This window comes from Nicotiana tabacum, chromosome 5, assembly GCF_000715075.1.
Source record: "Nicotiana tabacum cultivar K326 chromosome 5, ASM71507v2, whole genome shotgun sequence".
In the NCBI taxonomy this organism is placed as follows: domain Eukaryota; kingdom Viridiplantae; phylum Streptophyta; class Magnoliopsida; order Solanales; family Solanaceae; genus Nicotiana; species Nicotiana tabacum.
The window spans coordinates 9,135,204-9,279,382 of NC_134084.1; the positions used below are offsets into that span (position 1 = coordinate 9,135,204).

At 37.9% G+C, this 144,179-nt stretch overlaps 2 protein-coding genes and 1 non-coding gene across 4 annotated transcripts; 2 read left to right on the forward strand and 1 right to left on the reverse strand.

Moving 5' to 3' along the window:
- Positions 1-16,053: 16,053 nt before the first annotated feature.
- On the reverse strand, positions 16,054-23,574 carry LOC107794933 (uncharacterized). Its single transcript, XM_016617490.2, has 7 exons — positions 22,857-23,574; positions 21,215-21,289; positions 20,621-21,137; positions 19,559-19,944; positions 17,584-17,810; positions 17,326-17,473; positions 16,054-16,591 (listed from the first exon to the last, which is right to left on the reverse strand). Exons 1-7 carry the CDS (start codon positions 23,364-23,366, stop codon positions 16,463-16,465), a joined length of 1,992 nt encoding a protein of 663 aa, XP_016472976.1. The 5' UTR covers positions 23,367-23,574; the 3' UTR covers positions 16,054-16,462.
- A 19,464-nt stretch (positions 23,575-43,038) lies between these two features.
- On the forward strand, positions 43,039-52,857 carry LOC107794934 (uncharacterized). 2 transcript variants are annotated; one of them, XM_075253318.1, is made up of 5 exons: positions 43,039-45,111; positions 46,718-46,924; positions 47,035-47,176; positions 52,184-52,291; positions 52,382-52,857. In XM_075253318.1, the coding sequence occupies exon 1, from the start codon at positions 43,140-43,142 to the stop codon at positions 44,967-44,969; it is 1,830 nt and encodes a 609-aa protein (XP_075109419.1). In that variant the 5' UTR covers positions 43,039-43,139; the 3' UTR covers positions 44,970-45,111; positions 46,718-46,924; positions 47,035-47,176; positions 52,184-52,291; positions 52,382-52,857. The 2 variants fall into 2 exon arrangements, with proteins under 2 accessions (XP_075109419.1, XP_075109418.1); XM_075253317.1 differs by having other exon boundaries at positions 52,184-52,857.
- Positions 52,858-98,080: 45,223 nt separating this feature from the next.
- Positions 98,081-98,152, forward strand: TRNAW-CCA (transfer RNA tryptophan (anticodon CCA)). The gene has a single exon. It is a non-coding gene; the product is annotated as a tRNA-Trp (tRNA).
- Positions 98,153-144,179: the final 46,027 nt, after the last annotated feature.

Consider the following 144,179-nt stretch of genomic DNA (forward strand, 5'->3'; position numbering starts at 1 on the left):
ATTTTATTATTTTTTTAATTAAAAGAAATCCCACTTACAAATTGCTTTTATTTTTTTAGAAAAAGAAATCCCACCTTTATTTACTTTTATTTTTAAAATTCCAACTTTAATTACTTTATCTTATTTAAAATCCCACTTTTTATTTTTTTAAAAGAGAATCTCACTTTATTTAACTTTTCTTTAAAAAATAAACCACTATCTTTTCTTTTTCTTTTAAAAATGCTACTTTCAATTACTTTAAATTTTTTAAATTTTCAGATATCTTTATATTTATTTTTTAATTCCAACCTTCTTTTACTTTTAAATTTTTTAAAACTTTTTACTTTTTTTTTTAAATTTTCTACATTCTTTTACATTTTTTTATTTTTTTATTTTTTTATCTTTTTAAAATCTTTTAATAAAACAAACTAAAATAAATATATATATATTTTTTAAAATAAAAATAATAAATAAAATAAAATATTTTCGGATTTTTTTATATATATAAAAAAACAAAAAATAAAACTATTAATAGTGATAATTCACTTTTTATTTTATTTTTTATTTTTTTTTTGGTTTTGTTTTGTGTTGGACAAAAATGAAGAAGGGGTGTTGGGTTAATGGACTGGGTCGACCCAGTTCGAAATGGACTGGGTCGTAGGGAAGATTGGGCCATTTTTTGGGCCTATAGCTTGAAATTGAAGAAGAGGCCCAATTCCGACTTTCTTTATATTTTCGCTCTCTTTTCTTCTTTTATTTTTCTAAAACTAAATTATAAAAATACTTAAACTATTATTAAGAACTAAATTAAGTTATAAAGGCGCAAATTAACTCCCAATAACAATTAACGCACAATTAAGTATTAATTAAGCATAAAATTGTATATTTGGACATTAAATGCTAAAAATGCAAATTTGCCTATTTTTGTAATTTTTAATTTTTGTAAAACAATTTTAATTACTAACAATTGTAGAATTAAATCCTACATGCAAAATGCGACATATTTTTGTATTTTTTATTAATTTAGCGAATAAACACGCACAGACAAATACAAATAATTCTTCAAAATATCACAAAATTGTACACCAAAGAAAAATCATTTTATTTTTGAATTTTTTGGGAGTAATTCTCATATAGGGCAAAAATCACGTGCTTACAAAACCCTTCTCAAGCAAATCCTGCAACTATTCCTTTAACTCTTTCAACTCCAGTGGGGCCATACGATATAGCGGGATAGAAATGGGCTAAGTGCCCGGAGCCAGATCAATACGGAAGTCGATATCCTTGTCGGGCGGCATACCCAGCAGGTCTGAAGGGAAAACCTCAGGAAACTCCCAAACAACGGGCACAGAATCAATAGAAGGAACCTCAGCACTGGAGTCACAAACATAAGCCAAATAGGCCAAACACCCCTTCTCGACCATACGCCGAGCCTTCACATATGAAATAACACTTTGGGTTGAATGACCAGGAGTCCCTCTCCACTCTAAACGGGGCAAATCCGGTAATGCTAGGGTCACAGTCTTGGCATGACAGTCTAAGATAGCGTGGTAAGGTGATAACCAGTCCATCCCTAATATAACATCGAAATCAACCATGTCTAGAAGCAAAAAATCAACACGGGCCTCAAGACCCTCAATCACCACAATACAAGAATGATGAACTCGGTCGACCACAATAGAATCACCCACCGGTGTAGACACATATACAGGAACACTCAATGAATCACTAGGATTGACCAGATACAGTGCAAAATAAGATGACATATACGAATACATGGACCCTGGGTCAAATAGCACGGAAGCATCTCTATCACAAACCAGTATAGTACATGTAATGACTGCATCTGAAGACTCAGCCTCGGGCCTGGATGGAAGTGCATAACATCGGGGTTGGGCCCCACCACCCTAAATTGCCTCTCTGGCACGGCCTGCTGCTGGCTGGCCTCCACCTCTGGCGGCTTGAGCTCCACCTCTAGGACCTCTACCTCCACCTCTAACACATTTGCCCCCGCTTTTAGCTGGCTGGGCAGGCTGTGGGACATCTAGTGCCTGTACTAAAGCACGAGAACCCTAATGTGAAGAACTGCTCGAAGCTCGAGGGAAATACCTAGAAATGTACCTCGTGTCGCCACAAGTAAAACAAGCCCTCGGCTTCTGGGTCTGACGACCCTGGAAATTCTGAAGCGGCGCTGCACTGATAAGTGCTGATGGTGCACTGTAAGGCTGCTGATCAGAATAGTGTGTCTGAGGACCACGACCACCTGAAGTACCATGGGAGACCCGAAGAGCTGACTGGAAGGGCCTAGGAGGATGGCCTCTACCATATGAATCTCTATCTCCCGACGAGGTACCACTGAATCTGCCTGAATGACGAGGCCGCTTATCCGACCCATGACCACCTCCCTGTGATAGAACCATCTCAACTCTGCGGGTCACATTAGCCGCCTCCTGAAATGTAATCTCACTCCCGGCCTCCTTGGCCATCTGAAGACGAATCGGCTGAATAAGCCGTCAATAAACCTCATCACCCTCTCTCTCTCTCTCTCTCTCGGTGGGAAGTATGACAAGAGCATGGCAAGCTAGATCAATGAACCTGGTCTCATACTGATTGACCGTCATGTAACCCTGCTGAAGGCACTCAAACTGCCTCCGATAGGCTTCTCTCTACGTCGCGGGGAGAAACTTCTCCAGAAACAACAGTGAAAACTGCTCCCATGTCAAAAGTGGCGACTCGGCTGGCCTGGCTAAGCAATAATCCCTCCACCAAGTCTTGACAGATCTAAATAGGCGTACTGAAACAAAATCGACCCCATTGGTCTCAACAATGACCATGTTCCTGAGAACTTCGTGGCAGCTGTATAGAAAATCCTGGGGATCCTCAGAAGAAGCTCCGCTGAAAGTAGTAGTGAAGAGCTTGGTGAATCTGTCCAGTCTACACAAAGCATCGACAGACATAGCCGCTCCATCGCCGGTCTGAGCCACTACACCCAGTTGGACTGCCACTGTTGGTTGAACCGCTGGAACCTGAATCTGGGGAGCTACCTGCTCCGGAGAGTCTGAGCCCCTCCTCCAGCCTGAGAAGTGGCTGGTGCTACAAGAAGCAAACCCGCTCGGGTGACACTCTCCATGAGGCCCACCAATCGGACCAGAGCATCCTAAAGGACTGGGGTAGCGATTAACCCCTATAGGACCTGAGTTGGTCCCACCGGAACTATTGGGGTCGGAATCTCCTCCTCAAAATCAACCTGAGGCTCTGTCACTGGTGCTGCTGCTCGGGGCTGAGCTCTGCCCCTACCTCGGCCTCTAGTACGGCCTCGGCCTCGCCCTCTGCCCCTAGTGGAAGCTGCTACCGGGGGCTCGGGCTGCTAAGCGGTAGATGAGGAAGTGCGGGTTCTCGCCATCTGTGAAAGAACGGAGTAAAAATTCAATCAGTATTGGGGAAACAGAACCGCACGATAAGAAAGAACAAAAGTGAAGTTTTCCTAACTCGGTAGCCTCTGGGGAATAAATACAGACGTCTCCGTACCGATCCCTCAGACTCTACTGAGCTTGTCTGTGAGTTGTGAGACCTATGTAACCTAGAACTCTAATACCAATTTGTCACGACCCGGATTTCCCACCCTCGGGGGTCGTGGTGGCACCTACTAATAAGAGCTAGGCAAGTCAATCCTTAACTACTTACTTCATTAACAATTACTTCTTTTAACAATTATCAGTGATAGCATGAAGGCAACAGAATTAAATAAATATGCGGAAGACTTAAATTTAAAAAAACTGAACAATAATGCGAGAATCAACATATGCCTCTACCCAAGAACAGGTGTCACATTACTCACGAACTTCTAAGAGTGCTAAATACAACCGTTTGAAAGAAAATGAACTATTTGTTTCGAATATATGAGATAACAGATTGAAATAAAAGATAGAGGAGACGTCGGGCTAGCGAACGTCTGCAAGGCTACCTCAGTGTCTCACTGGACTGAAGGCTGGCTCCCGCGCTAATGCTGCTGTCCAAAACCTGGATCTGTGCAAAAGAGCACAGAGCGTAGTATCAACACAACTGACCCCATGTGCTGGTAAGTGTTTGGCCTAACCCCGGCGAGTTAGTGACGAGGCTAGGACCAGACTCCAGATAAACCTGTACAGTTATATATATTATATATAATATATAGCGGAAAAGTAACCAAGTAATAAGCAGTTAAAGCTGGGGAAGGGGAAAAATACTTCGGGAATAGCAGTTAAAAGAAAATAACAGGGAATAATAAAGGAGTTAACAATATAACTTCTATCACAAATGAAGAAAATAAGGCAACTTTAACTTGCAGTTTCATCTTGTTGCAGGCGTGCAACCCGATCCCATTTCTCATATCTTGTGGTAGGCGTACCACCCGATCCCATTTTATTATATCTTGTGGTACCCGTTCCCATTTCATAATATCTTGTGGTAGGCGTACCACCCGCTCCCATTTCATAATATCTTGTGGTAGGCGTACTACCCGCTCCCATTTCATCATATCTTGTGGTAGGCGTACCACCCGTTCCCATTTCATAATATCTTGTGGTAGACGTACCACCCGCTCCCATTTCATCACACAATTACAAAAAATCCCGTCAAGGGAACATCAGCGATATAATAACCTCCCGACAAGGGGACAAAAGCAATATAATAGTTTCCCGGCAAGGAAACAAAGATATCGAAACAGTCATCCCAGCAAGGGAGAATCAGCTATAACCAATCTTAACTTAGCTTGTACTCAGCCCAAATAATGATAATGCTCAAACATGAATAAAATCTACGAGGATAGAACAATTCTTTGCTCAATATAGAAGAATCATTAATTAAAGCATCTGAAATGTCACTTAAGGATACAACAACTTTCAATGTAAGACCCACGGTCATGCTCGATACCAACGTATTGATACTCGTCACCGTGCCTATACGTCGTACTCAACAAGAAGCAAGTAGCAAATATTACTCAACTCCTAATCCCTCAAGCTAAGGTTATACCGAACACTTACCTCGATGCATTGAACACCACTCAAGTCTCAATTATAGCTTTACCTCTTGATTCCACCACCAATCCGCTCGAATCTAGTCATAAGTTACTTAATCACATTAATAAATGCTAAATGAATCAACCCCAATGCATAAAAATAAATTTTACAAGGTTTTACCCAAAAAGGTCAAAAATGCCCCCGGGCCCACGTGGTCGAAACTCGAGGTTCGGACCAAAACGCGGTTACCCATTCCCCACGAATTCAAATATAAGATTTGTTTTGAAATCGGACCTCAAATTGAGGTCCAAATCCCCATTTTTTTTTGAAAAACCTATGTTCTACCCAAAACACCCAATTTTCCCATGAAAATCTTTGATTTGAAGTTGAAATCATGTTAAAAGATGTTAAGAAGTGAAGAAAAAGAGTTAGAAATCACTTACCAATTGTTTAGGAGAAGAAAAATTGTTTGGAAAATCACCTCTTATGTTTTGGGGTTTTGAAAAGTGTAAAAATAATTGAAATTCACGTGTATTTATACCCCTTTGAAGTTCCCATCGCGGGCCGCGCAAGAAGGACCGTGGCCGCACAGGCTTCCTGAAGGCCTGCGGATCTATGCCCCGCGCGGACCGCGCAAAGACGACCGCGGCCGCACGCGTTTCCTCGCGGGCCACGCAAAATGGTTCAGAGACCTGTCAAAATTCCTGAACCTGCAACATCTGATCTTTTTAAGCCTAAGGCATCCCGAAACCTACTAGAAACTCACCCGAGCCCTCGAAACTCTAAACCAAGTATGCACACTACCTCAAAAATACCCTACGAATATATTCGTGTGATCACATCACCAATGTAATATCATGAACATCGAATTGAGCCTTAAGATCTATGAAATTTCTCCAAAATTCCTTTTAAACATCAGTTTCCCAATTAGGGTCCGAATCGTGTCAAACGACGTCCTTTTTTAACTAAATTTTACAGGAGTGATTCAAAACATATATAAGACTTGTACCGGACGCCGGAACCAAAATACGAGACTGATACCATTACTTTCTCATCAGATTTCATTTCAATTTTCTTTAAACATTTTCAGAAAACAATTTCACTTAAAAATTCATAACTCAGGCTTGGGACCTCGGAATTCGATTCCGGACATACGCCCGAGTCCCATATTTTCCTACGGACCCTCCGGGACCGTCAAATCACGGGTCCGAATCCGTTTACCCAAAATATTGACCAAAGTCAAATTTATTCATTTTAACATCAAAATTTAGCATCTTTCACAGAATTTCATATTTAAGCTTTCCGGCTACGCGCCCGGACTGCGCATGCAAATTGAGGCGACTCTAAATAAGGTTTTCAATGCCTCAGAATCACAGAATTTAATTAGGAACAGGTGACGACCCTTTACAAAAACATATTGGATCGAGCATATAGGACCGACTTTAAGTTTTAGGGCCGAGAATTTTCACCTTTTAAGTTTTATATGCTCGATCCAATATGTTCTTGCTTGAAAATTTTGAAGTTCCAGATAGATCAGAAACATTTATTTACACATAAAGTACATAAAAAAGAAAGTTGCAGAGGAAGATTGAAAGTAACATAAAGAAGAGCAAAAAAGATGTAAAATAGTAACATGTAAAATGAAACGGAAAGTGCACAATAATTGAAAAGTATAACGTTATTAGGATTTTTCCATCTGCGATTGAGCTGTTATATTATCTTCCTGGTGATTTTTTTTTTATAATAGTTGTTTTTCATCGGGAAAAAAAAGTATGCATTAATCAAACCCAACCGTCAATGGTACAAAACCAGATGAAGCCTCATTGACACTTGACAATCCAAACATGAAAGTTGTCAAACCAAGGGACTTCACTAAGTAGTGAGAAAGAAAATTTAGCTAACTTATTAAACCCTCTCTTAGATACTTAAAAGATACATCAATCAGATGTTGCTGAAGTGCCCAAATATCTTCGCAAACAGTATTAACCTCCCATGAAGGACCTCTGCTTCCATTAAGCATTTGAACCATTGTTACGGAATCAGACAAGATATGTATATTCTTTCATTCATACTTCACCGCCAGTTAAATTGCTTTCCTTATTGCCAAGGCTTCAGCTATTATGGTTTTTCCAACAAAATGGATTGGACTACCATAGGCATAAAGCACGTCACCATTAGCCTTTAAGGCTACCATTCCAATACTCGCTTTGTGAGTCTTTGGATCCAAACCTGCATCTGCATAAAGCAACACTTTTTCTGAAGAAAGAGTTAGTAATGGTGTGTTAGTAGAAGAATCTCTCATAATAATAACATGTTCCTTTGCAACTGTAAATTCATTAAAATCAAATAATGCTTTAGATAAAACATCATTTTCATTCCATATCACCGAATTAAAAATATAATCATTCCTAGCCTTCTAAATCATCCATAAAATAGACACTACTAGTTGCAATAAGGTATTAATTCGTTGGCCAAATTTGCATCTGATCTCTGATTTTGCTACATGGTTCAGAGATATCAGATTCAGCACCCATGATTAGATTAAAATTTAAGGCAAAGTATAGACATCTCCCTGAAGTAGACCACTATTTTCTTTTAGCTACTTCAACTGAGCCTTGTACCTTTAGTTACCCCAACCTCACTCAACAAGTGTCTGATAAACAACTTGGAGCAGTATAGGCCAATTTTAGAGAGCCAAAAATTAACCAAAATAGTGCACTACCATAGATCAAAGCGAAACAACCAACCATCTACGGAGGATTTCTCAACACCAAGATACTCTAATAAAAGCTTCATCGTCAAACATAACCAGAATCATAACATCGGAGCACATTTTTCCTTGTCTTAGTAATAAAACACAGATAACCCTACGTTCCTAAAGACATAACTACGAGCGTACATGACAAATCACATCACCTTTTTTTCATGTCTTAGTAATAACACAACTAAATGACACTACATTCTCAATAATAATTAAGATAGTAGATAAGAGTTTAAAGAGATGACTAGTTCACTGCGTAGCTTTCACATCGACATTGGACTCAGGAGGCCGCTCACCACCTGCCAAAAATAAAAAGATAATTACAACAAAGAAAAGCAAAGCAGGGCAGACCCAAAATAAATTTAAAGCATCAATTTTCTCTTATATATTGTTGTATTTTTATTATGCATTTTTATGGTACTAATATATCATCTCCTATTGTTTTTTTTTAGCCGAGGGTCTCCTGGAAACAGCCTCTCTACCCTTCGGGGGTAGGGGTAAGGTCTGCGTACATATTACCCTCCCCAGACCCCACTTGTGGGATTATACTGGGTCGTTGTTGTTGTTGTATAACAATATAACATAGCTATAAAAGTTTTTTATTAAAGGTATAGTAAAAAATTTAATATTAAAATTATTTTAATTCTGAAAAAATATCATTCTTTTGGAACGCATTAAGAAGAAAATATTGCTGCATAACCGCCGAGGGGTGTGGTCTCGTACTTAATAAAGTGGGCGAGAATCATGAGGTCTCGGGTTCAAATCCTAGCGGAGGTTAAAAAATACTAGGTATTTTTTTCTCATCTATCCATAAAGTGTAGCAGGTATTCCGTAGATTTAATCGAAGTACGTACAAGCTAGCACGGTTATAAATAAAAAATAAAAAAAGTAAAAAGGATATGTACATAATTTGAAACCAAGGGAGTATTATTTTTGCTTATAGTTTATTATTATAGATGAGAGTGATTTCTTCATTAAATTATTGCTTTTATTATTATATACATTTGTTTTTAATTAAAAATAAGTGCGAACCTTTTTTTTTTTGTTTCATCGATATATAAAAGAAGTGTAATTTTTCTATATAATCCACCAAAAAATTATTAAATCTAACTAAATTAACTCAAATCGTCGGAATCGAAGTGAATGTGTCATTGGCCCGTTGCATAGAGTGATCTTTTTCAATCTCCGAGTTCGAAGGATAGAACAAATGAAGGTCAAGGCTTTCCTCACATTACTTCTTTTAGAAAAGATCATCAGAGAATAGATAACTCGCTTAAAAGATCTTAATTTTTCGACAAAGACAATCAAAGATAGCCAATCGGGGCGCGACATGTGCACTTCTATTAGACTTATGGCTAGTGTAACATGCACCTGAGATACCAGCAACATTCAATTTTTGGGCTCCCTTCTGTTGAGAACTACTAACAACTAGGTGTTTGAATTATCTAATAAAAGAAGCCAATTTCAATTCTTTTACAAATTGGCCATATATAACCTTTTTACACCTAATTTTTTATCACACACCCTGCAATTGACACTATTATTATTGGAACTATTATTAGTTTCAGATATTCCTAACTAGAAGAATTATGGTTAGAGTATCTATTTTACACATCACAGTTAGAAATAACCCATTATTTAGTTTTCAGAATTCTTGTGCATTGGGTTAAGGAAAATTGAGTTACTAAAATTTCAGGTCAAGAGTGAATCAATTTATTTAATCACAAATAAACACCATAAATATTTTCCTGATTTCCTCAGCACAATAACAAAAATAAACAACAGGAACAACCGTCAATAGCGAACTAGTTGGAGGGTAAAATAGGTAATTGACTATCGAAAGTTTGAGAAATCTAGTTGAATGATTTTCTGAGTGTAATATGCATAATTAAGTGACTTTTTATTTACAAACAAAAGAAACATAACTTTACTAGCCCGTTTGGCCATAGAAAGAGATTTCTTTTTTTCGAAATTTTTTTCACTTTCTTCGAAATCAGTGTTTGACCGTGAAATTTTTTATTTTCACTTGAAGATGAATTTCGAAATTTTTCTAAAATTTGAAAAAAACTCCAAAAAGCCATTTTTTAAAATTTTCACTTTAGATCACTCACAAAGATTCAAGAACAACTAAAAATTATATTCATGTTCAAACACAATTGTAATGTTGTGTTACCATTTTCACTTGAATTTTTTTTTACCTTTTTCCGAAATTTTACAATTCTTATGTCCAAACGCCTACTATGTTATTTCGAATAGTTGAGTGGTCATTTAAATAATAAGTATTTGGCTACCGAAAGTTTAGGAAATAGGCATAAGCTAAGTGACTTTTTAGTTACAAATAAAATAAACATGACTTTACTAGGTAATTTTCATTAATTGAGTGACTATTTGAATTACGAACTCGAGATACGAGCATACCTGAATACTAGTATTATAAAGCTTTGCTCATACTATCAAAATCAGACACAATAAAGGACTGCACTAGTAAAACAAATGAGACTCTTTACAAACAAAACTATCTTCACATCCTAAGGAGTCGTTTGGTTGGAATACGATTTATACCGATATAAGTTATGCCCATATAAGTTGTACTGGGATAAGTTATGTTGGGATCGGTTATGTTGGGATTGTTGTTTATTCACTATTTGGTATGTTGTATTAAGAATGACAATTGCATAATTTCTAAGAAAAATGTATAAGTTATACCGATGCTAATTACCCCACCTTCTATAAGGTATAAGTTATCCCAATGTTAAAATTAACATCGGGATAACTTATACCTGATTTGCTAACCAAACAGAATATTAAAGTGGTATTAAATTTTTATACCATCCTTACACCTTCTTATACCTCATACCAAACGACCCCTAAGTCCTTTTCTAATTTAATCCATTGTTAGTTACAGCATATCTTTGCTGCAAATAGTAGAATTGATCTATTTTTTACTAAACACGTCCACTTTATATTTTAAAATTTTAATCATAAAAAGCAAATTCTAAATCAAGAAGCTCCATTGCTCCAATATCAAATAAACCATGCTCACATATTTCAATGAAATGGTATCAATTTGGCATTTTCAAGGTTACAGACACAAACATATCCCCACTCCATCCAATAAGTATGCAACACAGCATTGAAGATATTTCTCTGGGACAAATTTGACAGCTAGAAAAAAAAAAAAAAAAAAAAAAAAAAAAAAAAAAAAAAAATATTCCATGACATATATGTTGAAGTTTGGCAAAATGCCAAAGTCCCACATTGGTTGGGAGTTAAGTTTGGAAGGGATTTTTCCCCTATAAAAGAAGACCTAATGTTTAGAATTGAAACACACCTCTCATTTGCCTTCTCATCTGTTTAAGGCATTTGTATCTTCTCTCTTTAGTATTATTTCACTTGTATTTTTGGAGTGAAATAAAATATTGGTTGTGTCCGAGGAGTAGGCAAAATTAGCCGAACCTCGTAAATTCTGGTGTTCCCTTTATTGTTGCTTTATTGTCTTATTTATTATTTGGTGGCTGTCGTAATTTTTGGTATAGTAGTTGTGACTTATTCACACTATATACATTTGGCTTCCGCAACAATTGGTATCAGAGCCAAGGTACTGTCTAAGTATGCTCTGTGGTTGCAGCATAGTCTGATCTTCCACATCAGAAAAGATTTATCTTGGTAACTGAGTCAAGGTTCTGTCTGAGTATGCTCTGTAGTTGCAGCTTAGTCTGATCTTCTACATCAGAAAGGAAATAATCTTGATTTGTGTCGTCAGCTATTAAATAATATTTGTGTCAAATATGGGGGACAATAAACAAGAAGAATCTACATCAAGTGTCAACAATACGTCATCATTGGCATCTTCGCTTATGACAAGAATTGTGTCAAATGCGAAATTTGCGGTAGAAATTTTTGACGGGTCCGGACATTTTGGGATGTGGCAAGGCGAGGTTCTAGATGTTCTTTTTCAACAAGGGCTAGATCTGGCCATTGAAGAAAAGAAACCAGATGTTATTGGAGAAGAAGATTGGAGAATTATCAACCGTGTTGCTTGCGGTACCATTCGATCCTACCTTGCTAGAGAGCAGAAATATCCATACACAAAGGAAACTTCTGCAAGTAAATTATGAAAAGCACTGGAGGATAAATTTTTGAAGAAAAACAGTCAAAATAAATTGTACATGAAGAAGAGACTGTTTCACTTCACCTATGTTCCTGGTACCACGATGAATGAACATATCACCAGTTTCAATAAGTTGGTCACAGATTTGCAAAATATGGATACAACTTATGATGATGGTGACTTGGCCTTAATGTTGTTGGCGTCACTTCCTGATGAGTACGAGCACCTTGAAACTACTCTACTCCATGGAAATGACGAAATTTCTCTCAGAGAAGTTTGTTCAGCTTTGTACAGCTATGAACAAAGAAAGCGAGAAAAACAGAAGGGCGGAGAAGGAGAAGCACTGTTTGTGAGGGGTCGTCCTCAAAATCAAACGAGGACAAAGAAGGGAAGATCCAAGTCAAGATCCAGACCCAGCAAAGATGAATGTGCCTTTTGTCGAGAAAAAGGGCACTGGAAGAAAGACTGTCCGAAGTTGAAGAATAAGGCCAAACATAACAATGGAAAGGCCATTATGGATTCAAATGTAGCTGATTGTGATGATTCAGACTTCTCATTAGTTACAACAGAGTCATCAACATCATCAGACATATGGTTGATGGACTCGGCTTGTAGCTATCATATGTGTCCCAACAGGGACTGGTTCATGGAATTTCAAGAAGGAGAATATGGAGTCATCCACACAGCGGATAACAGCCCTCTTACCTCATATGGCATTGGTTCAATACGATTAAGGAACCATGATGGAATGATCAGAACATTGATAGATGTTCGATATGTACCGGATTTGAAGAAGAATCTCATCTCTGTGGGAGCCCTAGAATCAAAAGGGTTCAAAATCATTGCAGAAAATGGAGTGATGAGAGTATGCTCCAGTGCACTAGTGGTAATGAAGGCTAATCGGAAGAATAATAATATGTACCGCTATCGTGGCAGTACAGTTATTGGGACAGCGACAGTAACATCCAGTGACGACAAAGAGGCAGAAGCAACCAAGCTATGGCACATGCGCTTGGGACATGCTGGAGGAAAATCCTTGAAAACTCTATCAGATCAAGGATTGTTAAAAGGAGTAAAGGCTTGCAACTTGGAGTTTTGTGAGCATTGTGTCAAAGGGAAACAGACAAGGGTTAAATTTGGTACAGCGATCCATAATACTAAAGGCATTTTGGATTATGTACACTCTGATGTTTGGGGTCCTTCCAAAACACCTTCATTGGGTGGGAAGCACTATTTTGTAACCTTTGTTGATGATTTTTCTCGAAGAATGTGGGTGTATACAATGAAAAACAAAGATGAAGTGCTGGGAATTTTTCTCAAATGGAAGACGATGGTGGAGAATCAAACAGGCAGGAGGATCAAGTGTATTCGCACAGACAATGGAGGTGAATACAAAAATGATCATTTCAATAAGGTCTGTGAAAATGATGGCATCGTCCGACACTTCACTGTTAGACATACACCACAACAGAATGGAGTGGCAGAACGTATGAACCGGACCTTGCTGGAGAAGGTACGGTGTATGTTGTCCAATGCTGGCTTGGGCAAAGAATTTTAGGCTGAGGCAATTACATATGCATGTCACCTCATTAATCGTCTACCATCTGCTGCTATTGATGGCAAAACACCATTTGAAAAATGGTACGGAAAACCTGCTGTAGATTATAACTCTTTGCACGTGTTTGGCTCAACTGCATATTATCATGTGACGGAGTCAAAATTGGATCCAAGGGCAAAGAAGGCTATTTTTATGGGAATTACTTCTGGAGTCAAAGGATATCGCTTATGGTGCCCTATGACAAAGAAAGTAATATTCAGCAGAGATGTTACCTTTGATGAATTTGCTATGGTAAATAAGGTAACAGAAGATACCAAACAAAATGAAGGTGCTTCTAAGCAGGTGGAGTTTGAGGGAAAATTTATTTTTCCTACACAAGAAGCAGAGGAGGAAACAAATGAAGATTACCCTCTGGAAGGAGAGCCAGTAGAGGAGATTCTAACTCAGGAATCTCAACAACAACTTGAATCAATAGCAACCAGCAGGCCAAAAAGAACAATAACGAAACCTGTTCGTCTCATAGAGACGGTTGCTTGTGCAACCTCAATTGTAGCTGATGATGTTCCTACTACTTATAAAGACGCTGTCCAAAGTTCAGAAGAAGATAAGTGGAGGATTGCCATGAATGATGAAATACAGTCCCTTCATCAGAATCATACATGGAGATTGGCCAATCTCCCGAAGGGAAAGAAAGCAATTGGGTGCAAATGGGTATTTGCAAAGAAGGAAGGATTTCCTAACCAAGTAGATGTTCGCTACAAAGCAAGATTGGTGGCCAAAGGATATGCTCAAAAGGAGGGAATTGATTACAATGAAGTTGTTTTCTCCAGTTGTAAAACATTCCTCCATTAGAATTATGTTGGCTTTGGTAGCACAATTGGATTTGGAACTAGTTCAGATGGATGTAAAAACTGCGTTTTTACATGGAAACTTGGAGGAGGAAATCTACATGACTCAGCCAGAAGGATTCAAAGTTGCTGGAAAAGAAAATATGGTGTGCAAACTTGAAAAATCGTTGTACGGATTGAAACAATCTTCTAGACAATGGTACAAGCGATTTGACGAGTTTATGTTGCGGCAAGGGTACAAGAGAAGCAAATACGATCATTGTGTGTATTTACACAAGCTTAAAGATGGTTCATTTGTATATCTTCTCCTATATGTTGATGATATGTTGATAGCTTCCAAGAATTCGGAAGAAATTGATAAGTTGAAGATTCAACTGAAGAAGGAGTTCGAGATGAAGGATTTGGGTGAGGCAAAGAAAATTCTTGGCATGGAGATAATTAGAGATAGACGTTCAAAGAAACTCTGTTTATCTCAAAAGGAATATTTGAAGAGAGTACTTCAACGTTTTGGCATAGATGATAAGACTAAGCCAGTTAGTACTCCACTTGCTTCCCATTTTAAGCTAAGTACTACTATGTCGCCAATGGATGAAGCTGAACGAGAGTATATGTCAAAGGTACCATACGCAAATGTTGTTGGTAGCTTGATGTATGCAATGGTTTGCACAAGGCCTGACATTTCACAAGCTGTTGGAGTTATTAGCAGATATATGCACAATCCAGGGAAGGAGCATTGGCAAGCTGTGAAGTGGATTCTACGGTATATTCATAATACTGTAGATGTCGGGTTAGTTTTTGAGCAGGAAGACAATCAGTCTGTAGTTGGATATTGTGACTCAGATTTTGCGGGTGATATGGACAAACGAAGATCAACTACTGGTTATGTGTTTACTTTTGCAAAGGCACCAGTTAGTTGGAAGTCTACTTTGCAGTCAACAGTTGCTTTGTCTACAACAGAGGCAGAGTACATGGCTATTACAGATGCTGTGAAAGAGGCAATTTGGCTTCAAGGATTGCTAAAGGAGCTTGGTGTTGAACAAAAAGGTATCACAATTTTTTGTGATAGTCAAAGTGCTATTCAATTAGCGAAGAACCAAGTTTATCATGCAAGGACGAAGCACATTGATGTTCGGTATCATTTCGTACGAGAAATCATAGAAAAAGGTGGAGTCACGATGAAGAAAATTCATACTACAGAGAATCCTGCTGATATGCTGACAAAGGTGGTGACTGCGGTCAAGTTTCAACATTGTTTGGATTTGATCAACATTGTTGAACACTGAAGATTGAAGATGAAGACACAACCAAAATTTGTTATTGAGAGAGAATTGAAAATGTGGAATTTTGCCAAGGTGGAGATTTGTTGAAGTTTGGCAAAATGCCAAAGTCCCACATTGGTTGGGAGTTAAGTTTGGAAGGGATTTTTCCCCTATAAAAGAAGACCTAATGTTTAGAATTGAAACACACCTCTCATTTGCCTTCTCATCTGTTTAAGGCATTTGTATCTTCTCTCTTTAGTATTATTTCACTTGTATTTTTGGAGTGAAATAAAATATTAGTTGTGTCCGAGGAGTAGGCAAAATTAGCCGAACCTCGTAAATTCTGGTGTTCCCTTTATTGTTGCTTTATTGTCTTATTTATTATTTGGTGGCTGTCATAATTTTTGGTATAGTAGTTGTGACTTATTCACACTATATACATTTGGCTTCCGCAACAACGTAGGGTCCGAGATAGGACCGCACCCCAAGGGGTGTGATGTAGACAGTATACCCTAATGCAAGCATTAATGACCGTCTCCGTCGCTCGAACCGTGACCTATAAGTCACACGGAAACAACTTTACCATTACTCCAAAACAGCCACCAAAAGGGAAAAAAGAATAATGACTTGTGGCACAGCTAATTTAAACTAAGCAAAACTCTTTTATCTTTTTGAAAAAAAAGAGAGCAGTGGTTAAAATCTGCTGGTGATGTTGCCGTCGCCCTTACTATTCCTCAAAGTTTGTCTAAACGAACTTGCACAAAGTTCTGCGTACGCCACTGTATCCCCTCACAACTGCTGTGAAAATGCCATATATATCACACAGGAGAAGATGAGTCCTCCGGCGATAGCTAGGATCATAGCCATCAACCTCTGCCATAAGCACGAACGAAGAATATGGAAGAAATTTTCTGGGAGAAATCCCCTTAAATTGAAAGTTTCTTTCGGACTATTCAGCAGTATGTTGTTTGCAGCCCTTAGGTCCATAATGCTGGGAGCTTCGCTTCACATTCTTTCTACAAAGGTAACAATAATGATTCTGGCACGCCCAACAGAATATGTGATTGTTATTGCCAACCTGCGATGATGATGACAAAGGAAAACGAGGACGACTTAGCTACTATGTTAAACAGAAAGAAGGAAAGAAGAGAATAAATCTGCTCAACGGCAGGAAAAACTGTAAAGAAGAAGACGATGGAAAGGACCCTTTCCCCACTTATAGACAGATTCAATAGAGTAAAGAAAGAATAACAGAATATGAACAACATTATGAGTTCTAACATAAACTCTATAAAGAGAATAAAAATTCATATGCTAATTTCATTAGCTCGCCGTGGAAAAAGTAACTCTCAATGTATTTTCTGATAACACTAAACCATATATCCTTTCCATGATGACGTTAAACACAGTCTAATAAACAAAACGTAGAATTTAATCTCTCTGAAAGCTCGATTCATGGTTCAGAGAGAATACCTGTATCTGCAATTTAAAAATTGTCGACAAATGCACTAACAAAAAAGTATATGAAGCAAAAAGTAGTTAACAACTTTCAGTTACTCCTGTAAGTCAAAACACTGGTTACAGAATATATGACAAGTGACAACTATGGGTATGACCATCACACTAATCGGAAAAATTTGGGCGAAAAAGAACTCAACTAAAATCATCTATAGTTATAGGCAAGACAATTAACAGGAGAGGCGCGATTAGCCAGACGCTCATAATCTCATTCTGCATTAACATTTCAACTTCAAAATATGAAGAGGTGCGAAACAACGGCTTTAAGGAAAAGAAATTGAGAACCTGTCTTACCTTTGCATTCATTTGGCCACAATTAGGGCAAGGATGACCATGATTAGCATAGATTTGAGCTTGAATCTGACCGACCACTTGGCGATGATTAATCCTCTCTTCCCACATCTGAATTGCTTCTGGTTGAAAAAGTTCACATTTCCCCTCCCTTTAACAAGAAAAAGCTCCTCAAATTAAGCATATAAATGAAATATCAAGGTCACAGACAGAGGACATACGATACGTGAAGCCATTCTACAGTCGAAACTTGTACCAAACCTGAAGTGCTCATATCCTTCAATTTTCTGATTACAGCGATAGCAGAAATATGTTCCACAATTATCGCAAACCATCTTATTGCAGCCTTCAGTTCGCGAGATAGCCATCTTACAGGAAGGGCACTGCTTCGCGGAACGGTGAATTTCCTTCATACTGAGAATCTCATTGATCATTTCTTTCTCACGGTGCCTTTGGTGATCTTTCAGTTGAGATGAATTCTGTCGCTCCTGATGCAATAGATTAAAAATGACAAGAGCTAAATATAAACCTCCCGATAGATAAGTTATGAAATAGAAGAACGATGGTCTCAAAGTGCAAATATCATTAACATGGAATAGTAGAGTGTAGAAGGTGATCCCTATCAGCTCTTCCTTATAGTACTAGAATCCTGGGGAAGACCCTCACAGTATTTTCAATACATTGTAAAATTGTTTATGAACTAAGCTACCTTAGGGTTTAACCTCTTTAGACTACTTTGTTGTGCCTATTTTCTATGGCCAAGATCTATTGAAGGAGGAAGAAGAGGAAATTGGCACCTAACTTACCAGAGTTTCAGCATTATGGGCCGTTGGAAGGTCATAGAGGGGGACACAACATAACATCTAAAGGAATTGATAAGTCCATGTTGACAATTAAGGCCTTTTCGTTTTCGGCCTTTTCATTCTTTATCACTTGATCGAGGACATGGAAATCCCTAATAATAATTTTACATGAATGTATTTCCGTGGAAATTGTGATTCATGATTATATCAAGTATTTTACCGAATGTAAGCTACCCTTGATTAAACAAGATTATAAATGATTACACAGACGGTGCAAGTAATAGAGGATAAAATGAGAAAAGGTTGATTGAAATGGTTTAGTTTGTAGAACTCCATAAGCACTGCTATGTAGGCGCGACAATACAATGATTGAAGGTGATAAAAAGGGACAATGTACACTAAAATCCACAAAGAGAGAAAACATTATGAAAGCAAAGAATCCATACAGGCGATACCAACTAGTTGGGATTAAGGCTTAGTTGTTGTTACTACACTTACATTAGGTTTGGACCGTTTGGTATAAGGAGATTTTTATGCGAATTAGAGATTTGTATATCTCAGATGGTTCGGGCGTGTGCAGAGGAGAAGCCTTGATGCACCGGTGAGGAGGTATGAGTGGTTGGCCGTGGTGGGTGCGAGAAGAGGTAGAGGGAGACCTAAGAAGTATTGGGGAGAGGTGATCAGGACATGGTACGACTGCAGATTTCCGAGGACATGGCCCTTGATAGGAAGGCCTGGAGGTCAAGCATTAGGGTTGTAGGATAGGGGTAGTAAAGCTTTCCTTACTTCATACCGGGGGTGAGGCGAGGTTGGATTAGGGTTGATCTTAGATGGCTTGCAGTTTATGTTGAACCCATACTATTCTTGTTGTTTATCTTAGCCTCGGGCCTTAGATTCCGGTTACTGTTATTGCATGTCAATCATCTTTTGGTTATTATGCTTATGTTACTATTACGGTTACTACTGGAGTTACTAATGAATTCTCTTTTCTTGTTTCTTATTTTATTTTCATCTTTCTGTATCGGAAACAACCTCTCTGCCCCTATCGGGGCAGGGGTAAGGTCTGCATACACATTACCCTCCCCAAACCCCACTATGTGGGATTTTACTGGGTAGTTGTTGTTGTTGTATATCTCTGTAAAGATAAGTTTGTGACTTAGAGAACCTCCAATTCTATAAAACTCCTAAGTTTACTTAAAAGACAAATTCTTTAGTGTTAGAATGAAATGGAACTAAATAGAGCGAAATGGAATCTTGCTAATTTGCGTTGAGGCATAGTTGATTGATTGGTTGATAGTGAAACTTAACCAACGTCTAGAGGAGGTAAAAGAAAATGTCTAGGACAATCCTTAACATAAGTTCTTCTTTATATTAATAAAGAGGCCAATCTTCGTAAGGAGAAGAACATAATGAAGTTAAGACAAGACAAATACCTGCAAAATAAGAAGCTTCATTTCTGGTGTCATGCACGTAACTCCGACATGACGCTTCTCTTTGCATAATGTACAAAAACTATAGAAGCATTTTGCACATTGGGCATGCTCATCTTCATCCTCGATACATATTGTTTCGCATCTTGGGCAGTAGCACACATCAGACATTGATTCCAACGTTTTCTGTAACATCATTGATTCCCAACGTTCAAACTCCACTTCACCGAGTAACCGCTTTAGCAAACCCGGAGGAATCATACCTCCACATTTTGCCTCAGGGCACAGAAGCTTACTGATTGTACCTTCCTTGACATGCATATCGGAGTAAGTTTTCATGCAACTCCAGCAGAAAAAGTGTTGACATGGCAACCTCACAAACTCCATACCTGATAAAAACAAAAGTTTCAGAACCCACTTATCACTTGAGAGGTTATTGGATATCCAATTTCCTATATGTTCACGCCTAATGTGTACATACAAGAGAGGGGAAGAGGCGGGTATATCTCTCTCTGTGTGTTCACATATTTTCTAAAACTGAAAATGCACGCATTCGTACACAGAACAGGATGGATCCTATGATGGGAAGAATAACTGTAAGAATCAAGTTAAACCACAGAATGAGCAGAGATAATAATAGAATGTCGTTTTATTTGTTTTCCTCACACAACAACCAAGGAGATACAACGGTAATGAATATTAAAGATAAGCATCTGAATACACAACCTTATCTTCCTTGTAGAAATAGAAACATCAGAGAAACGCGGAAGAGTCTGAACTGGTTACACTTCCGAAGGTGGCAAAACAGGCAGCAAATGTTCCATACCATTCATGAAGAAGATTCTCCTTGTTACTAAGCTAATGAAAAAGGACTGATCAAAAAGTGGAATCGTAAGTAAACTTCCTCCTTAACTTGATCGGATCACACAACTTGCCCTCAATGATTGGACTGAAACCTTGTCGATTAACTTTTGGACTCAAGTTTATTTTTTAAATTCCAGGGATATTACGGCTTTTTACAATATACTATTATAAACAAAATAAAGTATAAGATTTCGAAAATACCAGGAAATTCGCTGAAACATATGCAACACTGATGAATGTTTCTACGGAAATTCTCATGGCGTTGTTCCTCGTCATAGTTCTTGAGTGAGGGGATATCAACCTCTGGTGAGACAGTTCCTGAAATTGCTCGGCAATCTCCAATATGACTCTTGGCACAAAAACGTAACTTTATTTCTTGATCAAACTGAAAATGAGAAAGAGAAGAGCTATGCAACCACTCCACCCACTGGTATATAACCTCTTGACCTAATTGATCCTTCCAGATTGAATCAAGCATAGAGCAAAGAGAGGAAATTTTTGCCAAATCCAACCACTGGACAGAGATTGTAAAGTGAGGAGCAAGATGGCTCGGATATGATTTAGGTAATAAACACGTTAACACAATTGGTGGTAAATGCTCAACTTTGAAGGAGTATGAGCACTCAGATGAACTATCTTCTGGTATTCCTAGAGCACCAGAGGAACTTAAATTTACAAACACCGTCAGCTCATCAGGAACTTCAATATGTATATGAATCTGCAAATTAGCACAAAATGAGCTTTGGTTTTTCAGAGTAAAGCATAGTTTATGAGTTTATCAAGGCACTACAATACCTGAAAAGATCGTAGGCCATTTTGTCTATCAAGAATGAAGACATTGTCACCATAAATTGATTCCAGCACTAGTAACTGCAAAGAACCATCTATAATGTCAAAATGTGCTTTAAATAAACAAATGAAAATAAAGATGGAGAGGGAGATACAGAGAAGAGGATTTATATTTTCTTGACAATTAATTATCTCAGTACACCACAATACTGCACACTCTAACACCAAGAGAACACTCGCACAAGTTAAGTTCACATCAGTGTTTTCAAAGGCGAAAAGCGCAAAAAAGCTCCAAGGTACATCGGGGCTTTAAGCGCAAATAAAACGTGGACTTAAAAAAAAAAAGGTGCAAATGGAGAAAAAATATAAATATGCATGTGTAATCCAAGACTGATAGTTATAAGCATGAATAACAAATATATGGATAAAAAAATGATTTTTCTTACAATAAAGTAAAATATCACTTGTTTAGGTTTGCCTCTTTAGGATTACGCTCATTGGCAAGGAAAAGTATGCCTTAGAGCGTTGATGACAACACTGAAGAGTCCGCTAGCAAGGCGAAGAGCTCAACATGTTTTAAGCCTCGCTTTAGGGCTTAACCGCGCTTTAAGCGCGCCTTTGACAACACTGGTTCACATTAGCCATATCTCCACAAACGTTTAAATTACAAATGAAAAAGAAAAAGAAACAATTTTCCTCTCACACAAGATTATTCAACTATTTGTCATATACTAGCCCAACCATAAGAAACCAAGGACATGCTAATGCAAGATGCAATTTTTTAACCATCTTCCACTCATTTCAAATTGAATAATGACAAGGTTCATTATAACATTTCCACATCAGATACTACTTCACTGCATTGAAATCCGGAAACCTATACCACACTGTGAGAGGCTAGCTGTGAAGGAAGATATTTGATTAGACATGGAGTTTAACATGCTAATCTAACTTGTACTGCCTCTGTCCCAATTTAAGTGATACTCTTTCATTTTTTGTCTATACCAAAACAAAATGATATCTTTTTATATTTGGAAAAATTTTAACTTTAAACTTTCAATTTTACCCTTAATGGGATGATTTATAGCAATACAAATAACTATGGCTTGTTTTCGACGACAACTATTTGTTCATATACTAGACAACCATAAGAAACCAACGAAATGCTAATGCACGAAGCCCAACCTCCCACTCATTTTGAGTCGAACAGTGACATGGTTCGATTATAGCATTTCTACATTAGAGACTACTCTCACTGCATTGTAAACCTTAAACCTACACCACAATGTGAGAGGCCTGGCAACGAAAGACGGTACTTCCTTTGTGACGGTATTTGACTGCACGTGGAGTTCAACAAATTTTTTTATGATAGTGGTATCCGTACCAGCATGCACCTTGACTACTCTATCGGGTACCCGCTACCTCCCACCAGTAGAAATACCAGGCTTAGGCAGGAGGACAAGATTTGAACCTGAGACGTATGGTTCTCCTCCCACTTTATTGACCACTAGGCTACACCCTTAAGTGCGAGTTTAACAGGCCAATTTGACATACCGTACATATTTAGTAATAATAATTATAAAATATAAAATTTATAGTCGAAAGACATCAAAGTTTAAATTTTTAATAAAGGAATATAAGGTTTTACCTCATCTTCCTGAGCTTGATCATTGATTCTAAGCTGTTCAGCCGATAACTCGGGCTCCTCAGCACTCAATTGCAGCTCCTCTAGCCTTCTCCAAATACAATCAACATCATTATTATACAAAACAGACCCCTCAAATTTCTCTACACTATCACCACTATTTTCCAAAACAGGCCCCTCAACTTTCACTTTCTCTACACTTTCACCACTCTTTTCTTCCTCTTTAACACTTTCTTGTTTTACAATATCTACTTCATCCTCTTTCTTCTCAAAGTTTCCATTAACCACATGAGCACGCCGAATCTTGGATACCCTTTTGGAATTTTTGTGATTCTGAGGGTTTTTTGGGTCTTTTGGAATAAACTCTGAAATGGGTTCTTGTTTTGAAACTTCTATTGGATCAATTGGATTTTGATTGAGAGGAGATTTGATTACCCAATTTTGATTATTGAATTGGCGACGAGAATAATGAGTTGGTTTTGATCCTTTGCGACTTCCCTTTGAACTTGACATGGAGGAAAAATAAGCTTTAATTTTACCAGCAAAAAAATAGTTGAATTGGTGGCAGAGGGGCGGAGTGAAACACAAGGCGGTTGGTATTTTATAGTATTCTGAGCCTGACAGTTGAGGAAAACGGCTGTTTTTTGGGTGTCTGCTCCTCAAACCTTTTGCCCGACGAGGTTCAATGTGTCATTTTAAGCAAATCAATTTGGTCTAAAATAGCACGGAATTAGGATTTTTATAATATAAACAAGTAAATATAGGGGCGAACATATAACAGGTTTGAATTAGGTGATGGTAAATAGAGGCGGAGCCACATTTTAATTTTATGGGTTTTGAATTTTAGAATAATAATTTTAAGAGCTATTAACTAGGTTTTAAATTTAATATTTGTATGTATTTAATAAATTTTTTAAGATAAATACAATGTTTGAGCAAAAAGTATTGGTTCGGCCGAACCCGCATTCAGCCTTCTAGCTCCGCTACTGATTGTAAATAGTTGATAAGCTTAAAGTGCTGAAAAGTACTTTTAAATGCTGAAACTTATTTTTTAAATACGTATTTACGTGTCTGGGTAGAATTATTAAATTGATAATAAGCAGTTGATGTCTTTGATGATAAGCTATTTTTTTTTTAATAAAATGATTAAAATACTCTTAAACTTTACCAAATCTTATAAATAAATAAAAACTGTAAAGAAAAGGGTGAACAACGAATATGGAATGAAGAGAAAAGTTTAAAAATTTATTTTGGGAAAAGTATTTCGTGAATTACACATTATTATTAAGGTGAAATAGTAAAAGTTTTGGTTAAACTAAAAGTGCTTGTAAGGTAAAAACCCATAAGTTGGAGGTGACAAACTTATGACTTATGGTTGATTTTAGCTTATATGTACTTAGCTCATAAGCACTTTGAGTGTTTACAAAATTCATAGAGGATTCATCTAAACGCATAACTTACCGTACAATGAGTTAAACATAAAAAATCTTAAAAGTTGAACACATTAAATTTAAATTCTAAATTCACATTTAAGTAAACACACGAATAAGTTAAAAAAAAATTTAACATATAGTATATATACATAAGAAAATATTCAATCTTATTTGCACATTTTAATAATTTTTAAAATTTGAAATATGTTTATTGTACCACGCACGAACTCTTCAATTGTGGTTGTGTTGCTTCCAAGCAATAAGATTACTGGCTAAACGAACTACTTTTGACGAAATGCCCTGCTCTATAGAGTGGTTGTTTGCATATCAGTTGTTAGCAAGAATGGAATCAAATATTTATAGCTACATTATTATTATTATTATTATTATTAATTGTATTTTTTTTATTTTGCACCGGGAGTCCGAGTCTCTTAGAGCCCCGACTAATCCCGGGGGTGCACAAGCCCTCGGTAAGGAGTTTCCCGCAAGTGCACCACGGTTAATTCAGGTTTTACCCAGTCCGATGGCCCCCAGAAATTGTTTGCACCCAGTGAGTTTCGAACTTGACACCTTGAAAGGGAGCAAACCCCAAGACTCAAGTCAATTATCACCAGGCCAACCCCCGAGGGTTTACTATGAAATATTTAAAAATCATAAATTTTAAATAAAATATAGATATAAAATATCATTATAGCACGCTTCTTTTTTTCTTTAACAACTTGTTTGAATGAGTGTTGCATGTAACGTATCGTATTGTATTGTAATGCTTGTATTATATTGTTTAATAAATATAATATTTTGATGAGAAATATATTGAAAATTTCAACGTTTATAAATTTTGGAAAAGAGGTCTTTCGGGCTAGGCTAGAGGAATCTCTCTTTCGTCTCAGTAGTATTCGATTGCAGTGGCACCTCCAGAAATTTGTGATTATTTATATTATACGTGTCAAAGAGACTTTACATCTTTTACTCGCACATTTAGTTGTCTAAATTTGCTAACTACATTTAAAAAAGAAAACATTTCAAAGAGTTTTCTAACTATTTCAAGAAATTGGCTGATGACACCAAAAATGAAGATTAAAGAACATTTATTTAGACGAATTTTAGGACAACGACAAAAAAAAACTAAAAAGTACATTAAAACTTATCAACATAGTTATTCTTCCAACTCGTAAATTGCCACTCGAGAGGCAATTTGGTATAATGCTTCACTGAATAATATTTTTCAATATCAATGTAAAAATGATAAACTATTCTTTCACTATTATAATTCATTAAACTTTTTTTTTTAAAGGATTGTTGGACAAGAAGATAGACGATTCTTTATTAGGATTTTTTCCTTCCTATGCCATATATGAAACTTTATTACCAAATATGTGTATAGTATCTAAATTATCCGCATAGTCCACATTTTTCCTACAATTTCTGTATCATTCGTTTATTATAAATTAATAGGGCAGAATCTTCCCTTAATAATGCGCGAAAAATCAGGAAAGAATCTTGGGATTGATTGATTCCTCAATTTTAGCTCGACAGATTAGGAATATTCAGCTACTATTAATAGTTTAAGAGTAAATCAGAATATTCTAAAAAGATTTGGCGTAAATCAGATCAAATCATATTCTTCTAGATATTTCTATTTAGGCGCGCTACAATTATGGAAGTAAATATTCTTCCAGATATTTTCCACCATTGATAGCCATTAAAAAGCTTGAAAGCTTTGAATTCAAATTTGGGTTTTTAAAAATTATTATTTGTTTGGATTGGGTATTGTTGAAAATAATCTGGAATATAATTTGGAGTTTATATCTCAATTTTGAGGGGTTTTGGTGAAGAATAGACTTGGTTTTGACTGAATTTCAGATTGAAACTCGAAGAAGAACAAGACATTGCAGAAATTGTAGATAAATTGTAGATTATTTGTATTCTGATTGTAGATGCTTTATTTTCTGTTTTCACAGATAAAAAATGATTAAAACTTCTACAAATCTTCTGAAAAAACGCAATTATGTCAAAAATCCCAATTATGCTACAATTGAATAGGAATTGGGATATTAAAATTCAATGTACCCAGTTTATAGATAATTTGTAGATTTTCAACATAGATTGTAGTTTAATTGTAGTATAAATGTAGTAATTATGTAGAAACCCTTACAAATAATATTGCGTTATACATACTTAAACTGATTTGTTGTATCAAATGTGTGTATAAAGTGTGCGAAATCAAGAAACTCATATTAGAAATAGAAAAAGTAAAACAGAAGTAAAAATAAGAAATGGAGAATGGAGAAGTAGAGAACAAAGGAGTTTCCTCGTCGGAAACCGTCAACGGCGGCGAAGATGTATTTAGTTCAAATTCTGATCAATCTAACTATATCTACAATTTATCTACAATTTCTGCAATATTTCTTCTTCTTCTTCGAGTTTCAATCTGAAATTCAGCCAAAACCAAGTTTAAATCTTCACCAAAACCCCTCAAATTTGAGATATAAACTCCAAAACATATTCCCAATTATTTACAACAACACTCAATCAAAACAAATAATGATTTTTGAAAACCCATATTTGAATTCAAAGCTTCAAAGCTTTTTAATGGCTGTCAATGGTGGAATTGCTGTTCTCGGCTCTTTGAAGGTTTGTTCTTCTTTATTGAGAAAAATTGAAGCTAAAGGTAAATATGCATATGAACTTTGAAGATTTGACTTTAATTTTGATGAACTTTGTTGTTCTTCATTAATGAACTTCAACTGGAGTAAAATGGAAAACCAACTTTGTTGAAGGGTTTCTTCAATTTTTTGTGAATTTAGAGGGAGAATTTGGTTTCACAAGATGGAAAATGGTAAAAAGAACGTGGGTATGGGTAAAACGTGGGTGAGACTGAGGGTTTAGGAGAGAGAAACGTGCAGATTCCTTTAATTAAGGAGTAAAAAATGTACAATTAATTATACCCTTAATTAATTATGGTATAGAATTGGTAATTTGGTATACTAAGTGTAATTAAGTCAAACCTTAAACATTGAGGGTAATAAGGTTTCATATGTGGCATAGGAATGTAAAAATTCCTTCTTTATTTGTTTAGATATTTAGCAAAGAGCCATTTTTAGAGATATCGGAGGAAATGACATTAGGTAGCCATATTTAAGTATGTTATTTAAAATATATTCATACTTTATAATATATTTAAAAATTAGCTAAGTTGTTCAAACTTCAGGACATCGTGTTCTAAAGGTCGAAAATTGTCTCCATAAATTCGAATCTTATATTCTGGATTTTAAATTAGCAATTCAGAATTGAGGACACTTAATCCTAAATTCAAATTAGCAGCTCAAAATTTAGGACACTATGTCCTAAATTCTAAATTAGCAGCTCAAAAACTTAGGATACAAAAATTCAGAATACTTTGTTCTAAAGTTTGGGCGAAATTGTTAATATTTTAATATATTACTATAAATTATGGATATATTTTAAACTACGAACTTAAAAGGTGTACTAGGGTTCCAAACTGAAAATAAAAAATAATAAAAAAATACCAACTATTTCTATTTATAAGTAGTTTGTTACAAAAATTGACTAATTCATAAAATATTACTAATATTAGCTAAAGAGCTATTTGTAGCAAAAAAAAAATTGAATTTTTGCTTTCTTTTGAGTGAGTATTATTAGAATAGATGGTTCCATCTTAAGGAGCTTGAATCTCAGTTTTGGGATGATTTGGTGGAGTTTTGAGGTAAAAATTGCACGAGACGCCTTATTTGGTCCCCTCATTTAACATATACCCATTTTTCTAAAAAGTTTTAATGTGTACCCACTTTTTAAACAACTTCAACCCTCTTTCTCCTCCCCATTCTCCTCGTTCATTTTCTTCTTCTTCTTTCTTCCGTTGCTGTTGGTGCTGCTATGAAACTTCAGTTCATAGATTACACTTTTCACCTGAGCTTGATGATTTAGTTTCAGTCCAAATTTGGAAGTTTATATATAACTATAGATTAGAATTTAAATGTGGTTTTAAACTATATATTAGATTATATTACTTGAAATCATATGAGTCCATTCATATCTGAAGGTTTTATGGGGTCCTCACAAACATGTGTTGAGTTTTCAGAGTACTTCACGATTTTGTCCTCATATTCAACTTATGGTAAGATTGTTGACATATCTTGAGAGCATGGGTTGTGCAGCTAAAATGTGCTGAAGTTCAACAAATATAGAACAAAACTCCAGCTACTAGAATGCTTAAGTTCAGCAAATAGAGAACAAAACTTTAGCTACTAGAATTCTTAAGTTCAGCAATTACAAACAAAAATTTCAGCAAATAGAGAACAAAACTTCAGCTACTAGAATGCTTAACTTCAGCAATTATAAACAAAAAACGCCAGTAAATAGAGAACAAAACTTCAGCAACTAGAATGCTTAAATTCAGCAATTACAAACAAAAACTTCAGCCAACACTTGGTACTACAAGTTGCTACTTCAGGCCCGTCTAATAGAATGTTGAAGTTTGCGTGATTGTCTTTCCTACTTCAGGTCCGTATGCCTGAAGTTACGCGAAAAAGTGGGTACGTTTGCAATTTTTTTTTGCAAAGCGGGTATAAGTTAAAACGTGACCCAAAAAGTGGGTATAGATGCAAATGCCCTAGTTTTGAGGTGGTTAGAATTGAAAATTCGAAGTAGAAAATTAACATAAAAAATGATAGGTGTATCACAATAGATATCACATGTGTATCCTCGCACAACCTCTAAGAATGTCCTTCAATATCTGAATAACCCATGTCACACCTCCTTTTTCGCCCGCGCCGCCCGCAAAGGGGCGTGGAAGGGAGTTTTTTTCAATTAAAGGACAATCGAAACGGGATTTATTTATTTATTTCAGAATCGCCACTTGGGAGATTTATGGTGTCCCAAGTCACCGGTTGAATCCCGAATCGAGGAAAAGAATGACTCTGTTTAACAGTCTGCGCACCAGAAATCTGGATAAGGAATTCTGTTAACCCGGGAGAAGGTGTTAGGCATTCCCGAGTTCCGTGGTTCTAGCACGGTCGCTCAACTGTCATATTCGGCTTGATTATCTGATTTTATACAATTATGAACCTACGCGCAAATTTTAACTGTTTACCGCTTTGTTATTATTTATTCAAAGAATTGCAACGTCATGAGAATGCATCTCGAATTGCGCCACATAAATGTACCCGCAATTTTTGATACGTCCCAACTTCGTTGAGATTTGGATTTGGGTCACATAAATGTGCACCCGAGTTTAAGAAGATAACATTATCAAATACGCGCCTAAAGCGACTAGCATATCATTATTTTGGGTAGGGCCGTGAAATTTGCTAAACGGCCCGTCCCGGAATCTAAGTATTTAATACATACATTTAACGAGGGCCCCGCCATTTATGTGTTTATCCAGCGAGGCTCATCTCATTTATTTTAAAAGGACAATCCTAAAGTGACTACATTTTTATTAAGTTTGTCTCTAAAAGAAAATCTCCAAATTAATTACATGCTTAAAAAAGGGACGTGACTTATTAGTTATTAGTCTAGGACAAATGCAAATGAGAAATTGTGATCGAGCTTGTACAAAGGGAGATTATTTCGTTCCTTATTCTATTAGTTAATAACACTAAAGTTGAGATTATGAATAGAACACGAGATTGACACCCGGTAATATCAAAACAAACCAACTACTCTTTGATTAATTTAAACTAACATTATTAGATGACTTGAACTATTGGAATTGAATATGTGTAATACAAAGCCATTTTTTTTTACTCTTTTTACGACTTATCGAAGAAATGCGTCAATGCTTAAAAAACCGACATTAGACTAACATCAATCACTAACATTCGAGAATATTAGTTACTAACATTATTCACATGTTTGTAGAAATAGATTCAACAGTCTAGTTTATGCATTCCGCAGGCATTTGCATGATATTAATGAATGAGATATCCTAATATACAAATCAGTAGAAAAGCTAGATTAAACTTAAAGCTTCAAATCTTCATGTATATTCATGCTTATGTTTTCGGCTTACAAATGACCAAGGTTACAGTTGTGTACCTGAAAATGGCAATACAAGAAGATGAAAGAGTAGTCAGCAACAGTAATAACACGGTAAGACAACATCAACCCAACAACAGCAATTCAAACCAGATTCGAGGCCCGGGAAAATTTGAAGAAAATCAAACAAGCTCAATAGAACAACCCCAAAAGTTTATAAAAGACTAAACCGCAACAACCAACATCACCACAAACAAACTCAACCACGCGTGTATTAAACCCAAAACTAAACTTATAGACTACTTTGTTTTTGTTTTCTCTTTTTAAACTCTCCAGCACTCTCTTAAGATTTTCAGAAAAATGTTTAACCCCTCTCCAAAATGAATTATGTCCCTGTATATCCAATGTATCCAGAGTGTATACCGCTCACTCTGCCCCCTCTTTTTTTCTTCTCTCTATCTAGTTTTTCCTCTTTTTGAACTCCTTTCTTCTTAAATTTTCTCTTCTATTTATAGCGAAATTTTCAAAATTTTCAGATTTGTTTTTTTATTATTTTTTAATTAAAAGAAATCCCACTTACAAATTGCATTTATTTTTTTAGAAAAAGAAATCCCACCTTTATTTACTTTTATTTTAAAAATTCCAACTTTAATTACTTTTATCTTATTTAAAATCCCACTTTTTATTTTTTTAAAAGAGAATCTCACTTTATTTAACTTTTCTTTAAAAAAATAAACCACTATCTTTTCTTTTTCTTTTAAAAATGTTACTTTCAATTACTTTAAATTTTTTAAATTTTCAGATACCTTTATATTTATTTTTTAATTCCAACCTTCTTTTACTTTTTAATTTTTTAAAAATTTCCACAAAACTTTTTATTTTTTAAAATTTTCTACATTCTTTTACGTTTTTTAAAAGAGAATTCCACCTATTTTTACTTTTATTTATTTATTTTATTCAATACTTCCCTTTTCTTATTTTTTAAATCATTACCGAAATTGTTTTTTTTTTTAAAATAATAAAATAAATATTTTCGGATTTTTTATATAAAAAAAAACAAAAAATAATAATAAAAATATTAATAGTGATAATTCACCTTTTAATTTTTTTGGTATTTTTATCCTATAATAAAAAGTGTAATAAAGCTAAAATAATAGTAGGTTAAAACCCCCTAAAATATTTACATAAAAGAAGTGATAAAAAATTAAATGTTGTCAAAAATTAGGTGTTCACAGCTGCCCTCTTTGCTCGAAAACACGAAGAGCTTTCGGGCAAAGATAAAGTGAACAATGCGACTAATTTTTGATCATATCGTTATTCAAAAGAGGAAGAAAATAAAAAAGGAAAGGCGCAACCGAGTCCTGGTTTTGGACAGCCTACATATCCCTGGTTATAAGGGAATCAGGTCGCGTGTCATTCAGAAAGTTTTGGTAGCTGGGACTACCATGGGATTGCGATGTTATTGTTACTGTTGTTGCATGCTGTTACCGCTGCTTTTCGATCTCCTTATTACACCATTGCTAGAAAGAAAACAAGAAGTTATACTAAGCTATGATCTATGAATTACAAAGATTTATTCTCGAGCTTGGTCATGTGATTGTTGTTGCCTTGTTGCTTTGTGTTTCCTCTGGTATTTCTTTACTTCTAGCTCGACTTGTGGTCTTCCTTCTGATTTCTGCTGGGGATTTTTGTTGTAACCCTCTGCTTTACTGACTTCAAACTTCAATGTATTCCCCTGTTATGCAAGTGGGCTCCAAACTCCACCTTGACTTTTGAAAGATGACAAAACCTCCATTCTCCAGGCGGGCTCCTGACTTCTTCAACAATCTTAGAATTTAACGCCCTCCATTCTCCAGGCGGGCTCCTGACTTTCATCAGCAACTTTGAAAATAAAATGCATTTGGCAATGATTTATGAAAATATATATTTTGGCAATGTTTATACAAGCAGGACCACTTGGGTCGAAATAAATTAAATGTCCTTTTGAGGAAGGATTAAATTCAATATCCTATTCGAGGGCGGATAGACCCATCATATCCTATTCTAGGGCGGACAGACCCATCATATCCTGTTCGAGGGCGGACAGACCCATCATATCCTGTTCGAGGGCGGACGGACCCATCATATCCTATTTGAGGGCGGACAGACCCATCATATCCTGTTCGAGGGTGAACAGACCCATCATATCCTATTCGAGGGCGGATAGACCCATCATATCTTATTCGAGGGCGGATGAACCCAAAATATCCTTTTCGAGGGCGGATGAACCCAAAAACATCCTATTCGAGGGCGGACGAACCCAAAATATCCTATTCGAGGGCGAACGAACCCAAAATATCCTATTCGAGGGCGGATGAACCCAAAATATCCTATTCGAGGGCGGATGAACCCAAAAATATCCTATTTGAGGGCGGACAGACCCATCATATCCTGTTCGAGGGCGGACAGACCCATCATATCCTATTTGAGGGCGGACAGACCCATTATATCCTGTTCGAGGGTGGACAGACCCATCATATCCTATTCGAGGGCGGATAGACCAATCATATCCTATTCGAGGGCGGATGAACCCAAAATATCCTTTTCGAGGGCGGACGAACCCAAAATATCCTCTTCAAGGGCGGATGAACCCAAAATATCCTATTCGAGGGCGGATGAACCCAAAATATCCTATTCGAGGGCGGATGAACCCAAAAATATCCTATTCGAGGGCGGATAGACCCATCTTCAAAACTTGAAATTGTCTTACCTCCGACTGTTTTTCTTAAAATCGTCCGGTCTTGCTATCTCTTAAAACTTGAATTGATTTCCTCGTTCCTCCGAGAAAATTTCGACAATGGCAGAAAATTTTCTGCCCCAGTTTTGGTGCTTTTCCTTGTGGCATGTTTTTTCACCATTAATAAGATTTCCTTTTCCTGCTTCAAATCAAAGAAAATTTGTTAGTTTTAAAACATAGTGAGTGGTCGTGTCACTCCTGTTGGAGATGGTTTTTCCCTTTCTCCCTTCCCAGCTCTATGTTTCATTACACTATCAAAACTTGTTGGGGATTATTTTCCTGGGGATGAATTTTCCTTTTCTTCCTTCCCCACTCTGTGTTGTCCGACCCTCTTGGAACTTGGTCGAAAATCTGTCGGGGATGCTCTTACATCTCGATGATCTACTGGGGGCCCTCTTGGAATTAGGTCCACAATTTTCTCAATTGTTGTTTTCCTGTTTTTCTCCAACTTCCCTTGGAAATTTGGTCCTTTTGGGATATAGACCCATTCATCATTTGGTTTTGCGACCAACTTCTTTTTGCTTTATCGCCTTATCTTTGGCCTGTCCTGTTCGCATTTTACTTTGCATCATTTTGGCAACTGGTAGTAAGCTCTGAAAATCCTTTTCAAAAATAAACTTCTGGGGAGGTAAAGTCTTTAAACCAAGAAATGAAAAAGTGATCTCAAAAAATAGAAAAAGAAGAAGTCTTTCTGAACAAATGCTGGGGAAAAGGAAAGAAAAGAACTTATCTGAATGATATAACCGATCCCAACGATCATGTCGCACATTCTGGATTAATCAACCCAGTCTATTTGTATCAATCAACCTTTCGTATGGCCTCATGTTGCTGGGGAAAATCAGGCACTCGACTCTTTGCCAAATGCGGATCCTTTCCGCCAATCTTATCTTGTCGCCTCATAGTGCCCTTCGAGGGGTTTTCACTAATAAGACTTTCTCATTTCTCTCAACTCTCATCGCCTTACAGTGCCTGTGAAGGTTTTCACCGATAAGACTCTCTTATTTTATTTCTCTCAACTTCCATCGCCTTATGGCGCCTGTGAAGGTTTTCGTCGATAAGACTCTCTCATTTTATTTTATTTTTCAGCTGGGGATCGGAGTGTTACCGATATGACTCTCTCTGTTGGGGATTCTTTCGACTATCAATTCATTTCCAGCTTATGATCTTCTTCTTTGCTGGGGATCAAAGTGTTATTTCTGATTTGCATTGATTTAGCACTTCTCGGATACTGATCGGGAGGTCTTTTTTGGACATCAATATGGGTTTTTGTGTATGGTTAAAAGAAAAGGGGTAACAAGAGGTTCAAAATAATTTTGATGGGTAAAACATTACAACTCTTGGAATCAACTTTCCTTCCCAAAATTATAAACACAAACTTCTGCCCCAGCTTTTCTTGCTTGGGGATTTTTTTTTTGTTACACTATGACCGAGCCGTGAGGCTCCTACATATCCTTCTTTGAGGAATCAGGTCAAACGTAGTTCCCAATTCCTTTATTTTTTTTTTCTTGTGACTTTTCTTTTGTCTTTATTATCATTACTTTTTTTTTCTTCTCTTTTTCTTTCATTTTCATTACTGATTCCAAAAAGAGGGGTATGAAAGAATAAATAAGGCTCAAAAGGGGAAGCAAAGGTTAAAGTATTTGGATAGAAGAAAGAATTGCCTCCGTCATTTTATTCTCCGATAAATGCTAAGTACAAACAAACAACAATTACAATTACAAGAAATCATACATAATATCTCTTAACTGCGTCAGAATTGATAGCCATGTCGACGCATTTCCCTTCGATATCTGTTAAACATAAAGCATCATTGGGCTTGCTCTGTTCAGATTGCGATAATCAACACACACCCGGATTTTTCCATCTTTTTTTTGGCACTGGCACCCATTAGCCAACCAATCAGGATATCGAACGACCCGAATAACCTTAGCATTCAACTGTTTGGTTACTTCTTCCTTAATCTTCACACTCATGTCGGTTTTGAACTTCCTCAATTTTGCTTGACGGGAGGAAATGCCGGGTTAGTGGGCAATTTGTGAACCACTAGATTGATGCTTAAACCCGGCATGTCGTCGTATGACCATGCAAAACGTTTTTGAATTCAGTAAGTGCTTTGATTAGTTCTTCCCTGATGTTTGGTTCAATGTGGACGCTTATCTTAGCTTCCCTGATATCATCCGCATCCCCTAGATTGACGACTTCCGTGTCATTTGAGTTGTTTTTTTTCTTCTCAAATTGGCTCAACTCTCTGTTAATTTCTTCGAAGGCTTCATCCTCATCGTATTCCTACTCATTATCACAATCTTGTACTATAAGTTCGAAATCAGATTAATTTTTTTAGACTAGGTTGAAGATCCGTCGTGCATGCCATGTCATTAGAACCAGTATAAAGAGAACTGTTCAGAAGAGAAAAAGAAGAAGAAAAATTAAAACAAAATAAAGAATGAAGAAAAAAACTTTCACTTTATTAAAATACGGGATAACAAGGTTTCACACTTTGGCGAGCACAAAAAGAAATCTGGATTACAACCCTGGAATAATCCAGACAACAAGAAAGAAAATCAGAGCCCACTACCAAGACTCCCTTTGGATAGGAAGAGGAGTAGCCATTCAATTGTTGAGTTTTTGCTTTCAGCCCCACAAACTGTACATCTGCCCCAATGGACCCTTTTCCCAATACTATAATTGGCTTGTCATCTACCTTTTTCAACTATGCCACCGCTTTTCCACTGGTCGACTTTTCTTTTGAACCGGCACGGATCATCATCACTGTTTGTGAGGGTTTCTTTAGCTCCCCTCCTTCGTGCACTAGCTCAATCATGTGGGTTTCATGGTGTGCCGGCAACGGGTTCTGATTGATGTTGGGTGCCTCTGGTGTCTGAACCTCAATCTTGTTGGTGTCAATAAGATTTTGCACTGCATGTTTCAACTTCCAACATTTCTCGGTATCATGTCCGGGAGCCCCCGAACAATACTCACAGCTTACCGAGTGGTCCATATTTTTGGGAAAGGGATTTGGCAATCTGGGCTCAACATGACTTAACAAGCCTAACTGCCTCAATTTGTGGAACACGACAGTATAGTTTCTCCCAACTCAGTGAATGTTCTCTGTATTCTTTCATTTCTGAAAGCTTGATTTCCCTGGAAACCTGCCCCTGGAGGGTTCCTGTAGGCCCTTGGCGGCGGATAGGTGTTTTGTGGAGGTGGGTATGTATTTTGTGGAGCCGGTGCGCGCCATTGCGGGCGAGCCGGAGGCTGAGTGTATGTCTGGTCTTGGTATACGGAGAAGTGTGGTTCTTGTGGCGAATAGTAGGGTTGTGGAGGGTAATTTGGAGTGTGAGGGTAGTTTGGGTGATGGGGTCTGGGTTGGTAGCGAGGGGAAGGACCTCTCGATCTGGACCAGTTGCCTGCCTCTATTGTCGCGACCTCTTCTCTCTTTTTCTTTCCAAGCGCACCTCCCGTGCCGCTCTGAATGGCCTGAGTCGTTGCCTTGATTGCCGAGTAACTCAGGATCTTATTGGACTTAAGTCCCTCTTCTATCATAACTCCCATTTTCACTACTTCATTGAAGGATTTGCCAACTGACGTCACCAAGTGACCAAAGTACGTTGGCTCTAGAGTTTGCAGAAAATAGTCCACCATTTCGTTTTCCCTCATTGGAGGATCAACTCTGGCTGCCTGCTCTCTCCACCGGAACCCAAATTCCCGGAAACTCTCCCCGGGCTTCTTCTCAAACTTTAGCAATGTGAGACGGTCTGGGACTATCTCAAGGTTGCATTGGAAGTGTCCTGCGAAAGCCTGTGCCAGATCATCCCAGGTGTACCACCTGCTCGGATCTTGTCTTGTATACCACTCCAGTGCTGACCCACTTAGGCTTTGGCCAAAGTAAGCTATCAGAAGCTCGTCTTTGCCACCAGCTCCTCTCATCTTGCTACAATTACCCGGTAGGTGTGCTACAAGATCGCCATGCCCTTCGTATAAATCGAACTTGGGCATTTTGAACCCTGCCGGCAATTGGACATCAGGGAAAGGGCATAGATCCTTGTAGATCACGCTGACCTGGTGGCCTAACCCGTGCATGTTCCTGAAGGATTGCTCCAAGCTTTTGACCTTTCGAACCACCTCCTCATGTTCTATGTTCTTAACCGGTTTCTCAGCTTCCTCTGGGATCCCAAATTGGGGTGCATATGTGTATGGCTCAGGAGCTTTAAAAGTGGGTTCAGGAGGAAAATATTGGGTGTCGTGAACTTGGAACAGTGGTTCACTAGACAATCTTTGTAATATGGCTGGGGAAAGTGCCACAAAGACAGGAACATTTGGTGGTGGAGGTTTTTGATTGGGTGGCGGAGCTTGGGGATCATAGGCATCTCTCCCCTGATAATAGTGGTGGCTTGGGAAGCTTGTTGAAAGGCCCGGGGAAGGGTATTCCGGCGTGTGTCCCGGTGGGGGAGTAGGAGTGACGGGTGGTTCGGGCCCCTTTTGCACCTTAGCCATGGCTAGCTGCATTTCATTCATTTCCAATCTCATTTTTTCCATATTGGCCATCGCTTCCTTCAGCATCTGATGTGCTGTCTTTTCCGACTCAACACTATTTTCTGAGCCAGTCATGCTTTCTGGTATAGGCCCTTTTGATATTGTTTGATAATGGTATGGTGCCAGTACGCTTTAACAAATAACTGTTTGAAATTGGACAAACAACAAACTTGTTAGCGTTAGAGTTTTAACAGATATTGCAATTGCACGTTGGGGAATGCAATGTTCTTAGGCAGTTAACCATTTCTAATATGTTTTTTCTCCTACCGCATGCATCCTCCCGACTTGTTTTATTTGTGTCTTTTTTAAGTGTTTCGGAAACCCTCCATTTTCCTTTTTTCTTTTTCTCTCTCTCTTTTTTCTTTTCTTTTATTCACTTTTTTTTTCTTTTTTAGCGGTGGTCGAACCTTATGTAGATTGCCTACGTATCATGTCCCCGCATGAATCAGACCTTGCGTAGTTCGGACCAATAAAAGATAAATAATAATAAAATATTTTTTGGAATTTTCAATTTTCATAATAAAACAAATTTGATTACAAAAGTTTTAAAAAACTGACCATACTAACAGACTTTGACAAAAGACAACAAACGGTCTCGAAAATCAAATAACCCGCATGCTCTAATCAAAGAATTACAAACTAAAAAACAAACAGCCAGATTCCTTCCCCTATATGCCAATTTTAACCAAATGGTTATTTTTCAGACGTGGCCCCTTCTCAATTTCACATGAATTTTAAGGCCGGGAAGGATTATTTTACGACCTTTCACAAACTTGTTCGTTCTTTTACGAAAATAGCCATTCGACAACTAAAAGATATTCTAAGGCTATCTCGGCAAGAACGGTTTTAAGACATCACCGAAGCCGGGCCGGCTTATTTTAACTAAAAACCAAACGGTATTCACTTGACCACTGACTATTTTCTTGTTTTTCAAATAATAAAAGACCTGGTTTTGCAAACACGACCTTTCAGCACTTCGGAGACGAAGATTTTAAGGTTGTGCGAGATAACTGGTCACAATCCAAAAGAATGACCAAAGATGGTCGTTTATGCAAAGTCAGCCTTCCGGCGTCCCTTTCGAGAATATTCGGCTATTTTTGACAAAACGGCGTGACCCAACTTTTTATGACTCTTTTCTTGTTTTTTTTTAAATTAGAATAAAAGACCTGGTATTGCAAACACGGCCTTTCAGCGCCTCAGGGACGAAGATTTTAAGGTTGTGAGGGTCAAAAATCAAACATAACCAAAGGTGGCTGTTTATGCAAAATCAGCCTTCCGACGTCCCGTTTGAGAACATTTGGCTTATTTTGACAAAAACGGCGTCACCCGACGTCTTTATGATTTTTTTTTCTATTTTTCAAATCAAAATGAAAGATCCGGTAAACACAACCTTTTTTAGCGCCTCAAGGACGAAGAATTTAAGGCTGTGTGGATAACCGGTCAAAATTCTAAAAGAATGACCAAATGTGGCCGTTTATGCAAAGCCAGCCTTCCGACGTCCCATTTGGGGAAACTTGGCTATATTTGACATGAGCGGCATTACCCGACTTATTTATGACAAAATTCGACATTTTTTTGGCAATTTTTGCAAAGGAGAGGTTGGACATCACCCGACTTATTTATGACAAAAATTAAAATTTTGACATGGTGTGGCTATTTTAGCAAAAAGGGGAGGTTGGACCCTATTAGGGCTGCCTACGTATCTCACATCGGTGAGAATCAAACCAGCGTAGTTCGCCGACATAAACTAAACTTGTAAACAAGACTCTTTTATTTTGTTTTTCAAATAAATCAAACTAAAAAAAATAATTTTTTTTATCATTTTCAAAATTTTGGCAGGGTTTTGACACTCATTGGACATTGGTTTTATTTTTCTAAAAATAAGTAGTTATCTCCCTACACAGCTATTTTTCTTTTTCTCTTTTTTTTTTCCATATTTTTTCAAAAATTCCCGATTTCAGAAGCCTGCATGCAGATCTGAAGCAAATAAATGTGCAAAACAAACATGATGCAGCAATGGTCTTTTTTCATTTCAGGTTGCTTGTCCTAGACGGACCCAACCCCTGTGTTGAGTCCCCTAAGTCAAATGCAATATGATGCAAATAAACGTTCTTACTAGGGATCCGGCATGAAGTCAAGTTATTATAGGTTCAACCTGGGTATATGTTCTAGACAGTATACCCGAGCGGACAACTCGAGTTGAGGAAGGAGCTCCTTTCCGGGAACCAAAAGGCCAGCCCGACTTAGAAACTTTCCGAGCCTCTTTTATTTCAGGGTATGACACTAACAGAATAGGGAGTTTCAACCAGTAAGCACATCCCCGGAGGTGAGAAGAGAAAGTTTCGGCACAGTTTATATGTACAGTTCAAATAATATCAAAACGGTAAAAAAAACATCATTTTGCACATTTAGGCCAAAACATGTAATAAGATCAAATAATAAATAAAGTCAAATATAACAATTCATCTAAGCTCGAATTCTGAACCCTGAACCAGAGATTCTAGGTCCAATCCCCAGCAGAGTCGCCAGAGCTGTCACACCTCCTTTTTCGCCCGTGCCAACCTCAAAGGGGCGCGGAAGGGAGTTTTTTCCAATTAAAGGACAATCGAAACGGGATTTATTTATTTATTTCAGAGTCGCCACTTGGGATATTTATGGTGTCCCAAGTCACGTGTTGTATCCTGAATCGAGTAAAAGAATGACTCTGTTTAACAGCCTGCGCACCAGAAATCCAGATAAGGAATTCTGTTAACCCGGGAGAAGGTGTTAGGCATTCCCGAGTTCCGTGGTTCTAGTACGGTCGCTCAACTGTCATATTCGGCTTGATTAACTGATTTTATACAATTATGAACCTACGCGCAAATTTTAACTGTTTACCGCTTTGTTATTATTTATTCAAAGAATTGTAACGTCATGAGAATGCATCTCGAATTGCGCCACATAAATGTACCCGCAATTTTTGATACGTCCCAACTTCGTTGAGATTTGGATTTGGGTCACATAAATGTGCACCCGAGTTTAAAAAGATAACATTATTAAATACGACTAAAGCGACTAGCGTATCATTATTTTGGGTAGGGCCGTGGAATTTGCTAAACGGTCCGTCCCGGAATCTAAGTATTTAATACATATATTTAACGAGGGCCCCACCATTTATGTGTTTATCCAGCGAGACTCATCTCATTTATTTTAAAAGGACAATCCTAAAGTGACTACATTTTTATTAAGTTTGTCTCTAAAAGAAAATCTCCAAATTAATTACATGCTTAAAAAAGGGACGTGACTTATTAGTTATTAGTCTAGGACAAATGCAAATGGGAAATTGTAATCGAGCTTGTACAAAGGGAGATTATTTCGTTCCTTATTCTATTAGTTAATAACACTAAAGTTGAGATTATGAATAGAACACGAGATTGACACCCGGTAATATCAAAACAAACCAACTACTCTTTGATTAATTTAAACTAACATTATTAGATGACTTGAACTATTGGAATTGACTATGTGTAATACAAAGCCATTTTTTTACTCTTTTTACAACTTATCGAAGAAATGCGTCAATGATTAAAAACCCGACATTAGACTAACATCAATCATTAACATTCGAGAATATTAGTTACTAACATTATTCACATGTTTGTAGAAATAGATTCAACAGTCCAGTTTATACATTCCGCAAGCATTTGCATGATATTAATGAATGAGATATCCTAATGTACAAATCAGTAGAAAAGCTAGATTAAACTTAAAGCTTCAAATCTTCATGTATATTCATGCTTATGTTTTCGGCTTACAAATGACCAAGGTTACAGTTGTGTACCTGGAAATGGCAATACAAGAAGATGAAAGAGTAGTCAGCAACAGTAATAACACGGCAAGACAACAAAACAACAACAACCCAACAACAACAATTCAAACCAGATTCGAGGCCCGGGAAAATTTGAAGAAAATCAAACAAGCTCAATAGAACAACCCCAAAAGTTTATAAAAGACTAAACCGCAACAACCAACATCACCACAAACAGACTCAACCACGCGTGTGTTAAACCCAAAACTAAACTCGTAGACTACTTTGTTTTTATTTTCTCTTTTTAAACTCTCCAGCACTCTCTTAAGATTTTCAGAAAAAATGTTTAACCCCTCTCCAAAATGAATTATGTCTCTGTATATCCAGTGTATCCAGAGTGTATATCGAGTGTATACCGCTCTCTCCGCCCCCTCTTTTTTTCTTCTCTCCATCTAGTTTTTCCTCTTTTTTGAACTCATTTCTTCCTAAATTTTCTCTTCTATTTATAGCAAAATTTTCGAAATTTTCAGATTTGTTTTTTTTAATTAAAAGAAATTCCACTTACAAATTGCTTTTATTTTTTTAGAAAAAGAAATCCCACATTTATTTACTTTTATTTTTAAAATTCCAACTTTAATTATTTTTATCTTATTTAAAATCCCACTTTTTATTTTTTTAAAAGAGAATCTCACTTTATTTAACTTTTCTTTAAAAAAACAAACCACTATCTTTTCTTTTTCTTTTAAAAATGTTACTTTCAATTACTTTAATTTTTTTAAATTTTCAGATACCTTTATATTTATTTTTTAATTCCAACCTTCTTTTACTTTTTATTTTTTTTAATATTTCCATATAACTTTTTATTTTTTAAAATTTTCTACATTCTTTTACTTTTTTTAACAGAGAATTCCACCTATTTTTACTTTTATATATTTTTTTTATTCAATACTTCCATTTTCTTATTTTATAAATCATTCCCGAAATTGTTTTTTTTTAAAAAAATAAAAATAAATATTTTTCGGATTTTTTATATATAAAAAACAAAATAAAAAATAAAAAAATATTAATAGTGATAATTCACCTTTTAATTTTTTTGGTATTTTTATCCTATAATAAAAAGTGTAATAAAGCTAAAATAATAGTAGGTTAAAACCCCCTAAAATATTTACATAAAAGAAGTGATAAAAAATTAAATGTTGTAAAAAATTAGGTGTTCACAGATACATGTGTCGCAGAAGAATTTTTTTAACTACGAATTTCGATGCCAAATCTGTCCAAATCACCTCCAATCCCACTCAAACTGTGTATATTGACTCATCTATATATTTTCAATGAATCTCAACCATACCCACTGAAAAAGTCCATTTTTGCTTAAATATTTAGAATATTGTATATATATATATATATATTTGTGTTTCATCACCTTATTTGTTACCTCATTTATGAAATTTCTTTTCCGTCTAACATTTAATATTGCTAAGCGCACTTAAAAATATGGAAGGAGATTTTTGTGTATAATTTTTGGAGAAAGAACCTTATTTCTTTCGATTTTCAATTTTTATATGTGTTTGATTAATTTTGACAAATCTACGAGAAATGGTTAAAGATAACTTACACGACTTTTTTTGGGCATTTATGTAAGATTTCCAAAATTAATTCAATAGGACTCATAAAACAAGTTTCCTACAAAATTAGGGCACGACGAAAAAGCACACCAATTCACTAATTATTCGCAAATTTGGGGAAATTCCTTGAAGATGACGAGAATTTCTCTACGTTATTCTCTTAATGGTATTTCCTTTATCTCATCCTTCACTATTTCCTATTCTGCTATGGCAATTACAACCAGATATTACTCTTCATATCATAGCAATACACCCATTTCCATAAATGGTCGTAGTAAAAAACATAGGTTTACTAACAAGTTTGAGAATATCAAATGTTTAGATGATGCTGTGAATCTCTTCAATCAAATGGTCAGAACACAGCCTCTTCCCTCTGTTATGGACTTTTCGAAATTATTTAAGATTATGATAAATATGAAGCATTATTCTGTTGTTGTTTCTAATTTTGGAGAAATGCAGAAATTAGGTATCCCGATTGATAAAGTCATGTTGAGTATGGTGACTAACAGTTATTGCCTAATGCATCGTGTTGATTGTGGATTTTCAATGTTAGCCATTTACTCAAAGTGTGGGATTCCATTTGATGTTGTCACTTTAACCATCCTAATAAGGGGACTCTTTGCTGAAAACAAGGTTAAAGATGCAGTTAACTTGTTTAAAAAGTTAATGAGAGAGAATATTTGTGAGCCTAACGAAGTCATGTATGCAACTGTAATGAATGGGCTCGGTAAAAGGGGTCATATTGAGAAGACTTTTGGTTTGCTCCGGCTAATGGAACAAGGGAGCACTAAGCCCACTACATGCATCTACAACGTTGTTATAGATGCCCTTTGCAAAAATGGAAATCTGGATGTCGCTGTCGACCTTTTGAGCGAGATGAAACTGAAAGGCATTCCTCCGGACTTATTCACATATAATTCGTTGATTGATGGTTTCTCTAAGTTTAGTCAGTGGGAAAAGGTCAGGAATTTGTTCTTTGAAATGGTAAATCATAATATTTATCCGGATATATTCACATTCAACACAGTTATAAATGGACTATGCATAGAAGGGAGGGTTAAAGATGCCGAAAAAGTAATGAGACAGATGATCGAAAAAGGTGTAGAGCCTAATGTGGTTACTTACAATGTGATAATGGATGGATATTGCTTGCGTGGTCAAATGGATAGATGTAGGAGAATCTTTGGTTCCATGAAAGATAAAAGCATTGAGCCGGACAATATTAGCTATGCAATATTAATAAGTGGATATTGTAAGAAAAAGAAATTGGATGAGGCCATGCATTTGTTTCTTGAAATTTCTCAAAAGGGATTTGAACCTGATATTTTTACCTGCAATACTATCTTGAAAGGTCTATTTGAAGTTGGAAGAATTGGGGCAGCGCAAAAATATTTTGATGAGATGCTATCTGCAAGGATAATACCTGGTCCAATCACTTATTGCATTTTGCTTGATGGTTATTTTAAGAATGGACTTGTTGACGAAGCTATGTTACTATTTTATAAGTTGGAAAGAAAAAGAGAAGATACTAATGTTGACCTCTATAATGCCGTCATTGATGGATTGTGCAAAAATAGAAAGTTCGACAAAGCTCATGATGTTTTTAAGAATCTTTCTCTAATAGGTTTACATCCTGACGTGATAACATACACTATTATGATTAATGGATTTTGTCTAGAAGGGTTGTTAGATGAAGCTAAAGGTCTGCTAAGAAAGATGGAGGAGAATGGTTGTTTGCCAAACAGTGTAACTTACAATGTTATTGTGCAAGGATTTCTCAGAAGTAATAAAATTAGTGAAATGAAGGCTTTCTTAAAGGAAATGAATGGAAAGAGCTTCTCATTCGACTCAACTACAGTAACTCGACTGGTAGACATTATAGCGGAGGATTCTTCTTTGCTTGACTTGATATCAGATTTTATCCCAGAAAACAAGAAGTTATTATCTATTTTGCTTGGTTAATTCAATTACATTAGTTATAGAGTGAAAGTTTTTTTCTTTTTCTTTTCCTCTGGAAATGAAGTCGCGTGCAACGCAATTGGGGAAACTGAAAATATGACAATTGGAGCATTACTTGAGCTTTCCAGACAAACCTATTGAGGAGGTAAATTATTTTTTCTTGATAGATTATTAATAAGGTAAATTACTTCTTAGTTTTGATTTTGTTGTCGCTCGTTATCTTTGATAGTAGATGTTATTGTATTCTTAACATGAGAAATAATGTATAATCTCCTTATGTTAATGTTTTCTATTCGTACTTTTTGAATTTGCTATATAGTGTATAAGTGTTGCTGTCCATGCTCAGCTTTTTACTTCGTGGCTTTTTATTTTTCAGCTTAAGTGCATGATACCTTTATTCTTTTTAACAGAAAGAGAATTTGTCCTCATATTGAGAAAAAAACTGAAATTATTGAATCAGTTATACTAGTTATCTCCTTGGAAGGGTCTAGTTTATTGTAGGCTGCATCAAAGCTAGTGAAGTTGTTCTTGTTTTCTTTTCCTTTTTTTAGATTTAGACTCCAATCACTCTTCATTTATATGAATTACTGTGATAATTACCAAGATATAGTGATCTAATAAATCTATTCGAACATATGGTTGTTCTTGGATGTCTGCACATACCCCAAAATATTGGTTATTAGAAGCTGTGGTTCTGACACCATCACTTGACATATACACCTCATGGTCATGTTTGAGTGTAATAACATACGTTTTAAAGGATGCTGCAAAAGAACACTGTGGTTGTGGTTTCTAGCGGATGTATAACTAGTATTTGGGAGTGTTGTATATTTTTATGCTTTTGACATGGAAACCCCAGAACCTTCCCTCAGGTTTGAGTGTAATAACATACCTTTTAAAGGATGCTGCAAAGGAACACCGTGGTTGTGGTTTCTAGCGGATGTATAACTAGTATTTGGGAGTGTTGTATATTTTTATGCTTTTGACATGGAAACCCCAGAACCTTCCCCTCCCCCCCCTTCCCCCCTCTTCCCCCGGACCAACTGTGGCTTTCCCGCTTGCTCCATTGGTGATTTGAACCCCAACCTAATGGTCGGATGTGGATTGGGTGTGCTATGTTTTATGTTACTCAGGCAAAGATCTAGTGAGGCTGCGACATACCACAACAAAGTGTTTGACCGCTCTAATTACCCTGTAGTTCAACCGCAATTTCAGTATGTAAGTAGCTGACCAAATGATTAGTTGATGCTATTAATTTGATAGTGACGATCCCGTAAGCGATATGTATGCCATTACATCACTTTTGGAATTTTTAGACTTTATCGAGAACAATCAAGATGGTGTTGTGGACCACCTGTCCTATAGGAATGCTGCTTTTTTTGCTTTGATGTTCAATACATAAATTTGTTACAGCTTGTGCTTGACCTAGTATATTAAGGTTGGGGAACTGTTTTGAGAATTTCGCTAAAAACAAAACTCATCTACTTGGGTTGGCTTTATTTGTATTCTTTTTCTTGATAAGGTGGTTGGCTTTAATTGTATGAGGCTGTTGTTGATCAAGTGATAAGTTGGTTGTCTTTATTTGTATGAGCCTGTTGTCAATTAAGTGCTAGACTTTTCTCTACTTGAGGTGGCTTACTTGTATGCCGCAGTTTCTGCACTTGAGGCTATTGTTATTCTGCTCCCGTAACTTGTCTGTTTGGAAGGTACTTTGACGTTTATATCTTCATGTTCTTAATCTTTTGCATCAGGAGCGACAAAATTCATCTCAACTGAAAGATGACCAAATGCACTGTGAGAAAGAAATGATCATTGAGATTCTCAGCATGCGGGAAATGCCCTTCCTGTTAAATGGCTATCTCGCGAATTGAGGGCTGCAATAAGTGGTGTCCAATAACTGTGGACAATATTTCTGCTTATCGCTGTAATCAGGCGATTGATGGATATGAGCACTTCAGGTTGGTACAAGTTTCGACTGGAGAATGGCTTCACATATATCGTATGTCCTCAGTCCGTGACCTTGATATTTCATTTGTATTCTTATTTGAGGAGCTTTTTCTCGTTAAAGGGATGGGAAATGTGAACCTTTTCTACCAGAAGCAATTCAGATGTGGGAAGATAATGAGCCAATTTCTCGGTCAGATTCAAGCTGAAGTCTCTTTCAGATTGTGGTCATCCATGCCCAAATATTGCCAAATGAATGTGCAAAGGTAAGATGAGTTCTCAATATTTTTTTCCTTAAAACCGCTGCATCACAACTGATATATATTTTGAAGTTGAAATAATAATGAAGAATGAGTTATAAACACTGTTGGAGAAAAGGAAATGATGAGTGTCTGCATAATTGAGCTTTTTCTAGACACTGTAAAGTAAACCGTTGGCTTCAGAAGCATCTCAAATGTATATAGGCTTTGAATGGGAGAAGTAGATAGCACTTGGACAAACATCATCACTGGATTTGGTTGTTTATTCATTCCTTTCCTGGTAAAACTAGTATTAGTACCCGCGCAGATGCGCGGACATTAATCATATAAAATATTGAAGTTATTTGGATTGTATGTAAATAATCTTAAAATTTACACTTTCTTAAGTAAATATAGATAATGATTGAATATTAACTACATGAAAAAAATTAACCATTTATTCTATTTTTTTTAATACCATTCTTGCCGGTGTCATTGGATCCTAAAAATAGTCAGGAAGCAAAATAATAACTCATATTTATGGCAAAACAATCAAATTTTGAGACAATGAATTACTCTTTGGATAAGATTTAACTCTTTTACTACTACTTGAACTCTTATTTGGTGTGTTGATATCTCTTAAAAAATATTTCTTTCTTAAAATTTCAGTTTCTAAAATATTATTTTTCAATAATAACTATTTTTATAATAATGTAATTGAAAATATTATTCTTAATTCAAAACTCATTTTAGTTGGCTATTTATAAAAAATTATTTAGCTAGTGAATTTGTTTTACTCCATTTTGACATTTGACATTAACCATGTTAAATATCTGAGTTATTTGAATTATATGTAAATAACCTTAACATTTAAACCTTCTAAATAATTATAGATAATCGTCAGATATTAATTAAGAAACACTACATGAAAAAGACTAACATTTTCTCAATTCTCGTAGTGATAATTTTATTTTTGCACTATTATCATAGGTGTCATTGGAACCTAAAAATAGCCACATAGTGAAATAATAACTCATATTTATGGCAAAGCACAAAGGTTGACACGATATAAATGATTCTTTGATTACGACATGACTCTTATACTATGACTTGAACTCTTATTTGGTATGATTTTATCTTTTAAAAAATATTTCTATTTTGAAATTTTAATTTCTAAAACTTATATATATTATAATAATGATTATCTTTATAATGATGCAAGTGAAGATATTATCCTTAATTTAAATTTCACTTTAATTCGCTATCTAAAAATTTAAATGATTCTTTGGCCGGATTTATTTCAGCATGACTCCACTTTAAGTCTGTCGATATCTCTAGCCCCAAAATTTTAATTTTTAATATCCTATATATACAAAAATTTTATTCTTTGAATCATCAAATGTTAAATTAGTTGATTATTATTATAAAACATTGCATATATTGTCTTAAAATTGTTAAGTAATTTATTTTTTGACACTATACTTGGCTTAACCTCAATGCAAACTACTCAAATTGCATTCCAATTCAAATTTGAATATCATATCAGTTTGTTAGTAATAGTAATTTTTTAAAAACGACACATAATTTAAATAAAAAAAATTTAAGATATCCTTATCTTATAATCTATGTATTTGAGTTGGAAAAAAAAATTAAAATCGATGAGATTAACTTTCAAATTTTTTATACTCAACAAAGATGAAACATAAGAAGAAATTTGTTGTCATCTTTTATTTCTCATTTTTAGATCTTTCTAACATTTTTTTCAATATTTATTTCTTTTATCTTATTTTTTATGTCATTATTTCTTTTGTTACAAAAAATTAATTTATTTCAATATAAAAGGATGAGTTTTAATAAAAATTGTCTACATATGAACTTTAATTATATTTTTAGTCTTTGGTTGAAATTGTTTCATATTTTTCTTTTGGATTTATCTAATCAGCCTAAATAGGTGCTCACTTGACCACTTAAATTAAAAAATTAAATGATGTGTAATTTATATATAATCCATATATAATATGTGTATAATCGTGTGTTGTCGGTATATCATCTATTTATATTAGCTATAAAAAGTAAACAATAAATATGGCCGGATATTATGTAAATATTCCATAAGATTTCGATTTTTTGAGTTTATCCATGATATATCTTCTATTATAATAATTTTAAAACTCTCTACTAATGTTCAAAAATATTTTATCTTTTTATTATCTTTGAATTAAAAAAAGTAAAGAGTTTTTTCGAAATAATTTATTTACATTTTTTAAAAAATATTTCACGCCATACCAATTTTTTCTTTATATATACTCTTTGTTACACTTAAAAATCGCTATAGAAACCAATTTATCTTTTGTTGAGTTTGAAAAAAAAGCCTTTCACATAATCTAATGATTCAAAACTAATATTCTTCAACGAAAAAAATATTATACCCTTGCAATATTGGCTTGACTACAGCTAAATGAAGGGGTTTCGGCTTATACCCTTCAATTCCTTGAATGTGCTAAATTGAAATTAATGATAGCAATTGTATAGCCAAAGTTTTATTATTTGTTTGATGTCCATTTATGCAAATTGACTCTTCAAACAAATATTCTTCAAGAAGAAAAAAGAAACAACTTTTTTTTTAATATTGACTGATTTTGTGATGCTTCTTTCTCCAGCATGTATGTTTACTTTATTATATATGTAAGTAAACTTTTATTTGGTTTTGTAAACTCTTTTTTGTTATTTAGATAAACATAGACGTGTACCCTATATATTACATTTATTCTAAAAGAATTTCGTTTTACTATACTTATAGGATTTTAAATGTGAAAGAGTTTTATAATTATATGAAATAGTTTTTCTTTGCTAGAGGCGAAGTAGTATTTAAATAATTAGAAAAAATAACAAAAGTTCCTAACATGATTGCATATGATCATTAACCGAATTAAGTATGATAACATTATAAAAAAAGATAAATTTTATTTTTAATTTAAATTCAAATTTTAGAACTTTATCTATAAATTCAAAATTATATTTTAATTCAAATTCCGTATATATATATATATTTGTATTTAACTAAAATAGTCAAATATAGAATAAAGTTACCATATATTATTGACATTTATTAGCTTGCCACTTGACTTAACCATAATGTCATTTATATATGGTAACTTTCTTGCTTTAATATATATATAGATTTCAAAGACAGTAGTAGTGTTGAGCAGCTCTCCTTGAGAAGCTACTTCTAGGTCTGTAGTTTTTCATATTTATGGATCAGTTTATGATAAATAATTAGCAAAATAGTCGCACTGATAGATTTAAGAAGCACTTCAGCTATTTTCAGATGATAAAATTTCATTGTCGAATGAGTAGATTATACATAGAGGCAGGCAACAGAGTTTTCCAGGACCATACCTATTAGATCAGTAAGAAAGAAAATTGTGTCGGATTTTGGTAATTCACTATAAATCAGAGTGATGTTTTCTTTCATGAAGTGGCCTTCAAAGACATGGCACTTAATGTGTGTACATATTTTTTTTTTTTGGAACATTTCACTCCTCATAGTTGTCTGGCCTATAAGGCTATAACTAGAGATGAATTTATTCGGACTTCTTTTAGCCTCATTTTTTCCTGAGTAGTATGATGATCAAACTCATAGTTGTCGTATTTGATTATTCTGTAAGCACTGTTTTGCATTTTAACAACAATTTTTACACGTGTTGTGTGCATGATTGGTTGCAAAAGTATATTAACCTAACTAATTTCAGTTTTTTTTTTCTTTTGAAATTTTGGGTTATTTCTCTGGCCAATACCCATTCCAGTAGTTGTATCAATTGTAAAATACTCAAGAGTTGCCTTTTCTTTCATATACTTTTTTTTTGCTGTCGTCCACAAATTTTAAATTGCAGATAGAGCTATTCTCTTCAAACTGTAGACGGAACTTTCAAAGAGACTTTCTTTTACAAAAAAAATTCTTTTGATAAAGGACTATCTTTTACATTTTATTTATAAAATTGTGTTTCACAATGCCATTGAAAAGATATTAGGAAGATTTTTTTCCCAATTGGGAGCTCATAAAACTAGCATACAAACTTTTTGGATCTACTAGCTAGAGTTGTCAAAAGTGAAAAGCACCAAAGCGCAAAGTTTGTTGGAGCTTTAAGTGCAATAAAAGCATGGGCTTTAGCGAAAAAGTGCCAATGAGGAAAAATAAAAAATAGAAATGGATGCAAGAAAATATAACTATAAACACAAACAATAATTAATTGGACAAAAGAATGAAAAAACTATAATTAAGCTTTTAGGGATCGTTTGGTAGAGTGTGTAAGAATAGTGCGGAATAAGGTGTATTAGTAATGCATGTGTTTGTAATGCAAGCATTAATTATGCAGATATTATTTCTTATTTACTGTTTGGTGTGGTGTATTAAAATTATAATGCATTACATAATTTTTAAGAAAAATAGTTGTTTACAAAAATGCCCTCCATATTCTCTAGCTTTAAGGGACTTTAAGGATAATTTCGTCTTTAACCATACTAATGCATGCATTAATAGTCTTGGTATTACTAATGCCATAATTTTTTATAAGGTGTTAGTAATGTATAGAGCTAATGCTTGCATTATTTTTTCTAATACCTCCTACCAAACGACCCTTGTTGTGTACTTAAAGACAGAATCCATCAGTAAGGTGCACAAGCCTTAGCACCTTAACACCTACACTAAAGCGCAAATTACCCAAGGCGAAGCACACACCAAGCTTCAGTGCTTAAGTGCCCTTTAAGCGAGCCTATAACAACACTACAACTAGCTTAATAGAAATTCTTGCATATATGTAAGCAATTTTGGTTCCTTCTATTGAGTTTATGTAAGAACTCATAATCTTATTCGCTTCAGCTTTTCTTTTTATTCACAGGAACCTTCGCCTCATCTACTTTTGTAGTTTACAATCTTTTTTTCCAGTCTTTGAACAGATCTATTCTCTTCATTTTCCCTCTTTCTGTTTTTTATTGTAACCAAGTTGTACCCCTTTTTCCTTGTCGTCGTCACAGGTTGGCAATAACAATCACATATTCTGCTGGGCATGCCAGAATTATTATTGTTACCTTTGTAGAAAGATGCTCGCTTTGAGCCGAGGGTCTATCATATACCTGCACAAGGTAAGAGTAACGCTGTATACTCACTACCTTTCCCAGCCCCACTTGTGGGATTACACTGGGTATGTTGTTATTGTTGTTGTACCTTTGTAGAAAGATGGCGAAGCAAAGCTCCCAGCATTGTGGACCTAAGGGCTGCAAACAACACACTGCTGAATAGTTGGAAAGAACGTTTCAATTTAAGGGGATCTCTTCCTGAATTTTTTTTGTTCTTGTTCATTGAAGTCCATATTCCTCATACGTTCTTATGCCAAAATTGATGTTTAGGATCCTAGCTTATCGCCCGACGACATGTTTTCTCGTGTGATATATGCCATTTTCAAAGCAATTGTAAGTACAAATTGTAGCATACATCGGATTTAGTGTAAGTGGGTTCCTCTAAAAACTGAGGCAGACTGCCATCTTTGACAATAGGAACGATGCCGGCACAAGCACATGTTTTAACCACTGTTTTTCTTTCTTTCCAAAGGTAAAAGAGTGTTGTTGAGAGTACTTGTATGTCGGATGTTTATATCAAATCAATAAATGTAATTTATATATGATTAAGTGACATGCATTTTTATTTTGAATCGTTGACTCTTGCAGTTAATTATTTAGTTATGCATGAATATCCGGTGCGAATAAGTATTTATCACCAGAGTTGGAGTCAGGATATCAACTCTATGGGTTCTTGATTATGAACAACGACATCAAGTCATTATTGACTGAATCCTAAATTTAATATTTATATATATTTAATAAATTTCTTAATATAAAATACATTGTTTATGTCACACCCCCTTTTTCCAAACCTCACTAATCCTCTTAAGTTAATAATAATTTTGTGAAGCTCGAAAGGGTTTTCAATTTTGAAAGTGACAAAAATTTGTGTTCAAAAGGAAATAACTCAGAGTCACCACCTGACATGACATCGTTTTTAAAAAAATAAATTTTTCTTTTAAAACACTTTAGACTCCAAAACTAAATCTGCACCAAAAATTCGGGTAAGTGAGTTCATTTGACTCGGGGAGAAGGTGTTAGGCACTCTCCAAGTCTCGTGAAATTCACGGTTACGTACTCAATCTATTTGGCTTTTAAAATATTCAATTTAAGGTAAAAACACACAAAAAGGAAAGTAAACATAAAGAGGCTCGAGGTCGTCCTCACCTAATAAATGAAAATAGAAAACAAGAATAAAACACTACAAGTTCTACTTTTGACCTCCCATTACAAAGTTTTACGGGGCATTCCGCGGAATAAAATATATACAAATCCTTCGGGGCATTCCCCGGACAAATTTAACTAAGGGAAGGACCTCTCGCCTCAAAAATAACAAAAATCCTAAGGCTTGCCTATCTGAGCGTGGTCGGCCTAAGCATGCTCCCACCGATAAAATTAATAAAGCAGAACCAAATACAAAGTTCATTAAGTCCAACGTTCAATTTAGAAGCAAGACCCAAATATGATTTAAAGATATTAACCCCTCACGATCTATGTCATCATGATTTGTCACAATCAACTTATTATCAGTCCAAAACAAGAACTATCAAACAAACAAAATCAATTCAACCTCCTCTTAAAATTATCGTCCAACAACCCATTTCTTTAAGCCTTTTGTCTAAACTCATTCACTTGCTAAATCAATTTATCTTTCTCTTTCAGAGGTCAACATAAATTTGTAAAACAAGGGTCCAACAATGTACAATTATGTATTCAATCAAAAATTAATCAACTCAAATAGATCTCTAAATAAAAGCGCAAGTCATTCACATAATAACGATTAAAACATGTTAGGCAAATAGACATATAGATCACTCACATAAGACAGTTTCAGTTAAATAAAAAAAATAGAGAAGAGAGTGGACCTCAAGTGGAAGCCAAAATGCTCTTTGAAATTTGATTAATAATGAACTGATTTCCTTTGATTACAACAAAATTAAACTCTGAACTTCAAATTGGACTGAGAAATAGACATCCCGAACCGAAGACCCTGCTGATGAAACCTCGACGAACATTGCCTTTGAAACTCTAATTTATTTATTTTTAGCTTTTTTTTTTGCAGGAGAAAATAAATTAAAATGGAGGCCTATAAAGAAAATATAGGATATTTTGTGGTTTCTGCGGAGTTTGATGGAGCTGTGATGTGGTGGCAGTAAATCTGGCACCGGCAGAGCAGTAGCACGGTGGTGGTGCTATGGCTGGTCTTGGATGAAGGAGAAACAATTAAAATGCCAGAAAAACTGAATTTACATGGTATTGTTTGATGGAAGGAATTGATGGCTTCACATGGCTATTTTGGTTTGAGAACGGAAGAAGGTGGCTAACTCTAGTGAGGATGAGAGGCTGCCGCATTTTGGATTTTTTCTCGTCTACCTTCTCTGTCTGATCCTCTCACTTTTTTTTGTTCCCCCCAGAAGTTTCTGGACTAAAAGGGATTAAAGGCCTAAAGGGTTCTTGGAGAAGAAGACCAAAAACGTGTGGTCCCCTCTCTATTCTAAAATGTCAAATATACTTTTGTACCTTTTTTTTTAATCTTTCCTCCCAAAAACAAAATATTAGTAGTGTTCATGAGTCCGTGAGAGTTTTAGCGAATAAAAATAAATAAAATAAATCAAAAAAAGCAAGAAAGAAACGTGCATGTGTGTGAAGTGACAGTGAGTATGAGATCAAGTTTGTTATAAAATGAATGATAAAGAATCTTTGGGCATATGACAATCTTTGATCGGCTCTTCTTTTTCCTTTTTTTTTGAAAAATATAAAATAAAAATATAAAATAACTATTTCTAGTCTAACTCTATATATGTAAAACCAAATAACTAGACTGAAATAAAAAGACACTAACGAAAGATTGTTAACTTATTTATTGAAAACCCAAGTTAAAGTAGGGACATATTGTTTTGTAAATTTCTTTTGTGATGAAAACAAGACTAATATCTAAATACGTAAATATTTTGTGATTTTTAAATTTTAAGATAAAATAAAACAAAAAGAGTTAAAACTAGTTAAAATAGCGACATTAGACCTAAACTAAATATTTAAAAGCTAAAATATGTAAAATTTCGGGGAGGGTAAAAAATTACATGTCTACAGCTGCCCCTCTTTGACTGGAAATACGAAGAGTTTTCAGACAAAGAACAACAAGACATGTTTTTGACCCGACCCTTATTTAAAGAGACTAAAAACTAAAAGAAAGGAGAATGTGACCGAGCCCTGATATCTGAGCTGCCTACATATCCTTGGCTATAAAGGAATCAGGCCACGTGTAGTTCAAAAGTAAGAACAGTGATGAAGTATACTGAGGTAGAGAGCCGATTGAGGTGCCGTCGAGGTTCTGGTCCGTGGTTCCTGCCTTCACGTCAAAAATAAAAGGAAAAATTACAGCAAAGTAAAAGAAAAATACAAAATCCTATCTACTTCTTGTCTTGAATCTTCCTTGAATCTCTACTTGATCTTCAACATGAGACTGAAAAATGGACCCTATTCTTCAGGCGGGCTCGTGATGCTTCTTGAATTTGCAAATTGAAAGTAACTCTGAAATGAATTCCCTCGTTTTCCAGGTGGGTGCCTGCCACTGGCTTAAAACTTGAAATGAATTCCCTCATTATCCAAGTGGGCGCCTGCCAGTGACTTAAAACTTGAGATGACTTCCCTCGTTCTCCGGGTGGGCGCCTGATTACCAAAACTTGAATTGTATTCTCTCGTTATCCAGGTGGGCGCCTGATTCCAAAACTTGAATTGTATTCCCTCGTTATCCAGGTGGGCGCCTGATTACCAAAACTTGAATTAATTCTGAAACGAATTCCCTTATTCTCTAGGTGGGTGCCTGCAATCAAAACAACAAAACAAACAAAATTTTCTGCCCCAGTTTGCACTAGGAAGATTTGTGAGTTGTTAGCAAAACAGTGAATTACCTATGCTATTAATGCGATGATGAGAGTAAAACTAAAGACTTGACTGGGATGTGCGTCTCCCGTGAATCAAACCAAGAATATTTGACCAATGAGTTCATCAGACTAGGTCTTCTATCTTAGGAGAAAGATTCATCAGACTAAGATTTCGATCCTAGGAGAAAACTCAGGAGACTAGGTTTTCCTTTTTTGTTATCTTAGGAGAAAGATTCATCAGACTAAGATTTTGATCCTAGGAGAAAATTCATCAGACTAGGTTTTAATCTTAGGAGAGATTCATCAGACTAAGATTTTGATCCCAGGATAAAGTTCATCAGACTAGGTTTTAATCTTAGGAGAAAAATTCATCAGACTAAGATTTCGATCCTAGGAGAAAATTCATCAGACTAGGTTTTAATCTTAGGAGAAAGATTCATCAGACTAAGATTTTGATCCTAGGAGAAAGTTCATCAGACTAGGTTTTAATCTTAGGAGAGATTCATCAGACTAAGATTTTGATCCTAGGAGAAAACTCATCAGACTAGGTTTTCTATCTTAGGAGAAAAATTCATCAGACTAAGATTTCGATCATAGGAGAAAATTCATCAGACTAGGTTTTAATCTTAGGAGAAAGATTCATCAGACTAAGATTTTGATCCTAGGAGAAAGTTCATCAGACTAGGTTTTAATCTTAGGAGAGATTCATCAGACTAAGATTTTGATCCTAGGAGAAAACTCATCAGACTAGGTTTTCTATCTTAGGAGAAAAATTCATCAGACTAAGATTTCGATCTTAGGAGAAAATTCATCAGACTAGGTTTTAATCTTAGGAGAAAGATTCATCAGACTAAGATTTTGATGCTAGGAGAAAATGTGAAGAGCAATGACAACATTTTATGCGCACTAGCAAGACAGATAAAGGCAAAGATTTGAGAAACTTCCCTTTGTCGGCTCTTCTTCTCCTTTTTTCTTTTCCTTTCTTTTCTTTTCTTTTTCTTTTTGTTTTGTTTTTGAACCAACTTGCTTGCATCGCTTTGTTCCTGTTTCAAACAAAGAAAACTTGTGAGTTTAAAATGTGGTGGTTAGTTTGTGGCCTTGACCTTGAAGGTGACTGCTTCTGCACTTGCTAAGATAACTTTGATTTCAACTTGGAAGGCCTTGACTGTTATCGACTACCCATTTTCTTTCAACCCTTATCATAGAAAATACCTCTACTCCATTCGATCTCAATATCCTCTATCTGTTGCATTTTGCTCGTGAATTGACATTTACCGAACCCTTGGATTTCACATGAATCCCAAAGCATGTTAATTGTTACCAACTCAGTGCGCATACCACTTTTCCCTGACTTACGCCACTTTGATGTGCTAGCCAAATTTGTTTTGTGCAATTGGAAAGCTGGTAGCAAATTTTGAAGTCATTTCTCACTTGTTCTGACCAAACAGACTCAAGAAGGGACTCAAACAAAATAAGAGGAAGGGACAAGGGAAAGAGATGATACCTAACAAGAAAATTATAAAGTAGAAACTTATCAGATGTGGATACCAACTCTAATGACCATGACATGCACCTTTGGATTAAGTGGCCTAATTTGTCAAGCAAGTCTAATGTTCAACTCTTGTTGTACCTCTGAGCCGTGAAACTGGGCTTCAGCGCTTCAATTGTCCCATCTGATCCACGATCCTCAATCGACTTGTAGTTCCCTGAAGGTTTTCACCATCAAGCCTCTCTCATTTTGTTCTTTTCTCAACTCACCGTCGCCTTACGGTGCCCATAAGGGTTTTCACCGGTAAGACTCTCTCATTTTATCATTTTCTCTCTTTGTGCTGAGAACATATTACCCATGATACAAGAAGATAAGACTTTTACCACACACTTGATTTGACATCCTCAAATATTGGTCGGAAGGTCTTTCTTTGGACCGTAATGTAAGCTTTTGGACATGGTTGGAAAGAAATGGTGGCATGAAGGCTCGAAATAATTTAAGATGAAAGGGTTCAGAATTACAACTTTTGGAATCAGATCTTTTGGCAAAATTAAAACATCTGCCCCAGTTTCTTGGAGTCTGGGGATTTTTTTTTTTGGATTTTTATTTTGAGAGGACTTCTAAGAAAAACTGTCCCACTCTTGACTTCGGGGGATTATGAAATATTTTATTTGATGCGATCGAACCATAAGGTTGTCTACGTATCTTGAGGTGTCAAGAATCAGGCCGAACGTAGTTCAAACGACAAAGTTGTTGTTTTTTTTTCTTCTTTTTTTTTCCTTTCTCTATTTTTTTTCTCTTTTTTTTTTCCTTCTTTTTCTCTTTTCTTTTTCTTTTCTAGTTCCCAACTCTACTTCTGATTCCAAAAGAGGGTTATGGAACAAAGCAAATTAAGGCTCAAAAGGGGTAGCAAAAGATAAAAGTGTTTGGGGTAGCAGAATAAAATGCCTTCGTCATACCAAACTTAAAAATGCCAAGTACAAGCATGTAATTGAAGATAAGCAAACAAATCACACATAGTATCTATTGATGGCATCCATACAAACATAAAGTGTCAATGAGCAATACCTTTGTCCCAATGAATGACCCTTGTTAGTGCGAAGCAGACTTGACTCAACCTTATCCTGATGTGGAAGAATGCATTTCAGCACTGACCGATTTACCTCAAACTGCTCGAAAGATATTTCCTTATTGTGTGCCCTTATCAACCTCTTGATTTCCAAACTAGTTGCCTCAGTTTCACTCAATTCAACCTTTAGGTTTCTTAGAATGCATGAATCATTACGTTTTCCTCAAAAACCTCTTTTTATCATGTTTAAAATTGTGTCATTGCTTCATGATTAGACTAACTTTCAAGACCAGGCTGACAATTATGCGTGCATGTCACGCCACTAGAGTCAGTGTGAAAAGAACTATAAAAGGAAAAGTGACCTAAACAAAACTGAGTAGAACTAACAGAAAACGGGAGATTGCATTAGACAGATGGTGAACAGGGTTTGAACTAAACAAGTAAAATAGACATGGGTTACAATCCTGGAATAATCCTAGATAACACTAGACGAGTTATTATAATAAAACAAACTAGGCAAAAAAGGAGAAGAGTTTGAGCCACAAGAGAATATCCGAATTACAACCCTGAAATAACCCGGACAACAGAAATGACAACAAAATAAACCACCAAAACTCCTCCTTGGCTAGCCAAGAAAGGAGTGTCTTTCCAATCACCAAGCTCGACATCTTAGCCACTGGACTGCACATCAAAATTATTGGGACCTTCACCAGTTTCAATATCATTAACTTCAGTCAGCAAGTTCCCAAGAGGATTCTCATACTCCGTGTTACCATGCATCATCCCCACAAAGTGTGCATCATCATGTACAGGTAAAGGATTCTGTGCAATGTTCTGGGTGTCACTGTCCTGAACCACAATTATCCCTTCCTGAATCATTCTTTCTATCTCTCTTTTCAAATCCCGACAACTTTCGACATTGTGGCCCTGGGCATTGGAATGATATTCACACCTTTTAGAAGGGTCAAAGCTTCTTGCCCGCTTATCCACATGATTCAGAGGAATAGGTGCAATCAGGTCATAATGCTTTAGTTTCTCGAACAAGTTTGCATATGACTCTCCTATCGGTGTAAAATTATCTTTCAACCTTTGTTTACCTCTGTCTCTCCGGTTTGGATACGGGTTATAGGACACTTGAAAATTTTGTGGAGACTGGTGGAGATTTTACGGTGATGGCGCTCGCCTTCTGGGTGTCTTGGTGGCTGGACAACATACTGGGGTGGAGCAACAGAGTACTGTGGGTTCTTAGGGGAATTGTCAAAAAACAAACGAGGCTGGTCATGCCTTCGAGATGTTCTTCTAGGACCTCTTCTCGACCTTGATGTCATCATAATTTCTTCAACCTTCTCACTCGTGCCACTAAAATTACCGGATTCAATTTGGACAGCCTGAGTTGCAGCTTTGAGAGTTGCTTGACTTATAATTTTGCCTGTCTTGAGGCCATTCTCTACCATTTCTCCCATTTTGATTGCTTCCGAGAATGATTTGCCAACTGCGGACATCATGTTTTGAAAGTAATCAGGCTCTTGAGCCTAAAGGAAGATAGTGATTAGCTCATGGTCATCCATGGGTGGCTTGACTCTAGCAGCTTGCTCTCTCCATTTAATGGCATATTCCCTGAAAATTTCAGTCGGTTTCTTCTTCAGATTTGAAAGGGAATTGCGGTCTGGGGCAATGTCAATGTTATATTGGAATTGTTTGACAAAGGCATGTGCCATGTCAGCCCAGACATACCAGCAAGATGTGTCTTGACCCATAAACCATTCGGAGGCTACACCCGTAAGGCTTTCCCCAAAATAAACCATCAGTAATTCTTCATTTCCTCCCGCACCTCTCAGTTTATTGCAATACCTTTTCAGGTGGGCTATGGGATCTCCATGTCCATCTTACATTTCAAATTTGGGAGTCTTGAAACCAAGTGGCAAACGAATATCAGGGAACATACATAGATCCTTGAAGGCAATACTCTTCTGACCTGCCGGCCCTTGCATGTTTTTCAACTGTTGTCTAAGCTTTTCAGTCTTTGGGTTATTTCTTCCGATGCTACCTTTGGGCCAGACTCCTCAATCTTTGCAGGAAGATCAAATAAGTACGAGTGATACTCAGGAGAGTGATACTGCTCTTGCTGTGTAGCAAATTGTGACTCATGAGTTTTCCTCTTCACCACCGTCGGCTATGGGATGGTAAAGACAGGCATAACTGTAGTGGTTGTCTGATTGGTTGTCAATGGCACACTTTGGGAGTACGCAACAGAAGTTCCAGCTATAGTCGCGCAATTGGGATAAGGACTGAACCTAAATGGATAAAATTGATCGGATAATGAAACCGAAGTGGTAGTAGTCGATATGGGTGTAAACTCTGGGAAAACATAAGAAAGGGGTGGTCTTTGACCATTGGCCCATACTTGACACATTTTGAGACATTTGTTGTTTCAGCCTTTGGACCTCCTCTATCAATTCAGATTCCGACTCCATAATCTCCCTCGAGGGGTCGACAACCCTTGTATCCAAGTCTTTGCCAGCCATGACTTTCTTGCCTTTTGACCTTGTGTTGTATGGACAAATCACCAAAGTGCCACAAACTAACCACCCTCTGTTATAATGAAAGTAACAAAGAGGAGAAAAACAAAGTCAACATGTTAGCGTTAGGACATTTATCAGATAGAAATATCACATTGCGTGCAATGCCCCTAGCAACAATTAACGGTTCTAGAATGGCTTCGAGGGTACGAAGGTCATATGGCATCATCTCAATTTCACTCCTTTCAATCTTCTCTTTCTTTCTTTTCTAGCACTTCTTAGCTTGCTCATTTTTCTTTCTGATAAACACTCTTTTCTTTCCTCTCACTTCTCACATCTACAATTTCATCTTTTTTTTTCTTTTTCTTTTTTTTTTTCCTTTTTCTTTTTTAATGATTCAATCGAACCCTATGTAGGTTGCCTACGTATCATTTCCCTCATGAATCAGATCAATCGTAGTTCTAGAAAGTAATGGACAAAATAAATTGAGAAACAAAATCTTTTTGAATTTTCTTTCATTTAATAATATTTTTTTTGGTTTTTCAAATACAAAACAGGAAGTGCTATAACAAAAGATTCGACAGTCTTAACTAGACTGACAGACTCGATACGACTGTACAAGAATAAAAATTAAAAAATATAAAATAGATTGAAAATGAAAAGTTTTCTCAAGCAGCTCGTTCATGCAATGGTCCTGAGGTATCTCTCATGCTCGAGCTGTAGTAAATGAATCCATACCTGAATGATAAAAATAAGACCAAATAGATTAGTGACTCGAGACACTATGCGACACCACAACACCTCCTATTGACACATGCAAGAAATGATTGGGTTATTTTTGAAAACTCAACATGGATGACTACTTAGATACACACTCCCAATAATCATGGCCCAAAAAATTAATTTGCAAAAATAACCCATTTTGCAAAAATGGCCGATATGGCCAGAAGTGGCTAAAGATGCAAACTCAATAAGGACAGACCTTAAAGTAATATGACACTTAGTTATGGACTTAATATCCTAAGACATGGATAATTGAACCACTTTTGCGAAAATGACCCCATTTTGCAACAACGGCCGATATGGCCAAAAGTGGCTAGACATGCAAGATTTGACTAAGACCCCGCAAAGCCAAGAACCTAAGACTCATTAAGAAGACCGGACCCTATGTGGGCTGCCTACGTATCCCGCCCCGAAAGACAAGAATCAGGTATGCGTAGTTCAGGAAGATTGGACATGGGAGAAAGCCTTTTAAAAAATGCAACTAATTTGAAAAAAAACCATATTTTTTGTCTTTTTTGAAAAATGATGGAATATGTAAAATCTTTTTGGATTTTCTTTTTCTCCCTTTTGTTTTGAATTTTGGAAAATGATGGAAAATGTAAAATCTTTTTGGATTTTTCATTTTTTCTTGAATTTTTGGAAAATAATGGAAAAGTGTAAAATCTTTTTTTGGATTTTTCATTTATCTTGAATTTTTGGAAAATAATGGAAAAGTGTAAAATCTTTTTTTGGATTTTTCATTTTTTATTTTTATTTTTGGAAAACTATGAAAGAAAAATGCGAGTGGACCCTACTTGCTTCATTTTCACCCTTCTTTCCCAAGCATCAGTACGCCAAATGACCTTTTTACCCTCAAAGATGCAACATGTATCACATTTGAATGATTGAATGTCTTTTTGGGCCACGGGCCCATTTTGACAAAATGGATCGGTTTCCTACAAAGGGACACGGTGCCTGGGACCGAGCCCTACTAGGTCTAAATGACATGATGCAAATAAAAATGACCTAAAAGCTGACCTAAGTTTGGGGTTCACTAACAAGGCAATTTGGGGAAGCGTATGGTCGATGGCGGCTGCTCAAGCTTTCCACCCACTCCATACGTCCGACGGCCCCCCCTCCTAAATTAAGGGTGACTCAACAAAGAGTTCGTGCACGCGACGCGTACTCCGAGACTTGTTGCAGAAAGAAGACCCATGGTTATGCAAATGATGACAGTTTATAAAGCAGTAAATCATTAAAAGTGATAAACAAATAACCAATAAAACAAGGAAATAAGACAAACAAAGCAAAAAAGCAAAGCAAATAAAGAAAACAAAAACCTCAACCGAATATCCTAAAAGCTAACAAGATCAAGAACCAGCTCGAACCTGCAAGTTCCCCAGCAGAGTCGCCAGAGATGTCACACCCCTTTTTTACAAACCTCACTAATCCTCTTAAATTAATAAAAAGATTTTATGAAGCTCGAAAGGGTTTTCAATTTTGAAAGTGACAAAAATTTGTGTTCAAAAGGAAATAACTCAGAGTCGCCACCTGACATTGATTTCGATGTGCCAGGACACCGTTTTTAAAAATATAATTTTTTCCTTTAAAACATTTTAGACTCCAAAACTAAATCTGCACCAAAAATTCGGGTAAGGGAGTTCATTTGATTCGGGGAGAAGGTGTTAGGCACTCCCCAAGTCCCGTGAAATTCACGGTTGCGTACTCAATCTATTTGGCTTTTAAAATATTCAATTTAAGGTAAAAACACACAAAAAGGAAAGTAAACACAAAGAGGCTCGAGGTCGTCCTTGTCACACCTCCTTTTTCCGCCCCCGCGCGGGGTGCGAGGAGTTTTCTCCAATTAAAGGACAGTCGAAACGGGATTTGTTTGTTTATTTCAGAGTCGCCACCTGGGAATTTTAAGGCGTCCCAAGTCACCGGTTTTAATCCCGAATCGAGGATAACATGACTCTGTATGTTATTCTGCGAACCAAAAATCCGAGCAAGGAATTCTGTTAATTCGGGAGAAGGAGTTAGGCATTCCCGAATTCCGTGGTTCTAGCACGGTCGCTTAACCGTTATTATACTTGGCTTAATTATCTCGATTTGCTAAATACATTTTTTTATTGTATGATTTTGTTACCGCTTCTGTTTAGATTGTTTACAATTAAACATTTTCTTGAATCGAATCACGCGTACGTATATTCATATTATATATTTTTATAAACGTAAAGAATCGTGTCACGCATACGTGTACACAATAAGATTGATAATATTATTTTTTGTTTATTTTTATTATAAAAATAGACTTATGTTCGAAATTGTGCTTAAAATAAAATTAAGAACGTTCGTCGCTCTTGTATGATTAAATAGTGAACTGCACATCTCGGGTTATATGAAATTAATTTGATATTCTCCGAAGAACCCCCTTTTTATTAAATGTTCGCTCGAAGTTGCGCGAACGCATAATCCGAATTGCCTTTAGAAATATAATCAGGTCACGCGAACGTATCCCTAATCACACAAAATATTCTTGATGGTAGTATAAATTTTCCACAAATTGTTTATTACATCCATACATTTTTATGTGAAAGTCATGAGAAATCACTATTTGAGATGCCTCTAAATTCCTTGAAAAGAATTCACAATTTATTAAGTGTTGACCGCAAATTATATTTTTCGCGTGTGAATTATATTCCTCAAAACCATTCGAATTTAAAGAGTAAAAAAAAAATAAACAACATGTGATTAATACTACCATTTTTATCGTAAATACAATATTTGTCTACCCAAAAAGCGAATTTCGTATAAAACTTAGGAAAAGAATTGATTTAATAAATGAAGTAATATTTTTCGAAGAATTTTCATTGTTATATTTGGAGCGAACGCTATTTACACATTTTTGATTTAAAATGTTACAATTTATAAATCCCGCCCTTCTTTTACACCACTTGTTTTTAGTCCGAGGTTATAATTATTTGGTTAACTTTGCTTACGAAGATTGAGTTTGGGATAAATAAACCAATTCTTATTCTCTGCCTACGCGAATATTTGCAAACACTAACTCTATATTTTGTAAAAAATCATTGACATTATTTTATACATTAAAAGAAATGAGTTGATCGCGTTCCTAAAATAGCTAAGCCATTTGTTATTAAGAAAGAGAACTAATCTACCAATTGATTTAATAAGACGACATCACATATAACGTAAACATACATCATGACCTGTTCGCAATATTCCAACATTGTAATAGTAATGGATTATATCAATTCACCTTTCAACTATAGGTTATACACATGACCGTTATTACGCCATATACGAACAAAGTACAACTGACATCATCTAGCCTTAAACAAAATTGGATATTTGACAAAATAAGCTAGTAATGTAATTTCTGGGTATTTCCGTACTATTCTATACTTAGCTAACAATATCACAGGCTTTAATTAATGGCAACAAAACCAGCAGAATATACCAATGTTTCAACAGATTTGAACAATAAACAACAAGACCCGTGAAGCCCAGACGCACAGTGGCAGGAAATTTAGGAAATTTCAGATTTAAACCAAGCAATATCAACAAACAGACCCGGACAGGTTCAAAGAAAACTATGTTTCTGATTTTCTTTCCTTCTTCTATATCTGTTTCAGATTCTGTGTGTGTGTGAGTGTTCTCTTTTCTGTTTCTTTTCTGTTTTCTTCCTCCTTTTCAGATTTCTGTTTCTAATTTTTCTGCTCAGTTTGGTTCCCTCTCTTTAGATTTTTTCTCTATCTCCTTTTTGGTTCTCTTTTTTTTTTCCACTGTCCAGTCCCCCTTTTTCTCTCTATGGTTCCCCTTTTAAATCAGTCCCAACTCCCCTTCTTATATAACTTACTCCCTAATGCTGCCCGGACCCCTTTTTCCTTTTAAAATCAGAAATCTCCACTCAAATAACACTAAAGCTGATTTTCTAATCAATCAACCACTAAAGGTACTTTTTCCCTTATTTTCAGCACTCCCATCTTCTTTTGTTTCCCATTATCCCATTAAATTATAGCCATCAACATTCCACTATAACACACTAATACTAACATATTATTCCTACTGTTTCAATCCCAGAAATACCCCTGAAATCCTACTGTTATTATTGCCCTTAATACAAAAATCAGAATCTGATACAAAACAGATTTTATAATCTGTTCAAACTTAATTATCAACCTGCTTTCTGATTTAAACAACTATAATCAATTCTGTTAAGCTCTGGACTGAATCTTAACTGAGAATGCAACCTTCTAACACAATTGTATCTAATCAACACTTGTAAAATTGAATTTAAACCCAGCATCACAATAACATCACACTGAACAACAGAACAATTTAAACTGATTTTGAAAATCGAACTAAGATCAAACAAATGTAGGAGCATTGTCAGTATATTGACAATGCCCTGAAACTAACTGCCCAGAAATCAACACACACACAACATCCATTTGACGGACTCATTGATTTACAAACAAACATGATTTAACTGACAAATACTAATCAACTGACTATCTACAATAATTGTCAACAAACAATTTATAAATAGATAAACAGATTGTTTCAATCAGCATTATTAGAAATGGGAATTCATAATATAACTAATCGACGAACTTAATCGAGTCGATTACACACATTGTAAACAAACATAACAAACAGAGACAAATGCCATTATTTGATCACATGAACGGGTATGAGACAGAATCAAATAAACAAATAGGAAAATTACACAAACTACTAAAATAGGCAACAATATTCACGTAGGAAACAAAAAGAAGTAGAAAAATACCTCTAAATCTTCAATCTTACACAGACAAAACTCAGCTTTGGATTCGGACCTTTTGAGACTGAACAGACTTTATTCGAAGTATTCTCAATTGAGAATACCTCGATTAAAGTCCCTTAGACCTCAATCCCTCACTTAAATTGGACAGATTCCACGAGTTGGCATTTTAGGGTTTCACTTTTTCTCAGATTTAGGGTTCGACCAAATCTGGGCAGATTCGAAGGGAACCAAAGATGACTTAGGGGTGAGGGAGGCCTAGGGGTCATTGGGTGTGAATTTGAGACAGATCTGGGTGAGTTCATGTTTGGCTCGAATCTTCAAATGAAGATTCGAGAAGCTCTGAGGTGATTCGAGCCAAACGAACAACAGATCCATAACGAGGCAGGTTAGGGGGTGCTATGGTGTTAATTAGGGGCTGGTTGGTTTGGATCTGAGTTTGGCTCGAATCTTCAAATGAAGATTCGAGAAACTACAGGAAGGGGGTATTTAGTTAGGGGCCGGGGTATGGATTTGGGGTTTATATAGGGGAGGGGTGAATTGATCTAGGCTGTTAGATCAGGTAGAATAGATGGCCAGGATCTATCCACTTATAGGAACGACGTCGTTTTGGTTTAGTTGGGGAATGGGTCGGCCCGGGCAATGGATCGGGTAGGGGTTACGGGTAAGGGTGTGGAATATCAGCCGTTGGATTAATTTAATCCAATGGCCCTTGATGAAATATGACCAAACGTCGTCGTTTGGTTTACTCCTGAGTTGGACCGGACCTGGGGTGTTTGGATTGGGCTGTGGGGGGGGGTAAATTTTGTTTGGGCCTGGATTTCAGTCCAGGTCCGATTTTTCACCTTTAAAACTTATTTTCTATTTTTCAAAAATTAAACAAAAATTAAAAATCAATAAAAGAAAATTACACACATATTATTTAATGCCTAAAATAATAAAATCAACACAATGACAAGAAACACCTATGCACATTTTGTGATTTCCCATTTATGCCGAATATTATAATCAACTCCTAAATGTATGTATTTTTGTTTGTATTTTTTCATTTTTATAAAACCCATGATTAATGCGATATTAACTCCTAAATGCATATGCATCTGCATTACCATTTTTTTTTATTTTTCCTTAATTAGAAAAAATGAACATGCACAGACGAAATGACCCGAAAATTCGACAATTGCACACAAAGAAAACAATTATTTGTGATTTCTTTTGGAGTAGTTCTTGTGAGGCAAAAATCACGTGCTCACAGCTGCCCCTCTTTGTGCGGAAACTCGAAGAGTTTTCGTGCAAAGATAAAGTGAGCGGATACGAGCGATTTTTGCCTGTTCGAATACTCCGTGGGAAGCACTTTTTGAAAGACTTGACCGAACCTCTGCTTCAAAGGTTTCCTACATATCCTTGGCTATAAAGGAATCAGGTCAATATAGTTCGGGAAGTTTTGGTAGCTGGGACTACCATAGGACTGTGATGTTACTGTTGTTGTGTGCTGCTTTTACTGCTTGCTGACCTCCTTATTACACCCTGCTTTAAAGGAAAAACAAAAAGCTAAACTAGACTAAGGAATATGAATTACAAAATCTTATCTATATCATGCCCTTGCGTTTCTTGTTGCTTTGATGTCTTGGTGACTCTCGGGCATCCTTTGCTTCTGACTTGTTCCGCATTTCCTTTCATTGTGTCTCGTATCTGTTTGGAACTCTTGTTGTTTCCCGCTGGGAATTTGGTTGGACTCCTCTGCTTTATTGACTCTAAGTGTGCTCCTTTCTTATATGGGCGGAATTTTGACTTCAACCCGCAATGTCAAAATAAATTGTCATTCTGTTCTTCAGGGGGGATCCTGACCTCGATTACTTCAATTGTTCTTCCTTGTTCTCCAGGTGGACGCCTGACTTCTAATACTTCAACTGTTCTTCCTTGTTCTCCAGGTGGACGCCTGACTTCTGATACTTCAACTGCTCTTCCTTATTCTCCAGGTGGACGCCTGACTTCTGATACTTCAACTGCTCTTCCTTGTTCTCCAGGTGGACGCCTGATTGCTAATACTTCCCTTGCTCTTCCTTGTTCTCCAAGTGAACGCCTGATTGCTATTTCCTTTCTTCATCCTTGTTCTCCAGGTGGACGCCTGATTGCCAATTCTTCCATTGTTCTTCCTTGTTCTCCAGGTGGACGCCTGATTGCCAATACTTCTTTTGCTCTTCCTTGTTCTCCAGGTGGACGCCTGGTTGCTATTTCTTTTGTTCTTCCTTATTCTCCAGGTGGACGCCTGATTGCTATTTCCTTTCCTCATCCTTGTTCTCCAGGTGGACGCCTGATTGCTATTTCCTTTCTTCATCCTTGTTCTCCAGGTGGACGCCTGATTGCTAACATTTCCATTGCTCTTCCTTATTCTCCAGGTGGACGCCTGACTGCCAATACTTCTTTTGCTCTTCCTTGTTCTCCAGGTGGACGCCTGATTGCTATTTCCTTTCCCCATCCTTGTTCTCCAGGTGGACGCCTGATTGCTATTTCCTTTATTCATCCTTGTTCTCCAGGTGGATGCCTGATTGCCAATTCTTCCATTGTTCTTCCTTGTTCTCCAGGTGGACGCCAGATTGCCAATACTTCTTTTGCTCTTCCTTGTTCTCCAGGTGGACGCCTGATTGCCAATACTTCTTTTGCTCTTCCTTGTTCTCCAGGTGGACGCCTGATTGCTATTTCCTTTCTTCATCCTTGTTCTCCAGGTGGACGCCTGATTGCTATTTCCTTTCTTCATCCTTGTTCTCCAGGTGGACGCCTGATTGCCAATACTTCTTTTGCTCTTCCTTGTTCTCCAGGTGGACGCCTGATTGCTATTTCCTTTCCTCATCCTTGTTCTGCAGGTGGACGCCTGATTGCTATTTCCTTTCTTCATCCTTGTTCTCCAGGTGGACGCCTGATTGCCAATTCTTCCATTGTTCTTCCTTGTTCTCCAGGTGGACGCCTGATTGCCAATACTTCTTTTGCTCTTCCTTGTTCTCCAGGTGGACGCCTGATTGCTATTTCCTTTCTTCATCCTTGTTCTTCAGGTGGACGCCTGATTGCTATTTCCTTTCTTCATCCTTGTTCTCCAGGTGGATGCCTGATTGCCAATACTTCTTTTGCTCTTCCTTGTTCTCCAGGTGGACGCCTGATTGCTATTTCCTTTCCTCATCCTTGTTATCCAGGTGGACGCCTGATTGCTATTTCCTTTCTTTATCCTTGTTCTCCAGGTGGACGCCTGATTGCCAATTCTTCCATTGTTCTTCCTTGTTCTCTAGGTGGACGCCTGATTGCCAATACTTCTTTTGTTCTTCCTTGTTCTCCAGGTGGACGCCTGATTGCTATTTCCTTTCCTCATCCTTGTTCTCCAGGTGGACGCCTGATTGCTATTTCCTTTCCTCATCCTTATTCTCCAGGTGGATGCCTGATTGCTATTTCCTTTCTTCATCCTTGTTCTCCAGGTGGACGCCTGATTGCTATTGCTCTTCCTTATTCTCTAGGTGGACGCCTGACTGCCAATACTTCTTTTGCTCTTCCTTGTTCTCCAGGTGGACGCCTGATTGCTATTTCCTTTCCTCATCCTTGTTCTCCAGGTGGACGCCTGATTGCCAATTCTTCCATTGTTCTTCCTTGTTCTCCAGGTGGACGCCTGATTGCCAATACTTCTTTTGCTCTTCCTTCACCGGGTGTTTTCTGACACAAATGTTGTTTTTGCCCCTGTTTCAAATAAAAGAAAATTTCGTTAGTTTAAAGCAGGGTGGTCAGTTGTGGCATTCTTGCTGAGGGTGGGGTTTCTCTTTGTCTTGTTTTAGTGCCTTGGAGCGGTTGAAAAGACAGTTTGTCTTTGTAATTGATCCTTAACCATAGGATCCCCAACTGTTGTTTTCACTTCAAACCCTTTCAATTGTAATCATATGTCTCTCCTGACATTGCTGAACCACTTTTTGATTCAACTTTTCTTACACCCATATCTTATTTTTTATCCTATTACTTCCTGCCCATCATGGCCGTATTTTGCCCTATGCAATCTTGAATCTTGGTAGTATACCTTGACATTCCTTCTTATTTGTTTGGAACAAAACTTACCTCAAAAGCTTTAGGAGAGTAAGATTATTAGTGACGAAAACATGACGATTTCGACAATCTAGAATGAAAAGAAAAATCCAAATTTGGATGACTGTTGGAGAAGGAATAAAGAACTTATCTGATTGGAGTCACTGGCACCAATGATCAGGGTATGCATTTTGGATTAATCAACCCAGTCTTTTTAACCAATCTCTTTTTCAATTGTTTCATTTTGTTTTCCCAAAATTTCCACAACCCAATTTTACTTTGCCAATTTACCAACCTTGTTCGACTTGTAGTATCTAAAAGAGTTTTAGATATTTTGTAAAACTCTATATGCATACCCTAACTCTATATTTTGTAAAAAATCATTGACATTATTTTATACATTAAAAGAAATGAGTTGATCGCGTTCCTAAAATAGCTAAGCCATTTGTTATTAAGAAAGAGAACTAATCTACCAATTGATTTAATAAGACGACATCACATATAACGTAAACATACATCATGACCTGTTCGCAATATTCCAATATTGTAATAGTAATGGATTATATCAATTCACCTTTCAACTATAGGTTATACACATGACCGTTATTACGCCATATACGAACAAAGTACAACTGACATCATCTAGCCTTAAACAAAATTGGATATTTGACAAAATAAGCTAGTAATGTAATTTCTGGGTATTTCCGTACTATTCTATACTTAGCTAACAATATCACAGGCTTTAATTAATGGCAAACTTTCTACCATGTTCCCTATCTCAACAATTCAAACAATAAATGTCATCACTAGTCCTCAAAACACATAAGATTATTGTGGAATTTACTACTCGAGAAGGTTAATTAGTTAACAGTTTATCATGTCAAGTATAATACTATATTAACCAACTAAAACAAAACTGAAACTTAAACTAATAAAATTTAAATGAGTAGAAGACATCCTTATAATTCCAAACTTCATTTACTTGCCATGTTGAAGCTTTTCATGACATGAGTTTACAGATATGTACCTGGAAATGAGGGTAGAAGAGGTAAATTTCAGCAGTAGCAGCAACAACAAAACCAGCAGAATATACCAATGTTTCAACAGATTTGAACAACAAACAACAAGACCCGTGAAGCCCAGACGCACAGTGGCAGGAAATTTAGGAAATTTCAGATTTAAACCAAGCAATATCAACAAACAGACCCAGACAGGTTCAAAGAAAACTATGTTTCTAATTTTCTTTCCTTCTTCTATATCTGTTTCAGATTCTGTGTGTGTGTGAGTGTTCTCTTTTCTGTTTCTTTTCTGTTTTCTTCCTCCTTTTCAGATTTCTGTTTCTGATTTTTCTGCTCAGTTTGGTTCCCTCTCTTTAGATTTTTTCTCTATCTCCTTTTTGGTTCTCTTTTTTTTTTTCCACTGTCCAGTCCCCCTTTTTCTCTCTATGGTTCCCCTTTTAAATCAGTCCCAACTCCCCTTCTTATATAACTTACTCCCTAATGCTGCCCAGACCCCTTTTTCCTTTTAAAATCAGAAATCTCCACTCAAATAACACTAAAGCTGATTTTCTAATCAATCAACCACTAAAGGTACTTTTTCCCTTATTTTCAGCACTCCCATCTTCTTTTGTTTCCCATTATCCCATTAAATTATAGCCATCAACATTCCACTATAACACACTAATACTAACATATTATTCCTACTGTTTCAATCCCAGAAATACCCCTGAAATCCTACTGTTATTACTGCCCTTAATACAAAAATCAGAATCTGATACAAAACAGATTTTATAATCTGTTCAAACTTAATTATCAACCTGCTTTTTGATTTAAATAGCTATAATCAATTCTCTTAAGCTCTGGACTGAATCTTAACTGAGAATGCAACCTTCTAACACAATTGTATCTAATCAACACTTGTAAAATTGAATTTAAACCCAGCATCACAATAACATCACACTGAACAACAGAACAATTTAAACTGATTTTGAAAATCGAACTAAGATCAAACAAATGTAGGAGCATTGTCAGTATATTAACAATGCCCTGAAACTAACTGCCCAGAAATCAACACACACACAACATCCATTTGACGGACTCATTGATTTACAAACAAACATGATTTAACTGACAAATACTAATCAACTGACTATCTACAATAATTGTCAACAAACAATTTATAAATAGATAAACAGATTGTTTCAATCAGCATTATCAGAAACGGGAATTCATAATATAGAAAAAGAAGTAGAAAAATACCTCTAAATCTTCAATCTTACACAGACAAAACTCATCTTTGGATTCGGACCTTTTGAGGCTGAACAGACTTTATTCGAAGTATTCTCAATTGAGAATACCTCGATTAAAGTCTCTTAGACCTCAATCCCTCACTTAAATTGGACATATTCCATGAGTTGGCATTTTAGGGTTTCACTTTTTCTCAGATTTAGGGTTCGACCAAATCTGGGCAGATTCGAAGGGAACCAAAGATGACTTAGGGGTGAGGGAGGCCTAGGGGTCATTGGGTGTGAATTTGAGATAGATCTGGGTGAGTTCATGTTTGGCTCGAATCTTCAAATGAAGATTCGAGAAACTCCAGGAAGATTCGAACTCAATGGTTATCATATTCGGATAGAGGATGGTCAGGGGGTTCAGGGGTGTTAAGGTGGTGACCGGCGGCGTCGTTGCCGCCGGGTTTCAGGCGAGGGGGAGTTAGGACGGCTAGGGTTTTGGGTGTATCGTCTGAAGATGATGATGAACATGAGAGGAGGGGGTGCTTAGTTAGGGGGCCGGGGTATGGATTTGGGGTTTATATAGGGGAGGGGTGAATTGATCTAGGCCGTTAGATCAGGTAGAATAGATGGCCAGGATCTATCCACTTACAGGAACGGCGTCGTTTTGGTTTAGTTGGGGAATGGGTCGGCCCGGGCAATGGATCGGGTAGGGGTTACGGGTAAGGGTATGGAATATCTGCCGTTGGATTGATTTAATCCAATGGCCCTTGATGAAATATGACCAAACGTCGTCGTTCTGTTTACTCCTGAGTTGGACCGGACCTGGGGTGTTTGGATAGGGCTGTGGGGGGGGGGTAAATTTTGTTTGGGCTTGGATTTCAGTCCAGGTCCGATTTTTCACCTTTAAAACTTATTTTCTATTTTTCAAAAATTACACAAAAATTAAAAATCAATAAAAGAAAATTACACACATATTATTTAATGCCTAAAATAATAAAATCAACACAATGACAAGAAACACCTATGCACATTTTGTGATTTCCCATTTATGCCGAATATTATAATCAACTCCTAAATGTATGTATTTTTGTTTGTATTTTTTCATTTTTATAAAACCCATGATTAATGCGATATTAACTCCTAAATGCATATGCATCTGCATTACCATTTTTTTTATTTTTCCTTAATTCGAAAAAATGAACATGCACAGACGAAATGACCCGAAAATTCGACAATTGCACATAAAGAAAACAATTATTTGTGATTTCTTTTGGAGTAGTTCTTGTGAGGCAAAAATCACGTGCTCACAGCTGCCCCTCTTTGTGCGGAAACTCGAAGAGTTTTCGTGCAAAGATAAAGTGAGCGGATACGAGCGATTTTTGCCTGTTCGAATACTCCGTGGGAAGCACTTTTTGAAAGACTTGACCGAACCTCTGCTTCAAAGGTTTCCTACATATCCTTGGCTATAAAGGAATCAGGTCAATATAGTTCGGGAAGTTTTGGTAGCTAGGACTACCATGGGACTGTGATGTTACTGTTGTTGTGTGCTGCTTTTACTGCTTGCCGACCTCCTTATTACACCCTGCTTTGAAGGAAAAACAAAAAGCTAAACTAGACTAAGGAATATGAATTACAAAATCTTATCTATATCATGCCCTTGCGTTTCTTGTTACTTTGATGTCTTGGTGACTCTCGGGCATCCTTTGCTTCTGACTTGTTCCGCATTTCCTTTCATTGTGTCTCGTATCTGTTTGGGACTCTTGTTGTTTCCCGCTGGGGATTTGGTTGGACTCCTCTGCTTTATTGACTCTAAGTGTGCTCCTTTCTTATATGGGCGGGATTTTGACTTCAACCCGCAATGTCAAAATAAATTGCCATTCTGTTCTTCAGGGGGGATCCTGACCTCGATTACGTCAATTGTTCTTCCTTGTTCTCCAGGTGGACGCCTGACTTCTAATACTTCAACTGTTCTTCCTTGTTCTCCAGGTGGACGCCTGACTTCTGATACATCAACTGCTCTTCCTTATTCTCTAGGTGGACGCCTGACTTCTGATACTTCAACTGTTCTTCCTTGTTCTCCAGGTGGACGCCTGATTGCCAATACTTCTTTTGCTCTTCCTTGTTCTCCAGGTGGACGCCTGGTTGCTATTTCCTTTCCTCATCCTTGTTTTCCAGGTGGACGCCTGATTGTTATTTCCTTTCCTCATCCTTGTTCTCCAGGTGGACGCCTGATTGCTATTTCCTTTCTTCATCCTTGTTCTCCAGGTGGACGCCTGATTGCTAACATTTCCATTGCTCTTCCTTATTCTCCAGGTGGACGCCTGACTGCCAATACTTCTTTTGCTCTTCCTTGTTCTCCAGGTGGACGCCTGATTGCTATTTCCTTTCCCCATCCTTGTTCTCCAGGTGGACGCCTGATTGCTATTTCCTTTATTCATCCTTGTTCTCCAGGTGGATGCCTGATTGCCAATTCTTCCATTGTTCTTCCTTGTTGTCCAGGTGGACGCCAGATTGTCAATACTTCTTTTGCTCTTCCTTGTTCTCCAGGTGGACGCCTGATTGCCAATACTTCTTTTGCTCTTCCTTGTTCTCCAGGTGGACGCCTGATTGCTATTTCCTTTCTTCATCCTTGTTCTCCAGGTGGACGCCTGATTGCTATTTCCTTTCTTCATCCTTGTTCTCTAGGTGGACGCCTGATTGCCAATACTTCTTTTGCTCTTCCTTGTTCTCCAGGTGGACGCCTGATTGCTATTTCCTTTCCTCATCCTTGTTCTCCAGGTGGACGCCTGATTGCTATTTCTTTTCTTCATCCTTGTTCTCCAGGTGGACGCCTGATTGCCAATTCTTCCATTGTTCTTCTTTGTTCTCCAGGTGGACGCCTGATTGCCAATACTTCTTTTGCTCTTCCTTGTTCTCCAGGTGGACGCCTGATTGCCAATACTTCTTTTGCCCTTCCATATTCTCCAGGTGGACGCGTGATTGCTATTTCCTTTCTTCATCCTTTTTCTTCAGGTGGACGCCTGATTGCTATTTCCTTTCTTTATCCTTGTTCTCCAGGTGGACGCCTGATTGCTATTTCCTTTCTTCATCCTTGTTCTCCAGGTGGACGCCTGATTGCCAATACTTCTTTTGCTCTTCCTTGTTCTCCAGGTGGACGCCTTATTGCTATTTCCTTTCCTCATCCTTGTTCTCCAGGTGGACGCCTGACTTCTGATACTTCAACTGCTCTTCCTTATTCTCCAGGTGGACGCCTGATTGCTAATACTTCCCTTGCTCTTCCTTGTTCTCCAAGTGGACGCCTGATTGCTATTTCCTTTCTTCATCCTTGTTCTCCAGGTGGACGCCTGATTGCCAATTCTTCCATTGTTCTTCCTTGTTCTCCAGGTGGACGCCTGATTGCCAATACTTCTTTTGCTCTTCCTTGTTCTCTAGGTGGACGCCTGATTGCTATTTCCTTTCCTCATCCTTGTTCTCCAGGTGGACGCCTGATTGCTATTTCCTTTCCTCATCCTTGTTCTCCAGGTGGACGCCTGATTGCTATTTCCTTTCTTCATCCTTGTTCTCCAGGTGGACGCCTGATTGCTAACATTTCCATTGCTCTTCCTTATTCTCCAGGTGGACGCCTGACTGCCAATACTTCTTTTGCTCTTCCTTGTTCTCCAGGTGGACGCCTGATTGCTATTTCCTTTCCCCATCCTTGTTCTCCAGGTGGACGCCTGATTGCTATTTCCTTTATTCATCCTTGTTCTCCAGGTGGATGCCTGATTGCCAATTCTTCCATTGTTCTTCCTTGTTCTCCAGGTGGACGCCAGATTGCCAATACTTCTTTTGCTCTTCCTTGTTCTCCAGGTGGACGCCTGATTGCCAATACTTCTTTTGCTCTTCCTTTTTCTCCAGGTGGACGCCTGATTGCTATTTCCTTTCTTCATCCTTGTTCTCCAGGTGGACGCCTGATTGCTATTTCCTTTCTTCATCCTTGTTCTCCAGATGGACGCCTGATTGCCAATACTTCTTTTGCTCTTCCTTGTTCTCCAGGTGGACGCCTGATTGCTATTTCCTTTCCTCATCCTTGTTCTCCAGGTGGACTCCTGATTGCTATTTCCTTTCTTCATCCTTGTTCTCCAGGTGGACGCCTGATTGCCAATTCTTCCATTGTTCTTCCTTGTTCTCCAGGTGGACGCCTGATTGCCAATACTTCTTTTGCTCTTCCTTGTTCTCCAGGTGGACGCCTGATTGCCAATACTTCTTTTGCTCTTCCTTATTCTCCAGGTGGACGCCTGATTGCTATTTCCTTTCTTCATCCTTGTTCTTCAGGTGGACGCCTGATTGCTATTTCCTTTCTTCATCCTTTTTCTCCAGGTGGACGCCTGATTGCCAATACTTCTTTTGCTCTTCCTTGTTCTCCAGGTGGACTCCTTATTGCTATTTCCTTTCCTCATCCTTGTTCTCCAGGTGGACGCCTGATTGCTATTTCCTTTCTTCATCCTTGTTCTCCAGGTGGACGCCTGATTGCCAATTCTTCCATTGTTCTTCCTTGTTCTCCAGGTGGATGCCTGATTGCCAATACTTCTTTTGTTCTTCCTTGTTCTCCAGGTGGACGCCTGATTGCTATTTCCTTTCCTTATCCTTGTTCTCCAAGTGGACGCCTGATTGCTATTTCCTTTCCTCATCCTTATTCTCCAGGTGGACGCCTGATTGCTATTTCCTTTCTTCGTCCTTGTTCTCCAGGTGGACGCCTGATTGCTATTGCTCTTCCTTATTCTCTAGGTGGACGCCTGACTGCCAATACTTCTTTTGCTCTTCCTTGTTCTCCAGGTGGACGCCTGATTTCTATTTCCTTTCCTCATCCTTGTTCTCCAGGTGGACGCCTGATTGCCAATTCTTCCATTGTTCTTCCTTGTTCTCTAGGTGGACGCCTGATTGCCAATACTTCTTTTGCTCTTCCTTCATCGAGTGTTTTCTGACACAAATGTTGTTTTTGCCCCTGTTTCAAATAAAAGAAAATTTCGTTAGTTTAAAGCAGGGTGGTCAGTTGTGGCATTCTTGCTGAGGGTGGGGTTTCTCTTTGTCTTGTTTTACTGCCTTGGAGCGGTTGAAAAGACAGTTTTGTCTTTGTAATTGATCCTTAACCATAGGATCCCCAACTGTTGTTTTCACTTCAAACCCTTTCAATTGTAATCATATGTCTCTCCTGACATTGCTGAACCACTTTTTGATTCAACTTTTCTTACACCCATATCTTATTTTTATCCTATTACTTCCTGCCCATCATAGCCGTATTTTGCCCTATGCAATCTTGAATCTTGGTAGTATACCTTGACATTCCTTCTTATTTGTTTGGAACAAAACTTACCTCAAAAGCTTTAGAAGAGTAAGATTATTAGTGACGAAAACATGACGATTTCGACAATCTAGAATGAAAAGAAAAATCCAAATTTGGATGACTGTTGGAGAAGGAATAAAGAACTTATCTGATTGGAGTCACTGGCACCAATGATCAGGGTATGCATTTTGGATTAATCAACCCAGTCTTTTTAACCAATCTCTTTTTCAATTGTTTCATTTTGTTTTCCCAAAATTTCCACAATCCAATTTTACTTTGCCAATTTACCAACCTTGTTCGACTTGCAGTATCTAAAAGAGTTTTCACCGACAAACCTTCCTCATTTGTTCATTTCTTAATTCCTTTTCGCCTTATGGTGCCTGCGAAGGTTTTCACCAATAAGAATCTCTCATTTTACTTTCTCTCAGCTTTCGTCGTCTCATGGTGCCCGTGTGGGTTTTCACCTATAAGACTCTCTCATTTCCATTACTTCTTCTTGTTTGGACCAGAGTGTTATGAATCATCTTCATTTGCTTGATTCGGCATTTTTCTAAGATTGATCGAAAGGTCTTTTCGGTATGTGGTTGGAATGAAAAGGTATCAAAAGTTAAACAAATTCGATATGGGTTTAAAATTACAACTCTTGGAATCTTTTTCTTATTACCAATACAATTCCTGCCCCAGTTTCTTGATTGGGGTCTCTTGATGTTTCATTATGTGCACATTATGCATATTATGCACCCTATGACCGAGCCGTGAGGTGCCTACGTATCCTCTTTGAGGAATCAGGTCAAACGTAGTTCACTCCAATAATTTTTTTTTTCTTTTTTTTTTCTTTTTATTTGATTTTCATTGATTCCAAGAGAGGGTAAGAAAGAAACGAATGTGGCTCAAAGGGGAAACAAAGGGTACAGTGTTTGGATAGCAGAATAAATTGCCTTTGTCATTCCAATCTTCGAAATAATGCCGAATACAAACATTTAATAACTATACCAAAGAAAAATCATGCATAATATCTCTTTACCGCATCAGAATTGATAGTCATGTCTATGCATTTTCCTTCAATATCTGTTAAACATAATGCACCATTGGACAATACTCTGGTCACAATGAATGGTCCTTGCCAATTCGGGGCAAATTTGCCCTTTGCTTCGACCTGATGTGGAAGAATACGTTTCAGCACATGTTGACCCACTTCAAACTTTCGGGGACGCACCTTTTTGTTGTATGCTCTTGCTATTCTTCTTTGATATAATTGGCCATGACATACTGCTGCCAATCGTTTTTCTTCAATCAAGTTTAACTGTTCCAGACGGGTTTTGACCCATTCATCATCATCAATCTTAGCTTCGGCGATGATCCGAAGGGAAGGAATTTCAACTTCTGCATGAATTACTGCCTTAGTGCCATATACCAACAAATAAGGAGTTGCTCCTACTGAAGTGCGAACAGTAGTGCGATATCCCAATAACGCAAATGGTAATTTTTCGTGCCATTGTCTTGAAACTTCTACCATTTTCCGAAGTATCTTCTTTATGTTTTTGTTGGCTGCCTCAACTGCTCCATTCGCCTTGGGCCGATATGGGGTAGAGTTGCGATGTATAATCTTAAACTGTTGACATACTTCCCTCATTAAGTTACTGTTAAGATTAGCACCATTATCTGTGATGATCACCTTTGGGATTCCGAATCGACATATGATATTTGAGTGAACAAAATCGACCACAGCTTTCTTGGTCACTGATTTGAATGTTTTGGACTCAACCCAATTTGTAAAATAATCAATGGCTACCAGAATAAACCTGTGCCTATTGAATGCTGCCGGCTCAATTGGTCCAATCACATCCATGCCCCAGGCGACGAAGGGCCATGGTGCCGACATTGTATGCAACTCAGATGGTGGAGAATGAATCAAATCCCCGTGTATCTGGTATTGATGACACTTGCACACAAAACTGATACAATCTCGCTCCATGGTAAGCCAATAGTAACCGGCTCGGAGAATTTTCTTTGCCAACACATATCCACTCATGTGGGGTCCGCAAACTCCCGAATGTACTTCAGACATGACAGCCGTAGCTTGCTTGGCATCTATGCATCTTAACAATCCAAGGTCTGGTGTTCTTTTATACAAAACTCCTCCGCTTAAGAAGAATCCATTTGCCAATCGCCTAATGGTTCTCTTTTGATCCCCTGTGGCTTGTGCTGGATATATCCCCATTCTGATATACTTCTTGATGTCGTGGAACCATGGTTCACCGTCAAATTCCTCCTCAACCATATTGCAGTAAGCATGCTAATCGTGGACTTGAATATGCAGTGGATCCACATAAGCTTTGTCCGGATGGTGCAACATTGATGCCAGGGTAGCCAATGCATCGGCAACCTCATTATGGATCCTTGGAATATACCGGAACTCCACTGATTGAAACCGCTGACAAAGATCATGTAGACATTGTCGGTATGGTATGAGCTTCAAGTCTCGGGTTTCCCATTCTCCTTGAATTTGATGTACCAGAAGATCCGAATCTCCCATGACTAAGATTTCCTGGATAACCATGTCTGAGGCTAGCCTTAACCCCAAAATACAAGCTTCATATTCAGCCATATTATTGGTGCAATAAAATCGAAGTTGAGCCGTAACAGGATAGTGATGCCCGGTCTCAGAAATAATTACAACTCCTATCCCGACTCCTTTCATGTTAGCGGCCCCATCAAAGAAAAGTTTCCAGCCAGGTTTTTCAATCTGCTCCATCTCACCGATATGCATTATTTCTTCATCGGGAAAATAGGTTTTCAATGGCTCGTACTCCTTGTCGACCGGGTTTTCGGCTAAATGATCGGCCAATGTTTGGGCTTTCATTGCAGTCCGAGTCACATAGATGATGTCGAATTCTGTGAGCAATATCTGCCACTTTGCAAGTCTTCCCATTGGCATAGGCTTTTGAAAAATATATTTCAATGGATCCAGACGCGAAATGAGGTAAGTAGTGTAGGATGACAAATAGTGTTTCAATTTCTGAGCTACCCAAGTTAGGGCGCAACATGTCTTCTCCAGATGAGTATACTTAACCTCATAAGCTGTGAATTTCTTGATAAGGTAGTAGATGGCCTGTTCTTTTCTGCCGGTGGGGTCATGTTGCCCCAATACACAACCAAAGGAATTCTCTAAGACCGTCAAGTAAAGAATCAAAGGTCTTCGTGGCTCTGGCGGAATCAGCACGGGTGGGTTTGACAAGTATCCTTTTATCTTATCAAATGCTTCTTGACACTCATCAGTCCACTCGACAGCAGCATCTTTTTTCAACAATTTGAAAATAGGCTCACAGGTTGCCGTGAGCTGAGCAATAAACCTGCTGATGTAATTCAACCTTCCTAACAAACTCATTACTTCAGTTTTGTTCCTTGGAGGTGGCAATTCTTGGATGGCTTTGATCTTTGATGGGTCTAGCTCGATGCCTCGCCGACTGACTATGAATCCCAACAGCTTTCCAGATGGAACACCAAATGCGCACTTGGCAGGGTTAAGCTTGAGGTTGTACCTGTGAAGTCTCAAGAAGAATTTCCTCAAATCCCCAACGTGGTCGGCTTGATGCTTTGATTTTATGATCACATCGTCCACGTATACCTCAATCTCCTTATGTATCATATCATGAAACACCGTGGTCATTGCTCTCATGTATGTTGCCCCGGCGTTCTTCAAACCGAATGGCATTACCCGGTAGCAATAAGTTCCCCATGGTGTGATGAATGCCGTCTTCTCCGCATCTTCTTCATCCATTAGAATTTGATGATACCTGGCATAACAATCCACAAAAGATCCTATCTCATGCTTGGCACAATTATCGATCAAAATATGGATATTAGGTAATGGGAAATTATCCTTCGGACTTGCTTTGTTGAGATTGCGATAATAGACGCATACTCTGATCTTGCCGTCTTTCTTTGGCACAGGAACGATATTAGCCAACCAAACAGGATATCGAGTGACTCGAATGACCTTTGCCTCTAACTGTTTGGTGATTTCTTCTTTAATTCTCACACTCATATCAGGCTTGAACTTTCTCAATTTTTGCTTGACAGGAGGCACCATTGGATCAGTGGGCAATTTGTGAACCACTAAATCAGTGCTCAAACCTGGCATGTCGTCATACGACCATGCAAAAACATCTTTGAATTCTATGAGTGCTTTAATCAACTCTTCTCGGATCTTTGGTTTGAGATGGACACTTATTTTAGTTTCTCGGATATTATTCGTGTCCCCTATGTTGATGTCTTCGGTATCACTCAGGTTAGGTTTGGTTTTTTCCTCAAAATGAATTAACTCTTTACTAATCTCTTCGAAAGCCTCATCCTCATCATATTCTGATTCATAATCACAATATACTTCTTGAATTATTATTTCGGAATCAGATTGATTTTTAAGACTGGGCTGAGGATTCCTCATGCATGCCATATCACCAGAGCCAGCGTAAAAAGAACAAGACCCCTTTCGAATGGGGAGAGGAGTGGCTTTCCAATTATTAAGCCTTGTCTCTGGCCCGACGAATTGCACTTCTGCGTCGCTAGAACCTTTACTGCTTTCCACCATGTTCACATCGTCAAACAGCTTTTCGAACCTTTCAACTAATTCCTCCGCAGGATTAATCATGGATTTAGGAATTGTTGTTATCAGGTGATTTCTGGTACCGGACTTGACAAAAGATTTTGATAGATGTGGGACTGGCTTTGGGAGGACCCATGCCTTCTGTTTTAGCTTCTTGGCTTTTCTCATGTCTGTGACAGTGGGTATGAATCCCAAACCAAAAGTTCCCCAGTTCTCGGGGAGAGATACTGGTTGTATAATGCCTTGCAGAGATGAGCCCAAACCCTTGCCGGGTACAAAACCATTCTTTAACATTTCATAGGCTACCATGACTGATGCAGAGGTTATCTTTGGATTCGGAATGTATTTCCCCTCTGGAATTTTCTCTACTGACATTGTGTCGGCCACTTGGTAAACCCATGGCCCCTGGTCATCCTCTATTCCCTCGACTGGTACAATGGCACCGCTGTGAGCATTTAAACTGTCTTCCCCATGCACAACTATTTCCTGTTTATCCCATTCGAACTTGACTACCTGGTGTAGCGTTGACGGGACTGCTTTAGCAGCATGGATCCATGGTCGACCCAATAGCAAATTATAAGAAACAGTTATGTCCAGCACTTGAAACTCCATTGTGAATTCAACTGGCCCTATTGTCAGCTCCAGCACTATGTCGCCAAATGAATCTCTGCTTCCACCGTCAAACCCCCGTACGCAAATACTATTCTTCTGGATCTTCTCCTCTTTGATTTTCAACTTTCCCAGAGTGGAGAGAGGGCAGATATTTGCGCTTGACCCGTTGTCAACCAATACCCGGGTTACTACGGAGTTTTCACATTTCAATGTGAGGTAAAGAGCTCTGTTGTGCTCAGTACCTTCCATAGGCAGTTCATCATCAGAAAATGTGATTCTGTTTGCCTCAAAGATTCTGTTGGCTATTTTTCCCAAATGATTCACGGAGATCTTATCAGGAACGTGTGCCTCATTCAGGATTTTCATCAAAGCTTGACGGTGCTCCTCTGAATGGATCAGTAATGACAATAATGAAATTTGAGCGGGCGTCCTTTTCAATTGATCCACAACAGAATAGTCATGGAGCTTCATCTTTCTCAAAAATTCTTCCGCTTCTTCTTCTGTCACAGCTTTCTTCATTGGTGTTGGATTTTTAGTTTTTCTTAACTCTTCGGGAGTGAAACATCTTCCCGAACGAGTCAAGCCTTGCACCTCACAGACTTCTTCCTTGACTTCTTTTCCTTTGTACATTACCGTCACCCGTTCATAGTTCCATGGAATGGCCTTGTTGTTGATCACTGGTAACTGGGTTTCCGGCTTGATAATAACCCGCTCTATACGGGCTCCTTCCACGACTACAATGGGTTTGCTGGCGACCCCTGGTACAATCACTTTTAATCCTTCCCGCTTTGTAGAAACTTTGCTTGAAGATCCCTTCTCAAATACCACAGATGGTTCATCACCCTTTTTGTTCTGCTTAGGTACCGACTTCTCCTCTGTTGACTGCTCATCTGGCTTGGCTTCATGAGACCTAATCATCATGACGGTTTGCGATGGCTTCTTTGTTTCCCTATCAGCCCGTACTATTTCTATCATATTGGCCTCCTGATGGGCTGGCATTGGATTTTTGTTGATATTGGGAGCTTCAGGGGTTTGAACTTCAATTTTGTTAGTATCAATCAGCTCTTGTATTGCATTCTTCAAATGCCAGCATTTTTCTGCATCATGGCCTGGTGTACCAGAACAATACTCACAGCTTATGGTGTAGTCCAGATTCTTTGGAGGAGGATTGGGCAACTTGGATTGTATTGGCCTTAGCATGTCTAGCTGTCTTAACCTGTGGAACAGACTAGTGTAGGATTCACCCAATAGAGTGAAGGTTTTCTTTTTCTGTCCCCTTTCTCCCCTGAATGCTTGACTAGGCCTGAAACCTGGTCCGGGGTAGGTTCGTGGGTAAGTGCTTGGTATGACAGGGGCACGCCAATGAGCGTGGGCAGGTGGTTGATTGTATGTTTGTGCATGATTGATGGAAAAATGAGGTTCCGACGGGTGATAGTAGTGTTAGGGTGAATTGTGGTGGTAAGTTGATTGGTGGGATCGATGTTGATTGTAGTAATGAGGTGAGCCTCCGGATCCCGACCAAGTTCCTGAATCAACCACCACTGCTTCCTCCCTTTTCTTTCTTCCAAATCCTCCTACTCCACCTTGAATAGCTTGAGTAGTTGCCTTAATAGCCGAATAACTCATGATTTTATTTTTTTTGAGGCCTTCCTCCACCATACCTCCCATCTTCACTACTTCGTTGAATGATTTTCCTACCGCTGAAACCAAATGGGCATAGTAAGTTGGCTCCAGGTCTTGTAGGAAGTAGTCTACCATTTCACTTTCCTTCATAGGAGGATCCACCCTTGCTGCCTGTTCCCTCCACCGGAAACCATATTCTCTAAAACTTTCATTGTGCTTTTTCTCAAATTTTGTCAAAGATAGTCGATCTGGGATGATTTCCAGATTGTATTGGAAGTGGTAAGCAAATGCCTGTGCCAGGTCATCCCAGGTGTACCATCTCCCATGGTCCTGGCGTGTATACCACTCCAAAGCTGATCCGCTCAAACTTTGACTGAAGTAAGCCATCAATAATTCGTCTCTTCCCCCGGCTCCTCGCATCTTGCTGCAGAAACCCCTTAAGTGGGCTACTGGGTCGTCGTGCCCATTGTATAGGTCAAATTTGGGCATCTTGAAACCAACTGGCAATTGCACATTTGGGAATAAGCATAAATCCTTGTAGGCCACACTGACCTGTCCTCTTAACTCTCGCATGTCTCGGAATGATTGTTCTAGGCTTTTGACCTTTCTGAACATCTCTTCTTGTTCAGCATTTTTGACTGGCTTGTCAATTTCGGTTGGGAGGTCAAAACGAGGAGTAGTTGAATGGATTTCGAAGGCTTTGAAGGTGGGCTCCGGGGGGTAGTATTGATTGTCCTGGGCCTGGAGTATAGGCTCACTAGGAGTTTTGTGGAATGTAGCCGGGGGAGGTGCTACGAAGACAGGAGTCACTGGTGGAGGATGGTATGGAACTGGTTTCGGAGGTGGAGACTGCGGTGTCTGAGAGGTGGTGCCTCGGTAGTGTTGGTAGATGGGGAAATTTGGGGATAGTTCAGTGGTAAGATTATCCTGAGCTTGGGCTAGTGATGGAGCAGGGTTAGCTGGGTAAGATGGGGGTGATTGCCCTGTAGACCAGGCTCGGTACATCTCAGCCATTTGTTGCTTGAGTTTAAGCATCTCTTCTTTCATTTTTCCAACGTCCATATCCTCTATCTCAATACCTGTGTCGACATCCGGAATAGACATACTTTCGGGTATCGGTCCTTTTGATCTGGTGTGATAATGATAATATGCCAGTATCTCTTAGAAAAACTAACTGCTTGAATTCTGGAAATGAGCAAACTTGTTAGTTTTGAGAGTTTAACACATATATAATTACACGTTGAGATGCAATGTTCCTAGACAAATAACCCTTTTCTATTATGCATTTGCTCGGCTGCTTGTGTCATCCCAGCTTTTCTTGAATTTTTTATTGTTACTCATTCTTATTTTATTTTATAATTGTGGATGTGGTCGAATCTTATAGAGATTGCCTACGTATCATGCCCCCGCATGAATCAGACCTTGCGTAGTTCGAACGTAAAGCAATTGTCAACACTTTTATTTATTTTACAAAGATGGAACAGACATTACATTTGTAAAAACATTATAAAAATGGTTTAAAACTCGACACAAACCCAAATCAAACAAAAGACATAACTCTCAATAATTGTGAACATGCTCCACTCCCCACTTTTGTTTTCAATCATTGGATCATCTGCTCATGGTGGGGCTTGACCTGGATGACCTCCCAGCGTACGATACATTCTTTCTAACTCCATTGCCAGATGACGGGAAAAAATAGGTGCGTGCTCTATAAACCTTTCATAATCCATCCCTTGGCAGTTTACATAACTTTGAGAGGTGTAAACCGCTAAATCATGGATTTGTGCCCTGAAATCTTGGAGACGTTGGTCTTGATTTTGCAGTTGCTGTTGGCGAGTGGTGGCTATATCTCTGATACGGTCTTCACGATCTAAAGCTGACTCTAATTGAGCTCGGAGTCTGGCCTGATCGAGTCTTGCATGTGCTCTTTCTCTGTCGATGTCTGCATGTTGATGTTCTCTGTTGTATCTTCTCGCTTCTTCCAGTTGTGCATGAAGTTGGGCTTCTGAATGTATCCAACGGTCTTTCTCCTTCTTAAATTGTGCCCTGTCTTCTTCGGATTGCCTTACTTGGCGTTCCTTATTAGATCTGGCCTCTTCGTTTAATTGTTGGATTCTTTCTTTAGCTTTGCTCAACGCCTTTTCGATTTTTGCAAAAATGGAATCATACTCTTGCATTTTTTCAAAAAGATTGGCGATGATTTTTTGATCCTTCCAACTCCTCATTGGTGTTTCAGAAGCTTTCTTCATTTTTTGAAATTGAGTGTGAAGATTTTTATTCTCACAAGCCAGACTCTTCTTCTCGCCTTCTGCTTCTTGTGCTTGCAAATCTTTCTCCAAACTGAGGCTCCTCAAATTTTCTTTTATGGCATGGATGGTTGCTTTATACCCCTTTTCCTTTTCTCCCCAAATCAACCGCTCTTGGATTTTATCGTTAAAGGTTTGAACATGGGGTCTTTTTATAGGCCTTCTTAGATCGGGTTCTGGTGCATCATCTACGCGGGATCGTTCCTCAAACCACCTTGCATATCCCGAATTCGTCTCGCCCTTTGTAGTGTCTGGAACTTGAGTATCACTTTTCAAGTATTGACATCCATTCCACATCTGCTGAATTAAAGCCTCGGGAAGAGTGGCTTCAGGGTGTAGCTCGATTACTTGCATACTCAAATCTTCATCATCAGGAACTACTTGGTATCTCCCTAGTTGTCTCAGAACTCTCTGTGGCGCATATGGCTGGATGCTTCTTAATCCCAATAGTAACAAATAACTATTCGAGGTTGACATGTGTATCACTTCCCTTATTGGGAGCCATCCCAAAGTCCATTCAATTTGACTTGCCGTTAAAGATCTAAGACGAGATACCCAGGCTTCGACCCCTTCTGGAGACTTATAATCTTTTGTTCTTTCTTCATAACTTCTCGATGAAATTATCATGGCTTGGACCATACTGTATGAACTTGGGGTGATGTTGGAGATGTTCAACCATCCACATTTGCAACAGAATTTTTCACCCTTCGAAGATCTTTGCCCCTGATTTACATAAGGTCAATGCCCGATAAATGTCTGAGAGAATGATCGGGACAAGGGTGTGATTTTCCTTGGTAGTGAGGACCTGTACAACTTTAGCTGTGCGAATATCAATTGTTCGTTCTTTGTTTGGGAAGACCATGATTCCTAGAAAAGCCACCATGAAAGCGAAGCGACGGTGAATCTGCCAGGTGTCTCTGTTCTGCTTGTTAGTAAGGCCCTTCTCATGAATTTCAAATCCATCTGGCTTTCCGAACCTTGAATATAGGAAGTTGAAAGAACAACACCCGTTGATAACATTGCTTTTTCTGATTTGATTACTGATGTTCAGAAGCCCAAAGAATCGATGCACTGAGGGAGCTTTTGGGAATATAAGACTTTGGTTTCTTAAATCTCCAGCAAAACCGGCATATCCAACTATCTCTTCTAATGTGGGAGTAAGCTCGAAATCAGAGAAACGAAAGACATTGTGAACAGGGTCCCAAAAAGTTACTAATGCCGCAATCAAGTCATCACGTGGTTTAACTTTCATAATATCTGTGAGAGTCCCCAAATGCTTAACGACCCATTTTTGACCATCTTCTCCTAACTCATGCCACCACATCTGAAGCCGAAATAGAAACTCATCTGCATTTGCGGATGGTGGGTTTTGGGTGGTGCTCATTTTGTATCTGCGATTCATTTTAATAAAATCAAGACTCATTTTGAAAACAGACACTCATAAAAAAAATCATTTTTTTATTTTTTTTATTTTTATTTATTTAACACTTCTTCTTTTTTTTCAAAACTTAAAATTTTCAAAACTTAAAACTGTTTTGGGGGAATTTTCTAAAACAAACCATTTTATTTCTCAGCTCTCACAATGATTTTTTTTTCAATTAAGCTGGTCAACAAGCAAATCCGAGGCAAATGAATGCACAAGTAGCAAGTAGGATGCATCAGGATGGTCTTTTTATTTCGGGTTCACCTGTCCTAGACAGACCCAACCCCTGTGTTGAGTCTCCAAGGCCAAATGTACATGATGCAAATAGACGTTCCTACTAGGGATCCGGTACATGGCTGAGTTATTCTAAGTGAAAAACCTGAGGCAGATTGTTCTAGACCTGGCTTACCCAAACAGACAGTTCGAGCCGAAGTGGGAGCAACGTACCGGGAGCACTAAAGTCTATCCGGCCTAGTTACTTGTCCCAACTTCGTCTTATTGGGTATGACTTTTAACAGAAAGGTGGGCCACGCGCACGTGTGCACCATAAATTTAGAAGACTCAGAAAGAAGGAGGGTTTTTGTAGCAATTTTATATACACAATTCAAATAATATTAAAGCGGTAAAAACATCATTTAGCACATTAAGCATAAACATGTAAAAATCAGATAATGAATAAAGCCAGCTATAATAGTTATTTTAAGCTCGAATTCTTAAACCCTGAACCAGAGATTCTGGGTTTGTTCCCCAGCAGAGTCGCCAGAGCTATCACACCTCCTTTTTCCGCCCCCGCGCGGGGTGCGAGGAGTTTTCCCTAATTAAAGGACAGTCGAAACGGGATTTGTTTGTTTATTTCAGAGTTGCCACCTGGGAATTTTAAGGCGTCCCAAGTCACCGGTTTTAATCCCGAATCGAGGAGAACATGACTCTGTTTGTTATTCTGCGAACCAGAAATCCGAGCAAGGAATTCTGTTAATTCGAGAGAAGGTGTTAGGCATTCCCGAATTCCGTGGTTCTAGCACGGTCGCTTAACCGTTATTATACTTGGCTTAATTATCTCGATTTGCTAAATACATTTTTTTATTGCATGATTTTGTTACCGCTTCTGTTTAGATTGTTTACAATTAAAGATTTTCTTGAAACGAATCACGCGTACGTATATTCATATTATATATTTTTATAAACGTAAAGAATCGTGTCACGCATACGTGTACACAATAAGATTGATAATATTATTTTTTGTTTATTTTTATTATAAAAATAGACTTATGTTCGAAATTGTGCTTAAAATAAAATTAAGAACGTTCGTCGCTCTTGTATGATTAAATAGTGAACTGCACATCTCGGGTTATATGAAATTAATTTGATATTCTCCGAAGAACCCCCTTTATTAAATGTTCGCTCGAAGTTGCGCGAACGCATAATCCGAATTGCCTTTAGAAATATAATCAGGTCACGCGAACGTATCCCTAATCACACAAAATATTCTTGATGGTAGTATAAATTTTCCACAAATTGTTTATTACATCCATACATTTTATGTGAAAGTCATAAGAAATCACTATTTGAGATGCCTCTAAATTCCTTGAAAAGAATTCACAATTTATTAAGTGTTGGCCACAAATTATATTTTTCGCGTGTGAATTATATTCCTCAAAACCATTCGAATTTAAAGAGTAAAAAAAAAATAAACAACATGTGATTAATACTACCATTTTTATCATAAATACAATATTTGTCTACCCAAAAAGCGAATTTCGTATAAAACTTAGGAAAAGAATTGATTTAATAAACGAAGTAATATTTTTCGAAGAATTTTCATTGTTATATTTGGAGCGAACGCTATTTACACATTTTTGACTTAAAATGTTACAATTTATAAATCCCGCCCTTCTTTTACACCACTTGTTTTTAGTCCGAGGTTATAATTATTTGGTTAACTTTGCTTACGAAGATTGAGTTTGGGATAAATAAACCAATTCTTATTCTCTGCCTACGCGAATATTTGCAAACACTAACTCTATATTTTGTAAAAAATCATTGACATTATTTTATACATTAAAAGAAATGAGTTGATCGCGTTCCTAAAATAGCTAAGCCATTTGTTATTAAGAAAGAGAACTAATCTACCAATTGATTTAATAAGACGACATAACATATAACGTAAACATACATCATGACCTGTTCGCAATATTCCAACATTGTAATAGTAATGGATTATATCAATTCACCTTTCAACTATAGGTTATACACATGACCGTTATTACGCCATATACAAACAAAGTACAACTGACATCATCTAGCCTTAAACAAAATTGGATATTTGACAAAATAAGCTAGTAATGTAATTTCTGGGTATTTCCGTACTATTCTATACTTAGCTAACAATATCACAGGCTTTAATTAATGGCAAACTTTCTACCATGTTCCCTATCTCAACAATTCAAACAATAAATGTCATCACTAGTCCTCAAAACACATAAGATTATTGTGGAATTTACTACTCGAGAAGGTTAATTAGTTAACAGTTTATCATGTCAAGTATAATACTATATTAACCAACTAAAACAAAACTGAAACTTAAACTAATAAAATTTAAATGAGTAGAAGACATCCTTATAATTCCAAACTTCATTTACTTGCCATGTTGAAGCTTTTCATGACATGAGTTTACAGATATGTACCTGGAAATGAGGGTAGAAGAGGTAAATTTCAGCAGTAGCAGCAACAACAAAACCAGCAGAATATACCAATGTTTCAACAGATTTGAACAACAAACAACAAGACCCGTGAAGCCCAGACGCACAGTGGCAGGAAATTTAGGAAATTTCAAATTTAAACCAAGCAATATCAACAAACAGACCCGGACAGGTTCAAAGAAAACTATGTTTCTGATTTTCTTTCCTTCTTCTATATCTGTTTCAGATTCTGTGTGTGTGTGAGTGTTCTCTTTTCTATTTCTTTTCTGTTTTCTTCCTCCTTTTCAGATTTCTGTTTCTGATTTTTCTGCTCAGTTTGGTTCCCTCTCTTTAGATTTTTTCTCTATCTCCTTTTTGGTTCTCTTTTTTTTTCACTGTCCAGTCCCCCTTTTTCTCTCTATGGTTCCCCTTTTAAATCAGTCCCAACTCCCCTTCTTATATAACTTACTCCCTAATGCTGCCCGGACCCCTTTTTCCTTTTAAAATCAGAAATCTCCACTCAAATAACACTAAAGCTGATTTTCTAATCAATCAACCACTAAAGGTACTTTTCCCTTATTTTCAGCACTCCCATCTTCTTTTGTTTCCCATTATCCCATTAAATTATAGCCATCAATATTCCACTATAACACACTAATACTAACATATTATTCCTACTGTTTCAATCCCAGAAATACCCCTGAAATCCTACTGTTATTACTGCCCTTAATACAAAAATCAGAATCTGATACAAAACAGATTTTATAATCTGTTCAAACTTAATTATCAACCTGCTTTCTGATTTAAACAGCTATAATCAATTCTCTTAAGCTCTGGACTGAATCTTAACTGAGAATGCAACCTTCTAACACAATTGTATCTAATCAACACTTGTAAAATTGAATTTAAACCCAGCATCACAATAACATCACACTGAACAACAGAACAATTTAAACTGATTTTGAAAATCGAACTAAGATCAAACAAATGTAGGAGCATTGTCAGTATATTGACAATGCCCTGAAACTAACTGCCCAGAAATCAACACACACACAACATCCATTTGACGGACTCATTGATTTACAAACAAACATGATTTAACTGACAAATACTAATCAACTGACTATCTACAATAATTGTCAACAAACAATTTATAAATAGATAAACAGATTGTTTCAATCAGCATTATCAGAAACGGGAATTCATAATATAACTAATCGACGAACTTAATCGAGTCGATTACACACATTGTAAACAAACATAACAAACAGAGACAAATGCCATTATTTGATCACATGAACGGGTATGAGATAGAATCAAATAAACAAATAGGAAAATTACACAGACTACTAAAATAGGCAACAATATTCACGTAGGAAACAAAAAGAAGTAGAAAAATACCTCTAAATCTTCAATCTTACACAGACAAAACTCAGCTTTGGATTCGGACCTTTTGAGGCTGAACAGACTTTATTCGAAGTATTCTCAATTGAGAATACCTCGATTAAAGTCTCTTAGACCTCAATCCCTCACTTAAATTGGACATATTCCACGAGTTGGCATTTTAGGGTTTCACTTTTTCTCAGATTTAGGGTTCGACCAAATCTGGGCAGATTCGAAGGGAACCAAAGATGATTTAGGGGTGAGGGAGGCCTAGGGGTCATTGGGTGTGAATTTGAGACAGATCTGGGTGAGTTCATGTTTGGCTCGAATCTTCAAATGAAGATTCGAGAAACTCCAAGAAGATTCGAACTCAATGGTTATCATATTCGGATAGAGGATGGTCAGGGGGTTCAGGGGTGTTAAGGTGGTGACCGGCGGCGTCGTTGCCGCCGGGTTTCAGGCGAGGGGGAGTTAGGGCGGCTAGGGTTTTGGGTGTATCGTCTGAAGACGATGATGAACAGGAGAGGGGGGGTGCTTAGTTAGGGGGCCGGGGTATGGATTTGGGGTTTATATAGGGGAGGGGTGAATTGATCTAGGCCGTTAGATCAGGCAGAATAGATGGCCAGGATCTATCCACTTACAGGAACGGCGTCGTTTTGGTTTAGTTGGGGAATGGGTCGGCCCGGGCAATGGATCAGGTAGGGGTTACGGGTAAGGGTGTGGAATATCAGCCGTTGGATTGATTTAATCCAATGGCCCTTGATGAAATATGACCAAACGTCGTCGTTTGGTTTATTTAAAACTTATTTTCTATTTTTCAAAAATTAAACAAAAATTAAAAATCAATAAAAGAAAATTACACACATATTATTTAATGCCTAAAATAATAAAATCAACATAATGACAAGAAACACCTATGCACATTTTGTGATTTCCCATTTATGCCGAATATTATAATCAACTCCTAAATGTATGTATTTTTGTTTGTATTTTTTCATTTTTATAAAACCCATGATTAATGCGATATTAACTCCTAAATGCATATGCATCTGCATTACCATTTTTTTTATTTTTCCTTAATTAGAAAAAATGAACATGCACAGACGAAATGACCTGAAAATTCAACAATTGCACACAAAGAAAACAATTATTTGTGATTTCTTTTGGAGTAGTTCTTGTGAGGCAAAAATCACGTGCTCACAGTCCTCACCTAATAAATGAAAATAGAAAACAAGAATAAAACACTACAAGTTCTACTTTTGACCTCCCATTACAAAGTTCTACGGGGCATTCCGCGGAATAAAATATATACAAATCCTTCGGGGCATTCCCCGGACAAATTTAACTAAGGGAAGGACCTCTCGCCTCAAAAATAACAAAAATCCTAAGGCTTGCCTATCTGAGCGTGATCGGCCTAAGCATGCTCCCACCGATAAAATTAATAAAGCAGAACCAAATACAAAGTACATTAAGTCCAATGTTCAATTTAGAAGCAAGATCCAAATATGATTTAAAGATATTAACCCCTCACGACCTATGCCATCATGTTTTGTCACATTCAACTTATTATCAGTCCAAAACAAGAACTATCAAACAAACAAAATCAATTCAACCTCCTCTTAAAATTATCGTCCAACAACCCGCTTCTTTAAGCCTTTTGTCTAAACTCATTCACTTGCTAAATCAATTTATCTTTCTCTTTCACAGGTCAACATAGATTTGTAAAACAAGGGTCCAACAATGTACAATTATGTATTCAATCAAAAATTAATCAACTCAAATAGATCTCTAAATAAAAGCGCAAGTCATTCACGTAATAACGATTAAAACATGTTAGGCAAATAGACATATAGATCACTCACATAAGACAGTTTAAGTTAAATAAAAAAAATAGAGAAGAGAGTGGACCTCAAGTGGAAGCCAAAATGCTCTTTGAAATTTGATTAATAATGAACTGATTTCCTTTGATTACAGCAAAATTAAACTCTCAACTTTAAATTGGACCGAGAAATAGACATCCCGAACCGAAGACCCTGCTGATGAAACCTCGACGAACATCGCCTTTGAAACTCTAATTTATTTATTTATTGCTTTTTTTTTTTGCAGGAGAAAATAAATTAAAATGGAGGCCTATAAAGAAAACATAGGATATTTTGTGGTTTCTGCGGAGTTTGATGGAGCTGTGATGTAGTGGCAGTATCCGGCACCGGCAGAGCAGCACGGTGGTGGTGCTATGGCTGGTCTTGGATGAAGGAGAAACAATTAAAATGCCAGAAAAACTGAATTTACATGGTGTTGTTTGATGGAAGGAATTGATGGCTTCACATGGCTATTTTGGTTTGAGAACGGAAGAAGGTGGCTAACTCTAGTGAGGATGAGAGGCTGCCGCATTTTGGATTTTTTCTGGTCTACCTTCTCTGTCTGATCCTCTCACTTTTTTTGTCCCCCCCCCCCCCCCCCGAAGTTTCTGGACTAAAAGGGATTAAAGGCCTAAAGGGTTCTTGGAGAAGAAGACCAAAAACATGTGGTCCCCTCTCTATTCTAAAATGTCAAATATACTTTTGTACTCCTTTTTTTTAATCTTTCCTCCCAAAAATAAAATATTAGTAGTATTCATGAGTCCGTGAGAGTTTGAGCGAATAAAAATAAATAAATAAAATCAAAAAAAGCAAGAAAGAAGCGTGCATGTGTGTGAAGTGACAGTGAGTATGAGATCAAGTTTGTTATAAAATGAATGATAAAGAATCTTTGGGCATGTGACAATCTTTGATCGGCTCTTCTTTTTCCTTTTTTTTTTTGGAAAATATAAAATAAAAATATTAAATAACTATTTCTAGTCTAACTCTATATATGTAAAACCAAATAACTAGACTGAAATAAAAAGACACTAACGAAAGATTGTTAACTTATTTATTGAAAACCCAAGTTAAAGTAGAGACATATTGTTTTGTAAATTTCTTTTGTGATGAAAACAAGACTAATATCTAAATACGTAAATATTTTGTGGTTTTTAAATTTTAAGATAAAATAAAACAAAAAGAGTTAAAACTAGTTAAAATAGCGACATTAGACCTAAACTAAATATTTAAAAGCTAAAATATGTAAAATCTCGGGGAGGGTCAAAAATTATATATCTACAGTTTAAGTAAAAACAACCGCATTTGGACGAACCCATAGCACGACTTCTGCCCCGCCCCGCTTATCATGTTTTAAAGCATATTTCTACACATAAACTTAGAGAGGAAATGAATTGCTTAAAATAACAAATATACATTAGGGCATGTTGTCACCTTCTCGTTTTACTGTTTTATACCAATGCAAATATACATCAGGGTACATGCCAAATGATGTCATGAGTTTTATCATGTTAGTGTTATCATTTTTATCAAAGTTGATACCTTATTTATTTTAAATAAATACCTTTTTAAAAAATTATATTTCATAGCTACCTTTTGATTTTTAATAGCCAAATATCTATTTATTGTCACCTCCTACCCTTAAGCCATAAAATAAGCTTTGTATTATTTTTTTCTCTCCACTAAAATTTCTCCTATCTCCTCAAATTTCTCGTATCCCCTACCCCATATCTACTCTCTCTCTCTCTCTCTCTCTCTCTCTCTCTCTCTCTCTCTCTCTCTCTCTCTCTCTCTCTCACTCATCTTCCACCTTCATCTTACTACCAGAACTCTCCGGCAAAGCATCAGAATTAGAGTTTTCCGGTGAAGACTTTTGGGCTGCCGAGCAATCATCCGATATAGAAATTTTCTCCGGCGTAACAACGACAATCGAAGGCAACAATGACGTCGAGCGAGGACTGGATACTGATGCTCCTTCAACCTCACTGCCGCCGCTGCGGACTGCTTGTGCCCACGGTGCTTGTAAACTCCGTCGAGACAGTGGACTGCTGACGGTGGCTCCGACGGCTTCAAATGTAAAGAATAGGTTTTTTGAAGCGCACGTGAGGGTATTGTAGTAACAGGAACAGTGGCGTTTCGAGTCAGAATCGCGGCCCTCTCGACGAGACGACATTAGGGTTGTTCTTGAACAAAGACGACGGAGTTTGGGGCTGAGCAACTTGAATTTTCTATTAATATATTTCAATGTATTTCAATATATCTCGCTGTATTTCCTTGTATTCATTGTCTTTCTTTTTTCTATTGTATTTCAATGTATCTCGCTGTATTCCATGTATTTCATTGTATTCACTGTCTCGTTGTATTTCATGAATGTATTCATATATTTTTTTTATTAATATAATTTATGTATTCAGATGTATATATGTATTCAAATTGCTCTATTTTTGTTGTATTTATCGGCTGGTAAAAAATATTCAGCATATTTTCTCTGAAGATTGCTATGTTTTTGGGTGTTTTTCGGTTGTGAATTTTTTTTTATAACTGAAAATACAAATTTTGTGTGTTATAATTGAGTTTGTTGAGTTATATTAGGAGTCTATTATGTTAATTGATTCACTTTCCGTTTAAAAACAACTGAATAGATCATGAATTGCGCTATTTATGTTACTGTATTCACAAATACATATCGTGAATACAGTCGAATACAATAATCCGTCTAGGTGTAATCCCCTGTTTCACACCGTGAATACAGTCGAATACAAAAATCTATCTAACTGTAATCTCATGTTTCACGCCTAGAAATGCTACTGTATTCATGAATACAGTAGCTTAAATACTCTAAAAAACCTGAAAATATAGCTATAGAAAATAATATAGTAAATAATATCTAACTAGCTAATAACCACTAAACAATAGTGGTTTATGAAAATTTCTCTTTATATAATTATATTGCAAAACCAATGCATTGCTATTTTTGTATCAAGCTAAACAATATCTTTAAGATGATGAAAATATCATTGTTCCACTACTTTTTATGAATATGTGTGTGACTTATAAAAATATAACCAAATGGAATTTTAAATCATGTAGGTATGACTGAGTTAGGTCCAAGTGTTACTAGGAGACATTTTAGTAATTAAGAATTTATATAAGATAATTGAGGAGCAGAACTTAACATCCGGGATCCGTGGCGCAATGGTAGCGCGTCTGACTCCAGATCAGAAGGTTGCGTGTTCGATTCACGTCGGGTTCAATCCTCCCGATCCTATATGATCCCAATTCTTTTTATTTGCTTCTTGTCTATTTCCTAAAGAAAAATATCCACATTTATCCCTTAATTTTTATTGTGGTTCAAACTAACCCAATTTGGGATTTTGTTATGTGGTCAAGTACAGAATACACGTGCAAACAGTAGTAATTAGGAATCTTAACAAACATTTAAACACCGAGATTTAGGGTGTGTTTGGTATGAATTTCATGAAAAATAAATGGTTTTATGTTTACCTTGAAAATGGTATTAATAATTATATTTGATTTTGTGGTTCTAACCAAGAGGTTGTGAGTTCGAGTCTCCCCAAGAGCAAGGTGAGAAGTTCTTGGAGGGAAGGATGTCGGGGGTCTATTTGGAAACAACCTCTCTACCCCAGGGTAGGGGTAAGGTCTGTGTACACACTACTCTCCCCAGACCCCACTAAGTGGGATTATACTGGGTTGTTGTTGTTGTTTGTGGTTCTAAAAATATGTGATTTATTTCAATACTAGTTGTTCGGCAATAGATGCTAAGTGTAAGTAAAGAGAATAAGATATGCAAACAAATGATGTCGCAAGACTGGGCCTCGAGTTGGCTGGAACAGGGGGCCTCGATGTCTAGTTAGGGCAATTAGCAATGAACAATTGATGAAGAAACAATGATATCGAAGGCCTCGAAGATAGCCTTTTGCAGTTAATAATGGGCAATAAATGAGGAACAATAAGTGAACAATAAATGAACAAGCAATAAATCTGTAGAGTAATTGTTGAGCATGTTTAGGCAAGAAAAGCCCCCTTTATATAGGAGAGGAGGGGGATCCCAACATAGTACATGACTAATAATGATAAGGAAATCTATTGGTACAGTTGTATAATGGCTCAGAATGGATTTGTACTATTCTTGCAGACTTGGTCAGCTCTAACCACGTATTCTTGGAAGCTTTCCCGCCTTTCCATGACGATCATCGATTTGTACTGCTCCGAGATTGACCACAGTGAACCTTCGATATGTTCCCTCGAGGACGCACCTCGGGGTCACACTTCAAATTCTGCTTCGAGCTTCTCGAGGTCGGACGTGAAGTGCCACAGTAGCCACAAAGTCGAACTCACCGATTTTAGCCATATACATTTTATCACTTATTTTCTATTGTTTGGTTGGTGAGTGGAAAATATTTTTTAGTGTTTGGTTAGAGAGTGGAAAATATTTTTTTATGCTACTTTCCTCACTCCCCTTCCCCAAGCCCTCATGTTTCCTCCCCACCCCCTCCCCCCACCCCCTCCCCCCAAAAAATTAACGTTTTTAGTACTTTATTTTCTTCAAAAATTTAATTATTCTTCTAAAAATTCACACAAACCCAAATGAGCTAATGTGCTGCTTTACTTTTTTACAAAAAATAATATTGAAATTTGTGCTCCATAATTAAAAAAGAAAATACTCTTTTTTTGGTTGATAAATAAAGTACTCTTTCTACAACATGAAAATAAAGTACTCATTTTGTTGAAATAAAAGAAAATATTTTTCTTACATCATGAAAAGAAAAGGCTTTTTTTGTTGAAATGAAAGAAAATGATTTTTACTACATCATTTTATTGAAATGAAAGAAAATACTTTTTCTACATCATGAAAAGAAAGTAATTTTTTTGTTAAAATAAAAAAAAATTATCATGAAAAGAAAATACTCATTCGTTGAAATGAGAAAAAAAATCTATCTATAACATAAAAAGAAAATACTATTAAAAATATTTTTATTTTGGATGGGGGAGAGGGTGAGGGGGTGGGCGCATGGGTAGGGGTGGGGGAGTGGGTTGGTGGGATGGAGAATATGGTGGAAAAGTTTGAAAAATATTTTCCCTTCTCTTGATAGGGAAAATATTTTTCTCCAATTGAAGGAAAATGAGTTAATGAGGAAAATATTTTCCAATACATTTAAGCCAACGAAACATGGAAAAATTAAAAAATATTTCCTGAAAATATTTTCCTTCATACCAAACACACCCTTATAGTTAGGTCTTTCGCACAATGTTTGTGAGTTCAATTCCCTCTACGCTTTTCCTTTTCTCCCTTCCTAATTTTCTATGTAATTTTTAAGACATGCAAGCACTATTTAGCAAGACTAAAAGTTTTTATATTACAGTCAGACCTCTCTATAACAACATCCTTATATAATAGACATTCACTATAAAAGTCGAGTAATTCTCGAAACTGAATATTACATTATGTTATAATATATGTCCTCTATAACAACACTTCACTATAGCAGCCAAGAAATTTCGGAACATACGAGGGTGTTCTAGAGAGGTTTGACTGTATATCATAATAGATAATTTCCTCTCCTAATAGAATATAGCTATGCCTCAATTTTGAGTAATTTAGAGTTGGCTATGTGATTCTTATTTCACTCTACTAAAGCTGCTAAGTCTACAGTAACAACAATAATAATATACTCACTATAGTTACATAAGTGGGGTCTGTAGAGGACATTGTATACACAAATACTACTCCTACTTTAAGAAGGTAAAGATGTTATTTCCCATAATCACATCAGGTAGGATAAAGAAAAAACGACAAATTTTTCTCAATTTAGATTCCTAAATATTAGGAGTTTCTAGATAGCTTAAATTAAGAAAGATTCAATAAATAAATTTTTTCTTACTTTAAAATCCTAAATTAGGTAAATAATTAAATTACAATTTTATCCGATATAAAGTCTAATTTTAAAGGGTAAGAAAGGTGAACGACATTTTGTTAAGGGCATTCGTGTTTTTAATATAGTATAAATATAGATTAGGGCTTTCTTGCTTGCTGAATTGCAGTGGCTAGTCAGAGACAAGAATTTTGGGGGTGAATCCATCTTCGTTCTAAAGTGGACCTTCTTGTTAGCTTTGCGGAGAGGTGTTTAGCATCTGCAGTATCGTCTAAATACTATCAATATGTTAGTTCCGCGCTTATACTAGTTGTTCTTCTGTCTATTGCTGCAATTTGCTTAGTTTCCATTCGCGTTATATGTTAGTATGTATTTTGTTTACTATTCTCCGTGCTTTATAAATTGACCACACCTTTAATTGTATTTTAACTATTATTGTTTGTCTTAGGTCTCCAGTCATGACATTCTTACATTCTGGACAGACAGTTGCTGAAGGAGAGTTTTGACCGATATTGCTATTCCTAAAGAGACTTTTTTTGTTAATTTTGTTTGGCCAGCTTGGTTTATTAGTTTAACTGTCTAAGTAGATGGTTAGGTTTGTGATTTTCATTTCTATTAGCTCACCTCCATTGAATTGAAGGCATGTTTTTAGTGGGTTGCCTGTTATTGTTATTTTTATTTTTATTTGCTCAACTCCATTGAATTGAAGGCATGTTTCTACTGTTACATTAGTCGTCTTTAACTATTATTTTTGGTACAAGTCATGGATGGCTTTAGGTTAAGGCCACTAAAGCTTCTGCTTTAAGCCTCCAAGAGACAAAGGACCCCCGAAACTTTTTTTATTAGTTATAATTATTTATATTAGTAAGATATTTTTAAACTTAACAAAACATTAATATTTTGTTTCATTACACTACATTGATTCTGATTTTCAAATATTTTATTAGTAGATATGAACATTTAAAAAATTTAACTCAAAACTTTAGAATATTAGACAATGTTATACTATGGTATCCAAAAAAAGAATACTTAAAATCTTGAAAGAAAATTTGTTAAGACCATATAATTTTTTTGGTTATCTAAATTAATCGTGTCTATTTATCTAGCCGTTGTCACATCACTAATATTATTTACTCATATCTTTTTAAGTTTTGGCTTTGGATAACATGAGTTTTCCAAGACCCTATACCTATTACTCGTGTCTATTTATCTAGCCGTTGTGTGCATGATTGATTGCAAAAAAAATTTATTTTGTGTCTCATACAACTGACACTAGTTGTATGAGGCAACTTTTTTGTCTCACAATTTCGTGGACCCAGATTTTTGTGGACCCAAAAGTGTAAGATTGGAGTCCACAAATTTATGAAATAAAAATACAACTAGTGTCAGTTGTATGAGACACAAAATAAAACTTCTCCAAAAGTACTAGGAGGATTTTTTTTCCCAAGTGGGAGCTCATAAAACTAGCATACAAACTTTTTGGATCTACCAACTAGAGTTGTCACGCTAGAATAGTCAAAAGTGAAAAGCGCGAGAGTCTGTCGGAGATTTAAGCACAAAGCAAAATAAAAGCGCAGGCTTTAGCGAAAAAAGTGTTCATGAAAAAAAATTAAAAAATATAAATGAATGCTAGGAAATATAACTATAAACACAAACAATAATTAATTGGACAAAAGAATGAAAAGACTATAATTAACCTTTAAGTAATGTTATTGTGTACTTAAAGTAGAGGTGTTTAACGAGGGGGCTGGAATGGGCTGAACAAAAAAAAAATCATTTGTTAATGGACCGGGTTGGTTAGCGGGTTGGTGATAGCGGGCTGATAGCGGGTTGGAAATTTGCGGGTTTTTGTGGGCCCATCCGGGTTCGGGCTTAACGGGCTCGGGCGGGCTGTGCTAATATTTTTTTTAATTAAATTTTGTTAGCAACGATACACAAATTAAAAAATAAATAAAAATAAATAAAAATTTTAACCCGTTAACGGGCTGAACCGGGTTGCAGCCCGTTAGCAACCCGTTAATGGGTTAGCAGGCTTAGCGGATTCCGGTGCACCGGTATCCAAAATGTGTCCATCTAAAATCCGCTCCCCGTCCAACCCGTCCCAGCCCGCCTTATATGCTACAGTGTCGGGCCGAACCGGGCTGACCCGAGCCGAATCGGGCTAAAAACAAGTCAGCCCGGCCCGATTAACAAGTTTAACTTAAAGACAGAACCCACCAGCGAAGGTGTATAAACCTTGGCGCCTTAACACCACACTAAAACACCAATTACGCGGGGCGAAGCGCACGCTAAGCTTTAGAGCTTAAGTGCGCTTTAAGCAAGCCTATAACAACACTGCTACTAGCTTTATAGAAATTCTTGCATATATATATAAGCAATTTTTGTTCCTTGTATTGAATTTATTATGTAAGAACGCATAATCTTATCCGCATTCTGCTATTCTTTTTTACGCCCCATCTACTTTCGTAAAGGGCAGCCCGGTGCACTAGACTTCTGATATGCGTGCGGGGTCCGAGAAGGGCCAGATCACAAGGGTATATCGTACGCAGTCTTGCCATGCATTTCTTCAAGAGACTATTTCCATGGCTCGAACCTATGACCTATAGGTCACATAGCAGCAACTTTACTAGTTACCCCAAGGTTCCCGGTCACAGGTTGGCAATAAGAATCGCATATTCTGCCGGGTATGCCAGAATTATTATTTTTACGTTTGTTGAGCGATACTCGCTTTGAACCGAAGGTCTATCGAAAATAAAATATCTACCTGCACAAGGGAGGAGTAATACTGCATATTCACAAAGTAGTTGCAGTAGGTACATGTCAAAGGATGGCATAAGTTTTATCATATTCTTTTTTCCCTTCATATGGCTGTCAAAATTGGCTTTACAGAAATTTAACCAAATTTATGTGCATACTTATTGTTGTGGATAGCGAGGGAGTGGATTATTTGAATTAGACTACTAGCTTACGATGATATATTTTATTCTAATACAAATCTCATTTGCTTTATACTTTATCTATACCTGTGTATTACATGTTTCAATCGGAAAGTATTATAAGTTAGAATAGTTTACATTGTCTAACATTATTTCGCGCAAACAACATGAGTAAACTCGTACAAGCAAAGATTCAATAATATCTTGAAAAGCGACGATTTAGCTATATCACTAGACAACCCAACATGGAAGATCAATTTAGATTAGAATGATAAAATATGTGCAGCGACGGAACCAAAATTTCAACTTTAAAAATAAATTTTAGAACGGCTTTAAGTGCTAATAACTAAATTCTACATTTAAGATTAAGAGTATTTAATAAAAAATTTAGCACATTATATTGTTTTAGCTAAAGTGTCTGGGTTTAACTAAACCCATAACTGGGCTTCTCACTCCGCCTCTGACTGCATGTAGCTATATGTATAGACATTATTGTTGATAATTGTTGGTAATGTGTCAAAAGACTTTTTCATGTGGCATTGGTTTAGAAGATTGTGTGACAAATGGCTCTACTAAGCCAAGTGACTATGAATACCTATCATGTGGCATTTTGCATGAAGATATGTAGCCAAATAGCTAATCCATAAACAAGTGGCAATCATCTTTCATGCAATCAAACATTTGGAAATTTAAGAAGACCCCAAGTACCTCTATAAATAGCCTTCTTGTCATCCGTATGATATCAACAAAAAATGGGTCTTTTTTACACTTTCTTAGCTAATCATTGCTTTCTTCTTTAGCTAATCATTTCTATAATTATTATTCTCACTATTGGCAAAATCATTATCTGTTGTTATTATTTCTTCCCTCCGGTTTATTCTAACTTGTTTGATTTATTATTTAATTTTGTTGATTCATGTATCCTCTAAATAAATAGAGATGAGCTTGTTTAATCCTGGGAAAAACATTTCACATTGTTGAAATAGTTTCTTAGGATAGTGCCTAGCACGACTCAAGCCAATTCATGTGTATGCTTACAAATAATATTATTGAATTATTATCATCGTTATTTTCTGGTGTCATTTCCCTACAATCTAAGAAACTATGGCAAGTAATTCTACTACAGAAATTTTTGATGGTGCTACCAATTTTGGTGTTGTCTCTATTGCAACTGTTCCAGCTGTCCTGCCAAATATCCATGGTGTTGCAAATATGTTATTGCATTCACAACTTTGGCACTTACTAATGTCAAAACACAGGTATGTAAATTGATATGGTTACATATCCAATGCTAAAATTAACACCTTCAAGAAAAATGCACCTCAATGCAAGAGAAGAGTTGGGATAAATGATAATCTCGCTAAGTCAAAATTAAATTTGACTAAAGCGGATAATATAATTATTGCAGTCATTTTTCAAATAAATAATATGGCTAATGTGAGAAATTGGGTAATAAACTCTTGTGCTACTAGGCACATTTGTGTCTTATACCCAAATTGAGGAAGGAGAAGAAACTATTTATCTTGGTGACTCAAGAATAACTCGCGTTCTTGGGAAAGGAAAAATTCTTCTCAAACTCATATCTGGTAAAAATCTAGCATTGAGAGATGTATTGCATGTTCCTAATATCCAAACCAATTTGGTTTCTGTGGGATTATTAGAAAAAGTTGGAGTGAAAGTTTCTTTCGAGAATGATGAGGTCGTATTGACCAAAAATAATATTTTTGTGGGCAATGGATATTGTAATCATGGTTTATTTATGCTTAATGTTTCCGATACTAGATATGAAAATGCATCTTCTTCTGCTTATATGGTTGAGTCTGTTTCTTTATGGCATGCTAGACTATGACATGTTAATGTCGCGTATATAAAGAAAATGCAGTCGCTAGGATTAATATCTAGTTTAGACTCAAATAATATTAACAAGTGTGAAATATGTGCTGAAGCTAAAAGTACTGGAAAGACCTATTTTTCTGTAAATAGAGAAACTGAATTGTTATCTTTAATTCACACTGATTTAGGCGACTTGAAGCAGACTATGACTAGAGGTGGTAAAAGATATTATGTGACTTTTATTGATGATTTTTCTAGATATACTAAGTTGTATTTGCTTAGAAATAAAGATGATGCATTTAATGCTTTTATTTCTTATAAAACTGAGGTTGAAAATCAACTTAGTAGAAAAATCAAGAGAATTAGATCAGATAGAGGTGGAGAATATTTATCTTTGAATGAATTTTGTGAAAAGAATGGAATAATTCATGAAGTAACTCCGCCTTATTCACCTGAGTCAAACGGAATAGCTGAAAGAAAAAAATAGAACATTAAAAGAGATGATGAACTCTATGTTAGTTAGTTCTAATGCTCCTGATAATTTATGGGGTGAAGTTATATTATCTACATGTCACTTATAAAATAGAATATCACATAGAAGAACTGACAAAACTCCTTATGAATTGTGGAAAGTTTATAAACCTAATTTGAAATATTTAAAAGTGTGGGGGTGTCTTGCTAAAGTTCTTTTGCCTGAACCTAAAAAGAGAAAAATAGGTTCTAAAACTGCCGATTGCATGCTAATTGGATATGCTGCATATAGATTTCTTGTTTTAAAAAGTGATGTGCTTGATTGCAATACTATAATTGAGACAAAGAATGCTGAGTTCTTTGAATATATTTATCCATTATCTGATAAAATTTCTCATACACCTGTTGAAACAAATAGTGAAATTACCTCTAATGAGGAATTGAGAAGGAGTAAAAGGCCTTAGAAAGAATATTTTTCATATGGAAATGATTTTCAAACTTTTCTTGTCGATAATGAACCATCAAATTATTTTAAAGCTATATCTTCTTCAGATGCTAAATATTGGAAAGAGGCAATAAAAGTTGAAATTGATTCTATTAAGAAACATGGATTTTAACTGATTTACCTCCTGGTGCAAAACCTATTGGTTGTAAATAGATTTTTAAAAAGAAATTTAATCCTGATGGATCTTTAGATTAATATAAAGCTCGGTTAGTAGCAAAAGGTTTTTCTCAAAAACAAAATATAGATTATTTTGATACATTTGCACGAGTGACTAGAATTTCTTCTATTCTAATTTTAATTGCCTTAGCTTCAATCCGTAAGCTTTTTATCCACCAAATGAATGTGAAAACTACTTTTCTAAATGGTGATTTAGAAGAAGAGATTTATATGGTTCAACCTGAAGGCTGTGTCATTCTTGAATAAGAAAATAAAGTTTGTAAATTAATTAAATCTCTTTATGGCCTTAAACAAGCTCCTAAGTAGTGGTATGAGAAATTTGAACAAGTCTTACTGAGAGACGGTTTTTCTTCAGTTGAGGTGGATTAATGTGTTTATACTAAAGTGGTAGACAATGATTATGTGATAATATGTTTGTATGTTAATGACATGCTTATATTTGATACAAATTTAAATATTATGCAAAGTACAAAATTATTTTTGTCTGCTAATTTTGATATGAAAGATTCGGGTGAAGTAAATACAACGTTGGGAGTTAAAGTTATAAGGAGTGAAGATGGAATAATGTTGTCTCAAGAACATTATATTGAGAGACTTCTTAAGAAGTTTGAATTTTTTAATGTCACATTTGTGAGCACTCCTTTTGATGCTAACTCTCAGTTGAAAAAGAATAATGGTGATCTAGTTGCTCAGTTTAAATATGCTCAAATTATTGGGAGTCTGATGCATTTAATGAATTTTACAAGGCCTGATATAGCTTATGATGTGTGTAGACTGAGTAGATATACTCATAATCTCAACAGAGAGCATTGGTATACATTAGCTAGACTAATGAAATATTTGAGAGGAACTATGAATTATGGTATCCTATATAGTGGATTTACTTATACTTTAGAAGGGTACAGTGATGCAAACTGGATCTCTGATTCAGATGAGACAAAATCCACTAGTGGTTATGTATTCACCCTTGGTGGTGGTGCAATATCGTGAAAATCAACTAAACAGACGATCATTGCTAGATCGACTATAGAATCAGAGTTTGCAGCTCTGGAGTTAGCTGGTTCTGAGGCTGAGTGGCTAAGAAACTTCTTAGCTAATATCTCTTTAATAAAGGACGTATTGCCTCCTGTGACTATGCATTGTGATTGTCAAGCGGAAATAGCTATTGCAAAGAATAATCTTATAATTATTAAAGTAGACATATGAAATTGAGACATGATGTCATAAAACAGTTGTTGAGAGATGAAATAATTTCCATTGACTATGTGAAGTTAGAGATAAATTTGGTCGATCCTCTGACTAAACCCGTAGGAAGAAAATTAATTCTTCAAACTTCAAAAGAGATGGGGTTAAAGACGACGTGTTGTCAATAGAGATGGTAACCCGACCTATGTGATTGGAGATCCCATGAAGTAGGTTCATATAGGTAATAACAAGTCGATATTAGCACTGATGCACTAAAAGAGAGTCCCTGGTTGCTACTAATTGAGAGGCTGAGCTATAACTCTTAATGAAATTCATAGTCCTTATGAATGGTGTATTTAAAAGCAGTATACACTTGATGAATTCACCTATATGAGAGTGGAGTGGGACGCTCCTATGAGATTTTGGCCTAGTCTCTAGAGCTATCATGAATAACCAGACACGCGCATGGCCTATTGGGCACAAAACCGCGTTGAACAGCAAAATTATCGGGGGTTAGAATGTGATTGATAAAATCTTTGACTTACAATAAGAATTATTAGTTCATAGAAATATTATACTTCACCAGTAGTTTTGTGAGTTAAATTTTATTGATCTAAGTTTGGTTCATAGTCCAGAAAACACCAAACCTATTACATTTAGATCATGCAAATTCAACAAGTCTTACTCTTTCCTACTCCGTATTCCTAAACAAAAAAAGTCTTTTGATGTGGGGGATTGTTGATAATTGCTGGTAATGTGTCAAAAGACTTTTTCATGTGGCATTGGTTTAGAAGATTGTGTGACAAATGGCTCTACTAAGCCAAGTGACTATGAATACCTATCATGTGGCATTTTGCATGAAGATATGTAGCCAAATAGCTAATCCATAAACAAGTGGCAATCATCTTTCATGCAATCAAACATTTGGCAATTTAAGAAGATCCCAAGTACCTCTATAAATAGCCTTCTTGTCATCCATATGATATCAACAAAAAATGGGTCTTCTTTACACTTTCTTAGCTAATCATTGCTTTCTTCTTTAGCTAATCATTTCTATAATTATTATTCCCATTATTGGCCAAATCATTATATGTTGTTATTATTTCTTCCCTCCGGTTTATTCTAACCTGTTGGATTTATTATTTAATTTTGTTGATTCATGTATCTTCTAAATAAATAGAGATGTACTTGTTTAATCCTGGGGAAACATTTCACATTACTGAAATAGTTTCTTAGGACAATGCCTAGCACGACTCAAGCCAATTCGTGTGTATGCTTACAAATAATATTATTAAATTATTATTATCGTTATTTTCCGATGTCATTTCCCTACAATTATAACTAATATGTTAGTTTAAGAACCAAAATTTCATACACTAATGTTGACCGATGGGTTAATAAGGGGAGGTCACCTCAGGCAGACTGAAAATCAAAAGCATATACAATTATGATAATTCAGGGATGAAACTTCGAGTCCGAAACCAAAATGTGGTTCTTTTGGACTCAAACTACACAAATAAGTGGTAAAAAAGGTTATATTTTTATATATAACGTCACAATACCTGGCGCTATACATCAACAGTAACGACACCGTTAATGTATAGCGCCAGGTATTGTGGCGCTACACTGTAAAATCTGACACGGACAGGTATAGCGCCACAATAGCTGGAGCTATACATAGATCATTAATGTATAGCGCCAGGTATTGTGGCTCTATACTCCTTTTTCCTGGCCCCACCAATAATTCCAGACTTCAATAATTCAAAAGCGTATAGTGCCAACTTTTTTGGCGCTATACATATATATAAAAAAAATTCCAGCTAGCCATTTCCTTTATAAAGATGTATAGAAATTCATCCAAAAATAAAGATTGTATAGAAATTCATCCAAAAAATTTTTTAACTCTTGTTGAAACATTTATTGTTCTTAAATTCTCCAGCATTTTTTCATTATGTCTGAAGAGCGTAGAATAAGAGTTTCATTATATTTGGGGGGGTGAGGTTGTGATGGAGAATAACTCTGTGGGCTACAGTTTACCTGCTCAGTGGCATGTTAAATTGCCACTTACAATAGAGTACGATAAATTGATATCGTTGTTATGCAAAAAACTGAGGGTGAGGAAACGTTCAGTGATACTTAAAGTAACCGGAAGATATCCGTATTCCGTCACTCCGCAAGGGGTTGCTTTTTACTCGGGGTTTAACATCGACAATGATGAAACTTTGAGTGATTTTCTTAGGATTCTGGACGAATGCCAGAAATTTCTTGTAATCACAATGTTGGAGATGTACGTGAAGGTCGAAGACGTTCCAAAAAATGAGGTTGTGCGTAGCAGAGATAACCCTCAGTCATCAGGTGGTTATTCTGGAGCAGTTTTTGCCGGACAGGTTCCGGATGAAAGAGTTTTCATTGATTTAAACTTATCACCGCCGGTGAATGAGCAGCGAGAAAATAATTTATACCCTGCTTTCCATAATTCACAAGACGAGTGGTAAACTTCAATTTTCATTTGTGTTAATTATGTATATTTTTGGCGTATTGAATTTGTATTAACGCTCATATATTTAATAGGGGGTACCGGCCGGATATGAATTTTACAAGTGGCCCATCCGGTAGTCATCACCTAATTGAAAACGTCCATCATGGAATTTCATCACATTACGACTTGTAAGTGAAGTGATATAGCCATATGGAAATCATTTATTAATTCAGTAGCTTATATTTTTGTTGGTTGTGCGGTGAAAACGAGCAAGTTGAACCACCCGCACTCACTCAATTGATGAAAAATGATGTATTACATCGGGATCTAGCAGATGCACAGAGTGAGGAACAAAACAGAGATTACGATAACAATGCTGATGAATCCGAAGACGAGACACCCTTTTTTTGTGAGGATGGTGATGAACAGGATGAGGAGGAAGGACCTGATTTAAAGAGAGACCCCCCTAGACGAAGAGTGTATGAGTCCGAAGTGTCGTTTCATTCAAGGGAGATTCCTTACATTGATAACTTGCCAACCGTGCCGGATGTGGAAGCTCTCACAAGGGATTTTGATGAAATCCAGACAGCAATGTGAGATGAGTCTAGACCAACGGTGCTTGCAAAGGGGATGCTTTTTCCTGATAAAGCACGCTTAAGCAGGGCTTGTAAAATGCACAACGTAAAAGAGTGTCGTGAGATGCAGGTATAAGAGTCAAGTCCGATGGTATACAAGAATGTTTGCTGCAGGTGGTTTTGGCCATGTAATTGGATGTTGCGTGCGACCAAGAAGAAGACAGGTATGTGGAAAGTGGGTAAATACATTCTCACCCACACATGCGAAATGGACACATTCAACGGGAATCACTTCAACTTGGATATTGACTTGATTTCTCTTGTACATATTCCGCACATCGAAGCGTCCATAAGGTAATCAAAGAGTGCATTACATCAGTCCACCAGGAATATGGCCATACCATTACGAAAAGAAAGGCATTTCTTGGGCGCAAATGAGCGTTTGAAATTGTCTACGGTAATTGGGATAGGTCATTTGCATCTTTGCCAAAGTACATGGCCGCACTGCAGCACTTTAACCCCCGGACAGTTGTTGAATGAAAGCTTGAGCAGAGTCCGAGAACACAAAAATACATATTCAATTAAGTGTTTTGGGCGTTTAAGCCAGCAATTGATGGTTTTTCGCATTGCCGGCCCGTAATATCCATAGACGGAACTCATGTCTATGGAAAGTACGATATCAAGCTATTGATAGCCGTAGCAGTGGATGCTAATGGACAGATATTTCCTCTAGCTTTTGTTGTTTGTGCCAATGAAAGCATAGAGACGTGGACGATGTTTTTGAACCACTTGAAAGAGCACGTTGTCAAACAGCGTTCAGGTATTTGTCTAATATCTGATCGGCACGGTGGTATATTAAGTTTTGTGGAGAACTTGCCTGCATGGCAAGAACCTTACGCATACCACTGTTACTGTGTGAGGCACTTTAAGGCCAATTTCCAGAAGGCACATCCCAACAAGGATCTACATGATTTGATGTGGATGGCAGCAATAGACCACCAACAGCATAAATTCCGGAGGCATATGGATTCTATCAGGCAAGAAGACGAGGCAGCCTATCGTTCATTAATGCGACATGACCCTGAAAAGTGGACGTTGCATGCGGATAGTGGTAGACGATGGGGAATTCTTACTACAAATGTGTCAGACTCCTTCAACGGGTTATTGAAGTCGGCAAGAGGATTGCCCGTCACAGCCATGGTGTAGACGTCGTTCAAGCAGATGGCGGAGAGGTTTGTTGAGCGGTCTGCAGCTGCAACGAAATTGATGGAGAGGGGTATTGAATTTATGCCAGTGCCTATGAAGAGATTTGATAAATACAGACGGCGAGCACATTGGCATTCATTTTTGCAGTATGATAACGAAAGAAGTGTTTTTGAAGTTCGCACCGCTATCCATAATAATCGAGGTAATAATGTACATACTGTAAATAAATTTGCAAGGTTATGCTCCTGTAGGAAATGGTCCATCTACCACATGCCTTGCTCACATGCCATCAAGTGTTTTCAGTGTGTTGGTTATGCGGAGACCAACTATGTTGATCAACAATATAGTGTTTCCAAGTACCTAAACACATATAGTGGTCAGTTGCAGCCAGTGGGTGCTGAGCATTATTGGCCTCCGGAACCATTTAAAATGGTGTGTAACAAGTCCTATTTGCATAAAAGACAGGTGCAGAAGAGAACGCGTATACGGAACCAAATGGATGTTAGTAACACTGTTTATGCACGCAAATGTTGTATATGCTCGCAAACAGGACACGACCGTTGTAAATGTCCTTCAGGTAGTTTGGGTGGCAAAACTAATCAAGCCCGTAGTGAGTGTTCTTCTAGTGTACCTAACTACCCATGAGTTGACGTTGTAATAATTAGTTGTTATGTCTATGTTGCAAGATTTATGGAATAAAATTATGTTTGTTAACTATGATTTGTACTTTTTCATTTTACCTATTTAAATAATAATTTAATAAAATTATTTGTATATGTATTATGTGTATGATGTCTTGTCGAACTGAAAAAAGCTGACCAGCTGACATAAAGTTGTCTTGTCAACATCATGATATTTAACACGCAAAATATAACGCCATTAGATAGTACGTTATGTGTGTCTTGTCTTGTCGAACTGAAAAAGCTGACCAGCTGACATAAAGTTTGTAAAAACGTGATTTTTGTCCTATGTGAGAATTACTCCCAAAAATTCAAAATAAAATAATTTTCCTTTGTGTGCAATTTTGAGAATTTTCGTGGTATTTTTGGATAATTATTGGTATTTGTCTGTGCATATTTATTTGTTAAATTAATAAAAATACAAAAATATGTCGCATTTACATGTAGGATTTAATTCTACAATTAGGAGCAATTAAGTTTGTTTTTACAAGAACAAAAAAATCATAAAAATAATGTACGTTGTATTTTTAGCATTTAATGTCTAAATTGTGTGATTTTATCGTAATTGCTATTTAATTGTGTGTTAATTGTTATTAAGAGTTAATTTGCACTTTTATAAATTAATTTAGTTCTATAGGATAATTAAGACTTTTTAGAATTTAGTTTTAGTTTAAGAAAAAATAAAAGAAGAAAAAAAACAATTAAAGAAGAAGAAAATCAGATTGGGCCACCTTTTAATTTAAATCAACTAGGCCCAAACCAAATAACCCCCACCGGGTCGACCCGACCCAGTCCGCCCCATAACCCAAACAAATCCCAACCCCCCTTCTTCCATTTTTTCATTTTTCATTTTGAAAACCCTAACCTAAAGCTACCCGCCCCCCTCTCTTCTTCTTCTCCAAACCAACCCCCCAGCTCCAACGCCCCCTCCCATGGCTGCCCATTCCCCTTCACATCGTCACCTCCATCCTCACGTCTAAACGACCCCTCCAGTCGCGAAAAAAAAAACCAGTCGACCCCCCCCCCCCCCCCGTCCGCCATTGACGAGCAGCAGCGCTGCTGCGTCGACCCCCAACTTCACTTGTTGCTTCTTCTTCTTCATCTCACGCTGCTGCTTTGACGTCCAGCAGCAACCACGACTGATGTGTCTTCTTCTTCGCCAGCTAGCAGCCATCCAATCACCGTAAAAACCATCACCAAACTAGCAGCCCTCACGTCCGTCGATCTCCAGCTTCAGCTTCCATGTCCATGGCTGCCTTCTCCTTCATCCAGTTGCGATCTCCGACCAGCAGGTCCTCCCCACGACTAGCTGCTCAAAACACACACACACAGCCTCACGTCCAAATAACCATATCTGTCTCGTCGTTCTTCAGGTTCAATCTGTCAAGGTCGTCGTTTGTCGTTCTGAGTTTGTCGAGGTTAAAAGAGAAGGTGGGTTTTCGTTGAGTCGAGATCCGGTACGTCGAGGTTGTTGTCTGAGTTTCTGTTCCGTTGCGGTCATTTCCGGTTAGTTGGTTTAAGTTTCATTTCTGTCTGTATTTTGTTTGATATTCTCGGATCTGAAATCAGTATATGTTTGATTCTTTTCTTGTTCGTTGTTTATCATTTCTTGATTATTTCCTCAGTTTGTTTTTATTCATTTGTTCTTGTTTAGTTTAATATAGAAGTGTGTTGGTTGTAATGTTGTTAGATTTAATTTGAAGTTCAATTGATTATTGAGTTTAGTGACTTGAATCTACTTGTTTGTTATGTTCAATTTGTTACTGTTATTGAATCGGAAAGTATGTTTGTTGTTAAAAATATTGTTCAGTCAAAATGATTTCAGTTGTTTCTTTATTGTTCATCATATGGTTTGGTTCTCTGAATCCTTAGTCTTTGTTTTGATGATACTTGACATAATCTGATTTTCTAGCTTAAATTTGTTGATGAAATTTGATTAGGAATTGGTTATAACTGATGGGGTAGAATGGTAAATTGCAGTATTTTCAGGGGTAGAATGGTAATTTCAGTAATTTCAGAGGGGTATTTTTGGAATTTAAAATTTGAACAATTATTTAATTTGAGTGTTCTGTCCACTAAGCGCTAATATATTAAAATAATACATAAAATAATACGTAGTGGGGGACAAGACATAATGGTGGGGAATAATATATTTGTTTAATATAATGAGGGACAAAGCATGCGGTAGTGGAGAATAAGGGAATTAAATAAAGAAAAGATATGTGTTAGTGGGAATTAATACATTGTTTAATATAGTGGAGGACAAAACATTAGGTAGTGGAATTCAAAAGGGGGATGGGTAGAAGATGGTGGGATTTAATTTAAGTGCTTCAAAGTTTGGCTATAAAGAAGGAGAGCTTGACACAAATAAGAGGAGGTTTTCTAAATATTAAGAGATTGGAGGAGGGATCCGGAAATATTGAAGGAGATTCGAAGACGGATTTTTTTTGAAGAGAGTGTGAGAAAATTTACTGAATATTAAGAGAGATTTGAGAATTTTTCGGAATAGAAAAAAAACATTCTGGAAATTTAAAGAGAGAATAGTATACACCCGATATACAATCTGCATACACTGGATATACAGAGGGGTCAGAATTTAAAGGTTAAACATTAACTGGTCTTTCAATCTAAATAGGGTTCACTTTGTTTCTGCCCATTGATTGTTGTTGGCGTTTTTGGATTTTCATTTGTTTTGTTCTTTGAGTTTGGTTGGTTATTTGCTACTACTTCACTAGTTATTGCTGGATTTTTGCTTGATTTTAAAATCTGTCACTGATTTCTCGTTGCTGGTTGTTACTGGTTGTGGGGTGTTGTTGTTGTTATATGCTACTACATTTCTGCTGATCTTCCTCTTCTTTTACTTCCAATATCAGGTACACAACTGACACGCTGGTTACTGTAAGCTGAAACATGAAGCATGAATATGAAATGAAGAGTTGAAGTTCTGAATTTATCTTAGTTATATTCTGAATTTTAGTTGTATATATACATTATTTAGCTTCCTCTAATCAGAATCATGTAGTTGTTTAACATATATAATGGAACATCTGACAGTAGCTTAGTGGACGAACTGTCTATGTATTGATAGTAAAACAAAATGGTGTAGCAGCTCTGTTCAGTTAGTTCGTTATTGTTTGATGATTATCATGTAACAAAAAGCATGTTAGCTGATTTAGACTATTCTTAAACATTCAATAGTTAGCTCATTAAACGAATAGCCCGTTTCGAAACTTGTAGAAATATTGTTTAGCTAGATACTATTGGTTAATTTCAGCATGTAAATGGTTTAGGATAAAAATTAGATTGCCAAGTTCTATAATTTGACAAACTGTGAGCATGCGTAGTATAATGTAACTAGGAAGTAACATGTGAATGAGATGGCCCAGGTCCAGTTTTGTGCCATACACGTTGGGCCTGGGCCCACGTTGGCCAACGGGCTGTCCATTTTGTGTTTACATTCTGATTTAACAAATTGCGTTCGGAACCCGACTATAACAACTCGTAAGCATGTAAATAAATTAAGACATTTTCTCTTTCATTTTTAGAGACAAATTTAATAGAAAAAATGTAGGCACTTTAGGATTATCCTTTTAAAATAAACGAGATGAGCCTCGCCCAATAAAACGCACAAGTTGCGGGGCCCTCAATAATTTGTTTTAAAATACTTAGACTTCAGGATGGGTCGTTTAGCAAAATTTCACGGCCCTGCCCAAAATAATGATACGCTAGTCGCTTTAGGCGCGTATTTAATAAGGTTATCTTCTTAAACTCGGGTGCACATTTATGTGACCCAAATCCAAATATCAATAGAGTTGAAATGTGCCAACAACCACGAGTGCATTGATGTGACGTGGTTCGAGATGTATTTTCACGATGTTGCAATTCTCGATAATAATAATAATAAAAGCGATAAAGAGTTAAAATTCACACATATGTCCAACATGTATTATATCAGATAATCAAGCCGAATATGACAGTTGAGCGACCGTGCTAGAACCACAGAACTCGGGAATGCCTAACACCTTCTCCCGGGTTAACAAAATTCCTTATCGGATTTCTGGTGCGCAGACTGTTAAACAGAGTCAATATTTTCCTCGATTCGGGATTAAACTGGTGACTTAGGACACCATAAATCTCCCAAGTGGCGACTCTGAAATAAATAAACAAATCCCCTTTCGATTGTCCTTTAATTGGAAAAACTCCCTTCCGCGTCCCTTTGCGGCGACGCGGGTGAAAAAGGAGGTGTGACAGCTCTGGCGACTCTGTTGGGGACTTTAGCTAGAACCACTGGTTCAAGGTTAGAAATTCGAGCTTAGAATAATTGTTGTATTTGGCTTTATCGTATGATTGAGTTTAAATGTGCAAAATGATGCTTTTTTACCGTTTTGATATTATTTGAACTGTACATATAAACTGTGCCGAAACCTTCTCTTCTCACCTCCGGGGATGTGCTTACTGGTTGAGACTCCCTATTCTATTAGTGTCATACCCTGAAATAAAAGAGGCTCGAAAAGTTTCTAAGTCGGCTGGCCTTTTGGTTCCCGGAAAGGAGCTCCTTCCTCAGTTCGAGTTGTCCGCTCGGGTACACTATCTAGAACATATACCCAGGTTGAACCTAGAATAACTTGACTTCATGCCGGATCCCTAGTAGGAACGTTTATTTGCATCATGTTGCATTTGACTTAGGGGACTCAACACAGGGGTTGGGTTCGTCTAGGACAAGCAACCTGAAATGAAAAAAGACGATCCTGTTGCATCCTGTTTGTTTTGCACATTTATTTGCTTCAAATCTGCATGCTGACCAGCTTCTGAAATCAGGAATTTTTGAAAAATTGTGAAAAAGAAAAAAAATAGCAGTGTAGAAAGATAATTTTGAGTTACCGGCGAACTCTACCAAAATTTTGTGAAAAAAAAATGTTTTTCTAGTGTAATTTGTTTAAACAAGTCTTGTTGTCAGAATTAGTTTATTGTCGCGGCCCGAACTACGCCGGTTTGATTCTCACAGGATGTGAGATACGTAGGCAGCCCTCATCGGGTCCAACCTCCCCTTTTGCAAAAATAGCCAAAAAATGTCAAAAATTTTAATTTTTCGTCATAGAGTTGGGTGATGTTGTTTTTATTAGAAATAGCCGAATGTTCCCAAATAGGACGCCGGAAGGCTGACTTTGCATAAACGGCCACCTTTGGTCATGTTTTTGGAATTTTGGCCGGTTAGCTAACCCAACCTTAAAATCTTCGTCCCCGAGGTGCTGAAAGGCCGCGTTGGCAAAACCCAGTCTTTTATTTTATTTTAATTTGAAAAATAATAAGAAAAAGAGTCAGTGGTCAAGAATACCGTTTAGATTTTTTAAGCCGAGCCAACTTCGGCGGTGTCTTAAACCGTTCTTGCCGAGATAGCCTTAGAGTATCTCTCAGTTGTCAAAAGGCTATTTTCGTAAAAGAACGGACAAGTTTGTGAAGTGTCATAAAATAATCTTCCCGGCCTCAAAATTCATGTGAAATTGGGAAGGGGCCACATTTGCAAAAACAGTCGTTTGGTTAAAATCGGCATATAGAGGCAGGAATCTGTCATTTTATTTTTCTTGAGTTTGTATTTCTTTTGATTAGAGTATGTGGGCCGTTTGACTTTCGAGTCTGTTGTTCGTCTTTAAGTGATTCCAAAAATATTTTATTGTTGTTTACCTTTTATGTGGCAGAACTACGCCCGGTTTGATTCATGCGGGGACATGATACGTAGGCAATCCACATAAGATTCGAGCACCATTAAAAAGAAAAAAAAAAAGAAAAAAAAGGGAGCACAATTACAAGAAGCCGGAATGACGCACATAACTGAAGCAAATGCATAATAGAAAGGGTTAATTGCCTAGTTGCATTGCATCCTTAATGTGTGTTTTCTTATCTGTTAAAAACCCTAATAGGTTGCTTCCATTTTGTCCTCTTTCAATAATCAGAAAGGTAGTTGGTTGTGATTCTAAAGTAACGCTTCCCTGCAACACAAAGGCAAAAGACAATGGCAGAGAGCAACAGAACTGAGCGGGTTGGTACCGATGCCCGAAAGCAGTTGGTTGAACAGGACTACGGGTTGGTAGAAGAGGTAAGAATGTTGAGACAGCATGTGGCAGACATGTATCGGGCATGGATAACTGGGAAAGCACCACCCCCACCACCGTCTAGCTGTTTGAACTCTGTCCTTACCCAAGCACCTAACACAATGACGGATGATCCCCCATACTCTCCATATCTACCCGCTTATAACAGCTTTTCTAGCCACCCGAGTAGCTCCATCATTCGTCATCCAACTATATTCTCCCAATTCTACTCCCCTCCCCAACGTTACTTCTCTCCACAGGACTCCCAAAACATGCTTCACTTTCCCAGTACCCAGCTCTGCAAAATGCCTATCCACCCTCACAAGCCTACCAAAAGCCCTCTGGATCAGGTTTCCGGCCCAATCAAGCATTTAAGAATGAGAGGTTGCTGAAAAAAGAAAAGGCTTTCACCCATGTTGGAGGATCATATGTCGGCTTGTTCCAAAAGTTGAAGCAATTGGACATGTTGAAGCCGATTCATATAAAAATGCCAAACCTTCTGTCAAAGAAGTTTGATTTATCTCGAAGGTTCGCATATTGCTCAGACGCCCCGGGACATGACATAGAGAAGTGTTGGAAGCTAAAGAAAGCAATCCAAAAGCTTATTGATGCAGGTGACGTTGTCATGCAAAACCCAGATGCAATAGACACTAGCCAAAGTCCGTCGCCTAGTCGTAATGAGATGCATATGTCAAATATGTCTTGTTTTGAAAAGGAATATGAGAAGTCTTCTGAGATCCTCGGAGGTCCGCGTGTTGCAGAGTTCTTAGTGCCATCAGAGGTGGTTCTTAAGAACGAGCCCGCGAAGGGAACCCAAAATCAATTTGTTAAGAACAATGAGATGGAAGCTGGTGGAGGTCCCAGTAATGTTGATGCCGAATTTAGTGGCTAAGATGCTGAGCTTGACAATTGGAAAGACACTCCTTTCTTGGTTAGTCAGGGAGGAGTTTTGGTGGTTCATTTTGTTATCATTTCTGTTGTCCAGGTTATTTGCAGGGTTGTAATCCGGATTTTGTCTTGTGTCAAATCCTCTTATCTTTCCATTTTTGTCATAGTGGTTTGTTTGGTGTTGTCTAGGTTCGTTTTAGGTTTGTTCCTAGGTTGTACCCCAGTTGTTTTGCTTGTTTTGTTATACGAATCGTTTCACCGCCTGTCTAACGCAAATTCCGGTCTTATGTTACTTTCAGTCATCTTCTTTGTTTAATTCTTTTATCCTTTATCTTTGTTCAATGCCGATTCTAGTGACATGACATGCGTGCACAGTTTAGGCCTAATCTTAAAAGTTAATCATAAAGCCATTGGGAGATGTTCGGGACACTTAAGGGAAATAGGAACAGCTTGAGATCCTTTGAAGCCCGAGCCACGTGAAACTCGGGCAAATAAAACATAAAGAAAAAACGAAAAAGCAAGTGAGAGTGTTGCCCAACGGTGCTTTAAAAATGATAAATGAAAAGGCGAATGTGTGGATATGGTTATCAAGTCCGGCACAATCAGAAGATGTAGCGAATATTTAATGGGTTTGTTTGTGTTTGGCATGTTTTGAAGATTGGAATGAGAAGACATTTTATCCTGCTATCTAAACACTTTATCTTTCGTTAACCCTTTTTAGCCTTATTGGTTTTCTTTCGTACCCCTCGTTCGGAATCAGTAGCAAAGATTAGAAAACACAAGCATGGAAGATAAAGAAAAAGGAAAAGAAAACAACAGAAACAACAAAACAACAAAAGAGAAATGAGAAAAGAGAAATGAGAAAGAGAAACAAAAGAGGAATTGGGAACTACGTTTGACCTGATTCCTCAAAGAGGATACGTAGGCGCTTCACGGCTCGGTCATAGTGTGCATAGTGTGCATAGTGTAACAAAAATAAAAATTCCCAAGCAAGAAACTAGTGCAGAAGTTGTGTTTGATGTAAAGAAATTTGGTTTTGAAGGTTGTAAATTTTGAACCCAAATTGATTCGTTTTGAGCCGCTAACACCCTTTCTTTCTAGCCCTATCCAAAACCCCACGTTACGGTCCACAGAAAGACATTTTGACTAGTCTTCGAAAGATGCCGAGTCATGCAAATGGAAGTCGAGAATAACACTCTGATCCCCGATAGAAAAACCAAAATGAGAGAGTCTTATCGGTGGAAACCTTCACAGGCACCTTGAGGCGGCTATAAGTTGAGAGAAAAAACCAAAATGAGAGAGGCTTGATAGTGAAAACCCTTCGGGCACTACAAGTCGAATAAAGATTGAGAATCATACAGGAAAGCACCAGACGAAGATTGTGAGAGGCGATTAACGACGGAGGATAGGTCACATGTGCATGTTATGGCCAATAGAGTCGATATCCACATCTGATAGGTTTTACTTAGTAGTTTTCTTATTAGAGAGTCATCTCTTTCTTTTTGCCTTTTACTCTGTTCCTTTTACCTTTGCCATTTCCTCTTCTTGAGTCTCTTTGGTCAGAACAAGCGAGAAATGATTTCAAAATTTACCATCAGCTTTCCAATTATGCAAGACGAGATCTGACTAGTACGTCAAAGTGGTATAAGTCAGGAAAGAACAAGCACAATGAGCTGGTAATAGTCAACGTGCTTTGAGGTTCGCGCAAAATACCCAAGATTGGTCCATATTCAATTCAGGTACAGTGCAACAAAAAGAGGGCCAGGGGGATTGAACCGAGGGTATATTCGATGATGAGATTGACAAAAGGATGGACCAGTGTCAAGAAGGATATCCCCAGCAGAAATCGAGGGTTATAAGGCCAAGGCCAGCGGAAAATCAAGAAAGAATAACGCGGAAAGCAATGGACATAATTGGGAAATTCATAGGAGACTCAAAGGTTAGGGAAATGCCAGTTCACCGACAGTACCGCAAAAGAAGATATTGGGTCTGCACCGGGAAAAAGTATTTCAGTAACACAGACGAGGGAAGGAGTGGTTAATCAATGAACGAACATGCAAGATCTTCAAGTGAAATCAACTGGCATGAAAATACATGAGGTCAGATAAGGAGACAAGGAAAATGGTTAAGAGGTTTGTGAATAAGGAATCGTCAAGAAGGTCGGAAGGTATCAGCCCAGTTCAAGATGGTCAGACAACGCATAGATGGGAAAATGGTTGATAGCATCCCAGCAGAAGTATCGCAACCAACCACCATGTTTAAACTCACAAGTTTTCTTTGTTTGAAACAGGGATGGAAGCTATGTTCATATCAAAGCTGGGAAGGTTGAAATTTTCAGGTGTCATGCCTCAATTCTGCTTACGCAAAGGCTATTGAGAAGATCACACATCACCACTAGGAAAAACATTTCCAAGTCTGGGTTTTCAAGTTATATTTTGTTGTAGGAGACGCACTTCCTCCTAAGTTTATTTTACCCATAGGAGACGCACTTCCTCCTAAGTTTATTTTTACCCATAGGAGACGCACTTCCTCCTAAGTTTATTTTTACCCATAGGAGACGCACTTCCTCCTAAGTTTATTTTTACCCATAGGAGACGCACTTCCTCCTAAGTTTATTTTACCCATAGGAGACGCACTTCCTCCTAAGTTTATTTTTACCCATAGGAGACGCACTTCCTCCTAAGTTTATTTTTACCCATAGGAGACGCACTTCCTCCTAAGTTTATTTTTACCCATAGGAGACGCACTTCCTCCTAAGTTTATTTTTACCCATAGGAGACGCACTTCCTCCTAAGTTTATTTTTACCCATAGGAGACGCACTTCCTCCTAAGTTTAATTTTACCCATAGGAGTCGCACTTCCTCCTAAGTTTATTTTTACCCATAGGAGACGCACTTCCTCCTAAGTTTATTTTACTCATAGGAGACGCACTTCCTCCTAAGTTTATTTTTACCCATAGGAGATGCACTTCCTCCTGAGTTTATTTTACCCATAGGAGACACACTTCCTCCTAAGTTTATTTTTACCCATAGGAGACACAGTTCCTACTAAGTTTATTTTTACCCATAGGAGACGCACTTCCTAAATCAATAGTTCAGTCATAGGAGACGCACTTCCAGGTTGAGTCATTGAAGTTTCACCCATAGGAAACGCACTTCCTGGTCTTGGTCATTTAAATTCACCCTTAGGAAACACACTTCCTAGTCTTGACCATTTAAATTCATCTTTAGGAGACGCATTTCTTAAGTTTGGTTCATTCAGGTTTTAGGATAGCAGACGCATCTTCTAGTCAGAGTTTTTGGTTTTACTCATAGGAGACGCACATCCTAGCCTAGTCATTAGTTTATTCTCACCATTGCATCAATAGTATAAGTGGTTTACAATATTGCTAACAATTCACAAAACTTCCTAGTGCAATTTGGGGCAGAAAATTTCCTTTGTTTTGTCTATTTTGTAGCAGTTAGGAGCCCCCTGAACGGAATGACGCTTTATTTTCGAAGTTGTTGTTGATGTCAGGAGCCCCGCCTGAAGAACAGAATGACGATTTATTTTTTGAAGTTGTTGAAATCTCGACCGCCTGAAGAAAGGAATGGCGATTTATTTTCGAAGTTGTTGTTGAGGTTAGGAGCCCCCCCTAAAGAACAGAATGGCGATTTATTTTTCGAAATTGTTGAAATCTCGCCCGCCTGAAGAAAGGAATGACGATTTATTTTCAAATTTGTGATTGAGGTCAGGAGCCCCCCTGAAGAACAGAATGTCGATTTATTTTTCGAAGTTGTTGTTGAGGTCAGGAGCCCCCCCTAAAGAACAGAATGGCGATTTATTTTTTGAAGTTGTTGAGGTTAGGAGCCCCCCTGAAGAACAGAATGACAATTTATTTTCGAAGTTGTTGTTGAGGTCAGGAGCCCCCCCTGAAGAATAGAATGACGATTTATTTTTCGAAATTGTTGAAATCTCGCCCGCCTGAAGAAAGGAATGACAATTTATTTTCGAAGTTGTTGTTGAGGTCAGGAGCCCCCCCTGAAGAACAGAATGACGATTTATTTTCGAAGTTATTATTGAGGTCAGGAGCCCCCATTGAAGAACAGAATGACGATTTATTTTTCGAAGTTGTTGAAATCTCGCTCGCCTGAAGAAAGGAATGACGATTTATTTTCAAAGTTGTGATTGAGGTTAGGAGCCCCCCCTGAAGAACAGAATGTCGATTTATTTTTCGAAGTTGTTGTTGAGGTCAGGAGCCCCCCTGAAGAACAGAATGGTGATTTATTTTTCGAAGTTGTTGAGGTGAGGAGCCCCCCTGCAGAACAGAATGACGATTTATTTTCGAAGTTGTTGTTGAGGTCAGGAGCCCCCCTGAAGAACAGAATGGCGATTTATTTTTCGAAAGTTGTTGAAATCTCGCCCGCCTGAAGAAAGGAATGGCGATTTATTTTTCGAAGTTGTTGTTGAGGTCAGGAGCCCCCCTGAAGAATAGAATGACGATTTATTTTTTGAAGTTGTTGTTGAGGTCAGGAGCGGATCCCCCCCTGAAGAACGGAATGGCAATTTATTTTTCGAAGTTGTTGTTGAGGTCAGGAGCCCCCTAAAGAACAGAATGACGATTTATTTTTCGAAGTTGTTGAAATCTCGCCTGCCTGAAGAAAGGAATGACGATTTATTTTCAAAGTTGTGATTGAGGTCAGGAGCCCCCCCCTGAAGAACAGAATGGCGATTTATTTTTTGAAGTTGTTGTTGAGGTAAGAAGCCCCCCCTGAAGTACTGAATGGCAATTTATTTTTCAAAGTTGTTGGTTGAGGTTGGGAGCCCGCACATATAACAGAGGAATACATTTCAATTATTAAATTTCAAGTCCAGAAGTTGGGAGCCCGCCCATATAATAGAGGAATACATTTCAGTCTTTAAATTTCAAGTCCAGAAGTTGGGAGCCCGCCCATATAAAAGAGGAATACATTTTGTCACACCTCCTTTTTGCGCGCCCGCCCCGAAGGGTTAAATGCGCGAGGGAGTTTTTCCAATTTAAGTGACAATATTCGAAATGAGATTATTTATTTAATTCAGAGTCGCCACTTGGGAAAGGTTTGGCTTTTGGTGTCCCAAGTCACCGGTTTATCTTGAATCCCAAATCGAGGAAAATATTCGATTGTTCCAAATGAAGTCTGCGAACCAGAAATTCTAAGTAAGGAATTCTGTTGACCCGAGGGAAGGTGTTAGGCACCCTCGAATCCCGTGGTTCTAGCACGGTCGCTTAAATTGTTATAATGGCTAAATATCTGATTTAAATATATGTTATGACTTATGTGCTTTTATTAAGTTTAAACCGCTTTTATTATTATCATTTATTTTTTATAGAATTGCAACGTCGTGAAAATGCATCTCGAACCACGTCACAATCAATGCACCCGTAGTTGTTAACACATTTCGACTCCGTTGAGATTTGAATTTGGGTCACATAAATGTGAACCCGAATTTAAGAATGTAATTTAATTAAGTCGCGCCTAAAGAATCTAAACGCGTTATTATCTTTGGGGAAGGCAGTGGAATTCACTAAACATTCCGTCCCAAATTCTAAGTATTTATCATGATCAATTATTGAGGGCCCCGCAATTTGCATTTTTATTCGGCGAGGCTCGTCTCATTATTTTAGAAGGGTACCCTACAGTGACTACATTTCTACTACGTTTATCTTTAAAGAGAAGGATGATGCCGAACTTTGCTTGTTTGAACAAATACAGACTGAATCCTTATTATGTTTGCCGAACCTAAACTTGTTTGATTACCTGATTGATTGTTCATGAAGTGAGGGTCCCCTCATGCTTTGTCTTCATCGAGTGGATATGCTTATTAATTCGCTAAGTGAGATTGCAAACAAACTAACAACATATATTGAGTTATGTTTAACGACCTCCAGGTTCTATTTTAACACTCTAACCTATTTGAAATTGATAAACGAAATCGGTTGTTTTATTAGGAAAATTACGACTAATTGACCTCAAAACGACTACTAGCTTCCCTCAACATTCATCACATTATTTCAAAACAAAAATCTATACCGAGACCCAACATCGAACTTATATTGGAGCACCTAATCTGACAGGAAAGCTGGCCTTCATAGCCAAACTCTTAATGCGACCGCATGAGAGTTTGTTTGGGATACATTTATCCCGGACCTAGTACCACAGATTTGTCAATTCAGTGGTCTAGGCAGAATACATACAAGTGCTTACCATGACTCTATGTTATAAAGCCATAACTAAACCAAACAAGTGTTATGCTGAACTGAATGTATACTAAATCAAACATGCTGTCTATGTCATACTGTCATTACTGTTGAGCCATGCTATCTAACAGTTCATCTTAAACAGAATGTATGCTAGTTCATACAGGATACTTGCAGTTTACAAAAAAGAATACAGGCCCAACTACATTCGAACTATCTTTTTACACCAATGCTATAACATTAACTGATGTTCATTTCTTTATTTCTGCTTCAACTTCAAACTTTCAACAATACATGGTTCAAAGGTTGTGTACCTGGGAGTATTTGCAATTGAAGAAGAGGGCAATCAGTAGAGTAACAATGAACAAATGCAGCAGCAGTAACAACACTTAAACAGTAGCAGCAGGGCAGAATAGCAGCAGGCAAAGCAATACAGCAAGAAACAGGCTCGAGTGCAGAAATGCAACTATGGCCAATAGAAAAGCAATAGCCAAATAACAGCAAAACCCAGTGGAGTAGAATCAGAACTCCAGATAGACCAAACCAGTAGTAAACCAATGAAAACACTCGACTAATAGACACAACTGGAATTTCAAAGAATCAGAATTGATTTGAACAAATTGAAACAACTGAAAACCCAATAATAATAGGAGGAAAAAGTTTCTGATTGTTGGTTGTATCCCTTCTATCCCTTAATCTCTCTCTATCTATGTGTATCTATTTTGTATGTATTTCAGCTCTCCTTTCCAAACTCCTCACAGTATGTTTTTCTTTTACCAACCCTCAAAGCCCAGTCCTCTTTCTGTATGTCTATCCCCTCTTTTATAAGCCTCTATCCTACTCTTTTTAACAGCCTGTTTTCAGAAATCACAGTACCCCTCCCATGTGCCTTCAATTTTCAATTCCAACTTTAGCTAATTAAGTATTAAACCCCATCAACATTCCCTGACAGATTTCACTTTTAAAAGGTTTAAATGCTCCTTTAAACTAAAGCCAGGCATGGGCAGTAGAATGTATCTGACAGCATATGCTGTCAAATTGTTTAAAACTTAACAAAGACCTTTATGCAGGCCACAGGCTGTGCACAAAGCACATGAGGTGCACCAAGGCACATGCTGTGCACGAGTGCACATGCCTTCCAATTCAGAATTTAAACCAAACAATCCTTTTTACATTACTGATCGATTCAAACAACTATAAGTAAACAAAAACTGGTTCTTAATTGACTCAACAAATGCTTAGCAGAAGTACATCGATTTGTTATTGTTCGGACATTTGAAATTAATTGACGACACATGTTGACTCGACTATATTAGCATTAACATACACAATCGTAGCAAAAAATCAGACATTCAGAAGTATGGGACACACGACTCGACTTATACTGATTAACACAGAATTGTACTTCGAGGAATCAGCTAGTCAGTACAAATTTGGGAATACAACCAATACACATGCCTTATCAGAATAGGAGGGGAGGGATTCGGACAAACACAGAGGTTCAAACAAAGTGGACAAACAAAAGTTGATAAAATTAGAAAAAAATATGAAAAGTCTTTTAAAACAAATCACACAGACTAAAAACAAATAAAGGAAAGAAAGCAGACTCACCTTAAACTTGAAAAGTTAAAAAGTTCGAACCCGGATTTGGACAGACCTTTCTTAAGGCTGAACGGACTTTAATCGAAGTGTTTCTCAGATGAGAAACACTTCGATTAAGGTCCATTAGACCTTAATCTCTTTGGCTCAGACTGGTATGGGCCAGTGATGAAGGAACACAAAACTTTCGAAACTTAGATCTGGGATTCAGGCTTCCCTGATCAGATTCAGACCAAACCAAGTATGGTTTGGTCACGAGGGGGGTCTGGGGAGTGTCTGGTATGAATTTGAAGCAGATCGGTGTAGATTAGGTTCCGACTCGAATCTTCAAATGAAGATTCGAGAAGGTGGGATAAGATTTGAAGCATGGGGTTGGTAGATTTGGGTTCAGGATGGCATGGGGGTTCTATGGTGTTCAGGGGAAGGTCACCGGCATCCATGCCGCCGGCTTTCATGGCGAAAGTACGCAGGGGCGGCTAGGGTTTTAGGGGATTATGGTGAAGACGATGAAGGCTGGGGTTTGGATAGGGGGGCAGGGTAGTGTTAGGAGTTTATATAGTTAGTGAGCAAATGGATCATGGCCGTTGGATGAGATGAGATGAAGGGCCAGGATCCTTTGGCTAACAAGGGACGACGTCGTTTCAAGGATAAAGGTTTGGGGTCGGTCCGGGTGAGACGGGTCGGGTTTGTTGGCGGGTTACGGGGGATTGATCTTGGCCGTTGATCATTCTGAGATCAACGGCCCAGATCAGGCACGACTCAAACGACGTCGTTTGGACGTCCTGGGCATCAGGTGGCCTGGACCGGGCAGGCCTGGGTCTTGGGCTGTTTGTTTGGGCCAATTTTGTTAAAATTGGCCCAAGTCCGGAAGAATGAAGGGACCCTTTTTTTTTTAATTTTATTTTATTTATTTCCTTTTTATTTTAAAACAAAACTAAGCCAAAATCAAATTAAAATTAAATACACACTCAATACAATTATTTGCACACTAAAATATTTCAAACAAGTAAAGTTAAACAAAATAAAATCACGGACGAAGATGCCTATTCATGATTTTCTATTTAACGACCGGATTACGGTTTGAATTATGCAGGACACATATATTTTTGAATTTTATTTTTAATAAAGTAAATAAATAAAAACGGGCCGAAGTCACAAATAAATCAACAAGGTGCCGCACAGAAATTCAAAATTGTACAGCAGGGCCAATTATTATTTTTTTATTCCTTTTTGGAGCGATTGTCGTGCGAAACAAAAATCACGTGCTCACAGCTGCCCCTCTTTGTTCGGAAAACACGAAGGGTTTTCGTGCAAAGACAAAGTGAGCGTGTATGAGCGATTTTTGCCTATAGACCACTCCGTATGAAGCATTTTTTTTTGAAAGATCTGACCGAATCTTGCCTCAAAGATTTCCTACATATCCTGGGCTAAACAGGAATCAGGTCAATGTAGTTCGGGAGGTTTTGGTAGCTGGGACTACCATGGGATTGCGATGCTTGCTGCTACTGCTGCTGCTGTTGTCACTGCTACGTTACTGACTGCCTTATTACAACCGAATGGAAATTGGAAACTGAGCTAACTACTTATGTGTGTGTCAACTGCTAGTTACAAGATTCCTATCTATGATTCTTTTACGACTTGATCTTGGGTCTTAGCTGATTCTGCTTGTAGACTCCGATCTGAATCTTGATGCTTGCGAGTTGTGGAGACCTGTTTAATCTTTGGGATACTGAGTGGGGCGCGATTGGCAGGGTTCAAGACCTCAATTAAATGCTGGAGTCAATCCGCCTTCCATTTACTCCGAATCTTGGGACATCTCTTTTTCTTCTTTGATTCTGAGTTGAGACTTATTTCGTGGGACATTTCGATCCGTGTGGCTCGAGGTTAGACCTGCGGGGAAAAAAAAAACAAACAAACGAACGAAATTTTCTGCCCCAGTTTCACTAGGAAAATTTCGTTAATTATTCACCAGGAAGTTCATAAAATTGATGAAAGAGGATATGCATGCTCAGTTCAGGATTGGAGCCCTAACACCGGCTAGCTGGGGGAGGTTCGGTTTGGGGTTTAAAACCCTAACGCCGAACAAAGGAAGAATTCAGTTTAGGGTTTAAAACCCTAATGCTGATTGCATGGAAAAACTCAGTTTAGAGTTTAAAACTCTAATGCTGGCTGAAAAGGAAAAAGTTCAGTTTAGGGTTTAAAACCCTGATGCTGACTAAAAGGAAAATTCAGTTTTTAGGGTTTAAAACCCTAATGCTGATTGCATGGAAAAGCTCAGTTTAGAGTTTAAAACTCTAATGCTGGCTGAAAGGAAAAAGTTTAGTTTAGGGTTTAAAACCCTAATGCTGACTAAAAGGAAAATTCAGTTTAGGGTTTAAAACCCTAATGCTGATTGCATGGGAAAGCTCAGTTTAGAGTTTAAAACTCTAATGTTGGCTGAAAGGAAAAAGTTCAGTTTAGGGTTTAAAACCCTAATGCTGACCAAAAGGAAAATTCAGTTTAGGGTTTAAAACCCTAATGCTGATTGCATGGGAAAGCTCAGTTTAGAGTTTAAAACTTTAATGCTGGCTGAAAGGGAAAAGTTCAGTTTAGGGTTTAAAACCCTAATGCTGACCAAAAGGAAAATTCAGTTTAGGGTTTAAAACCCTAATACTGATTGGATATGCATGCTCAGTTCAGGGCTGGAGCCCTAACACCGGCTAGCTGGGGAGAGGTTCGGTTTGGGGTTTAAAACCCTAACGCCAAACAAAGGAAAAATTCAGTTTAGGGTTTAAAACCCTAATGCTGATTGCATGGAAAAGCTCAGTTTAGGGTTTTAAAACCCTAATGCTGGCTGAAAGGAAAAAGTTCAGTTTAGGGTTTAAAACCCTAATGCTGACTAAAAGGAAAATTCAGTTTAGGGTTTAAAACCCTAATGCTGATTGCATGGAAAAACTCAGTTTAGGGTTTAAAACCCTAATGCTGGCTGAATGGAAAAGCTCAGCTTAGGGTTTAAAACCCTAATGTTGATTGCATGGAAAAGCTCAGTTTAGGGTTTAAAACCCTAACGTTGGCTGAATGGAAAAAGTTCAGTTTAGGGTTTAAAACCCTAATGCTGACTGCATGGAAAAGCTCAGTTTAAGGTTTAAAACCCTAACGCTGGCTGAATGGAAAAAGTTCAGTTTAGGGTTTAAAACCCTAATGCTGACTGCATGGAAAAGCTCAGTTTAGGGTTTTAAAACCCTAATGCTGGCTGAATGGGAAAAAAGTTCAGTTTAGGGTTTAAAACCCTAATGCTGACTGCATGGAAAAGCTCAGTTTAGGGTTTTAAAATCCTAATGCTGGCTGAATGGGAAAAAAGTTCAGTTTAGGGTTTAAAACCCTAATGCTGACTAAAGGAAAAATTCAGTTTAGGGTTTAAAACCCTAGTGCTGATTGCATGGAAAAGCTCAGTTTAGGTTTTAAAACCCTAATGCTGGCTGAATGGAAAAACTCAGTTTAGGGTTTAAAACCCTAATGCTGATTGCATGGAAAAGCTCAGTTTAGGGTTTAAAACCCTAACGCTGGCTGAATGGAAAAAGTTCAGTTTAGGGTTTAAAACCCCAATGCTGACTAAAAGGAAAAATTTGAGAACAACAACTGACCTCTTTTCTTTTTTTTTTTGAATTTTCTTGTTTTAGTAGAAGATAAAAGGGAGTTTCGTGGAAACTTACCTTTCGAGTGAATTCCTTATTGCCGAAATGTTTCTTGTACCCATGTACCTTCTTATTTGTGCGACACCTGCTTCTTGCACGGTTGTCTTAGATTAAACCTGTTTCAACTTTTCAGACAAAGAACATTTGTTATTTCGGAAATGACGTTCGGTTTGGTGACCTTGATCGTTCCCGGTTGCTTTGTTGCGTCTTCATTTCTGTTGCGAAGTCCCGCCATTGATTTGATTCATATGTCGGAACCTTTTAGACTACTCAGGCTTGTATTTCCAGATTCCGTGATGATTCGCCTCACAAGGCTCTTTTTCTTTTCTCTCTTTCTTTTTTTTGTCCCGTTTTGCTTGGAGGTTCTCAACGGGGGTTTTATTGGAGGTATTCGGTGGGGATTTGTACAAAAGGAAGCTCTGAGGGGGAATATTTACAAAGTGGATTCTTTGTACGGATTTTGTACAATGGGGCATGCTGGGTATTTGTTTCAAAGCGGGCTTTCTAGGATTTGTTGGGGTAAGCTTGTTGGGGAATTTTTACAAAGGGACTCGCTGGGGATGTGCTGGGGAAATTCCAACAGGATTCTTTTTCTTTTCTTTTTTTTTTTTATTTTTATATTGGGGAGACTCTGTGGGAGGATTGTACAGGGGGAGACTCTGTGGGGATTCGTCCGAAGGTGGACTTGCTAGGGGAGATTTCTCTTTTTCCTCTTTACTTTGAACGCCATCAAATATCAAGATTTATCAAGTTTGGACAGACGTACCGATGAAACGGGGTGTTTTCCTTCATGAAACGGAATTCCGTGAAAACAAACCTGCCACCTGCCCTTTCCGATGTATCCTGAACTTGGGGTTAAAACATAAAAAGGATTCGAAGAGAAACAAAGAAAGGAGAAAACAATTTCAGGAAGGGAATGTCCCTTTCGGAACGAAAAAGACTTATCTGAGGAAGATAACGCTGGCTTTAAATGACATGACATGCTCTTTGGCCTGGACGCCTGACCTTCCATGAACTCGCGTTTCCCTGAACCAGAACGAATCTGTGATTCCAAACTGGTGAAACTTTGCCGAGACCTCTTTGGGGGTGGAGTCATTCTTTTCGGCCAACAACGCCTTTTGCGGGTTTTCGCTGGCTGACCTCTCTCATTTCTCTTCCTGTCGTCGCTTGATAGCACTCTTTGTGAGTTTTTTCTAAACAAGCTCTCTCATTTTCGTTTCTCTGCTCCCGTCGCCTCGTGGTGCCCGAAGGTTTTCACCGACGAGACTCTCTCTTTTTATCTCTCTCAATTCAGCGTGTGCCGGTATCCATTTGTGATGCTTATTGGTTTCCCAATATCTTTGGTAATTGATTTGAAGGCTTGTTCTTGGTAAAGAGAGGTAGATGATACTAACTTCTAAACTGCTCGACGTGCCCCGGTTTTCAATTTCAGGGTGAATGGGGTTTTATTGTTGGTGTGACTGAACCTCAGGGAGAGGCTGCCTACGTATCCTTTCGGAATCAAGTCAAACGTAGTTCAGGCCTCAATCAAATTTTTGTTTTGTTTTCTCTTCTTTTTTTTTGCTTTTTTTTTGTTTTCTTTTTTTTTGTCAGCGGCTCAAAGGTTTGTAGAAAGAATTGGGTAGTGTTTGGGGAGTAGTGGGGAATAAAACCTTCGCCATTTTCAAATGTGTCAGGACTACTGGAGTATGATTTAGACGTAATACCTCTTGACTGCATCTGCATTTACTGCTGTGTCGGGGTCATCTCCTTCGATATCGCCTAAATACAGCGCTCTTCTCGGCAATATCTTCCTTACGATGTATGGGCCTTTCCAATTTGGGGCAAACTTTCCTTTTGCTTCTTCATGATGCGGCAGAATACGCCTTAGTACCAGCTGACCTACTTCGAAATTCCGGGGTCGGACTTTCTTGTTGTAAGCACGGGCCATCCTTCGTTGGTATAACTGTCCATGACAAACTGCAGCCATCCGCTTTTCATCAATCAACGTCAATTGCTCTAAACGAGTCTTAACCCACTCGCTGTCCTCGATTTCTGCCTCGACAATGATTCGAAGCGAAGGAATCTCCACCTCTGCCGGTATTACAGCTTCGGTCCCATAAACCAAAAGATAAGGAGTCGCTCCCACAGATGTGTGTACCGTAGTGCGGTACCCCAATAATGCAAAAGGTAACTGCTCATGCCACTGTCGGGAACTTTGTATTGTTTTCCTCAAAATCTTCTTGATGTTTTTATTTGCAGCTTCCACAGCACCATTGGCTTTCGGCCGATAAGGAGTGGAATTCCTGTGCGTTATCTTGAATTGCTCGCATACATCTCCCATCAAGTGACTGTTCAAGTTCGCTGCGTTATCTGTAATGATAGTCACAGGAATATCGAAGCGACAGATAAGATTTGAGTGTACAAAATCCACCACAGCTTTCTTAGTGACTGACTTGAGAGTGACCGCTTCTACCCATTTTGTGAAGTAATCGATGGCAACCAGTATAAACCTGTGTCCATTCGAAGCCTTTGGTTCGATTGGTCCGATGACGTCCATGCCCCAAGCGACAAATGGCCAAGGTGCGGACATGGGATGCAGTTCCGTGGGAGGTGCATGAATCAAATTACCGTGCACCTGACACTGATGACACTTCCGGACAAAGCTAAAGCAATCCTTTTCCATGGTCATCCAGTAATAACCTGCTCTAAGGATCTTCTTTGCTAAGACATACCCGTTCATGTGAGGTCCGCACACACCTGCGTGTACTTCGTGCATGATCTTTCTCGCTTCCTCGATATCGACACATCTTAGGAGATTGAGGTCCGGAGTCCTCTTATATAACAAATCACCGCTCAAAAAGAAACCACTCGCATGTCGCCTAATGGTCCTCTTTTGATCTCCAGTAGCGTGCTCGGGGTATTCTTGTGTCTTCAGGAATTTCTTGATGTCATGGTACCAAGGCTGCGTATTTGATCCCGCCTCGATTACACTGCAGTAACCGTGTCTTTCCTTGATTTGGATTTCCAAAGGATCAACGTGGGCGTTGTCCGGGTAGGGTAGCATAGAAGCCAGAGTAGCAAGTGCATCTGCCAGTTCATTGTGACACCTTGGAATATACCTGAACTCTATTGAGGTAAAGAGCTTGCTGAGGTCCTCCACATGTTGTCGGTATGGGATAAGTTTGACATCCCGAGTTTCCCATTCACCTTGGACTTGCCGGATGATCAGGTCAGAATCTCCCATAATCAGTAAGTCTTCGACATCCTGATCGATTGCCATATGCATGCCCATAATGCAGGCTTCATACTCAGCTGTATTATTTGTGCAGAAGAAACGAAGTCTAGCTGTAGCGGGATAATGCTGACCGGAAGGCGAGATCAAAATTGCCCCAATCCCTACACCCTTGGCGTTCACGGCTCCGTCGAAGAACATCTTCCATACATGAGCTTCCTCCGAGATCGCTTCTACGGTGTTTACTTCTTCATCTGGAAAGTAGGTATCCAATGGCTGGTATTCCTCATCGACCGGGTTTTCGGCCAAATGATCTGCTAACGCCTGGGCTTTCATTACCGTGCGAGTGACATAAACTATGTCGAATTCCGTAAGCAAGATTTGCCATTTAGCCAGTCTACCAGTAGGCATTGGTTTCTGAAATATATACTTCAAAGGGTCCAACCTGCTTATGAGGAACGTAGTGTGGGCTTGGAGATAATGCCTCAGCTTTTGAGCAACCCATGTGAGAGCGCAACATGTCCTTTCCAACAGTGTGTATTTGGCCTCGTAGCCGGTGAATTTCTTGCTCAGGTAGTAGATTGCTTGCTCCTTCTTTCCGGTTACGTCGTGTTGCCCGAGGACACAGCCGAAAGAGTTCTCTAAGACTGTCAGATACAAGAAAAGTGGCCTTCCCGGTTCTGGAGGGACCAAGACTGGGGGATTCGAAAGGTATTCTTTGACTTTATCAAAGGCTTCTTGACACTCTGTTGTCCACTTAATCGCCGCATTTTTCCTTAACAGCTTGAATATGGGTTCACACGTGCTTGTCAGCTGGGCAATAAACCGACTGATGTAGTTCAACCTGCCCAACAGACTCATCACGTCTTTCTTTGTTCTTGGAGAAGGCAAATCTCTGATGGATTTTATCTTAGTTGGATCTAGCTCGATACCTCTCCTGCTTATGATGAAACCCAAAAGTTTGCCCAACGGAACTCCGAAAGCGCATTTGGCTGGATTTAGCTTCAAGTCATACTTCCTTAGCCTCTCGAAGAATTTCCTCAAGTCTTGGATGTGGTTATCCTGCGTCCTAGACTTGACTATCACATCGTCCACGTACACCTCTATTTCCTGATGCATCATGTCATGAAAAATGGCGGTCATGGCCCTCATGTAAGTAGCCCCAGCATTCTTTAGACCAAATGGCATGACCCGATAACAGTAAGTGCCCCAAGGCGTGGTGAAGGCAGTTTTCTCTGCGTCCTCTTCATCCATCAGTACCTGATGATACCCGGCATAACAATCTACGAAAGACTGTATCTCGTGTTTGGCGCAATTATCAACGAGGATGTGGATGTTAGGCAGCGGGAAATTATCTTTAGGACATGCTCTGTTCAAATCTCGGTAATCTACACATACTCGAGTTTTCCCGTCCTTTTTTGGTACTGGAACCACATTCGCCAACCATGTTGTATATTGGACTACCCGAATCACTCCCGTTTTCAGTTGTTTGGTGATCTCCTCTTTAATCTTGTCACTGACCTCAGTTTTGAACTTTCGTTGCTTTTGTAGAACTGGAGGACAATCAGGATGAATCGGCAATTTGTGAACCACTAGATCAACACCTAGTCCCGGCATGTCATCATATGACCAAGCAAACACATCTTTGAATTCACAAAGAAGTTGAACTATCGCCTCTCGCGTTTTCTTGTCCGTGTGAATGCTTATCTTGGTCTCCCGGATTTCTTCCGGGGTTCCCAAATTTACCGGTTCAGTGTCATTCAGATTTGGCTTAGGTTTATTCTCGAAATATTCCAACTCTCGGTTTATCTCCCTAAAAGCCTCTTCCGCATCATATTCTGGTTCTGGGTTCATTAATTCGCAGTTAAATAGCTCATTGTGGTCTGGGCGTGAAGTCCGCAAGCATGTCATATTTAAAGCCGCATTATTAGGACTGAAAAGGAAGATAAAAGGAAAACTAATAAAAATCAGAACAAAAGAAAGAATAGGAAAGCAATGATTGATTTTTTTTGTATTTTTTGTATATTTTCTTTGGAAAGTTGGAAGACAACAATGTTTACAACTAGGAATTCAAAACAACAATTGAAAAGAAGAAAAACGTTCAAGTTATATCCCGGAGATAACTTGTGATACAGGAAAGGTGGCAGGGCAGGTCTACCCGGACTTCCGTCTAGTCGGGAATGGCGTGGCTTCCCAGTTTTGAAGTTGGGCGTTCGGTCCCATGTACAGCATCTTAGCAGTTCTTGTGTCTTCACCTGGTTGAACCATGTGGACCTCGTAGAGCATTTCTCTCATAGCCCCACATATTTCCTCGATTTCCTCAGCTGTGAAGACCTCATCATCTTCTTCTTCAGCGTACCTTGGCCTGACGAAAGTCGCATATAAATCCGGCAGTGATTGAGGCAACTTCCAGCCCTCATTTCTCCTTTTCTTTGCCCATTTTTCGTCTGCTGGAGTAGGTTCGAAACCTAGTCCAAAAGGTTTCTTGACGACTGGTAAAGTAATGGGTTCTGTTATTCCCTGAAGGGTTCGTCCAAGTCCCTTCCCTGGCCTAAATCCGTGCCGGATCATCTCTTTGGCCACCATGACCGAAGCGTTAGACAAGAAAGGCTGGGGGCAAGGTACTCCCTCTTCGTGCTGCTCGGCCAGTACCACCTCGAAAGCTTGATAGACCGTATGTTCGCTCCCTTCTCTTGGTTCAAGATACGGGATGGATGGGTCCCGATAAATGGCATGTTCGGCTTCCCCATGGACCACGATTTCTTGGTCTTCGTACTCGAATTTCACCATCTGGTGAAGAGTGGAAGGCACGGCTCCTGCCGTATGGATCCAAGGTCTGCCAAGGAGGAAATTGTAGGATGTGTCCATGTCGATCACCTGGAAGGTTACTCGAAATTCGACTGGTCCTATGACCAACAACAGGTCTATTTCTCCCATGGTATCTCTCTTGATGCCGTCGAAAGCTCTCACGCAGACGTTGTTGGGTCGGATTCTTCCTGCCCCAATTTCCATTCTTTGTAGCGTGGAGAGCGGGCAAATGTCAACACCTGATCCCCCATCCAGCATTACCCGCTTGACGTAGTAGTCCTCGCATTTAACTGTTAAGTGCAAGGCCTTGTTGTGTGCCGCTCCTTCCGGGGGTAAATCATTCTTGCTGAAAGAGATTTGGTTGACGGCGAGGAATCTTTCTGTCATCCGCTCTAGTTGCTCCACCGAGGTTTCAACCGGTACATATGCTTCATTCAGGGTTTGCAGCAGGATCTTTTGATGCTCGGTTGACCTCATTAATAATGACAGCATGGATACTTGCTCAGGGTGCTTGCGCAGCTGATCTATCACTTCGTAATCCGGCATCTTCATCTGTTGGAAGCACACTTCCGCTTCTTCAACACTCACGGGCTCCTTTGGAGGGAAGCGCCTTTGTGTGGCGTTGTTCAGTTCTTGGGTATTTGAGTACCCTCCAACGAAAGTATTTTCTGGAAGTTCTTCCATGACCTCCTTACCTTTGTACGTTACCAAAGTCTTTTGATAATTCCACGGCACTGTGGACGGGTTGGTCATCGGCTTTTGTGGCACGCGTCCGATAACCACTGGCTCATTCAGCCGAAGTGGTTGAATCGTCCCCCGGACCACATAGGCCCCTTTTGGTATGTACATAGGTTTCGTCTTTTTGATCCCGAAGTTCTGCGTCTTCTCAGCTCGACCTTGTGGTATGTAAAGAACTTCATTTTTTACAGGTACCACTTTCTTCTCTACCTTCTTTTCAGGCTTGTTCTTTATAGCCTTGACCCCTTCCCCCTTTTCTGGTTTCTGGTCCATTTCGGGCCTCTTCCCCGTGTCAACAATGGCAATTATAGCTTTCAAAGCAGGGTCGAACTCTCTGTCTTCGCAAATCATTCCGATCAGCGGCCCATTATTGTGAGCGGGCAATGGATTGTTAGTCACATTTGGGATCTCTTCGTCCCTTAGCACTATTTTCCCATGCTCTATCAAATTTTCGACCACTCTTTTCAATGACCAGCAGTCGTTTGTATCATGTCCCTCGGCTCCCTGAATGATAGGCGCATCTGACTCCGGCTTTGTAAGAAGGAGATGTCGGGTTTTGCCTTGTTTGAGGGATTGGTTGCAAGAAACCCAACTGGACCAACTTTGGGAACAAAGTCGAGTATGGCTCACCGATGGGCGTGAAAGTCCGCCGTCGAGGTGGCTCTTGGGGGCGGTAGTTATTCTGCGGGGGTTGTGGGTTATAGTGGTTACGGTAAGGAGGCTGATTTCTGGGAGGTGGAGCTGGGCCGCGGTTGGCTTGTTGTGGTGGATGGTTATTAGGTTGGGCATTCATGACCATATAAGGTTGATGAGCATATGCCAAATTTGAGTGGGGGTAGTAGTGGCGTGGGGCTCTTTCCGGAAAATGGGGCCTGGGATGACGATACTCCCTTGCTTCAGAGGCTGCCATAGCCGTTTCTTCCTTCTTCTTCCCCCTTGTCGTTCCTCCAGACCCGCTTTGGACGGCCTGGGAGGTTGCCCTTATGGCTGCTTGACTCAGAATCCGACCCGTTTTCAGCCCATTCTCTACCATCTCTCCTATCTTGATCGCTTCCGCGAATGGCTTACCCATGGCCGACATCATGTTTTGGAAATAGTCAGACTCTTGAGCCTGGAGAAAGGTAGTGACCATTTCCACCTCATCCATGGGAGGCTTCACTCTCGACGCCTGTTCACGCCACTTAATAGCATACTCTCTAAAGCTTTCCGAAGGCTTCTTCTTCAAATTCGACAGAGAGTTTCGGTCTGGCGCAATGTCGATGTTATACTGGAATTGCTTTACAAAATCTCTGGCAAGATCATCCCATATATGCCATCGGGACATTTCCTGATCCACATACCATTCCGAAGCTATCCCTACTAAGCTTTCCCCAAAATATGCCATTAGCAGTTCTTCTTTTCCGCCGGCTCCCCGCAATTGGTTGCAGTATTTCTTAAGATGTGCAATGGGGTCACCGTGCCCATCGTATTTCTCGAATTTGGGGGTCTTGAAACCCGTTGGCAGGTGCACGTGAGGGAACATGCACAGGTCGGCGTAAGAGACGCTCTTTTGTCCGCTCAACCCTTGCATATTCTTCAAACTTTGTTCAAGGCTTCTTATTCTCTTAGCAATCTCATTTTGTTCTGCAATCCTGGGGTTCTGATCCTGTCCCGGTGCGAGTTCGCACTGAGGCAGTAGAGTATTATTGTTGGTAGCGAACCTGGTTGGTTCCATTGAGAACGATGGTGCTTGGAATGTAAAAGAGGATGAGTCAAAGCTTGGCTTGTATGTGGCAGGCTGTGCCGTAGCTGGGCAAGGCGATGCAGTAAAGATGTTCATGCTTGCATCAGTGGCCGACATTCGGGGATGAGGCTCAGAAGGTGATCCTGCGGAGAAGGCGGAGGTGGCTGGGTACCCAAATGGGGTAGCAGGGTAATTTATGGGGACATTAGAAGTCCCACTTGATCTGGAGAATAATTCAGGGAATCCGGGGACGACACTTGGCGGCTCTTTCCCATTGTTCCATTCATCCAGCATTTCCAACATGCGGAGCCGTAGGATTCTATTTTCCTCCGTAGTTGCAGATTCAGGTGTGAGGACGGCTGAGATTGAGCTCTCCTCAGAGACAGGGACTGTTTGCAATGGAATTTCCGAAGACATTTCCACACTTCCTTTTGACCTGGTGAAGTAAGTGTGAGTACTGCTTCTGGTCCTAACAACAGGTAGTTGAACACCTCTCCTTGACCTCGTGAAGTATGAGTGCGAGGCCAGACTTTCACCAAACCAACCGTCTTTTCAAAAACCCTGGGTAAATGCTCAATGACAACCACACGGTTAATTTGCAGCAAATAACAGATAGTTAATCTCACGTTGGGCATGATGCACCTATACAGTTAAGTGGATTACTATATGTCTGCTACGAGAGCATGCGTCATTCCGGTATTTTTCCTCTTATTTCCTTTTTTTCTTTTCTTTTCTTTTTCTCTTTTGTTTTCCTTTTATTTTATTTACTTTTTTATTTTTTTGTAGTAAAAGAAAATGCGACCGGATCCGATGAGGATTGCCTACGTATCACGATGCTTACGTGAATCAGATCATTACGTAGTTCGAAAAACACGAATGAGCGTAAAAGAAACAACCTCTTTATTGTTGAAACGTTCTATTACAAGCTACATTTGCAAAAGAAAGAGCAAACTTTGAAAATAAACCTAGACTCAAAATAGACTGAAAATCACCCTGATGGAAAAACAGGCGGAAGATGCTAAGATACAGATTTGACCTATGAATGCATTATGGTTTTAAAAATTGGTTTCCGCGGGGCATCGTTCGGCCTCGCCGCGGTCCTAGGCGCGAGATCCTTCTCAAGTTGCTCTAGCTCGTGCATAGTCTGTTTGACATAAACCATTACTGCCGAGAGGAAGGTAACACTGGACATGTTCTCACATCGTAGACATCATCTGGTGATGGCGTGGGCAATGGCTTTGATCCTATCTCTGGTTTGCTTCTTCTCTACAAGCAGGTGCTTTATCTGATCGCTGCATATCTTGAAGACTTGAACATCTTGTACGTGTTGATGCTTCAATCGCCGTACTTCCAACTTCATCTGGGCTATTGAGTCGTACCAGTATCTGCTCTCAATTTGGAAATCCTTGGCCTGACTAGCTGCTTTGATCTCAAGTGCTGCCATCTCTCTCTTTATTTTAGCAACAGTCTTCTCGTGGTCGCCTTCCAATTGATTCAGGTATCTGCGATGCTTATCTACTCTTGTATCCCACTGTGCCTTGAAATCTGCTATGATGTTTTCAGATTTCTCCAAGCCATCTCGCCATTCCCTGATTTCACCTTTTAGCCTTTTTATCAGCTGCTCGTCCGATCGACGCCTTGGTTGTCTATCTGCATCCAACCTTATTTGTTTGATCTGAGCTCTGAGCATCTCATTTTCTTGAGTTAACCTGTTCCGCTCTCCCAGATCGGTAGCAATTTGCACGCTGTGCTCGTATTTCATGCCTTCTACTTGTTGCTTTAATCTGCTGATTTCGGCACAATATCCTCTTTCCTTTGCTAACCAATCTCAATGCCTTTGCGATGACTCGGTGAAATCCCGGATGTGGGGTCTTTTGGCTGGCCTTTCATGCTCGAGTTCCCTTCTATACCATGCAAGGTAACCTGGCGCCGTTTCTCCCTTGGCTCGATCCCGCACGCAAGTATCTGATCTCAAATATTGACCCTCATTCCAGATTTGGCGAATCTTCGCTTCTGGGAACTGTCCGTTAGGACTTATCTCAACTGTTTGAGCACTAAGATCTTCCTCATGAGGTACTGTCTGGCACCTTCCGAACTGTCTCAAAACTCGGCCGGGTGCGTAAGGTTGAATGCTCTTAAGCCCCATCAGTAAGAAATGAGTTTTAGCCGCCGACATATATAAGATCTCATCAACAGGCAACCATCCCAACGTCCATTGTATTTGGCTGGCAGTAAGAGCTTGCAAGAACGAGGTCCATGCCAGGACTCCTTTGGGCCAAATGATCTCTCTGGTTCTCGTGTAAGATTCTTCTATGCGGGTCTTTTCCGGGGAACCATGGCTCAACACCCCGGAATGATGGCAGAGGTGTTCGGTCATCCATATCTGTAGGAGCAAGTTACAACCTTCGAAGAAATTTCCCCCAGCTTTACAAGCTGTGAGAGCTCGAAAGATGTCAGATACCACCATTGGCGCGAGAGTACTACCACTTTGCGTGAGTAAAGTGCTGACGACCCCAGATATCTTCAAATCAATGTTTCCATCTTTTCTCGGAAATACCAGAAGACCCAGGAACATTATCATGAACGCCACCCGTCTGTGCTCGTCCCACTTCTGACGAACTCCTTTGCTGCACAGTTTGTTGATTGGATTATTGAATCCCCCCTCGTGACCGTATCTATCATATATGAAGCATGGAGTACAGAATCCGGCTGCTAGATTCGGGTTGTGGACTGTTCTAGGTATTTTCAATGAATCCAGGAACCGATGTACCGTGACGACTCTTGGGGCGACCAAGTATTTTTCCCTCAACGGAAGTTCAGTATTCCCGATGTATCCGGCCATTTCTTCCAAAGTTGGGGTGAGCTCAAAATCAGAGAAATGGAAAACATTGTGCGCCGGGTCCCAATAGGTAACCAAAGCTCTTATGATATCTCCCCGAGGCTGGATTTCCAACAGACCCACAAGACCTTTCAGATATTTCTTAACCTCATTTTGTCCTTCAACACCTAGATCATTCCACCATAGCCGTAACTTGACAGGGATTTTGGTCATTATTGAAAAATGTTCATTTTGCATCGTGCTCATCCTGCACATTTATTAAGGTGATTTTAACAAAATTGACTGACTCAAAAAATATTTTTACAGAGAGGATCAAGCTTTGACCACGACCATTAAACACTTCGGAGACAGATTTTAAGGCTGTGCGGGTCAAAAAAAAACGCTAAACAAGACCCAAAGGTGGCTGTTTATGCAAAGTCAGCCTTCCGGCGTCCCTTTCGGGAACATTCGGCTATTTATGATAAAACAACGTCACCTGACTTATTTACGACTCTATTAAAAATTTGACACATCTTTTATTTATTTATTTACTGATTTTTGGCTATTTAGAAAAATGGGGTTGAACCCGACGAGGGTTGCCTACGTATCTCACATCCGGTGAGAATCAAACCGGCGTAGTTCGGGCATATCATGAATAGAGAAAACCTAGAAATCAAGAATAAGTATTATTATTTTGAAAAAAGATAAAGGCTAAAGAAAAAATATTTTTTTTTTGCAATATTTGGACCATTAGTCTGAATTTATAAAAGGGGTACTACAAAAGAAACAACACACTTTTTGAATTATGGATTTTCCATTTTTTTTACTTTTAAAATAAATACTTTTTCCTTTTTTGATTTTGAAAGTGATAAAAGAAATTTTATTTTATTTTTATTATTTATTTTTTTAATAACTCTCAATAAAAGACAGTTTTTTTTTTTTTAGAGAAAATTCCGGCGAGGTTTTGACACTACTTGAACATTGGTTTTATTTTCCAAAAATAAGTAATTATCTCCCCTACGCTGCTATTTTCCCCTTTTTAGGAACCGGTCGACATGCGAAACCGAAGCAAATAAATGCACAACACAAATAGGATGCACCAGGGTGGTCTTTTTCATTTCAGGCTGCCTGTCCTAGACGGACCCAACCCCTGTGTTGAGTCCCCTAAGTCAAATGCAACATGATGCAGATAAGCGTTCCTACTAGGGATCCGGCATGAAGTCAAGTTATTCTAGGTTCGTAACCTGGGTATTTGTTCTAGACTGTGCACCCGAGCGGACAACTCGAGTCGAGGAGGGGGCTACGTACCGGGGACCCGTGAGATCGTCCGGCTTTGTAACTTGTCCGTCCTCTTTCTTATTTTAGGTATTGACATTAACAGAATAGGGAGTCCCGACCAGCGAGCTTCTCCCCGGAAGTAAGAAGAGAAAGGTTTCGGCACAGTTTATATACAGTCCAGATAATATCAAAGCGGTAAAAGACAACATTTAGCACGTTACGCAAAAACATGTAATAAAGATCAGATAATAAAGCCAAATATAACAATTATTCTAAGCTCGAATTCTTGAACC

Bases quoted from the DNA above. Each gene is read 5' to 3' on its own strand.
- LOC107794933 (XM_016617490.2), bottom strand. From the start codon at position 23,366: ATGTCAAGTTCAAAGGGAAGTCGCAAAGGATCAAAACCAACTCATTAT. The intron at 21,138-21,214 runs GTATTGTAGTGC...GCTAATTTGCAG, and splicing joins ATGGCCTACGATCTTTTCAG to ATTCATATACATATTGAAGT. The intron at 16,592-17,325 runs GTAAGACAGGTT...TCATCATCGCAG, and splicing joins GTGGCCAAATGAATGCAAAG to GTTGGCAATAACAATCACAT.
- LOC107794934 (XM_075253317.1), top strand. From the start codon at position 43,140: ATGACGAGAATTTCTCTACGTTATTCTCTTAATGGTATTTCCTTTATC.